General features: G+C 42.8%; 5 protein-coding genes, 1 non-coding gene and 1 pseudogene across 13 annotated transcripts in view; 4 read left to right on the forward strand and 3 right to left on the reverse strand.

The window, feature by feature from the left end:
- The first annotated feature begins 6,330 nt into the window (after nucleotides 1-6,330).
- Nucleotides 6,331-64,928, forward strand: ZDHHC20 (zinc finger DHHC-type palmitoyltransferase 20). 7 transcript variants are annotated; one of them, XR_005725626.1, is made up of 14 exons: nucleotides 6,369-6,579; nucleotides 28,517-28,543; nucleotides 32,199-32,302; nucleotides 36,659-36,779; nucleotides 41,891-41,960; nucleotides 43,012-43,044; nucleotides 43,644-43,764; nucleotides 53,208-53,340; nucleotides 53,733-53,859; nucleotides 57,122-57,211; nucleotides 58,192-58,236; nucleotides 58,589-58,704; nucleotides 59,916-59,993; nucleotides 61,509-64,742. XR_005725626.1 is itself a non-coding variant. In XM_040266796.1 (13 exons), the coding sequence occupies exons 1-12, from the start codon at nucleotides 6,462-6,464 to the stop codon at nucleotides 59,951-59,953; spliced, it is 1,098 nt and encodes a 365-aa protein (XP_040122730.1). In that variant the 5' UTR covers nucleotides 6,342-6,461; the 3' UTR covers nucleotides 59,954-59,993; nucleotides 61,509-64,922. The 7 variants fall into 7 exon arrangements, 4 of the variants coding, with proteins under 4 accessions (XP_040122730.1, XP_040122731.1, XP_040122732.1 ...); XM_040266796.1 differs by lacking the exon at nucleotides 58,192-58,236 and having other exon boundaries at nucleotides 6,342-6,579; nucleotides 61,509-64,922; XR_005725627.1 differs by lacking the exon at nucleotides 59,916-59,993 and having other exon boundaries at nucleotides 61,509-64,928.
- MRPL57 (mitochondrial ribosomal protein L57) lies at nucleotides 64,882-66,010 on the reverse strand. Its single transcript, XM_040266802.1, has 2 exons — nucleotides 65,914-66,010; nucleotides 64,882-65,807 (listed from the first exon to the last, which is right to left on the reverse strand). The coding sequence occupies exon 2, from the start codon at nucleotides 65,800-65,802 to the stop codon at nucleotides 65,494-65,496; it is 309 nt and encodes a 102-aa protein (XP_040122736.1). The 5' UTR covers nucleotides 65,803-65,807; nucleotides 65,914-66,010; the 3' UTR covers nucleotides 64,882-65,493.
- On the forward strand, nucleotides 65,544-78,297 carry SKA3 (spindle and kinetochore associated complex subunit 3). Its single transcript, XM_040266795.1, has 9 exons — nucleotides 65,544-66,224; nucleotides 68,098-68,159; nucleotides 68,270-68,435; nucleotides 70,222-70,621; nucleotides 72,992-73,074; nucleotides 74,929-75,014; nucleotides 76,169-76,351; nucleotides 77,714-77,844; nucleotides 78,120-78,297. Exons 1-8 carry the CDS (start codon nucleotides 66,122-66,124, stop codon nucleotides 77,840-77,842), a joined length of 1,212 nt encoding a protein of 403 aa, XP_040122729.1. The 5' UTR covers nucleotides 65,544-66,121; the 3' UTR covers nucleotides 77,843-77,844; nucleotides 78,120-78,297.
- TRNAE-UUC lies at nucleotides 76,841-76,912 on the reverse strand. Its single transcript has one exon. It is a non-coding gene; the product is annotated as a tRNA-Glu (tRNA).
- A 5,928-nt stretch (nucleotides 78,298-84,225) lies between the features above and the next one.
- On the reverse strand, nucleotides 84,226-93,604 carry SAP18 (Sin3A associated protein 18). Its single transcript, XM_040266800.1, has 4 exons — nucleotides 90,103-93,604; nucleotides 89,877-89,986; nucleotides 86,176-86,298; nucleotides 84,226-85,950 (listed from the first exon to the last, which is right to left on the reverse strand). The coding sequence occupies exons 1-4, from the start codon at nucleotides 90,229-90,231 to the stop codon at nucleotides 85,794-85,796; spliced, it is 519 nt and encodes a 172-aa protein (XP_040122734.1). The 5' UTR covers nucleotides 90,232-93,604; the 3' UTR covers nucleotides 84,226-85,793.
- Nucleotides 93,605-97,380: 3,776 nt separating this feature from the next.
- On the forward strand, nucleotides 97,381-101,244 carry LOC120883222 (annotated as a pseudogene).
- A 27,317-nt stretch (nucleotides 101,245-128,561) lies between these two features.
- LATS2 (large tumor suppressor kinase 2) overlaps nucleotides 128,562-143,003 on the forward strand; it is a 34,463-nt gene continuing 20,021 nt past the window's right edge. For both annotated transcript variants that reach the window (XM_040266793.1, XM_040266794.1), the window contains exons 1-2: nucleotides 128,562-128,779; nucleotides 138,506-139,036. In XM_040266793.1, coding sequence (XP_040122727.1) covers nucleotides 138,707-139,036 — 330 coding nt within the window. In that variant the 5' untranslated portion in view covers nucleotides 128,562-128,779; nucleotides 138,506-138,706. The remainder of the gene's footprint in view (nucleotides 128,780-138,505; nucleotides 139,037-143,003) is intronic.

Consider the following 143,003-nt stretch of genomic DNA (forward strand, 5'->3'; position numbering starts at 1 on the left):
GATAAAATGACCGTATGCCAGGAACTATAGACACAGAAGACAAACTTAGATAATATTCACACTAGATTATTTACACACAGGATACAAGTTCATGTATACATAGAAGTACATATTACATATTTTTACATATACTACCTTTATACCTGTCCATACACCTATGTATATAAAATGTCGTCTAACCCTCCCACCATGAGAGACAGAAGAAACTTGAGTCTCAGAGAACTTAGAGAAGTCCCACAGTATTACTCAGCTAACAAGTGAGGAAGCTGGGGCTGTAATCCACAATCACTGACACCACAACCCATCTTTTTCCCACTCTGCCCAAGTCAGTCTATCCTTCCTAGTGTTTCATGGTTCAATCCCTAGGCTGGTCTGCACATGTTTCTTCATGTCATAATATAAATAAGCTTTAACTATTCTAATAACACTAAGACTGTCACTGCTGTATATAGCAGTCTGTGCTATACCAGAGTTAGAAGTTTGAGAAAACGGGAAAACATGCGTGCATGCTCAGTCAATTCAGCCATGTCTGACCGACTCTCTGCGACCCCAGGGACTATATCCCGCCAGGCTCTGTCCATGGGATTTCCCAGGCAAGAATACTATAGAGGGTTACCATACCTTCCTCCATTGGATCTTCCCCACCCAAGGATAGAACCTTCGTCTCCATGGACACCACTAATTCCAGGTTACTTGTCATTCAAATATTCAGTCAATATGATTCAGTGCCTTTTCTGTGCCTGCCATGTGCTGGGCTCACTTGGAAGCAAAAGAAACCTAGTCCCGCCTTCAGAAAGTTTATAGTTGAATGTGGGGCTCCTTGGCACAAGGCCTTTGTGTCGCCCACCCCTTTGATTATTCCTGTAATCAAGGAGCCTTCATTCAGCTTCCATGCCCTTTCCTGAGTTCCAAGGGGCAGACTCAAGCAGTTGTTCATTAGGGAAGGGATGGGATGCAGAGACCAGGAAGAAACAGTCAAGAGCAGCCTTGAGGCAAGGTCCTATTTCCCACGAACAGGTAACATACAACAGCATTTTTGAGCTATTCTGCAGCTACTGAACCCACTCCAGTGTTCTTGCCTGGAGAATCCCAGGGACGGGGGAGCCTGGTGGGCTGCCATGTATGGGGTCACATAGAGTCGGACACGACTGAAGCGACTTAGCAGCAGCAGCAGCAGCTACTGAAACCCACTCCAGATGGGAGAAGTTAACAATTAACCATGGTATGCTGCTCACATAGACCCCAGACCATCTGGACTTGAAGGCTGATCCATCAGAAGACAGTCCACAAGCTGATCATGCCCTCTTTGAAAAACTGCCATAAGACCGCTCTCTATCTTCTCCAAGTTGGGACATATGGTTTTGAGGGCAGGAGTCTGCTGTGGCCCTCTTTGCTTGGCAAAGCAATAAAGCCCTTCTTTTCTACTTCATCCAAAACTCTGTCTGAGATTCCATTTGGCACTAGTATACAGAGAAGCTGAGCTTTCGCCATCAGCAGACTGGGCAAACTATCTTTAAATAATCCTACAAAGGAGAGGCCCTGAGTGTATTACACGGGGGTTTAACATAGGTTTCATGGCCTCCAGGGCAGTCTCAAATGCTGACCCCACACACATACTCTCAAGAGCTTGGCATGTGCCCCTCTCCTGCCTGGAATGGTGTGTCTAGTCTGCCTTTGTTTAGCAGAAACTTGTCAGTTCTCAATCCAAAGCATTCACAGAGAGATCACAGCCATGGAGACTGTACAGCTGTGTAATTTTTCCTAAAAACCTGCTCTTTTCTGGTGGGGAGTCAATCAATGTTCCCAGTGACAGCAGCCAAAGCCCAGGCTTTCCCAGTTTAAATGCTATCAGTAACACGTTCTTGGACTGATCCTAGAACCAGTGGCCAGGACACTTTCTGGGGACAGATTCCAGATGTCTAAACGCAGATCAAACCAGAAACTCCTGCAGTCATCAGAGTCAGGACTCTGTCATCCCACCTTGACAGCTAAACCTCTGAACTCCCTTCTTGGCTGCATCTCATTAGTCAACAAACAGATCATTAGTCAACTATGCAGCAAAGAAAACGGCCTGGTGCAGCCAAGGTCCACTGATACATGCTCCAATTAGTGGGAGAAACTTCAAAGAAGCAGGATATTTGCATAGCCTCAAAGGACCTCCCCCAGGAGACTTACTAAATACTGTAATGGTTTGCACAGATGTATCTGATTTTCTCAGTTCAGTTCAGTTCAGTTGCTCAGTCGTGTCCGACTCTTTGCGACCCCATGAATCGCAGCATGCCAGGCCTCCCTGTCCATCACCAACTCCCGGAGTTCACTCAGATTCACATCCATCGAGTCCGTGATGCCATCCAGCCATCTCATCCTCTGTCGTCCCCTTCTCCTCCTGCCCCCAATCCCTCCCAGCATCAGAGTCTTTTCCAATGAGTCAACTCTTCGCATGAAGTGGCCAAAGTACTGGAGTTTCATCTTTAGCATCATTCCTTCCAAAGAAATCCCAGGGCTGATCTCCTTCAGAATGGACTGGTTGGATCTCCTGGCAGTCGAAGGGACTCTCAAGAGTCTTCTCCAACACCACAGTTCAAAAGGATCAATTCTTTGGCGCTCAGCTTTCTTCACAGTCCAACTTTTCTCAGGTTTCCTCCAACACCAGGATAGAGGCGAACAGAATACCAGAAAGAACAAAAGCTACACGTGGGCCAAGAGGTTGTCTCTGTTCCCCAGGCTCAGGACAGAGCCTGACACAAAGTGAATAAAGGAAGGAACTAACTGCAGATGGATTATGGAAGGCCATGCCCGAGAGCGGAGGGGAAGGGAGGGAAAAACAGACAGGAAGCAGGAGGGACAATGCAGGCCCAGGACTCACCAGCCATGGTGAACGCACAGGACAGTGAACCAAGAAAGTGGGCCTCCAGCTACAGATGAGGGCTCTGTAACCTGCAACAGCTCCCAGCCCCTCTGCTCACCTGCCCTCTCACATCTACCTGGTAACCATCATTCTACCCTGTCTCTACAAATCTGATTACTATGCACACTTCTTAGAAGTGTAGTTGTACAGTACAGTTGACCCTCCAACAACAGCTGTAAATTGCACATGTCCACTTATATGTGGATATGTCAGCTGTAAATCTTACAGTACTACAGTCCATGGTTGGTTGAATCTTCAGATGCAGAGGACTCTTGGATATGAAGTCAATGCTTATTTACTCAATCACATCCAACTTTGTGACCTGGTGGACTGTAACTCTCCAGGCTCCTCTGTCCATGGGATTTTCCAGGCAAGAATACTGGAGTGGCTTGCCATTTTCTCCTCCAGATTTTCCCGACCCAGAGATCAAAGTCTCATCTTGTGTCTCCTGCATTGCCCGCAGATGCTTTACCACTGAGCCACTGGGGAAGCCCTGGATATGAATGGATGACTGTAACTTACATATGGATTAACCCTCTTAACTGTTTTTGTCTTTTATGATTGGCTTATTTTACTTAGTGTCTTTAAGATTCATCCACGTTGTAAACTGTGACAAGATTTCCTTCCTTCTTAAGGCTGAATAGTATTCCACTGTATATACACATCACATTATGCTTATCCATTATCTGACACTTGGACTGCTTCCTTTTGACAGTTGGGAATAATGCTGCAGTAAACATGGATGTACAAATACCTGTGGGAGTTCCTGCTTTCATTCCTTTTGGAATGAAATGTACCAGAAATAGAATTGCTGGATCATGTGATAATGCTATGGTTAATTTGCTGGGGGTGGGGGGGTGGGAAGGAGGGGGGGACACGGACTGCTGTAATTTTCCACAGCAGTCACACCGTTCTATATTCCTACCAGCAACACGAGTTCCCAATTTCTCCATATCCTCAATACTTGTTATTTTCTGCTTTGTGGTTGTTCTTGTTTTGTAGTAGCCATCCTAATGGGGGTGATGTGTTCTCATTTTACTTTTGACTTGCATTTCCTGGTGGCTCAGATTGTAAAGAATCTGCCTGCAATGTGGGAGACCTGGTGTTCAATCTCTGGGTTGGGAAGATTCCCTGGAGAAGGGAATGGCAATCCACTCCAGTATTCCTGCCTGGAGAATCCCATGGACAGAGGTGCCTGGCAGGCTACAGTCCACAGGGTCACAAAGAGTCAGACATGACTAAGCAACTCAACACTTTCACTGCACTTTAATCACTGAGGCTGAGCATCTTTTCATGTGGTTATTGGTCATTTGCATGTTTTTTTGGGGAAATGTCTATTTAAATCCTTTGCCCATTTTTAAACAGAGTTGTTGGGTGGTGCTGTTGTTGGGTTGTAGAGGTTCTTTACATGTTCAGCATAGCAATCCCTTATATATATGATATGTAAATCTTTCTCCCATTCCACCATTTGCCTTTTCACTTTGCCTGTAAATGACCATTTCTCTGGCTATAAAATTGAAGGATATTACTTTCTATCAGCACTGAAAATACTACTTTGTTGTCTTTTGGGATCTGTTATTGGTAAGAGGTAGTCACAGAGAGTTGGATCATAAAGAAAGCTGAGCACCAAAGAATTGATGTTTTTTAACTATGGTGTTGGAGAAGACTCTTGAGAGTCTCTTGGACTGCAAGGAGATCCAACCAGTCTATCCTAAAGGAAATCAGTCCTGTATATTCATTAGAAGGACTGATGCTGAAGCACCAATACTTTGGCCACCCAATGGGAAGAACTGACTCACTGAAAAAGACTCTGATGCTGGAAAAGGTTGAAGGCGGGAAGAGAAGGGGATGACAGAGGATGAAATGGTTGGATGGCATCATTGACTTGATGGACATGAGTTAGAGCAAGCTCTGGGAGTTGGTGATGGACAGGGAGGTCTGGAGTGCTACAGTCCACGGGGTCAGAGTCCAACAGGACAGAGCAAGTGAACTGCCAGTCTTAGTGTTCCTTTGGTAATTTGATTTCTATCTCTGGAATCTGAAAAACCCTAGATTTTTCTCTTTATTCTAAATATTTGATAGTTTCACTACTCTATGTCTAGGTTTTAAGGACTTAAGTCTTTCTTCAATTCTTCAACCCAGGAAGGACCCTGAGTCAGTGACTGGCCAAACACTAATGCAAAAACTAATCCCATCACCATAAAACCTGAGACTGCAAGCCAGTGGCAGAACAGTCCTCCTGGGTTCCCCTACCCTCCTATATAAAGCCTCTTGTTTTGTAAGCACGTGTCTTTCCTCGGACAATTCAATTTCCCAGTGTTAGACAAGAGCCCACTTTCAGGCCCTGGAAAGGGTCCTCCTTCCTACAACTTATGACTTTGTGTTTTTTCTTCTTCAATCTTTCACATTTACAGCTCCATGGCTTCCAAAGACCCCTCTAATGGTTTCACAGCTGCCTTGAGCTGCCCTTATTCTTCCCCAGCCCTCAGCTCAGAACTAGAACCCCAAATGGCGTTTTTTGGAGTTGCTAGCCAGCAACAGCAACGCGGGGGGTGGGGGGGAACCTCTGTGGATGCGGTCCTCAGGCAGCTGGCCCTGATCCAGGATGGGAAGCAGCCCGTTGTCCACCAGGCTCTGCTGGTGGACGATCCCCAGGGAAAGAGGAATCACAAGTTGGGGTACCGGGGAGTCATCTTGGCTGGGACATGATCTGGCCGCTTTACCTGCACCAGAACATGAGTCTCAGGGCAAACAGGCGTTGTCCATCTGCTTGAACCGCTGAAGAAAGGGCTGCGTTATCAGGGAGTGAAGAATGTCCACACCTTAGGTGGGGACGAGTACCTCCCCTCCCTCGGCGATAAGGCCCATCCCCGGGCCAAGGTTATGCCAACTCACTTCAGGATCTTGTCTCCTCCGAAACCTGCATTAAGTGATACTTGTAGGCGCGTCTATGCCCACAGTTATTGTTTAGCAGTACTCGCCAGTTATAAATAAACAAGAAATTTCAGGAGCCTTCGGGCTGTGAGAGGGGGCTATCCCCCGGTTCACAAGTCAACCTTAAACCCGGGTTTCAAATCAGATTGACTACACGGGGCCGCCCTAAATCACACGCACCTACGATTTCCGCCTGAAATACAAGCAAATTACTTCAAAGCGCGGAGGTCCGGAGTCAAGACGCACGCGGGGTCCTTGAGGCCGCAGTCTGGACGGAGGCGGTCCCGGCTGCACCGAGGATCCCCGCGCCCGCTCCCGCCCAGCTTGCGGCCGGGAGGTGCCTCGAGCGCCTTCCACTCACTTCCGCCGATGTTGCCCCGCCCCTTCCGCCGCCCGCCCGACAGACCACGCCCCGGCGGCGGGCGCGGACGCAATGCGGGGCGGGGCGGGGCTTTGCGCGACGCGGCGCGGGGAGGGGTCGTGGCGGAGGCGGGGGCGGGGCGCGGAGCCGGGCGCCGAGCCGCCGGGAGCGCCCGAGTAGCCACCGCCGCCGACGCCGTCGGGGGCCTGGCGCGCCCCGCCAGCCCGGGCCGGTGGGTGCCACGGCCGCCCGCGGAACATGGCGCCCTGTACTCTCTGGCGCTGCTGCCAGCGCACCGTGGGCTGGGTGCCTGTGCTGTTCATCACCTTCGTTGTCGTGTGGTCCTACTACGCGTACGTGGTGGAGCTGTGCGTGTGTGAGTACCGGGCGGGCAGCCTTCGGCCTCTCCTCAGCTTCCCCTGGCGCGGCCTCGGCGCGCACGCGTGTGCGTCCGCCCGAGCCCGGCCGCGGGGCCCACTTCGGCCCGGGGGTCTCGGGACAGTGTCCGTCTTCTGAGGTGGAGGGAGCGGCGCCCCCGGCCCGGCCTCTCTGCCCGGCTCTTGGCGGAGTTGCCCTGCCCTCCGCCGGGGTTCCGAGGGCTCTTCTCGCCCGGGCCCTGGGCGCGGGCGGAGCCGCCGCGGGTGTGGACCCGAGGTCCTGGCTCAGCCGCCGGCAGCTCCTGCCGCACCTTCCCGGAAACTCGGGGCCGGCGGCGTCGCGCTGCTGACGACCTCGGTCCCGAGGTCCCCGAGAACTACCCACTCGGTCGCGAGCGCACAGCTGCTTGAGGGCCCTCGGGGTGCACTTTGAGGGGAGCCCCGGCACCGGGCTGGGTGCTGGCGGCAAAAATGGGACGCCGCGGCACCCGCGGCGTCTTCCACCCCGAAGCGCAGATGCGGACCCGCGCGAGCGAGCTCGCGTGAAATAAGTGGGTTAAAACAGCATTCCTACGAGGGAGAGACCGCTTTGACTCAGAAGGTTTGAGGGAAGGTTTTGAAACAAACATGTCCACTTTCAAGAAAGTTGTTTTGTACCTGTGAAACATTTAATTCCTGCAAGTAGATCCAGAATAAATTAGTTGTGAAATACATACCAAACAGTAGTGGAGTTCGTCTGTTGAATGTGATTTGTTTAGTTTTGTCCTTTTGAACACCAAAATGTTTGCCGTAAAGGTTATTCGAATCCATTATAAAACTGACTGGCTTTAGGCATTTCTTAAAGCTACTGCTTCCAGAAAGTGATCATGATCACAGGATTCTCTTCAGCTTGTGGTGAGACTTTCCCTCACTCAGTGCTCTGAGGTAGGCATTTATTTATTCCAAAAGTTGGACCAGTCTTACTCAGTTCTGTCAGAAGATAATTCCCTCCCTCTCCCCATTCCATAGGGATTTTGAAGTAAAGGTTCTGAAACTTTACTTGAAAATGTGTGTTTATGTTGAAATTGCATATTTAACCTATAGTTATCAAAAATATCAGAAGGTGATATCAAACATGAAAGGAACATGAATGTGTACTGGTAGGGATAAAGGGAACTTTTCGTCTTTCTCTCCTTTAATCTTAGTGTCTCTGAGCATAGATGTCCCTACCTACAGATGGAGGAAATGAAACTGAGCAATAGGCCCTTTGGTTGGTCACATGAATGTTGAATACTTGCAGAAAAGTGACCCACATCTTTCCACTCTGCATGTAAACTTAGTGAGCTAGCCAGGGTCCCTGGAACTGTGATTGTTTGGTCCATAATGGGGAGTTGGGGCGGGGCTAAGCGCTTGCCCTTATAGGAGATCAGTAAGACTTTAGACCCACCCTTTAGAGATCATCGGGGCTTCCCTGATGGCTCCCACGGTAAAGCGTCTGCCTGCAATGCGGGAGACCCAGGTTTGGGTCAAGAAGATCCCCTGGAGATGGAAATAGCAATCCACTCCAGCACTCTTGCCTAGAAAATCCCATGGATGGAGGAGCCTGATAGGCTACAGTCCATGGGGTCGCAAAGAGTTGGACACGACTGAGCGACTTCACTTCACTTGGAGATCACACCCCAGTATTTCTTCAAGTTAAAACATTGTGCAACAACTGAGGCCCAGTGCTTGGCAGAAATTTTCAAATACTCAGTGGATTAAAGGTCTTACATAGAGCCTGCATTTACTATTAAGATGCCAGCCTTGAACTAGGGGAGCTTTGGGGATGTCTGCAGTGTCACTGGACTTTATGGGGGAGCATAAACACTATCATATTGAACCTGTCCTTTAAACCACTTGTGTATAATCCGTGTTTTCATAAGCACAGATTGTCTTACTGAGATATACCAGTGTTTAACTTTATAGAAGCTTTAAATCGAGTGAGTGTGAGTTTTACTTAAAATGCTGTTTCAGTAATTTTTACAGGATTTTGTTTCTGGCGTTCTTTAGCCAACTACATGGGAGAGAATGATGATAATTGTATCTTAACACATGTTAATTTATTTAGTCCTCATAATAACAAAAGTGATTTGTGCAGGGTCATACAACTAGTAAATGGCATAACCAGAACTGGAACTCAAGTGGTTTGGCTCCAGAGTACCTGCTTTTATATTTAACTACTATGCAAGACTAGTGTACTTATCCAGATCTAGACAATCAGCAGATTTCATTCTTATCTAATTATTTATATGAAGTAGTTTTCTCCTGAAAGGTAACAGCTGAAGGTTGCTAAATATCTCAGATGGTAAAAAGGCATGGCCCACTGAAGGGCATTTGAAAAAATAAATTGTTTATGAGAAGCCCTTGTTCCACCCCATCTTCTGTAGCTTCTTAATTTTGTAGTTCCATACACACACACACAGAAGTAGTGGTAGGAATAATATTGCGGGTAAACTTGAGTAATAAGTGATGCATCTGAGATGGCCATCACAGGGGTGATAAGCAGAGAAGTAACAACTGAGTAGTAATATTGGTCCTTGATTTTAAATAAGCTGAAATTCTTTGATTTTCCCTCAAGGCTAATATTTGAGCATTCGAGGTTAGCTGTGCGTGGATTAACCAACTTTTCCAGTTTGGTCAAGCTGGTTATTTGCAGGGCAAGTGCTAATACACTTCCTCAGACTTTATCATGTTGTTTGGAGCTGTTAGCAGTAGATGGGTAACTCTTGTTTGGCGTTTAGAGGATCTGAGAGTTTAAAGAGATTTTAGAGATGACCTAATTCAGTCTCTTTATTTTATTTCTGAGAAAACTATTAGTTGGAAGAGCTATATGGTTTGTCCAAGGACAGATATTCCTTTTTACCTTTTTTCAGAGAGAATATGTAGGATAGAACTGTAACCTCTGGGTCTACATATCTAATAATTCCTATATCTCCTGTGTAATTTCTTCAGAGACAAGATAAATAGCTTAAACATCAACATTGAGCACACTGTCTCCACACAGTTGATTCCAGCATGTTCTATTGATTTCAAAAGAACCAGCTTTTGATTTCACTTTTTTTTCTGTTTTCTATTTCATTGATTTCTTATCTGATATTTCCCTTTCACTTTGGGTTTAACTTGTTCTTTTTCTAGTTTCTGAATTTAAAAATTGAAGTGACTGATTTGAGCCCTTTTTTAGGTGTTTACTCCCATGTACTTATTCCTAAATACTGCTTTATTCACATCCCATGAATGTTGATATATTGTATTTTCATTTTCATTCACTTAAAATTATTTTCTGGTTTCAGTTTTCACTTCATAAGGAGTGAAGTTTGTGTAGTTGGCAGTTACTTGGGGATTTTTCTCTCTTTTTTTTTTTTTTACTGATTTCAAACTTAATTCCATGTGGTCAGAGAACATACCTTGTATGACTTGTCCTTTAAAAATATATTCAGGCTTGCTTTATGGCCCAGAATGTGGTCAGTCTGGGAAGTGTTTCATGTGCATTTCATAAAAATGTGTTCTGTATTCAGCAGTGTTAATTTTGCTGTTTGTGCTGGGTATTCTATTATGTCATAATGCTCCATAAACGTGAATTAAGGCAGGTTGGTTGACAGTGTGGTTCAAATCTTCTGTATTCCTGCTGATTTTCTATTTGTTCTAACGATTAATTACTCAGAGGTCTAAAATAATAATTGGATTTGTCTATCTCTCCTCATAGTTCTCTCAGTTTTTGTATTTATGTATTTTGCAGCTCTGTAATTCAGCACATGTGATATTTTGCATTGTTGTGTCCTCTTCATGAATTGACTCTTTGTTATTATGAAATGACTTATTTCTGGTGATAGTGTTTGTTTTAAAATCTACTTTGGCAGATATTAACGTGTCCATTGATGTTTCTTTTGATTAGTATTAGCATGGTATGTCCTTTTACTTTAATTTAACCTGTTTACTTTAATCTATACTTAAAACGCATTTCTTATAAGCACCATATCGTTGGGTCTTGCTTTTTTAACCTAGTCTGAAAATACCTGCCCTTTTTGTTTTTTTGAATTGAGATATATTTGACATATAACATTCATTTCAGGTGTCAGCATAATGATTTCAGATACGCATATATTGCAAAGTGGTCATCACAAGATTAGTCAACATTCATCACTTTACATAATTATAACTGTGTTTTCCCTGTGATGGGAACTTTTAAAATTTACTCTCGGGGACTTCTGTCAGTCCAGTGGTTAAGAATCTGCCTTGCAATTCAGGGGATGTGGGTTTGATCCCTGGTCAGGGAACTAAGATCTCACATGCTGTGGAGCAACTAAGCCCACGTGCCACAACTAGCAAGCCTGTGTGGTCCAACTACTGAGCCCACATGCTCCGGAACCCGCGCACCTCAACTAGAGAGTCTATGTGCCACAATGAAAGATGCCCCTTGCCGTAACTAAGACCTGATGTGTTCAAATAAATAATATTTTTTTAAAATAAAATTTACTCTCATAGCAACTTTCAAATGTAACAGTACTCACCGTGCTGTACAATCTCTGCCTTTTTATTGGCTTGTTTTGACCATTTTAATGTGGTTGTTGATGTGAGTAACTTTAAGTCTTTCTGTTTTTTAAAAAAAGTCTGCCCTAAAATATTTATATAAGTAAACAAATCTTATCTGTTTAACTATGTAGTTACCATTTCTAGTATACCTCATTCTTTTTTATAGATCTGTATTTCCAAGTCCTTATTGCACAATTCAGACTTAAAGAAAGTAGGGGAAACCACTAAATCATTCAGGTATGACCTAAATCAAATCCCTTACAGTCATACAGTGGAAGTGACAAATAGACTCAAGAGATTAGATCTGATAGACAGAGTGCCTGAAGAACTATGGATGAAGGTTCATGATATTGTACAAGTCAGGGATCAAGACCATCCCCAAGAAAAAGAAATGCAAAATGGTCGTCTGAGGAGGCCCTACAAATAACTGAGAAAAGAAGAGAAGTGAAAGGCAAAGGAGAGAAGGAAAGATATACTCATTGCAACGCAGAGTTCCACAGAATAGCAAAGAGAAATAAGACAGCCTTCCTCAGTGATCAATGCAAAGAAATAGAGGAAAACAATAGAATGGGCAAGACTAGAGATCTCTTCAAGAAAAGCAGAGATGCCAAGCGAACATTTGATGCAAAGATGGGCACAATAAAGGACAGAAATAGTATGAACCTAACAGAAGCAGAAGATGTTAAGACGAGGTGGCAGGAATACACAAAACTATACAAAAAAGATTTTCATGACCCAGATAACCACGATGGTGTGATCACTCACTCAGAGCCAGACATCCTGGAATGCAAAGTCACATGGGCCTTAGAAAGCATCACTATGAGCAAAGCTAGTGGAGGTGATGAAATTCCAGTTGAGCTGAAATCCTAAAAGATGCTGTGAAAATGCTGCACTCAATATGCCAGCACATTTGGAAAACTCAGCAGTGGCCACAGGACTGGAAAAGGTCCGTTTTCATTCCAATCCCAAAGAAAGGCAGTGCCAAAGAATGTTCAAACTACTGCACAACTGTGCTCATCTCACATGCTAGCAAAGTAACACTCAAAATTCTCCAAGCCAGGCTTCAACAATACATGAACCGTGAACATCCAAATGTTCAAGCTGGATTTAGAAAAGGGAGAAGAGCCAGAGAGCTAATTGCCAACATCTGTTAGATCACTGAAAAAGCAAGAGAGTTCCAGTAAAATATCTACTTCTGTGTTATTGACTACTATGCCAAAACCTTTGACTGTGTGAATCACAACAAACTGGAAAATTCAAGAGGTGAGAATACCAGACCACCTTACCTGCCTCCTGAGAAATCTGTATGCAAGTCAAGAAGCAACAGTTAACAACATGAAACTACAGACTGGTTCCAAATCGGGAAAGGAGTACATTAAGGCTGTATATTGTCACCCTGTTTATTTAACTTATATGCAGAGTATATCGTGCAAAATGCTGGGCTGGATGAAGCACAAGCTGGAATCAAGATTGCCAGGAGAAATATCAATAATCTCATGATACGCAGATGGCACCACCCTTATGGCAGAAAGCGAAGAACTACAGAGCCTCCTGATGAGGGTCAAAGAGGAGAGTGGAAAAGTTGGCTTAGAACTCAACATTCAGAAAATTAAGATCATGGTATCTGGTCCCATCGTTTCATGACAAATAGATGGGGAAGCAATGGAAACAATGAGAGATTTTATTTGCGGGGGAGGGGGGGTTCCAAAATCACTCCAGATGGTGACTGCAGCCATGAAATTAAAAGATGCTTATTCCTTCGAAGAAAAGCTATGACCATCCTAGACAGCATATTAAACAGCAGAGACTTTACTTAGCCAACAAAGGTCCTTCTGGTCAAAGCTGTGATTTTTCCAGTAGTCATGTGTGGATGTGAGAGTTAGACTGTAAAGAAAACTGAGCGCCGAAGAATTGATGCTTTTGAACTGTGGTGTTAGAGAAGACTCCTGAGAGTCCCTTGGACTGCACAGAGATCAAACCAATCCATCCTAAAGGAAATCAGTCCTGAATATTCACTGGAAGGACTGATGCTGAAGCTCCAATGCTTTGGCCACCTGATGGGAAGAGCCAGCTCATTGGAAAAGACCCTGATGATGGGAAAGATTGAAGGCAGGAGGAGAAGGGGAGGACAGAGGATGGAAAATGGTTGGATGGCATCACTGACTCAATGGACATGAGTTTGAGCAAGCTCTGGGAGTTGGTGATAGACAGGGAAGCGTGGTGTGCTGCAGTCCATGGGGTCACAAAGAGTCAGACATGACTGAGTGACCCAACTAGCTGATTTCCAACTGGTGCCATTTTCACCTGCCTGAGGGCTTCCTTTAACATTTATTGTAATTCAAGTCAGTTGGTGATAAATTGTTTCAGCTTTATGTGGTTAAGAATCTACCTTTTAATGCAGGGGACATGGGTTCAATCCCTGGTCAGGGAACTGGATCCCATATGTCTCAGGGCAACTGAGCCCAAGCACAGCAACTAGAGAGACCCTCACTGCAATGAAAGATCCCTCGTGCCACAACTAAGACCCAACACAGCCAAAAATAAATACTTTTAAAATGCCAAAAATACTTTATTCATTCACAGTGATTTTTTTTTTTTTAGACAACTTACCAAGTTATGTTTCCCTGATAGGTCAGTTGATAAAGAATCTGCCTGCAATGTAGGAGACCCCGGTTTGATTTCCTGGGTTGGGAAGATCCCCTGGAGAAGGGATAGGTTACCCACTCCAGTATTCTTAGGCTTCCCTTGTGGCTCAGCTGGTAAAGAATCCGCCTGGAATGCAGGAGACCTGGGTTCAATCCCTAGGTTGGGAAGATCCCCTTGAGAAGGGAAAGGCTAAAATTCCATGGACTGTATAGTCCGTGGGGTCACAAAAAGTCAGACATGACTGAGCAATTCTCACTTCACTAAACCAAGTTATACAGTCATTACAACCATCCCTTTTTATTATATTTATCACCCCAGTCAGAGCCCTTGTGTCCATTGTGGTTAATTTCTGTTCCCATCCAATCTCAGGTGACCACTAATCACCTTTCCGTCTCTGTGTGCTTTTTTTGGACATCTCATATAATTGAAGTCAAACAGTAAATGGTCTTTTGTGTCTGCTGTCTATTACATTTTTTGAGGTTCATCTGCATTGTAGTGTATATCAGTATTTCTCCCTTTATTACCTACTTCACATTCAAATTTGTATTTTTCTTTTTCTAAAGTTCAGTTTACTTAAAAATATATTTCCAGTAAGCCTCCATAAATCACTTGTGCATTGAATTAGACTATAAATAAAAACCATGCACTTTATTACACTTAATTATATTAAAAATCCTGCTTTTGAGATTTATAGTATGATTCGCTCCTGTCCATCTTTGTATCCACTAGAGAATCTAGTTACTAGTAGACTTTCAATAAATAGTGCTCAACTGAATGGAATTATATTCTTAAAAACTTAAATATGGAAGAGGTACTGGACAACTTAGAAACCAGGTCAGACTGTTTGGAAGAACAAAGTTATGCCCTAGTCATGTAGATAAAGCTTTCCTTCTCTTCTGGTCACTTCCGCTTTGTGGCAAAGAAGACTTTGCGTGCTAAACTCCGGCCTCTAATATCTGTCTACTTGACATCTCTGTTGTTATATCTTACCGGTTTATCTCCCAAAAGAAAACTTATCAGACATCAACCAAAATAAAACTCCTTTGAGTTTTTTTCTATCTCCCTAACTGTTCCTCATATCTTAGCTCAGTAAATGGCAGTTTCATCCTTTGAGTCCCCTGGTTGAAAAGTCATTCTACATCCTACTGATCAGCGAATGTTGTCATTACCTGTATCACAATCCAGTTGCTTCTCACCACTACCACTGCAGGTGTATTCAAGCCATCATGATCTCAGTCTCGTGAAAAATATGGCCACAGTAATTCTCACTTCCTCCCAAGAAATGGAGCCTGTTTGCCCACCAGTGAGTCTGGGCTGGCTTTATACTTGCTGTGACCAGTAGAACATGGTGGGAGTGATGGGTGAGAGTTGGAGCCTCAATCTCAGGTGGTCCGTGGGCTCCTCAATATTAGGGCTGAAATTGTTCATTCCCTACTGGTGGTGCAATACAGGGGATTTGGAAAGAATTCAAAATGACTGTACTGTTTTAAAGAGTGAAAAGCATAGATATGTGATGGTAAGAGTTAAAGGATTTAATTACAGATGACCAACAGACAAAAGATGCTCAACATCGCTAATTATTAGAGAAATGAAAAATCAGAACTGTGCTTCCCTGGTGGTTTAGTGGTAAAGAATCTGCCTGCCAGTGCAAGAGATGTGGGTTCGATCCCTCACCTCACACTGGTCAGATGGTCATCATCAAAAAGTCTACAAACAACAAATGCTGGAGGGGGTGTGGAGAAAAAGGGAACCTCCTACATGTTGGTGGGAATGTAAATTGATACAGCCCCTGTGGAGAACAGTATGGAGGTTCCTTAAGAAACTAAAAATAGATCTAACATGTGACCCAGCAATCCCACCACTAGGCATACACCCTGAGAAAACCATAATTCAAAAGGACATGTGTACCCCTGTGTTCATCGAAGCACTATTTACAATAGCCAGGATATGGAACAGCCTAAATGTCCAATGACAGGTGAATGGATAAAGAAAATGTGGAACATATATACAGTCGAACATTGTTCAGCCACTAAAAGGAATGAAATAAGGTCATTTGTAGATGGTGTGGGTGGACCTACACAGTCTGTCATACAGAGTGAAGTAAGTCAGAAAGTGTTAGTCACTCAGTTGTGTCCGATTCTTTGCGACCCCATGGACTGTGGCCCGCCAGGCTCCTCTTTCTATGGAATTCTCCAGGCAGGAATACTAGAGTGGGTTGCCATGCCCTCCTGCAGGGGATCTTCCCCACCCAGGGGTCTATCCCAAGTTTCTTACCTCCTGCATTGGCAGGCACGTTGTTTACCTCTAGTGCCACCTGGGAAGCAAAACTCTTTTATCATGTCTCTCCCTCCTCACTTCATCCCTATCCTCTCACCCTGAACGTATCTCCACGAAGTGGCCAGAATGAGCCCATTAAGATGGATACCAGACTCGTCACTCCTCTGATGAAAATCGTGGCTGGCTTCCTCTCTCGCTCAGTGACAGTCCTGACCGTGGCCTCTTCCCCAGTGGCGTAACTTCCTCTCCATTCTTGCTTTCAGCTGTTCTCCAGCTGCCAGGCTGGCCACCTTGCTATACCATGTTCCTTGTTGAGTGAGCTCAATACCTTACTTAGCCTCTCTGAGTTTGCACCTGTGCTGTAAAATGGGAGTAGTGTCTCTTAATACTGTCATGGGAAGTCCTCAGCAGAGGAGGCTCTCAGATGTTACTGGGGCTAGGGAGAAGACTTAAATAGCCACTGGCATACTTTTTCTTGCCTTTCCTTTTCTGCCAGGAAGTTGTTTTGTTTTTTGTTTTGCAATTCTTAGAGTGACGTTTCCTCTCACCACTCCCCCTGCCGCCCCCCACCAAGCCCACGCATAGGCTGAATAAGTGAAAGAGCACATTCTCACAGGTAAGTTCCTGTTTTCCTTCGAGCTGTTGGTCATGTTGGGAGCGTGAGTGTCGGGGGTGGTTGTCTGGGAGCAGGGGCCTCCACACTGTGCCACCTGAGACTCCACGAGGATTAACACCTGAGGCTTTGCTGTAAGCCTGTCAGGTGCCCAGATTTAGATGTGCTGACACACGCAGCACATCATCTTGAGCAGCTGGGCGCCTGCACCTAAACGAGCGGAAGAGTCACGAGCGGCGGTGACTCCGGTTTCATGAAGACAGGAGACAGACCCATGGGTCTTGAGGATAAAAATTGTTTTTAAAACATGATTGCTCTCTTTTCTCTCACTCTTTCCAGTGCTGCATTACTACTCACTCATGTGAACTTTGGCTCACCCAGTCAGAGTCATAGGAAAATTAGTTTTTATTAACATACTAGTTGAACAAACATGAGCTTACTAAAGGTGAAGTCTTCAGGGCTGCTGCTTAAACTAATTGCATGGAAAGCCCATCATCAGCACCTGAAGGATCTAGTGCAGACACCCCAGGGTGTTAGCAGCGTTCATCTGGTGTCAGTATTGAGAAAGGAGTGAGGGGCCGTGACTGGCCGGCGGGACGTTCTTGTGTGCATTGCCCTCCATATTGCACACTCTCCAAGAAGCCACAGTGAATCTTCTGAGTGAGTGAGTGAAGTCGCTCAGTCATGTCCGACTCTTTGCGACCCCATGGACTGTAGTCTACCAGCCTCCTCTGTTCATGGGATTTTCCAGGCAATAGTTCTGGAGTGGATTGCCATTTCCTTCTCCAGGGGATCTTCCCAACCCAGGAATTGAACCCGAGTCTCCCACATTGTAGACGGATGCTTTACCATCTGAGCCACCAAAGCCTGAGGCAAAATGCTCACTCCTCTGTGCTCCAGTGGCTTCCTCCCTCACTCTTAATGAAATCCAGAGATCCCTGTAGCCTGGGAGGCCCTGGTGCTGCTGACTCATCCCTTCCTTCGCTCCTTCTGCCTCAGCACTGCAGCCTTCTTGCATCGGTCAGGCCTCGCATGGTCCCACCTGAGAACTCTGTACCAACTGTTCCTTCTGCCTGGAGTGCTGTCCTCCCTATCCACATCCTAACTTCATCTTGGTTTCTGCTCAGAGAGCCCCCATCAAAGCCCCCACCCTTGTGGGTGGTCAGGAAAGCATGGAATCAGTACTTCCTCTTTCGCTCTCCCTGACCCTGCTGTGTTTCCTCATAGTGCTTGTTAATCGTTGATGTGCAGTCATTTGTGTTTCTCTCCTGAGTCATGTTCTGGAACCGAACATAGGCCTTCTGTAATGTGTACTCTATAGATGCATTGAATGAGTGAATTGACTGTTGCTGCTATTTGCCTTGCTAGTGCAAGAGGGAGAACTGGGATGTAATTCACATAGTAGATGACCCACAATTTCAAATACACACACTCTCCTGACCTTAGAAACATCTCTGTGTTAGTTCAGCAGTGTAACAAACATCAAATGCTTACAGTGTTCTGGTACTGTATTGAGGCTAGAAATTCAAAAATGGGTAAATGTACATGGTCAGATCCATTTGGACTTTATACAACAGTCACTGTCTTCACTACCACAGTGCTCACTTGCACATTACTCATTTTAAGAAGTCCTGCTGTAACTAAGTGTCCAACTGTTTAATCCAGTATTTTTCTATATTCTTTTTGCCTTAGAATTCTTTCATGGAACATCTGTTTGAATCCTTTTAGACTTGGACAGTTGTTGACATTCAGGAAAGCTCCCTTAGTGCTGATGAGGGTGGCGAGAGATGAAGACTGAAGAGGCAGTTACCTCTGAAGGAAGTGGTGTTACCGGTAGATCTGAAGGGTAGTTATTGATTCCTTCTACGGTGTTACTAAATTGTATTAATACACTTAGGAAGAAAAATCATTATTCTGTGGGTGCCAAAAAGATATTTAAAAATCCACTATCCATTCCTGAATAGAAACACGCGCACACACACACGGAATAGGAGTAAATGGATACTTTTCAAACAGAATTGCATACACAAGAATCCTTAATCAGTTTGCACTAAAACCAGCGGTAAATACTTATCACTCTGTCCATTGCTGTGTAACACTGTATTGGCAAAACCAGCTACCACATTCAATCAAGAGAGAATAATTAGAAACAGCAGACCCTGGAAAGGAAGAGAGAAAGCTATTGCTACCACAACAGTATACATTGAAAAGCCAAGGCTCTCAGTAACAACAGAACAGCTAAATAAAAGGAATTGAGTAAAATGGCAAGGTATGAAATTAGCTAACAATACTCAATACTTTGTTTATATACACAATAATGAATAGTTGAAAATATGGTCAAAGAGAAGTCTCCATTCCCAAAAACATCAAAAAGATGAAATACTTAAGCATAAACTCAAGAAAAATGCCAGGTCTATAGGAGGAAAACATTCCTGAAAAACATAAAAGTAGGCTTGAACAAATGGAAAGACATTTCATATTTCATATTCATGAATAGAGTAACTTGGCATTACAGCGACTTCAGTTCTCTCCAAGTTAATGTCTAAATTCCAGTCCCAACAAAGTTTTTTAAAAATTTTTCTGGCACTAGACAAATTGATCCTAAAGGTCACATGGAAAAATGAAATAAGAACAACCAGGAAACCCATGGAAGAGTGATAAAGAGGCCACACCTTACCTGATTGTTAAGCCACAAATGTCTATAATTAAAACTGAGAGCAGGGGGAATAAGTGAGAACTCTCTCTACTTTTTGTTCAGTTTTGCTATGAACCTAAAACGTCTCTAAAAAATAAAGTCTGTTATAAAAATTGTGTTCCAGTTGTATGGTATGATGTGTGGACAGACAGACAATGGAACCGAGTAGAAAGTCCAGAAATAGTTAATTATAGAAATTTAGAATGAAGCATCTCCTCAAATTACAGAAGAGAAGGTGGGACAACTAGATACATATTTGATAAGAGATAAAATCAGATCTGTATCTCACACTGTATTCCAAGATAAACTACAAATGGATAAAATCTTATTTTTTCTTTCTTTTTTTATATTGTACACTTTTTATTTTAAAATAATTTTAGACTTGTGAAAAACAGTACAAAGAATATTCCTTTATTCTTCATCCAGGTTCCCTAAAGGTTATCATTTGCTACATGCTTTATCATTTATTTATTCTGTCTCTGAAATACCTGAGAGTAAGTTGCAGACCTCATGTCCCTTTGTTTGTAAATACGTCAGTGTTAGGGGCCTCCCAGTAGCTCAGGGGTAAAGAATCCATCTTCATTGCAGGAGACAAGGGTTCGATCCCTAGGTTGGGAAGGTCCCCTGGATGAGGGCACAGCAACCCACTCCAGTATTCTTGCCTGGAGAATCCCATGGACCGAGGAGCCTAGTGGGCTGCAGTCCATAGGGTCGCAGAATCAGACATGACTGAAGTGACTTAGCACACACACATAAATGCATGTCAGTGTAATGTGCTAAGAACAAGAATGTCTTCGTCTGTTCAGTCCCCTATAACAGGATACCGTAGACTGGGCGCCTGTAAACATTTCTCACGCTTATGGAGGCTGGAAGTCCTGGATCAAGGTGCCAGCAGGGGTCTGGTAAGAACGCACTTCTTGGTTTGGCCATTTTTTCACTGTTTTATCAATATGATGAAAGGAGTGAGGGATCGCACTCTCAGTTGGACACAGATCCCATTCCTGAGTAATCACTTCCCGAAGGCCTAACTTTCAGACAGCATCACACTGGGCATCAAGATTTCACATAGGAATTTTGGGGAACACAGACATGCAGTCTTTAGCAAAGAACATTCTCTTACATAATCAGAGTTAGCAGAATCAGGAAGTAAACATGACAAAATGCTACTCTTTGATCTGCAAGCCTCACTGGGACTTCACCAGTGTCCCACGGAACGCTTGTTCTGACCCACAGGCCAGGCCAGTTAACACTTTGCAGTCAGCTGTCAACTCTGCAACATCCTTTGATCTGCAGTCTAGCTTTATGTTTCATGACCATAACATTTTTTAAAAGTACAGGCTTCTTGTGTATAATGTCCCTCAGATTAGGTAGGTTTGACATTTCCTTGTGTATACGTTTTTAGCATGAATACCACAAAAGGAATGCTGTGTCATTGGTTGTACTATCTTGCTATGCCATGCTAAGTCACTTCAGTTGTGTCCGGGTCTGTGCGACCCCATAGATGGCAGCCCACCAGGCTCCCCCGTCCCTGGGATTCTCCAGGCAAGAACACTGGAGTGGGTTGCCATTTCCTTCTCCAGTGCATGACAGTGAAAAGTGAAAGTGAAGTTGCTCAGTCGTGTCCGACTCTCAGCGACCCCATGGACTGTAGCCCACCAGGCTCCTCCATCCATGGGATTTTCTAGGCAAGAGGACTGGAGTGGGGTGCCATTGCCTTCTCCATGTACTGTCTTAGGGACTGTTTATTTGGGTCAGCACTTAAGGTGGTATCACCAAGTTTCCCTGTAAAGGTATAGTTTTTCCTTGTAATTAACAAGTATTCTGGGGACTTCCCTGGTGGTCCAGTGGTTAAAGGTCCACTTTTCAATTCCAGGGACCCAGGTTTGATCCCTGTTCAGAGAACTAAGATCCCACATACCGTGGAACAACTTGGCCCACACACCACAGCCTGAGAATCCCTATGCCGCAAAGAAAGCCCATGTACTGTAACAAAGGTCCTGCATGCTAGGCTAAGACCCAGTGCAGCCAAATGAGTAAGCATTCTGGTAGATCCAGACAACCCCTACACATCTCTCTTTGAGGAAAGACTTGGTCAGTTGTGGTGGGTACAGTCAGCTCTTTGACCATGACTTGGCTCACCCAGGGATACAGCCATCCTGGGCCATGGATGACATGAGAGTTCCCTGCCTGTGTCCAAGGCTTGGATAGGGCTGCCCCTCAGGGAGACCTCCCTCACGTCCTTTGATATGTGTTGTTCGCTCCTGAGTTTCTTGCAACCCAGACTCTGTCTCAGCAGCTGATTCTAGAGAACCCAGCCTAAGATAGGTATCTCTACAGGAAAATCTGTTCACAATTACTTGGACTTATTCTTTTTTATCATTTCTTGGGGATTCTTGCTTGGAACAATTTACTGTGCTGGTTGCCAAATGGTGATTTTCTTTTAATTCTATGATTTTGTCTGCATTTAATAGGATTCTACTGAAAGGAAGAGCTTTGCCTCCCCCTCATTCATTCATTTCACTCATTTATATCAGCATGTTCTCATGGATTCTTTTATGGGTTATAAGTGAAAGTGAAGTCGCTCAGTCGTGTCCAACTCTTGCGACCCCATGGACTGTAGCCCACCAGGCTCCTTCATCCATGGGATAATCTGTCATTTATTTTGTTGCTCAAATTGTCCCAATTTTAGCCAGTAGGAACCCTTGCAGTTTGGGTTCTGTGTCCTTTTGACGCGTCCCCATCATTTTTTTCCCTTATTTTCTGGCACCAAGAGATTTTTTTCAAGCTTATTTGATACTTTTCCTGCCCCTGGAACCTGCCATTTCAAAGTTGACCAAATCTGAACATTAAAAAATAAGAGCCTTCAAGTACTAGAAAGAAACGTAGGTGGATGATCTTATGACCAGGGAGTGAGGAAAACCTGTTTAGGGGGGAAAAAAAAGGATGTGACAAAACAGTTTACAGGGCAGGGGAAATGAAAATGGCTTATAAATATATGAGAACATTCTTACCCTCATACACTAAAGGTTTGAAAATTCTTAATTGTAGAGAAACAGGCACCTCATGCACTACTGGTAGGAGTTTTAAAATGGTACAGCCCCGTAACGGGATTTGGGGGAAAGCAGACAGATTTGCTTTCGTCCAGTAATTCCACTGTTAGGAATCTACACTGAAGATAAACTTCCACCAGTAAACGACACATACATAGGGTTATTCATTGCTGCACTGTTTGTAACAGCAGAAGATTGGAGACAACCCAGATGGCTATCAATAGAGGCCTCGTTGTATAACTGGAACACCCACACAGTGGAATACCATGTGGTGCTCTAAAAAGCAAACAATGGTTATCTCTATGTACCAATGTGTAGTGATTTCTAGGGTATAAGTGAAAACAGCAAGGATTGAAACGCAACATTCTAAAAACTAAGATCATGGCATCCGTTCCCGTCACTTCATGGCAAACAGAAGAGGGAAAAGTGGGCACAGTGACAGATTTTATTTTGGGGGGCTCCATGATCACTCTGGATGGTGACTGCAGCCATGAAATTATACGCTTACTCCTTGGAAGGAAATATATGACAAACCTAGACATCATATGAAAAAGCAGAGACATCTCTTTGCTGACAAAAATCCATATAGTCAAAGCTGTGGTTTTTCCGGTAGTGAGAATTGGACTGTAAAGAAAGTTGAGTGCTAAAGCATTGATGCTTTTGAATTGTGGTTCTGGAGAGAATTCTTGAGAGTCCCTTGGACAGCAGGGAGGTTAAGCCAGTCAATCCTAAAAGAAATTAACCCTGAATATTCACTGGAAGGACTGAAGCTGAAGCTCCAATACTTTGGCCACCTGATGGGAAGAGCCAACTCATTGGAAAAGACCCTGATGCTGGGAAAGATTGAAAGCAAAAGAAGAGGGCGGCAGAGGATGAGATGGTTGGATAGCATCACCAACTCAATGGACATGAGTTTGAGCAAACTCTGGGAGATAGTGAAGGACAGGGTAGGCTGGCGTGCTGCAGTCCAAGGAGTCACAGAGTCGGACCCAACTTAGCGACTAAACAGCAACAACAAACCAGGATATAAAGGAAAAAATTAGAAATACGTACTTGCTTATTTTGTTGAAAGAAATGGTGGAAGGATAAAACAGTAATAAAAATTACTACCTGGGATGAGGGAGTGAGGAATGAAAGCCAGACCTTTCTTGAGTACCTTTTTATATAGTCTTAGCTTTTAAACATTAACATTTGTTATATATCCAAAATAAAACAGAGGAGGTAAAAGCAAACTAAAATTCAAAATCACAAAATAAATGAACTTAATTTTTAAAAGTTAGTATTATGACTACACAGAAGAAAGAATTGTTTCAAGTGACTTTTGAACATACCACTCCTTAGTTGGTTGTCATTTAAAGCCAAAACAGAATAAAACAAAACTTCTAAGAAATCTTAAACTAGTATGTAGTTTTTAAACTATTTTATGTATATTTTAGGATAAACAAATAAATTAGGAACTGAGATTTTTATTGTGAAAGTAAAAAGATACAAATATAATGCCAAAAAATTAAGAAAAACCAATGTTCTGTTTGAACTGGAAATATGAATAAATATAAATGTATAACACTACTTCTAATGTATAGTACTATTTCTGTAATTCAAAGGGCCTAAAAGCAATGAAATGCCAGTAGCTATAAGCACCACTAGAATTCAAAGCTTGGTCTCTAAATGTCATTGAAAGGGGCTTCCCTGGTGGATTAGTAGTAAATAATCCAACTGCCAGTCAGGAGACATGGCTTGGATCCCTGATCCGGGAAGATTCCACAAGGCACCAAGCCACTAAGCCTGTGTGCTACAACTGTTGAGCCCCTGCTCTAGAGCCCGGGAGCCACAGCTGCTGAAGCTGCGTGCCCCAAAGGCCCCGCTCTGCAACAGGAGAAGCTGCCACAGTGAGAAGAGGGTAGCCCCTGCTTGCTACAACTAGAGAAAAGCCGACGTAGCGACGACCCAGGACAGCCAAAAACAAATAAAATTATATTAAATATCGTTAAAAGGAACCAGAGCCCCTTGGAGAAACGGCTAATATCAGGTCCAGGGGAGGAGGATGTACAGTGAGCCTAGACATCTTGTGCTGTATTAGGAAGTGCTCAGAGACCAACAAGGACGATTCAGGAGGCTAAGCTGAGATAATTTGAACATAGGAAATGAGTGTGGTTGATGACACATTGAGTAAATAAAATCTGTAAATTTCTGTATTGATATTCAAAAAGGGGAAAAGTAAAATTATTTGCTAACAACGGAGGTGAATATTATACCAAAATCTTGTTCTGAAAATGGGTAATTAAAGGGAAATATATTTTTGTACTGCCTTTTTAGAATGACTTTGGTTCATCTCCAGTGAAGGAAAGCTTATTGCAGAAGAATACCAGCTTAAAAGTATGGAAATAAATAATAGGGGTGTTTAATGGTGCTTTTCTAATTCTACAAAATAACAGGTTCAGGCCAGGCTTATCAGTGGATGCTAAAACCGTTATGTGGAAAGTTTTAGGGAAGAAGATATTCACATACCCTTAACGTTTTACCCTACAAAACAATTTCATGATTGTCAAAGTGAGAAATGGGCCTTTACGAAGGAGAGACTTGAAGTCACTGGGTCACCAAGTGCCCCAGGTGTAGCGTCGCTGATGGTGACAGACTGGAGTAGTGTGCCCGCTGAGCCGGTTCCCTGTGCAGTACCTCATCAGTGCTGTTGTCCACCCTCCTCAATGCTCTCACCCATGGCACTCGCGGAAAGTCTGTGCCAAGATGCATAACCAGACTTGAGAACTAAAGGCAGAGTGTCAAAAACAGTGCCAAAAGTATACCTAACCTCTGGGGGAAAGTTAGAACAACAGAAGGCATTTCATCAGAAATTGTGGAGGCCAGAAGGAAGTGCCATGGCATTAATTTATCAAGTATTAGAGGAGAACTGTCAACCCATCCCACGTCCAGCAAAGGTTGGCTGTTAGAGATATCAGCATCCTCTTCATTATAAGTATCCAAAGCAAAAGCTGGATGAAGGAAGTAATACGGCTGTCTCCTCACACATTCTCACTTGTCAAGGAAGAAAGCTTTTTTTTCCACCATGAATTCTCCTTTACCAAAGACATATTCATCAGCCATGGCTCTATCTCACATGGCCAGAGTAGAGACAGGATGGTGGTAGAGTGAGAGTATCTGGGATTTTCAGTCTCAGTTAAAGGGGGAGCTAGGCAAAAGAAGGCAATAGCACCCCACTCCAGTACTCTCGCCTGGAAAATGCCATGGACAGAGGAGCCTGGTGGGCTGCAGTCCATGGGGTCGCTAAGAGTTGGACACAACTGAGCAACTTCACTTTCACTTTTCACTTTCACCCATTGGAGAAGGAAATGGCAACCCACTCCAGTGTTCTTGCCTGGAGAATCCCAGGGACGGGGAAGCCTGGTGGGCTGCCGTCTATGGGGTCACAGAGAGTCGGACACGACTGAAGTGACTTAGCAGCAGCAGCAGCAGCAGGCAAGAAAGGATGTTAGTCACTCAGTTATGTCTGACTCTGCAACCCCATGGACTATAGCCTGCCAGGCTCCTCTGTCTGTGGGATTCTCCAGGAGAGAATACTGGAGTGGCTAAACATTCCCTTCTCCAGGGGATCTTCCCAACCCAGGGATCGAGCTCGGCTCTTCTGCATTAAAGGTGAATTCTTTATCATCTGAGCCACCATGGAAGCCGTAGATGAGAAAGGGGGGCCGTTAAGTGGAGAAGGGCATGTGGCAGCTCTCATGTTCACAATCCTAAATTTAGATTAATATTATCTGCAAATGAGATTATACGTGGTCACTGACATGATTGAATAAAAAACATTGATTATACCTTTAAAAGGCACATGTAACCATTTAGGTATTTGTAATGTTTTTGTAATTGTGGATTTATTATCAGAAGAATTTTTTTACCTGTATTGGGATCCTTAGAAAATAGAACATGCCTGTGTGAGGCTAGAGGCTCTGCAGACAGCTTCTGACAGTCCTGTGTCTGTGTAATCGGTGGGCAGCCAGCAGGTACTGAGGGCTGTCTCCACACTACCCTGTGTCAGGTGCTGATCACTCAGTCCTGTCCTTTCCTCTAAGAGAAATCTGGAAGGAGCTGCAGACTAGAAACTTGCAATTGCGCACCTGTGTCAGTGGTATTATGATAAGGGAATTTTAGAGTGCCATAGGATTGTGTGCCTAGGAGGTGTGTTTGCTGGCTCTTTGTGGTCAAGAGAACCCTCCAGGAGAAGTATGTTCTGCTCAGTCTGGGTTTGTCCAGCTTTGGGGTACAGCAGCTCTGTTCCGTCCTGTAGTTGCATGGCTGTCTCGGGGGAGTTGGATGAGGCAGACTAGACGCTGTCAGCCAGATGCAGTTAAAACCAGACTCTGCTTTGATAGTGTGATCACAAGTAGGCTGCCAGCTTTTGATTTTCACTGTGATTAAAAATGTTATCCTCCTGTAGTTTTACTTTGGATTTCTGTTATGAATGAGGTTGACCATCTTTTTTTTGTTTGAGATGTCTGTATTTCCTTTTCTGTGAAAAAGTAGTTTTTTTGTTTTTTTTTTTTAACAAATTCTTACTGATTTGTAGGTACTCTTAAATGGAGAAATTAGTTTTTAGTCTATAGTAAGAGTTGTGACTATTTTTTTTCCTTGCTTTTCAGTGATTTTTTTCAAGCATTTACTTTTATAAAATCAAATGTATTGATATTTTCCTGTGGCTTCTATGTTTCGTGTCATAAACTGAAATACCTACTCAGCTCCAAAAGTGTATATATTTTTAGATTTCTCCTGTTTCATCTAGTATACCCATGATTTTGTTTTATTTTTTGCATTTGTCTTTGATATACATTTGGGGTTTATCATGGTCTGTGTCGTGAGTCTCAGCGGTATTCCCACATGGCTACCTGTATCCTAATGCTACTTATTGGCTCTATTCACACTGATTTGAAATCCCATATTTATCATAGTAAATCCTTACATGTATTTGGGTCCAGCTCTAGGAGATAATGAAGGACAGGGAAGCCTGGTATGCTGCAGTCCATGAGTATGCAGAGAGTTGGACTTAGGGACTGAACAGCAACCATTTTGGAGTTTTCTGTTCTGTTCTATTGATCTATTTATTCATGAGCTGGTACAACTGTTTTGTAATACTTAGAGCATTTGTAGTATTTTTATAATACTGTGCCCTAGTATTTAGCATGACTACTACTTAATTATTCATCTGTTCCAGAATTTCCTACCTCATTATGTAAGTTTATTTTTCCACAAATGAACTTTGAGATCTAACTGGTTAAAAAAATAAAAGTATTTTCACTGAGGTGACACTAAATTTATGAGATTAACCTCAGGAGAATTGCCATGTTAGTGATGACTCTTCTGTGTAGAATATAAGCCCTTGCACTTGTTCACATTTTTATCAGTGTCCCTCAGAAACATCAGAGTGTAGATCACAGAGGGCATAGTGTTTGTTACTCTGAAGTCTTTGGACTTCTTTCTATAAAGTGACCGGGGATGTTGAAGCATATTCGATCTTTAGATTTGCTGGTAGTGAGGATGTGTCAAACTTATGGTAGAGAGTAGCTTTCAGCCATTGCGTTTGAGAAAGTCCTGAAAGAAGGCAATAGGAGAAATGAGAGGGGGTGGGGTATTTGAAGAGACTGAAGTAGTAGAATCTGTAGTACCCAGAGGCCCCTGGACTGTCCAGAGAGGGGAATAAATAGCTGTTCTCAGGGTTTCAAAAACTGGAAAGAAAAAAATGCTTACCCCCTGCAGGGGTAAGTTCCTCTGTTCCTGAGTGCCATAAAGGAAAATCCTTTTATGTAGGCAGCATTAAGAAAAGAGCGAAAGAAAACATAGCTATAATCATATTGACATACTTAAAATTGACAATGGTCTGAAGAAAAATTTTAATATGGTTGCAGTGTTAATGATGAAGAATCTGAATTTTAGTTTTTCAGGGTTTTTTTGAGTGTACAATTCTGAATTTGCATTAGTGTTTACATCTTATAACTAAATTTTATGTTTATAAAAATGATATTAAGATGAATAGTCAACCTGAAATAAAGTTTATAAACAAGTGTTTAAAGTGTATTTATTCCCTGTGTTTTCTTCTATTCTAGTTACACTTTCTGGAAATGGAGAAAACGGTAAGGCACTTTTAATTTTTAGTCTCAAGTAGATAACATAGTGTCTTAATTGCAACCCATATACTTGTTATTTTAGTGATGACTGTTTGTTTTGGTCTTCAGAAAGAAAATACACATTGTTAAAGTTTAAATTTTATTGGTTTGTTTTGTTTGTTCTCATTTTATCCTTTTGTTTAAAATATAGTACTTTACTACTCATAGTCATTTAATAATTAAATGACCAAACTGAATTTGTAAATTAATAGTACTACTTCATTTTGAAAGAGAATTAAAGTTTTTATGACTAGTCAAGGAGACAGTGTCTAGAGAGAAGAATCATGACTCAAAATTTCATTGAAATAAAAGAAAATTTTATGTCCTTTGATATCAAATTTCAAAAGTAAAATTGGATTTGAGATACAAAAATCAAAGTTTCTGAAACAGAATAGTTAGAAATTATTATTAAAAAAAATTTTTTTTTGGCCTTGCTGTGCAGTATGAGGGATCTTAGTTCCCTGATCAGGAACTGAACCCATGTCCTCCTACAGTGGAAGCAGGGAGTCCTAACCACTGGACCACCAGGAATTTCCTAGAAATTATTAATAAATATTCTTATTGTTGAAAATAGAAGACCTTAAGCATATAAATCTCAAGCTGACTTGGAGTCTAGTTTCTCAGTAACAGAATAAGTAGAGACAATCTCGATAGGCTTGTTTTTCTTGCTTAAAACTATTTTCTCTATGTTAAAAGCACAGGTACAGAAAGTAGACAATTTCTGAAGTTCTTATAAGAAAAACTTTTACTTGAATCATTATTTCAGGGGGCTGTTTTCCCCATGTCTTTCAAAGAGTCAGACTTTTTTGATTTATAGATTTAGTTTTTTCTTTCAGCTTTGATTTAATTTAAACTTTTACTTTAAGTATTACTTATAAACTTTTACTTTAAGTATTACTTATAAACAATAATATTTAACATATATATGGGATTATTAGTAATCCCATTAATTTGAACTTATTTAAAAACAATATTTCCTGTTATTATTTATATTATAATTTGATAGTTACCATCTATTAAGTACTTACTATATTCTAAGCAGTATACTAAAAGATTTAAGCTTTTATTTCTTTATCTCAAAGTAAAGATTTTTTTAAGGGAAAAACTATTTTTGTTATTATGGAGAGCAGAAATATTCTAAAGAAATATTAAATGTTTAACAGTGTTAAAGAGTATATTGTTTTATATTCTAGCCTTAGTTGTAAGTAACTAAATGATTAAGAAGTTTAAAGTAACCTCAAGGTTACCATTTATCCGAAAGCTCTACAGTAACATATAGATGAGGATTGATAAACTTGATTGAATATGGGAGCCCGGCAATAATATAAATAAGTGAAGTGAGCTAGGTGAAGATAAAATTGCAGACTTGGTAAAGAAAGGAGTTCCATGTTCGTGTAACAGTAGGAGGCTGAGATCTAGCATTTTGTCCCAAAGGGGGGAAAAAAAATGAAGGAATGATATCGAATCCATTGGTTAGATGATAGGGTTTAGCCTAGAGGGAGCTGAAGTGGTAGAGAATGCAGAGTTTTGAGGAACTGGAGTTTTCAATGAGGAAGACAATGTTTGTGATTATGAAAAGAAAGTGTGTTTGCAAATAGAAGGAAGTTGTGGTTAGGACTTCATGTGGGACTCAGCTGTCTCTGAAGTAGGAGTGACACTAAGATAATAGTTAGAGAAGTGGAAAGGATAATTTTAGATATGACATAGTGGGAAAGACCTTGGATTTTTATCAGGCATATACGGGATTTGAATTCTGGCTTTATCATTTAGTCAGTAAGTGACACTGGGCAAGATATGAAATTCTCTGAGCCTTTGCTTTTACATTTGTAAACTGAAAGGATACCTACAAGACCATCGTGAGCGTTATAAGTAAGGCGTACAGTTGTCTCCTCAGAGACTTTCAGCATGAAGAAGGGCTGATTGAGGCGCTTCGGTTAAATACGGTTACTAGGAAACTCCAGAGTTTTAGCATGCGTTTGTTAGTCATGTAGGTGGAGCTCTTTCTCCAGAGTTTCACAGCCAGTGGGCAGAAGAAACTCTGAGCCACATGTTCTTCACTGACCGTTGAGATGGACCAGGAACCAGAGAGTGGAGGCGAGGACACCTGCTGGCTTGTGCAGTGACCCAGACGAGACGAGCAGCAGTCGAGGAACTAGGGCACTGGCAGTGAGAAGACTGAGATGTTTACTTTGACACAGATCTTGGGAGCTAGAAAGTAAAGTACGCCTTTTGTGAGATTAGCCAGCCGTGTACTGAGGAGTCCTCGAGCCCTGGCTTCCTGTTTCGATCACCAGTGTGACTTAGGCTTCTGTTCTGTTAAACCACTGTGGACCAGTGTAATTGCAGAAAGAAATGTTGAGGTTCAGCAAGTTGGGGTCAATTTTTTTATCATTTTATTTAAAAGCATTTTTTAAAATCCAAAAACTTAAGGAAGAATAACCTCAGGGCAAAAGAAGGACAGTTGTTCAAATTGAATACATTAGCTTTATTAAAAACTTCACTGCATTGTTCTCAGTGTTTCTCATTTAACTGCAAACCAGTGAAAACTCAAATCAGTCCATAAACTTGGGAAACACTAAAATAGGGAATGCACAGAAAAACACAAATTTTGAGAAGAAGGAATTGATACGCTTGGATAGCAGTGATGACGATAGCCAATATTCACTGAAGATTTATTGCATGTCAGACACTGTTCTAAGTGTTTTCCATTTATTCACTCATCAGTGATAGGCAGCTAAATTAAAAGAAACTCATTTAAAGTGCTTTAATTGAAGTCAGAGTAAATCATTTGGGAAGAATAGTATGAAGGGGTGAGGAAATCTGAAAGTAATGGAAAAAGTAACATTTGAAAAAAGTACCTTTTGGAAAAAGTAACATTTGATCTGAACTCTAAAAATGAGCAGAATCTCAAACTTTTATGCATGTCTCTGCTTTGTTTTCTTCAGTGAGTTTGTGGTGCTTCATTTCAAATTGAAAAAGGATTTAAGCACTTGATAGATAGTTCTTGCTTCTTTCTATCTTCTTACAGATAGAAAAACTACAGAGCACAGCAAAAAGTTTTTAGTTATATCAGTGAGTTAATGACGTTGGAATGTTACTTACACTAATCCACTTAGGAAACTGTTATGGGAAAAATTCAAAGTGGCTAAACTTTTTCATTACCCTGTGTTGAAAAGGACAGTGAAATTTAGGATAACTTTCGAGAACAATCCAGGAATTGAGTTGTTTATTTTCAGTGTTATAATTCCTTGGATTTAATGTTCATAGTGATGGAATCTGTCTTAAATAATTTTTAATTCATTTAAAATATAACTTTTAGGAAGTCCTTTTGAAGGAGATGCTTTAAAGATTTCAACTTAAACCTTTAGCAACTTAATAAAATCAAATCTTTACTTATAAACCAGGCCGATAACCCTTAAATGCAAGAACAGAGTGTTTTTTCATATCTGTAATGTTACATCATGCAGATAAAAGAGTGTATATATTTGATGTTTTTAGTATGTTTTAATTGAATTTTTTATTGGATTGAGCCTCCTGACTCTAAATACTGTGTTTTAATATGTGATGTTTTTTCCTGTTTTCACCTGGATTCAATGAAATGTTGTTTGTTTTTATTTACCAGGAAAGGCCGTTGTTTACCTTGTGGCTTTCCATCTGTTCTTTGTTATGTTTGTATGGTCCTATTGGATGACAATTTTCACATCTCCCGCTTCCCCCTCCAAAGAGGTAAATTTAATGCTGGTAAATTACCAAATGCTTTCACTGATGATGGAATTGTTTTCCCTGTGTTACCTTTGTTGAAACTCTATTACATGACGCGTTTGTTCTGTTTCCATTCATAAACTGCTCAGTGACTACATTGTGAGTTTGAGTCGTCAGCCTCTCAGACACAGCCCACTGATGTCCTTCGTAAAAAATCCATGATGGCACTACGGTTTAGCTGTGCCGTGCTGGGTTTTTTTAAAGACATACTTTATGTCACTGGAGTGAAGAATCTTAAGGGACGGAATTGAGTTAGGAAAATAGAGTTTATTTTTAGAAACTCTCTTAACACTTATTTTTTTTCTCAGACCTGAACAAATAAGCTGCAAGTAAATAAAGTGTTTTGATGATGGGAAACAAATCGTCTGTGCTGTTGCTTGTGACACCTAGTGTGGCTAGTGTTTTTTCTACATGGAGGTTTCACTTGGAAATAACACAAGTATACACGTATGTGGAGTAAAACTGAAGACCGTTGTGTCCATTTCAGCTGATACAGCCAACTGCATTCTCTTCAGTTCAAGTTCAGCATAGCTAGATAGAGCAGAACACACTAGATAGAGAAGGACTCGCTGGATGGAGAAGGACACACTCTCCACAGAGTTAGACTTATCTGAGTTTGATCTTCTACTCTAACATGTTTTTTAATGAATCCAAGGAAGGTGGAGCCAGCAGTCGTTCCATCCCCATAGGATGTTTGTGAGGAGTAAATGAGATTCATTCACGGAAAGCTTTTAACATTGGGCCTGCCTTATGGTTAGCACTCAAATATTAGATGACATAATAATATAGTTCCTTCCCTTTGTATTAAAATTCATCAGAATGCATTAAAAGTTACAGACATAGGTTTAAAGACATCGACTTCCATTTAACTTTTTGTAGAAGAACATATATGCAGAAACTATATACACTGTAAATGTATGAATAAATGGGTTTTCATGAACTGAGCACATGTGAGTAACCAGCACCCAGTTCCAGAAGCAGAACGTGCCTGGCATCCCATGAGCCTCCTGCTTGCGTGCCTTTCGTGAACTTTCTCCTTGTGTGTGATTCTTCCATGCTGTTGTATGTAGTTGTGGCTCAATCCTCCATCGTGCTTATGGGACACAGTTTACTTATCTGGCCTCCTGTTGATGGGCATTTGGGTGTAGAATTACTGTCTGTATTCTAGCACACACAAACATGTTGCTCTTTGGGGCAGGTGCCTGGGAGAATTGCTGGGTTCTGCCTGTACGGTCAGCAGTAGTGGGTGATGCCAAATGGTCACTAGCCCATTGTTTCTATTGGGCACTTTTGTTTTAAGGGATAATGTAAACCATTAATCAAGCTTACTGTTGCTTCAAATATGTTCTTCAGGCATTTGCTAATAATTAGTTGGCCCTTAAAGTTAATTACAAACTGCCATCCATACCTTAATCTCTTAAATTGAAAAAGATTACCAGTAATGATGGCTATTGGGAACATATCATGTATAAAACTAAATAGTCTTTACAGGAAACAGAATAAGGAGAACAGTTGGTGGCACTTTTGAGAAGCAGGCTAGTACAGAGGCACAAGCTCCATCTGCCTCCTCCCTTTGCTCTTCTGGCTGCGGGGCCCTGCGGCTGCGGCCCTGGACCTCCGAGCAATCCTCTGTAAAGTCAGGGTGACGGTCTCACACACCTTATTGGATTGTTGTATGGGCTGAATAAATTGATCATACACACACGTGATCAGTTGTACTTATATAATTACTGCTATATGTAAAGTGCTTAGAAGAATGCCAAACATATAGTAAGTGCCATCTAACTGCTACTTTTTCTTTTTTTTGGCTGTTGTTTTTACGATATTGCACCCAGGTAGCATTTAGCCCAGCACCTAAGCCTTTCCATCCACTCCCACATCGTTGCCAGGGGTTTATTCACTTCCTGGTTATAGTCCCTCAGGAGCTGAAGTCTCACTGACTTTATCTCCACTAATTCTTCCTGGAAGTCTGTGTTCAAGTAGCATGTTGCCCTCAATATACCATTTTCGCCTCTTTGTGTTTTCCATATGCTGCTGCTTTTGCCAAGATTTTCTTTCCTGCGTTACCTTCCTGGACGATTCCTGTTTATCCTTCTAAACCCAATTTAGGTACCTCTTCTTCCAAGAAACATTCATGGACAGCCCCCACCCCTCCTGAGGGAGCTTTGATCACACCTGGTAAAGCATTGCTAATTTGTCATTTGTAATTCTTAACATTCGTAACTGGACTATAGGAATGTATTTTTGAAGGCAAAGGCTATATTTTTATTCATCTTTGAGTCCCTGGTACCCGGGACAGTACCAAGCATATACTTAAATTGAAACATCTGAACACTGTGTTTAAGATAATGACATTTCATAGTTTGAATTCTGTTCAGTAGTATTTAATGAAAAATAGACAGTAATAATTTCAAAGGTCTAAATTGATTTTAAGTTTTATCTTGTTCCATTCCTTATCTAAAATCCTGGTGTCTGTTGATATTTTCATTTGGTTTAAGCTTTTCATAATTCTTAACCATAGTTCGTAAGGAAAAGTAATGATTTTGAGCCCTCCCTAGAAACAGGCCATGGAAGTCTGTTCAGATTTTACAGGGAAACTGCAAAATTTGATTAGAGCATCTTTTTTCCAAGTATGTGTTTAACGTTATACCGTATGATCTTTCCTGGAGGAGGGAACAGCAACCTAATCCAGTATTCTGGCCTGGAGAATTCCATAGACTGTATAGTCCATGGGGTTGCAAAGAGTTGGACATGACTGAGCAACTTTCACTTCACTTCATATGATCTTTATTCTCTATTTTGAGTGTTTCAGAGATGTATCTTGTCAGGAAAGAACTTTCTAGCAAGTCAGCTCTCTTAAAGGAAAGCGGGCCATCTTATAGAGTAGGGAAGTGTTCTGTACCTGAAAGTGTTTGGGGAGGATGGATCTCAGAAGTGCCTGGGTGTTTAGATAGGTGACCTCCAGAGTCAGCTTTAAGATGGTGGGTATTTTTTCTGTCCAGTTTGTACGTCCAAGTTCCTTCTTGTCTTTCCTAAGTAATTGGGTGATTGCTTTTGCCATTGTGGCTTGGTGGTGGGAGCCAGGCTAGGTGATCCAAAAGGACTCTTCTGTTGCCTCAGCCATTGTGTTTTAGTCTAGGTTAGAGGAACAAGTCTGTAAAAGGCAAAAATACCTTTTCACATTAGCGGCATAGGGAGAAACATCCTAGAGCAGAACTAACTCAAGCAACTTGTGTTTTTCTATCAGCTCTGCCAATAATTATGCAGTCTTAGAAAATTTCCCTAAGATGCATGGGATCACAGGTTCCTTATCCCAAGGGCTTCTAATCTGTGCTGTGCTATCCCATTTGTAAAAGAAGAGGCAGTCCTGTTACTGATGAAGAGTCATCGAGGGTGGGCAGGTTTTGTTACTTAAGTTAGCAGGTAGACCAAATACTCAAACGTTAAAAGATGAACCTCCAGTTAGGACTCCTTAGGCCTTTTCAAGCAAAACCCTGTAAGTAAATAATAGTTGAGGAACAATATTGTATGAAACATGATCAAGAGCATGTCTCAGGCCAGTCTTTTTTTTTTAGAAGAAATCTATGAAATAAACACCAAGAGAAATGTAATAAAAGCTCCTGGTTACATGAAATAGAGTTGTGAAACTGAGGTCCTTGAGATACAGGGATGACATGGAAAGAAGCAATGAAACAAGTCCTTTGTAGGAAAATGCTGCCCACCACATGGGAATTAAAACTTGAGAAATAGAAGCTGGAAACAGCCCTACAAAAGAACTGCTCCTTGAGAAAAGGAGACTGTGCTTGCCTTGACAGTCCTTAATAGTTCTGGAGAAAGTTCCCTGATTGGTTAGTGTTTTAAAAACAAAAAAAAAAAGCAGTAAAAGTTGTCCTCAGGAGAAACTTGGCCAGAAAATAGCTGGACCCCTGCCTGTGATTTGCCCCCAAGCAAGTGAGTCTTTGAACATCTTCCCAAAGATTCAAAATCTCTTGACACTTTCAAACAGCAAATGTTTTACTAGCACAAAGTGTATATGAAGCTCTTTTTGATGGGGAAAGTTAATTTTTTCTGTAAAAAAGAAAGATGCAAAAATATTTTCATGTTCTTTGCCATCATTAGCATGGAGGGCAAATATTTTCACTCTGTCAAAGGCATGTAAAAGGTGCTTGATTAGCTTTCTAAACAAATTTGAAGAAAAAATTTGCCTTTATAGAAGGAAAGATTTGTCTTTTTCTGTTCTGGATAAAACTTGTTTTTCTGAGCATGATAGTTAATAATCACGGGATTGAAAAGAATTGATAGTTATTTCTCCTTCTATAGTTCTGCTTGTCCAATTCTGAGAAGGAACGTTATGAAAAGGAATTCAGCCAAGAAAGACAACAAGAAATTTTGAGAAGAGCAGCAAGGGACTTACCTATCTACACCACATCAGCTTCAAAGAGTAAGAAAAACAAAGCTTGCACTTTTCCTCTCCAAAGAATTGGGAGAATGTGGTCATTTTTGCCAAAATACCTTTGCATGATTTGACTACTAAGTGGGTATTGTGGTTGTCACAAATGGTGTCTGCAGAAACAAGACTTCTCTGTGTTCTGTATCTTACACGGTGTTTCAGATACAGGTGTGTACCTTTATGTGAAATATAGGTCTTTATCTCAGGTAAACCTGTCTCAGGTGTTTGAGATAGATTTACCTGAGATACAGGTATTTCAGATACAAAGTCTACTTTGATACAGACTTTTTATGTGGTTCACTTTAATGTTGATCTCTCTTGTTCTGCATTTTTTTCTAGCTCATCCTTCATGGCTAAAAATTTCATTTACAATTTTTAGTAAACTGTCATTTGGAAATCCTGGTTTGAATTTGAATATTTTGTGTCATCCCTGAGTAATATTTAAAAAATCAAGAATGTGCTAACCTAGAATGGGGAGAAATAAAAGCCACAGAAGGGAAGAAGCTCGTTAAGGTTGTAAAGCTACCCCTCAGAGGGCCGGACTTGGAAGTCCACTGTCTGCTCCAAAGTCGTGCATGCTTCTGCTCTTCGCGCACCACTGACACTTGGGCCTTTGAGGGGGATGGGTCTGTGAGTAGCCCAACTGGTTATTTAATTGTAGGAAGTTGTTTAAAATTATGTATTCTATATCTCATTAATTCATTCAAATACAAGATAATGTTGACAGCTGACAGTCTGATCTAAGTCCTTTACACATATGAGCTCATCTGAGCTTCACACCAGCCCTGTGGGGAGTCCGCTTTACAGATGAGGAAACAGAGGTGAAGTACCTTGGTAAAGGTCATACAGACAGTGTGGGGAAAGGTGTCCTGCCTCTGAAACCCACTATGCTGCTCAACTCCAAGGGGGAATAGAGCTTTTTCCTTTGTATAGTTCTGTACATATGCTGACTTAAGAAAATTTAAAATTCATGCTAGATTTTAGGAGGGGATATTTGGCCAACATTTAAGTTTTCACGTGTTTAATACAGGCACCCTTTGGAGAATACTGTGGGTTCAGTTCCAGACACTGCAATAAGGCGAGTCTTGCAGTAACGCGGGACACATGAACTGTTTGGTTGCCCAGTGCATGTTGAGTTATGCTTACACTGTAGGGCAGCCTATCAAGTGTGCAATCGCACAATGTCAGAAATGCAGGTACATACCTTAATTTAAAAATACCTTATTGCTAAAAAATGCTTACCATCATATGTACCTTCAGCAAGTCGTAGTAGTAATATCAAAGGTCATTGATCACAGGTCACCATAACAAATGTAATAATCATGAAGTTTGAAATACTATGAGAAATACCAAAATGTAACACAGAGATACAAAGTGAGCAAATGCTGTTGGGAAAATGGCACCAGTCCAGTTCCTCAGTGCAGGGTCCCCAAAGGCTGTCAGTTTGTGAAGAAACACAGAGTCTGTGATGCACAATGAAACCAGGTATGCCTGGCCTGTCCTTGTGCACAACCAATATATTACTGTGTAGAATGAAACCATGGATTTCAGATCAAACCCCAGCTTTTTAGTTACTAGTGCCATGAGAATCACTTAGACTTTCTAAGCCTGGTTTCCTCATTTTAAAATGAGAATGCTAGCACCTAAATCTCTGGAGGTATTCATAAATGAGACAAGCATTGAGTGTGGATCTTGGTATATAGTAACACACTTTCAGTACATAAAAGCTTATTTAAAATAATCCTTCTTATGTTTAGCTATAAAATGTCTAGTTCACAGCAGTTGTTAGTAGTTGTAGTTCCATAGATTAGACATTTTTTTCTTTCTGTACATGCCGGGAGGCATAGCAGGATCTTAGTTCCATGACCAGAGATCAAACCCGTGTCCCCTACCATCCTGAAATAAAAGCTGAGTCCTAACCTCTGGACTGCCAGGAAATTCCCTAGATGTTTTTAACCCCAAGACCAAGATTTTAGAGGATTTATGAAGCTTTGAGATTATATACAGAATTTTAGGTACTTCTTGAAGTAGCCTGTTCATAGCAAGATCTGATTTTCAGAGCAGTAACTCCAAAGAGTTGAAAGCCACTAGGGTAAAATCTTTACCCTTAAATCTTTATTACTCTTCATTCGTTATAATGGCTTTCTACTAATCTGAATAATACCCTTCATCCATTGACTATTACACCAGAATTATGCTGGGCACTTTATGGTGATCATTTACCCCTCAGAGCCACCCTGAGACAGCACTGCGCTTGCCCCCATGTTAGAGATGAAGGGGTGACACAGGTGAGGTCCCTAAAGTCCCTGAGTGGCATGGTCTGGGATTCATGCCTTATCTTCTGACTGCAGACAGTCTCTGCCCTTGAGCACTGTTTTATACTGCATTTCTACTGCTTAGAATCCCAAACATTGACTTTTTCCTTTTTATGGAAATAATACCATACATCCTTTAAAAAACAAAATATAGAACCACACATTATATGAAGTGGACCTTTCCTAGACCAGAGATAGTGAATGTGATGGTGCTGCCTTCACAGCAGGGGTGGTGACTTTCACTAAATACCTTCCTGTGCTTTTTGAACTATGTGCCTAACAGAAGCAGAACCATGTGGATGTCTTATCTATTAAGGAAACAAAAACGAGTCTTCCTAAAAGTCCCCTGTCTACAGTCTGGATATGGCCAGTGTTTCTCTCTGGCTTGTCCTGCACCATTACCCGGTCAGCTCTACTAAAACTGTGCTTCCTGCACCGTTCCCTGGGTCAGCTCTACTAAAACTCTCCTTCCCCACTTTATTTTTACGTCTTTTTGTCTGCCTCGAATGATTGTTTTCTCCTCTCTAAGTCTGTCAGTACTTTAAAATTTTAATTCACTGTCTACGTCTTCAGCCGTTTGTTCACGTGAACAAAAAGTGATTTTTACAGTCTTCTCCGAACTTCTCAGCTTCTTACCTTGTTGATCCCAGCTTTCTGTCTGGTGGTTGTCTCTGTTGTCCTACAACCTGACTCGGTCCTGCAGCTCTGGCAGCTGGAGCTCCGCCTGTTGTCCTAACACAGTGAGCACCTTCCCCAGGCATTCAGTAGGTATTTGTGGGGTGAAGCTGTTCCTGGGTGTTCTCTGTAATGCCTGCTTATATATACACTTGAAAAATCTCCCTTTTCTCCTCTTCAATAGTTTTCCCATTCTAGAAAATCATGGATGGAGGAGCCTGGTAGGCTGCAGTCCATGGGGTGGAGGAGCCTGGTAGGCTGCAGTCCATGGGGTTGCTGAGTCAGACACGACTGAGCGACTTCACTTTCACTTTTCACTTTCATGCATTGGAGAAGGAAATGGCAACCCACTCCAGTGTTCTTGCCTGGAGAATCCCAGGGACAGGGGAGCCTGGTCGCAGAGAGTCGGACACGACTGAAGTGACTTAGCAACAGCAGAGCTTCACTTCATGTTTTATCAGAAATAATATTGTCATAACAATAATAATTGCTTTACTGAGAATTTGATAAGTTCCAGAAGATTTTTTTTAATTTGCACAATAGTCCACTACACTTGATATTATTTGCACTTAACAAAAGCAGAAATTGAGTCTTTTAGCAAGTAAGTTACTATCAAGGTCACAAGGGAGTAAGTGGGAGAGAACCAGTGTGAATCATGGTAGCTGCCTCTGGACTTGGGGCTGCCCTGCCCATGTTCAGCTGTCCGCAGGCCTCTCCTTCTGGTGTCATTGTTCTTGTCTTTTGTGAGACTTGCATAGAGATGGCTGACATTTGTCTTTCCTTCTCCCTGTTTGCTCCTCATAATCTTGCTGCTTAAACATTTCCAGCCGGTTTCTTCCTTCTGCTTGCAGGTGTACTTCAAAGTACATCTCCTCTTAAAAACAACAGCAAAGGTTAGGTTCTGATGTGTTCCAACTGTGACTCTTGTTTTCTCTTCCCCATAATTCCAGGTCTCCTTGTAACTTGTCTGCACACCGGCCTCTTTTCCTTTCCAGCAGGTTCCAGGCAGCTGGCTTTCATTCTTCCTAACCAAGCTTAGTGGCTTTTTGTCAGCCTAGCTGCTTAAAAAACTTTCTTCTTTGTGCTTTTCTGTTCTAGTTGTTTTTGCATTCTTGAATGTTTATTCTTCCTCCTACACTTCTTAACCCTGCCTCACAAGGTGCTTTTGTCCTATTCTTTTCATATAGTTCCTTCAGCTGTTTTCAGCCATGGGAGTCTGACACCACAATATTGTGGTGTTTAGTTTACTGTGTCTCAAATAATTTGTTTTCTGAATTGTTTTCAGGACTGAGTTAAACCTTTTTTTCATATGAGTTAGCAGACTCAAGGCTGTGGTCACCCTAGCGCTCACTTGTTAGGCGGCAGGGGATGACAGCTGCACTTGGGGCCACACATTTACCATGTCTACGAGTGAGGGTTTCATAAGGGCACTGCCCAGCCCTCCCCCAGGGCCTCTGGAAACTGTCAGGGCTTTGCATTCACCTTGGCGTGTGTGCCCACTCAAGCTCCATTCTTGTACTTCCTCCAGCTTCCAAAGGACAGTGGTTCCTGAGTGATCTGTGGTCCAAGTTCAAGCCAGACAAAACCTAACACCTTGGGGGCAGGAGGGAAGTCTATTGTGTTCAACTGTATATTCTCAGCATGAAACAGTGTTTATCTCAGAGTAGAGACTCTGAATGCTTGTTGAAGAGCAAGAAAAACAACCTAACCCTCCTCCTGTACTCACCCCCTCAACCCATCAAGCTCATTTCTGTCACTGGCAACATTATTCTTCTGGCAAAATACCCTGGAAACTGCAGTTTTTCTGATTGCTGTGTTTACTTCAGTTTTTCTGTCTATTCCGTCATCTAAGACTCTTCAAAAATCTTCTCAAAAAGTCTGTTTAGTTATTGGTATTATTTTTTAAATTATCAATTGTCAGTTTCCCAGAGGTGAACTTGATCTCAAATGTGCTGGAGGAGAATCCATTTCGGTGTTAATAAAATGAGAACTAAGAACAGATGTGCTCAATAAATTTAATGATAGTCACAGAAAAAAAAAAGCGAATTTTATAGTTGTATTAACTCTAAAACATATATCCTTCAACAACTTCCTTTTAATTCTTAAATGTAGCCGTCAGATATTGTGAAAGATGTCAGCTGATTAAGCCTGACCGTGCGCATCACTGCTCAGCATGTGACATGTAAGTGCTCCTTGTTGGCTGTTGTTCAACCCAGGACCAGAACGAGTGTGGGGAGGACAGGGGGAGAAACTTGCCCAGGACACTGCCTCGGCTCCTGGTACCACTCTGTGTGCAGAGCTGACAGGAGTCCATGCACAAGCCAGAACACTCGCTGAAGTCACCTCAGATGACAGTTCCTGCACCACTTAGATCTTTAAGTATGTGTACTACTTCTGTTTATATTTAAATGTAATATTGATGAGCAAGTAAGTACTACCTCCATGAGAAAGATAAACTTTATTTCCTGAGTTAAAAAGACCATGACAGTTTTCTTGCTTTTATTATTAATGTTGGTATTAAAACCTAACCAACCACAAAAATATTACTTCCAGTTACCACCTGTGAAGTTATTCCCCCTAAAATGTGAAAGATTTTATCTCTTACACTCTTGTGAGAAGGTGGTATGTTGAAAGAGAGACTCTTAGTGTGGGAATCCCAATGAGTCCTTGAACTTCAGTGAAGGAGGCCATTTGATTTTGTTTATTGTCTAACTTTATGCAAATATACATCGAATATACTGATGGAGGGACAAATGTGGGGATTTTTTTTTTCTGATTATAAAATACAGTGGTTTTTATACATGGGATAGAATTGTAATAAATCTGTGGGAAGATGGACTACCTACAAGCCCATTCATTGAACACTGTTTTGTTTCCAAAGTTGTATTTTTATGACTTGCACATGTTTAAAATAATTTTCCCTTTTGTCTTCCTCAGCTGACTCTGTAAACTACATCTAGCTACTGTTCCAAGTGCTATATGCATCTTATCTGTGTATTACTACAGTGTTGCTTGATGTGGTTCAAGGCAGCCAGCCACGTTCAGCTCAATTCTCAGTATGAAAAATCACTGCCTCTTACCTATGTGAAATAACAGAAATTGTCTCTAACCTAATTCTACTGGGTTGGTTTTCCTAAGATGTGAAAGGGAAATAAGTCCAAAAAAACACGAAAATCAAATTAGAATTAGTGGAATTTTTTATATGGATTTTCTTCTGCTCATTTGTTTCTTAGGTGTATTCTTAAGATGGACCATCACTGTCCTTGGTACGTATAAAACACGAAGGAGATGACATGAGGTGGGGAAGTGGGAAGGAGGGTATTTATTTAGAGTGATTGATCTCAGTGTTCCTAAATTTTGAAGGTCAATGTAATTACTCATAGATATCAAGATTAATGTAGTTTTATGTTTCTGTTTACATGTTTTTCTTTAAAAATATATTCTGGTGTTATTAACCCAAAAAATTGTACAATAAGAATTAACATTGAAATTCCAAATTCTTACAGAATTAATTTAAAACACATATCCACAATTAAGACACTGCCCCTTTCTTCTCAAATGAACCATTTATAGTTATAATGCTTTTACGGTTTTTGATATGTCCTATTTGTTTTCATCGTGATTTAAAAAACAACAATAAATTTACCACCTTGGCCATTTTTAAGTGTACAAGTTCAGCAGTGTTAAGCATGTTCGCATTGTTTTGCAACCAGTGTCCAGAACTGTTCATCTTGCAAAACTAATACTCTGTCCCCATTAAATAGCTCCCTACTCCCCTCCTGAAAGTCCCTGGCAGACACCATTCTAGTTTTGTTTCTCTTAAGTTTGTCTTGTTTTTACAGTGTGATTTTGTTTATTCTTCTAGGGTGAATAACTGTGTGGGATTTTCTAATTACAAATTCTTCCTGCTTTTTTTATTCTACTCTCTGTTATATTGCCTTTTCGTGGCTACAACAGTTTTACAGTACTTCATAAAATTTTGGACGGTAAGTCTTTTTTCTATCTTAAACATGTATTTAAGATTTTTAAGATGGTATTTCATAAATAATTCCTTCACTCTGTATTATAAGTAGACAATACTTAATTGTACTAGTTAGAATTTATAATGGCTCAGAAGACAAATGGGGTTTAAATTTCCCTTCCTATATACATGTTTATTTGTGAATAAATGAGTATTACACAGGACATAGTGAGTTTCTTTTAGTAATTCAGACTGTTTTCAGCCATACTCTTAACAATGGGCTATCAGTTTTAGGGAAGGAGTTCCTTTCTTTGAGTTGATGAGACTTAGTGAAGTTTTTACAGTAATAAAATTGAAACTCCCAGCCTCAGATAACCATTAATCTGTTTCTTGTCTCTATAGATATTAGTCATTTTCCTATTGTGAGTGGCAGATGTTTTCCCATTTTAATTGATGTCTTATAACTTCATTTTGTTTTTACTAAATCAGTTTTATATTTTTAAAGTAGTACTTTTTAATTATGGTTTCTGGCTTTATTTTAGTCACTGTAAATTTATACAAATATTCATCCAACTTTTCTTCTAGCATTTTTTTTTCCTTCATTTAAGTCTTTAATTTTGAAGGTGGGGGTTATTGTGGTTAAAAGGTGCTTTTGTATTTACTCTTCTTAAAAACCCTATGAAGGTATTTTAAAATGTAGGTTTTATTTTTATTCAGGTGTGGTGAAACTGACAGATCAGGAGGTGATAACCTTGAAAAGATAGCTTGTTACTCAGTTCCAAGGGAGGGTTCCCACCACACTCCTCAGGCCCTCATGGGGAAGCGCCAGAGTTGCTCAGGAAGTTGAAGGCACAAGGGCCAGAGCCTTCACTAGTGTCCATGGGAGAGGCACAGTGAGGCAGGCTAAGTGCACATAGGGTTAGCTAGTTTGAGCAACCTCAGTGGTCTCTGGGGCTCCAGGCAGTCCTTGTTTGCTGTGAGTAGGGCTGGATAGTATTGCCCACTGGACTGTGAGAGCCAAGTAACCAGAGGTGTTTTGGAGTGTGGGCTCTAGACCAATTAGTTTGTATATAGTTTGAAAAGTGCATTCCTTGCTGTCTCTTTTAAGAAACGGATAGCCCTGGGAGAGGCACTCTCTCCCCAGTCAGCTAGGATCCAGATGCTCGGAGCATTGAGGCTGAAGAGAAGAAGAAAATATAGTTAATGCAGAAGGAGCTCTTATTTTTCCAGCTTTCAGAGTTGTAAACTGAGGTTGGAGAAGTTAGGTAAATAAAGTGAAGGTTGAATCAGTGCCAGATTAATGAAGTCCAAATTATAGAATGTCACATTTCTTTATCAGAAACTTCAGCAGTGTTTGCATGTAATGATTTGTTAATGAAAAAGTAAATATTGTCAAACTTTTTAAGATTCATGATGAGTAGGTAAAGACTAATAACTTAAGTCTGCTTTTCTCTTCATTCTTCAACAGTTACTATGTGCCAAGCACATATGTTCTAGGCACTTTGGTTATATCAATGTACAAAGCAGACAAAGAATTCTCTTTGTAGAACTTACTTTTGAGAAGGACTAAACAAACAGTAACCATAGTAAATAAGGAAATTGTGTTGTATACTGGAAACTAAATGCTATGGAAAAAAAAGTAGATCAGGGTAAAGGACTTAGCAAGTGTGTGGAGCAGGTGGGTATAATGGGCAAGTTATAGTACTAAAAAGATTGATCACGGTAGACCTCAATAAGAAGATTAGATTTGAGTGAGACTTGAAGGAAGTTAGTGGATATCCGAGAGAAGATTATTTGTGCACCCAACAAATGAGCATGTAAATATATAAAGTAAATATTAACAGAAGTAAAGGGAGAAATAAGAGAGCAAGACAATAGACAGAAATAAAGGATGAAAGTAAAGGGAGAAATAGCAAGATCACAGTAAGGGCCTTTGATCAATGGATGGATCATTAGACAAAAATGAAATAAAGAAGTATTAGACTTAAATGACACTTTAGTCCAGAGGGACCTAATGGACAGAGCACTCCATCCACAAGCAGCAGAATACATGTTCTTCTCAAGTGCACATGGGACATCCTCTGTGATAGGTCACAAAATGTGTCTTGTCATTTTAGGAATATTGAAATGATAGCAAGCATCTTTTCTAACCACAATGGTATGAAACTGGAAATCAATTTTAAGAAAAATAAACTGGAAAATTCACAGATATATTTAGATTAAACAACATGCAGCTGAACAACCATTTGGTCAAAGAAGGAATCAAAAACTATTGAGACAAATGAAAATGGAAATACAACATAAAAAGAGTTCTGGGATGCAGCAGAAGCAGTTCTAAGAGGGAACTTCATAGAGATAAACCTATGTTAAGAAGTAAGACATGATCTCAAATAACCTAACTTTACACCTCAAGGAACTAGAAAAAGAACAAAGCTGCAAGTTCATAGAAGGGAGGAAATAACAAAGATCCGAGTGAAAATAAGTGAAATAAAAACAAGGTAACTAAAACTGAGAGCTGGGTTTCTTAAAGAATAGAGAGACCTTCAGCTAGTCTCACCAAGAAGAAGAAGAAGAAAGAGGGGACTCGAAAGAGGAGACGTTACAGCTGATAAATACAAAGGGTCAAAGGGACTTCTCTGAACAATTATATGCCAAATAATTGGACAACCCAGAAGAAATGGATAAATTCCTAGAAACGGACAACCTACCAAGACCAAATCATGAAGGAAGAGAAAATCTGAATAGACTGATAAATAGTAAAGAGATGGAGTAATCAAAAACCTCCAAAAGTTCAGGACCTCTGGCTTCACAGGTGAACAGCCTACACTGATCCAACTCACACTCTTTCCAAAAGTAGACAAGAGAACACTTCCAGGCTCATTTTATAAGGTCAATATTATCCTAATACCAAAACCAGACGAGGTCACCACAAGAAAATTGCAGGCTAAAATGCCCATTGAACATAGATTTTTAAAAATCCTCAATAAAATATTAACAAGCCAGATTCAACGATACATTAAAAGGACCACACGTACCCTGATCAAGTAAGATTTATTCCAGGGATGCAAGGATGGTTCAGCATCTGTGGAGCAGTATGTGTGATACATCCCATTAACAAAATGAAGGATAAAAATTATATGATCATCTCAATAGATACAGAAAAAGCATTTGACAAAATTCAAGATCCACTTATGGTAAAAACTGCCAACAAAATTAGTATAGCGGGGACGTACCTCAGTTTAATGGCCATACATTGACAGGCCTACAGCTGACATCATACTTGGTGGTGAAAAGCTGAAAACTTTCCTCTCATATCAGGAACTAGACCAGGATACCCACTCTTGCCACTTCTATTCAACATAGTATGGAAGGTCTTAGCCAGAGCAGTTAGGCAAGAAAAAGAAATAAAATGCATCCAGATATGAAAGGAAGAAGTAAAGCTCTCTTCGTGTGCAGAGGACATATTATGTTAGAAAATCCTAACGACTCTACCAAAAAAAAAAACCTGTTAGCTAATTAATAAGCAAGTTCATTGAAGTCGTATGATACAAAACCGATGTACAAAAATCAGTTGCATCTGTGTACACTAATAACAGATTTTTAGAAAGAGAAGTTAAGGAAACGGTCCCATTTACAATTGCATCATAAAGAATAAAATACCTTGGAATAACTTTAACCAAAAAGATGAAAGATCTATAAAGTATTAGTAAATACTGTAAAGTATTAGTCATTGATGACAGCAACTGAAGACGACCCAAATAAATGGAAAAATAATCTGTGCTCATGGATTGAAAGAATTAATATTGTTTAAAATATTAATACTATATATCAGTTCAGTTCAGTCGCTCAGTCGTGTCCAACTTTTTGCGACCCCATGAATCGCAGCACACCAGGCCTCCCTGTCCATCACCAACTCCTGGAGTTCACGCAGACTCACATCCATCGAGTCAATGATGCCATCCAGCCATCTCATCCTCTGTCGTCCCATTCTCCTCCTGCCCCCAATCCCTTCCAGCATCAGAGTCTTTTCCAATGAGTCAACTCTTCACATGAGGTGGCCAAAATACTGGAGTTTCATCTTTAGCATCATTCCTTCCAAAGAAATCCCAGGGCTGATCTCCTTCAGAATGGACTGGTTGAATCTCCTTGCAGTCCAAGGGACTCTCAAGAGTCTTCTCCAACACCACAGTTCAAAAGCATCAATTCTTCAGCACTCAGCTTTCTTCACAGTCCAACTCTCACATCCATACATGACCATAAGAAAAACCATAGCCTTGACTAGACGGACGTTAGTCAGCAAAGTAATGTCTCTGCTTTTCAATATGCTGTCTAGGTTGGTCCTAACTTTCCTTCCAAGGAGTAAGTGTCTTTTAATTTCATGGCTACAGTCACCATCTGCAGTGATTTTGGAGCCCTAAAAAATAAAGTCTGACACTGTTTCCACTGTTTCCCCATCTATTTGCCATGAAGGGATGGGACCGGATGCCATGATCTTCGTTTTCTGAATGTTGAGCTTTAAGCCAACCTTTTCACTCTCCTCTTTCACTTTCATCAAGAGGCTTTTGAGTTCCTCTTCACTTTCTGCCATAAGGGTGGTGTGTCATCTCCATATCTGAGGTTATTGATATTTCTCCTGGCAGTCTTGACTCCAGCTTGTGTTTCTTCCAGTCCAGCGTTTCTCATGATGTGCTCTGCATATGTTAAATAAGCAGGGTGACAATATACAGCCTTGACGTACTCCTTTTCCTATTTGGAACCAGTCTGTTGTTCCATGTCCAGTTCTAACTGTTGCTTCCTGACCTGCATACAGATTTCTCAAGAGGCAGGTCAGGTGGTCTGGTATTCCCATCTCTTTCAGAATTTTCCACAGTTGATTGTGATCCACACAGTCAAAGGCTTTGGCATAGTCAAGAAAGCAGAAATAGATGTTTTTCTGGAACTCTCTTGCTTTTTCCATGACCCAGCGGATGTTGGCAATTTGATCTCTGGTTCCTCTGCCTTTTCTAAAACCAGCTTGAACATCAGGGAGTTCACGGTTCATGTATTGCTGAAGCCTGGCTTGGAGAATTTTGAGCATTACTTTACTAGCATGTGAGATGAGTGCAACTGTGTGGTAGTTTGAGCATTCTTTGGCATTGCCTTTCTTTGGGATTGGAATGAAAACTGACCTTTTCCAGTCTTGTGGCCACTGCTGAGTTTTCCAAATTTGCTGACATATTGAGGGCAGCACTTTCACAGCATCATCTTTCAGGATTTGAAACAGCTCAACTGGAATTCCATCACCTCCACTAGCTTTGTTCGTAGTGATGCTTTCTAAGGCCCACTTGACTTCACATTCCAGGATGTCTGGCTCTAGATGAGTGATCACACCACTCATATCAATGTTCCCTTGGTATCTCTAATTTTCTTGAAGAGATCTCTAGTCTTTCCCATTCTATATATATAAATACTACCCAAAGTAATCTGCAAATTCATTGCAATCCCCATTAAAATTAAAATTCCAATAATGTTTTTCCAGAAGTAGGACAACCCTGAAATTTGTGTGGAACCACAAAAGGCTGCAAATGACAAAAACAGTCTTGAAAAAGAACAAAGGTAGAGGTATTTCGCTTCCTATATTACACATCTGTAGTAATCAAAGCAGTATGTTATTGGCATAAGAACAGACACATAGATCAGTGGAACAGAATAAGAGCCCTGAAATCAACCCAAGCATCAATTAATTTATGACAGGGAGCCAAGAATATACAATGGGAAAAAGACAGTCTGTTCAGTAAATGGTTTGGGGAGACCTGTACAGCCACATGTGGAATAATGAAACTGAGCATTAGTCTTCCATCATGGACAAAAGTCAGCTCCTAAAGACTTGAACATGAGAGCTGAAATTGTAAACCTAGAAGACACGGGGGCGAGCTCCTTGACCTCAGCCTTAGCAGTGACTTGTGTGGATTTGACACCAAACATAAAAGCCGCAAAAGGAAAGAAAACTCAACAAGTGAGACCACATCAAACTGAAAGCTTCTGTACAGAAAAGGAAACTATTAACAAAATAAAAAGCCTACTGGATGGAAGAAAATATTTGCAAATTATGTATCTGATAAGGGATAATATCCAAAATATATAAAGAACTCACAGCTTAATAGCAAGAACAAGACAAAACAGCCAGATTTAAAATGGTCAGAGGGTCTGAATAGACCTTTCTCCAATGAAGACATACAGATAGCCAACAAATGCAAGAAAAGATGCTCAGGATTACTAATCATCAGGGAGATGCAAGTCAAAACCACGGCAGCAGGATTTCCCTGTGGGTTGCAGTAGCTAAGACTCCACATTCCCAATGCAAGGGGCCTGGGTTTGATCCCTGGTCAGGAAACTAGGTCCCACATTCCTCAGCTAAGAGTTCACATGCCACAACTAAAGATCCTGTGTCCCACAACTAAGACCTGGCACAGCCAAATAAATAAGTGAAAGTATTTTTAAAAGCCTTATACCTGTTAGAATGGCTGTTATCAAAAAGACAAGAAATAACAAGTTTTGGCAAAGATGGGGAGAAAAAAGAACCCTTGTGTGTTGATGAGAATGTAAATTAGTGCAGCTGTTACGAAAAATGGTATGAGGAATCCTCAGAAAATTAAAATTAGAACTATCGTCTCACATGATCCAGAAATTCTGCTTCTGGGAATATATCCAGAGGAAACGAAAATACTGACAAAGATACCTGCAACCCCGTGTCACAGATTATTTACAACAGCCAAGACGTGAAAACACTGAGGTTTACATTGGTGGATGAAGAACTTGTGGTATAAATATGCCGTGGAGGATTTCACTTTTAGTCCAGTGGATAAGAATCCACCTGCCAATGCTGGGGACAGGGGTTCAATCCCTGGCTCAGGAAGATCCCAAGTGCCATCGAGCAGCTAAGCCTGTGTGCCGCAACTGCTGAGCCCATGTGCTGCAGCTATTGAATCCTACACATCTAGAGCCTGTGCTCCCCAGCCAGAGAAGCCACCGCTAATGAAAAACCTGTGTACTGCAGTGAAGAGCAGCCCCCACTCAGTGCAACTAAGAAAAGTCCAGCAAGGAGCCAGCACAACCAAGAATAAACAAAAATTTTTAAATGTGCAGTAGAATATTCTTCTACCATAAACCAAGAAGGAAGTCTTGCCATTTATGACAACTCAGATGGACCTTGAAGGCATTATATTAGTTGAATCAAGTCAGAGAAAAACAAATACCATATTATCTAACTTATATGTGGAATTAAAAAAAAAAAAGCCTCATAGACAAAAAGAACATTTTGGTGGTTGTCAGAAGTATGGGGTAGAGGATGGGTAAAATGGGTGAGGGTGGTCAAAATAAAGTCTGGAGATGTAATGTCCAACGTGTTGACTATAGTTAATAAGTATATTTGAAAGTCTTTAAGAGTTGGAAAGATCTCATTAGAAGAAAAAAGATTCTGTGACTGTGTGGTGTTGGACGTCAGCTAGACTTACTGTTAGGATCATTATGCAGTTATAGACGTGCATAGAATCGTTGTGTTGAGCTCCTGAAACTAATAGAATGTCATGTTAGGCCTCAGTAAGAAGGTAATAGTTGACAAAGATATGACGGAACTTAATGGATATCTGAGAGAAGAACATCTCAAACAAAGGAAGCATGTATACGTTAGAGTCAAGGCCCAAGAGGAGGAGCCAGTGCCAGGAGGCTCGTCTCGTGAGGCTGAGCCAGAGGGAGGCTGGTGCAGTCCAGGAGGAGGCCCGAGGGGAGAGGGCCTTCGGGGGTGTTGCCAGGGTCGGAGTGGGGAGCAGAGGGGTGAGGCCGTCTGACTTCCTCAGGGCCCCTCGGTTTGCTCTGCAGGAACTAGACCACATGGTAGGTGAGGGCACCTTTCCCAAGGCTGCTGCCCACCAGTGAGGCGGGACAGAAGGGACCAGGTCTGGTTTTCAGAAACCACTCATCAGAAGTTTTTTAAAAAGCTATGTGCTAAGCAAAATTAATTTTATTCCTTCCTGGATACAAATCTATTTTAAAAATTTCGTGGAAGGGTGTGTAAAGTGTACCCTAAATGTGCTTGGAGAGCGGAATGTCCTTGTCTTTTGTGTTTTCTTGAGAAAACATCATCAATGACGTTTAAAGAGCAACAACTTGGTGACCCTACAAGACATGAAAGGTTTACAACAGTAGTGCGCAGGATAATTTTGTATAAAAAGTGGTTTCTTAATACACTGTCTCTATTTGTACAAGCTTTGCCGCAGGAAATCTACAGAGAGTTGTCCAAAGGTAAAATACATTATTGCCATGACATTCTTGCCATCTTTTTTTGTGACATTTATAGTGAATATGTGTAATACTCATTTGCTTCGCAAGATGGGGAGATAGAAGAATCACTTGTATTTAAAAGGAGTTGTGTTTCCTCTAGAAGACAAGAGGAAAAGATGGGTGTCAGAAATAGCTAACGCTAAAAATCTACCACTTAGCCTGGCTTCCCTGGTGGGCTCACATGGTGAAGAATCTGCCTGCAGTGCAAGAGATGTGGGTTCGATCACTGGGTTAGGAAGATCTCCTGGAGAAAGGAGTGGCAACCCACTCCAGTATTCTTGCCTAGAGAATTCCATGGACAGAGGAGGCTGGCGGGCTACAGTCTGTGAGCTCGCGAAGAGTCAGAAACGACTAAGCAGCTAACACTTTCACTTCACTAGCCTATGAACAGTGTTTAAGTCAAGTAGGAGCAGCTCGTGTTCTCTGAGGCTGTGGTTGGCCTGTACTGTGAGAGTGACTGCCCAAGGCTTCTTCTCCCCTTGCTAGATCCTCACTTCTTCTAGGTGAACATGTGCTTCTGTTGAGATGAATATGACATTAGGATAGGTAACAGAGTTGCTGTTTTCATTCACTAATACCTTGTGGCAAATTTATATACCAGAATTGGGAATTACCAGGAAAGGGTCTGTAGGAATGTGCAGGTAGGCATGGAAGCAGCTCTAGGGGTAGCCTGTTCCCAGTATGTTTGTTCCAAGAACAGAGACTGGGGAAGTCCAACAAGAGCTTTATCACAGCTAGCTTCTGGTTAGCAGCATACATAACTACCAAAGCAAATATTTTAGCTTAGATGGAGAAAACCCTCATGTATCCTAGACTTGGGGGCAAGCTTAAATATATATATAAACTGTAAAAGAAACATTTTGAGTAAAACGTTCATCTTTTTATTTATTACTGAAAATGTTGCTAAAATTTAAGAGGAGTTTTTAAAGTGACTCTTCCTGACATGTAAGCAAGCCCCTTTGGTAATACCAGCTCTCTGCTTTGGGACATGTTGCTTTTGGATGTATTATCTAATTTATTTTATTACTTCTCATACCTGGCTTTTTTTTTTTTGGTGAATTCAACAGTCATTAAAAAGAACCAAATAATAAGAGTATATTTTAGAGGTTGACTATTCTCAACAGTAATTCGTCTCTTCTCTTTCCTCAGAATGAACTCACAGATACACGTGCAAAATTCCACGTACTTTTTCTTTTCTTTGTGTCTACAATGTTCTTCATCAGCGTATTGTCACTTCTCAGCTACCATTGCTGGCTAGTTGGAAAAAACAGAACAACCATAGGTAAGTAGGTTACGTAAGTTATAATTATTTAGGAATCCCGAAACTTTAGAACTGTGCCATAAGGCACACAGTAGGAAGTTCATACATAATGAATGAGTGAAGTTGCAAGAGATAGAATATCTTTTATATATATATATATATATATATATGTAAGGTATATTGAACATACTTCAGTAGATTTTATAAAGGTGATGAAGTATTCAGAGGTTATATTGTTTTCCCAGAAGAGTTTTAGAAACTCATTTTTAAGTGTTACAAATATAGTATTTATTTTAAATTATATTTACAGTTTTTGATATCAAAGATATAAAGCAAAAAAAAAATTGGTGCTTTTCTTCCCTCTTATAATTTTCAAGTAGGTTAACTCTTCTTTTTTTAATATATCCAAACAGAATCATTCCGTGCACCCATGTTTTCATATGGAGCTGATGGAAATGGTTTCTCACTTGGATGCAATAAAAACTGGAGACAAGTCTTTGGCGATGAAAAGAAATATTGGCTGCTTCCAGTATTTTCAAGGTAGCTTCTAAAATGCGTGTCTCAGATATTATGGAATCTGTGACAGTCGCTCTCTGGTTACATGTCTTAGGATTCAGAAAATCCAGTATGTTACAACATTATGAGCCTTGAGAATGAAAACTCAGAATATCTTGATTACATAAGTATTTTGTTTTTCATATTTTTTTATGGATAAAGGAGAATTTGGGCACATATTTTAGTGAGAATTAGGGGGGAAAAAAGATGATTCATAGAAAATAATCACTCCATATCCTTCAAAATGAAAATAAGTTTTTGAAGTAAAGAATCATAAGAATGTATTAGCCATATCTTCAGAGATTTTTCCAGTTCAGTTCAGTTCAGTCGCTCAGTTGTGTCCGACTCTTTGTGACCCCATGAATTGCAGCACGCCAGGCCTCCCTGTCCATCACCAACTCTCAGAGTTCACTCAGACTCACATCCATCGAGTCGGTGATGCCATCCAGCCATCTCATCCTCTGTCATCCCCTTCTCCTCCTGCCCCTAATCTCTCCCAGCATCAGAGTCTTTTTCAATGAGTCAACTCTTATCACTAGTTTCATGCAAATGATGTCATTTTCTTCATGTGTCTTGTGCTTAGGATTGTTGTGCTTCTTGGATCTGTAACTTAAAGTTCCATCAAATTTGGAAAAATACCTTTAACCACTGTTTCTTTAAGTATTTCTTTTTTTTTTTTCTTCAAGTATTTCTTCTGCCACCCCCCTCCCACATGACTGCAGGGGCTTCAGCTGCATGTCTGCGGCCAGCTGGGGTCTCTGCCTCAGCTCACTGGTGGGCAGCTCACTTCTTGTTCAGTCTTCTTCCTGCGTTTCACCTTGAAGTGCACCAGTCTCTTCTGTGTGCTTTATCTATTTTCTCTCATATTCAGGTTTTTCCACTCTTGACAGACTTATTTTTTAAGGTTATTTTCTCCTAAACAGAAATTTCAGTGTTGGCAGTTGGTTTTTTTGGCTCTTGTGTTTTTTTTTTTCCTTCTTTAAAGACGTTGTTCCCTTATCCTCTGTCTTATGTTGTTTGTGTCAGTAAATCAGCCTCCCTCTTATTAATACCTTTATTCCACTGTTTGTACAGCCGCACCTCAGAGATAGTGCGGGTTTGGTTCCCAACCCCACATAAAGCAGGTATCACAATAAAGTGAGTCATACGAATTTTTTGGTTTCCCAGTGCATATAAAAGCGATATTTACACTAACTATAGACTGTTAAGTGTTTGATAACATATCTTTTTTTTAAAAGGACAATGTACATACTTTGACTTAAAAATATTTTATTGCTAAACACTGCTAATCATTATCTAAGCCTTTAGCAAGTTGTGATCTTTTTGCTAATGAAGGGTTTGAAATATTCCAAGAACTACCAAAACGTGACACAGAGATGCAAAGTGAGCAAATGGTGTTGGAAAAAATGGCACTGGAAGACTTGCTCAGTGCAGGGTTGCCTCAAGCCTTTAATTTCTAAAAATCACAGTATCTGCCAAGAGCATAATGAAGCACAATAAAATGAGGTGTGCCTGTAAATTTCTCTCTCTCTCCCCCTCTCTGGCTCCTTTAAGACTCTGTCTGTATCACTGGTTACAAGTGGTTTGCTTCTTATGTTCCTCTGTATGCTTTTCCCTATGTTTATCCTCATTAGGCTTCTTGGATCTGTGAATTTTTAGTTTTCATCCAGTCTGAGTAATTTTGCTACAATTTTCTATTGTTTTTGTTGCCTGCTTCCCTCTCCCTGTGCCCTCCCCCCACTAGCTTTTCAGGTTCTTCTTAAACATTCCTTGAGACCCACTGGTTGTTGCTGTTGTCCCTCTCTTCTCACTTCCATCTTTCTTCTTTCTTTGCTTCAAGTTGGATAGAAACTGTCACATGTCTGTGAGTTCACTGATCTTTTCTTCTGTAATGTCTACTGTTAAGTTCATCCAGTGAGGTTTTTTATTTCAGATTTTAGATATATATATATTTCAGCTTCAGAAGTTCAATTTGGTTCTTTCTTCATATTTTACATTTCTCTTCATTTAAGTCTATATTTCAGGTTTTCATGGTCATTTCTAAACCTTTCCTGTTGACTTTTTTTTTAATGCTAGTAATTTTTGACTGGATGGTGGACATTTCAAATTCTGAATATTTAAAATTTGTCTCCCTTTAAAGAATGTTGGATTTTGTTTTGGCAGACTGTTAAGTTACTTGAGTTTCAGCTGAGTCCTCCTGAGGCTTGTTTTAACCTTTGCTAGGTTGGTGTAGAGTAGGCAAGTTAATCCTACAACAGAGGTGAGAGCCCTCTGGGGTCCCCGCCAGATCCTGGTGTTCAGTGTGGTCTCTCTGCTCTGGCGGGTCAGCGTGGATGCTGGCAGTGCGCTGCGGCTCCACTGTGCAGTTGCTCTTTTCCCAGATTCACACACGTGGCTGAGAATTCCTCTAAAGGCTCAAGTAGAACCCTGTGCAGATTCATGGAGCCCTTTCTCTGCACATCTTCCTCTTGCTCAGCTCTGTCCCCTCAGCTCAGTGAGACCACCTTGCCCTGCTTGCCAAGACAACCCCTCCCCACCCCCACCCACTGGTGCTCAGGCTCTGGCAGAAACTGCGACTCCTTGGCTGGCTTCACTTCTCTTAGACACCACAGTTCTGTGTGGCCTGTTAGGAAAACAGTTGTCTGTCAGCTGTTTGACAGCAGGTCAAATCTTCCCATTAATCCATCTTGGCTGGAAGTGGAACTCCCTACTGGACACAGTTTTGATGTTTTAAGAATGTGGAAGTGAGGCATAGCTGTACTTTTTTATATTTTCTTTTCTTTTATTCAGTGATATATCCCTAACATTTAAAATGGTACTTAGACCATCCAGTAAATATTTGTTTAATGAATGTTGTTGAATGAATGAATATATGGAATTTACATCTTGAATTTCAGTTTGAGCATCTGTGATATCTTAAATGATTGTAACAAGCAAGTCAGTTATCCAGATGTTTGAGTCTATTGTTTAAGGTATCATAACTTTAGGTATTATAACTTTAAGTCATCATAATTTTAATAGTCATAGAAGATATTGTTTTTAATTGCATGTAAATTATAAAAGAAAGACTTACTTCCTCAGTGAAGTCTAATAACCCTCTGAATTAGAAATCTTAGAAATTATTCTCTGAAATGACAAGTTACAGTAATCTCTTTATACCATCCTTCTGAAAAATAGGTGTTAAATTTGACCACTTTGATTTAACTTGACATGATTAAATTATCACTGGTATTTTTCATTATTGCAGCCAGGGTGACGGCTGCAGTTTTCCGACTCGCCTTGTGGGGACGGATCCAGAGCAAGCTTCTGTCTCAAACCAAAGTGAAAATGCCAGAAGGTGCGCTTCTTGTTGTTAAGTTTTTCAGAATTCATTGTAAAGCAATCTGTGTGTGTGTTACACTTAGATAAATACAGTAGGAATGTGGTAAGCCGGCAGAGACAGGAAAGATAAATTCTGTACAGGTTTTTAACTGAGGGTCAGTGTATGCATACAGCTGATATGCTTAAGGTAACCATTCAAACTGGAACACTTTGAGAGTATGAAAATGAATGCCTCCTGTTAGTAGTTGGGCCAAGACAGGCTCGTGTCATTGGAAGTGTCTCGGCAGAGAAGGAAGCATGGCTCCCCTACCTGTTCTGCGTCTTCCTGGAAACAGAGACTCTTGAGATTTGATTATGTTGGTTTCTATCAGTTATACTTTCAAAGAAGTTAGTCATTGTACTATTCTCCATTTTATTTTGATAAACAGATTTTAACTGGACTGTGAAAATAATATGAATGAGGATTCAAAAATACAAATACAAAATTTCTTCTTATTCATCTTAGAGGATTATTTTCTCAGAGTTTGTATGGCAAGCACACTGATTCATAAATTCAGAGAAATAGTTCATTTTAGATTAAATTTTAAAGAAGGTAGAGGTACCTCTGTCAAAGTGAAACACTTGAAATGTATTTACTCCAGAAATAAACTGTGGGGGATAAGGAGGTCACAGATTACTTTTGTTAGAACATGGGCCTTAGAACCTGGAACCTAAGGCCTTGGGACCTCACAGCTCTAACATTTACTGTGGGCCTTAGACAAGTTAGTCTGAGCCTCAGCTGCCAGCTCTGTGAAAGGAGGATTCATCCTGTTTGCAGGGTTGTTGTGAAGCTGGCGATTATGAAAGCACCTAGCACAGTGTCTGGCCCATAGTGTGTACCCCAAAATAATAGTTCCCTTTTCTTCCTTATTGTGTTCCTCCACTCCCTCCCTCCCTGGATCTCTTAGCTAGAAAAATAAGTCTGCACTGAATCACTGAATCATTTTTCCCCCTTAGATCTATACTGCAGAGGTAGAAAGCAGAAAACTTGGGAAATGACAGGTAATTTTTTGTCCTGGCCACAGACCTAGATCCTCACCTGTTCTGTGCTACCTTACAGCTCTTGATTAACATTAACACGTTAAACACATTTCAGATTGGCCTCTGAAGCTATTTTTCTTTTGCCTAATTGTTTTCGTTGGCAGTGCTGAGTACAGATTCTTGGGTCTAGGGAGCCATTTAATCGGGGGTTGGGGGCATATTTTTCTTCTGAAGATGGAGTTTTTTCAGCGTGCTGAGATCTCATGCGTTGCCCTTACGTATTTAGGAAAAGGAATACTAATTTGCTGCTTATTAATTAAGTACTCTTAATCGATCATTAAACTCTTTACTGAATGATTTGCTCTTCTTTCAGTATTGGGTCAAATCAGCCCTTTCCTATCAAACCACTTAGTGAATCAAAAAACCGCCTGTTGGACAGTGACCCTCAGTGGCTGGAGAATGGATCTGAAGAAGGTGTTGGCGGATCAGGTAATGGTTGTCATCTGAAAACATTGCTTCGTCTGCTTAAAATGAAAACCACCAGACTTAATAAATGTGGAAAAAGCGAAATACACTATGTGATATTTTAAAATACTAAAACATTTGAAGCTTTTTAATAAAATGTCTGCTTTGTGGGCTGTTAGTGTTGACTTGGAGCTTTCATGGAGGCGAGGGTTCAGTGAGAAGTGCAGTGCCTGCTGCTGGTTTTTTTCTGTTCACAGTTTTTTGTTTTTCCTTGTTGTTATCCAGCCATGTATTTCATCACCTCAGATGTAGAAAGTTGTTGAGGGCACAGTATTCTGGATAATGTTTAAACAAGGTTATTCTTTAGGGTCATAGCTTTTGCTTACTTGAAAATAATTTTTTCAAAGTCTTTATTGAACTCGTTACAACTTTGCTTCTGTTTTGTTTTGGTTTTCTGGCCACAAGGCATGTGGGATTTTAGCCCCCGACCACAGATCTAACCCTCACCTGCGTTGGGAGGTGAAGTCTTTAACCACTGGACCATGAGGGAAGTCCCCAAAAAGATAATATTTTTGGAATGCCTTGTACTCTTTGGCTGTCTTTTCTTAGTATAAAAATAGTGCACTGAGTATATTTTAACATTTTAACCTTTTAGTGATGACTCTTAATCATTTCATGAATTTGTGGATACGTTCTAGAACAGTTGGTAAGATAGCAGTGGGATTTTGAGTCAGGCCTGGGTTTGTAATAGGTAGTCTGACCATTTACTAGCTTTATACGTATCTGTGGTTCTTAATAACACTAGTAATAATATTCTCCTGGCACTATGGGAAAACAGTTTGGACATTCAGAGCCATTTGTAACTAACAATCAATTTGTAACTAACTGTAGCAAAGAGCCTTGAAACCTTCTTGTCAGAATTTCTGACTTCTTGTTGTTTTGGCTTTAAGCACCATTTAAATTCTCTTCACTTAGCATCATTAAGGCCTTCATCCAGGTGCTGCTAAACATCTTTAGAGCCAGTGGACATTTTCACCTAGTGTGAAAACCAGACTTGAAGATCTTAGCGCTGCTTTCCTTCCTTCTGGGTTCTAACAGCAGACAGATGGTTAGCACCAGAAGCCTATTTAGTGCTTACATAAGACTTGCTTTTACTGTGATCATCAATTTTACCATTTAGCTAGGAACCTAACACTTCTTTTTCTGTCATGTCATATATAATTATGTGCTTACAGGGACAAATAACCATGTAACAGTGGCAATAGAAAATTGAGTACCACTTGTTCATAACTAACCAATTGAATAAGAGCAAGGTAAGACAGTATAAAGGTAATTGCTCCAAAAATTGCCCCTTATTTGCATGTCATACTCTCAAAAGAGTCTGTAGTTGAGTCTTTCTCATTCTTTCCATTATGGTATCAAATAGCTCAGGACAGACTGAAAGGTCACAGCTGCCTACCTCCCAGTTTTCTTCCCATTCCTAGCACAGTCTTACTAAATATTTATTGGTAGAATAATGAAGAAATGAATAAAAATTGTTTAGGATTGGTATATGGACAACTAACCTTTTCAGTAAACAGTATTGTTAATTTATTTAAGGGGAAAAGGTGACTTTTGCCCAGTGCTGAAGAAATTTGATCCAGAGAAGAGTGACTAAGACTTAAGAGGTTCATTGATGTTCTTTACCTGGTAAAAGATGCAGCAGAAAGCAGTTCTCTGTGTCTGAGTACCCAGGCCAGCGATGCTGCCTCTGTGCCCAGCAACAGTAGCCAGAGGAGGTTTACTTAAATAGGACTAGGAGCCCTTGTGAGGGTGGTGCTGACCCTGACCTGCAGGGACACTGAGCTCTCGAGAAGACAGCTGTGCACGTGTCACTGGAAGCTGAGCTCACTGGCTCAGAAGCATCATGTGGAGCTGTTATGTTTTTTAAAACCCACGTGTGGTGCTTATTAGTTACCTGTTGGTGCCTAACAAAGTATACACACTTAGCAGTGTAAGACAACACACCTTTATTACGCCAGTTGTCTGTTCTTGTCTGTAATCTCATCTAGGACATCTGCTGCCTCATGAGTGTTTGTCATTAGCATTCAGTTCCTTACAAGGACCTGGAGCCCATGTGCACATCACCAGCCCCTGTTGGGGCTCCTCCCAGCAGGCAGGGGGCAGCCCGAGCCACACGTGATAATGACGTGTTACCGGCAGCCCCGGGGAGAGCTGGTCCTCCTCAGACGGGGCTCCCGGTCCTGGCTCTGCCCTCTTCTGCGTATAGGTGGAATGATGGCTGATGCTTCTGTTTAAGAATCCTCACTGAAATTCCTGGTGGCTCAGATGGTAAAGCGTCTGCCTGCAATGTGGGAGACCCAGGGTTTGATCCCTGGGTCGGGAAGATCCCCTGGAGAAGGAAATGGCAACCCATTCCAGTACTCTTGCCTGGAAAATTCCATGGACAGAGGAGCCTGGTAGGCTACAGTCCATGGGGTCGAAAAGAGTCAGACATGACTGAGTGACTTCACTTTCACTGAAATTCCCACAGACATCCAGTAGCAATCTCCTTAGCTTAGGCCCGGGTTAACAGTAAGGGAAAAGTGTAAGCCTCTGCCTCTATTAAAATGCTCATGTGATGGCTTTAGGGAGACAGAGTCAGAGATCTAGCCCTTGTCTTTAGCTTCTAAAAACCTTTATTATTAAGAGCATATTAGTAGAATTAAAGTATTTCTTTCTTGTTATATTAGCAGCTTTATACCTTAGCCCAGAGAACTGTTTAATCAATCTTATTTTCAGAAATATAAAATCAAGTTTTAATAATTCAATTGTCTTTGGTTTTGTAGGTTTATAAAAACATATTGTGGACTGATATTTTCTGTTTTATTTGCAAGAAAGTGATCAATGGGATAAAATAATTGAAGTATAAATGAAGATATATTTTTTAAAAAAGGAAACCTTTGTACAGATTGCTGGATCCACAGAAGCACTGCTCCAGAGTGGGAAGATGCCTTAATCTTAAATGAGCCCATTTGTTCAGCATTGACTCACAGCTACAAGAGACTTCATTTTCCTTTGGAAGTAACATTTTCTCATAATAACATGAGATGCCATAATATGAACTATCAGGTCACATGTTAACATGACATATGCATTTTTTTGATACCTGGGTTACATTATTAGAGTTGTTTCTTAGTTTCCATATAAATTTTCACTCTAGAAACACAAGCTAAAAACTTAAGTACATCTAGGTCAGTATGGTGGCTGAAAGTGAATAATAATATGCAAATTACTGCTGCTTGTACTGTGTAAGAAAGAAAATAACTGCTTTTTTAAAAAAAATTTGGTGTTTGCTAATTTATAGTTAACTGTTTTATACTTTTCAACATTTTTAACAAAGATTTTTTTATTGTTGGCTATAAATTAACACTCAGAAGGATTTAGATACCTAAATATAATCATTTGGAGCACATTTGTCTAATTCATTGAAGGCTTAGTTCTAACCATTAATTAAACCATGTGTAGTTTTGTGCCCAAGGCTTAAAAAAAATTTGGCAGCAGAAGAAATTTTTTATTTGTGTTTGCTTTTAATGCACTTTTTTGTTGAACTTTCATGGATATTTATACGGGTAGGGAAACAAAGGTTACATGTGCTGTAGAAATACTGGACACAGTGAGATTGAGTTGAAGTGACTAGAAGAAAAAAGAAAGAGAAGCTATAAGTAAGCTGTTAAAATATGTTTTCAGAGTGTTACCTGCTGTTGACTTTCAAATTTCAAGTAAAGACTGAAATTTGCTTTGAAACTTTTTACATTAATCTTGTAACAGCTTAGACAGCAACTTAAAATGCATTTGAATGGAGGGTAAAACTGTTCAATATAACAGTTAACCCTAGCCACTGTCAAGAAACAAATTCTCACCTGAGCATTCAAAACTTCCGTTCTCTGAGAGGTGGATTTCACTTTTATATGCAGGATTTTAAATCTGACTTCCTAACAGCAACCCCTTTCTGCCTAGACACTTATTACCCCTTTTCCTTTTGAAGTCTAATCTACGTGACAGAAATTGCTGCATTAACTCTAAAGATTAGAATTCATATCCTATAAGGAGAAACAATGTACTGATGTTACTCCTGTTTATACTGTTTAGTCAAAACTAAAATGATTGATTGCTGCTGAAGTGGTAGATTTAACCAGCATCTAAAATATCCCAGTTAGTTTTCTCATCTGTAAAATGGGAGTGGGGGAAGGTCTGTTATAAAAGATTTGGATGGGACAACCTTTAATATTCTTCGGTTTCTAATTCTGCACAATACCTTACTTTACATTTGTCCAGCAAATATTTTTGGATGCCAAACAGTATACTAGGGATAGTTCTATAATTTCCTAATATAGCATAAATTTTATAGCCATCTATTGCAGGTTTACAGTTTAGAGGATTTGTCTAACTTCATGGGCTATATTACTAGATTTTAAAAGGAAGTAATTTTTTTTCCCCTTCAAACTAGAGGAATGAGTTAGCTTTGAAAATACAATTTAGAATACTATAATACGGCTTCTACCTTTATATCAACACGGTAGTCTTAATAATCTTGATTCTAGAAAATGTTTGAGAGTTAAGGGGTATCAGTTTCCAACCAGAAACATCACTTTAGTCTGGCAGTTTGCCTATTATAAGGAAATGGTAAATGTTTAAATGTATATGCCTGCTTTCAGAAATGTCCTCCTGGTACTTCTTATGGACATTTCTATATTCAAGTCAAAAGATTTGCATGCACCTGATTAACTGAGGAAACTTAATTTTCCCCTTAACCTATCTCGGTGCGTTTTGGTGTTTTTGTCTTTTTCAATTCTTTCAATTTCTGTCATTTAACATCATCTTTTTTAATAACATAGTATACACCTTTTCACAAATTTTCAGCTAAAGCCTTTGTTACCTTTGGTTTAATTAATGGCCAATGTCTGCCACGTTTTAAATAATAATTGACCAAGTTTATTCATACATGTTAATGACTATTCAGCAAGGGCCTGCAGTGGGATGGGAACCAAGGAAAGGCTGTCTCCTTGGTATTTCAGCTGCTATAGATCAGTGCTGCCAACCTTGGGGGTGAAATAGTCAAAGTGAAGCCCTGTCAAAATTTATTAGTAGGATCTTTGTTGTTTCAAGCACTTGAACAGTTGTGACATTTAAGGAAAGTAAAATTGAATTTCAGGTCTTGCCATTGCCCTTAAAAACAAATTAAGACAGGAAACTTGGTTTTACCTGGGTACGAACTGACTTGAATATTCAGTACCTGAGACATCTGACCACTGTCACTGTGCCAAACCAAAGAGCAGCTGCAGCTTAGTGGTCACTAAACTTGCACTGCTTACAAAAGCAGTTTCATCTTTGCATGTGGAATTTTTTTTTTAAATCCTTTTACATATTTAGTGGTTATGACCCAATGTATCCTAAGTTAATTGAACTTAGCTTAAATGAAATATGCAGTGTTTACTTGAATTTTATTTCTGTTGGAAGCAGATTTTGACTGTTTGTCCCATTGCTTAAATTACAGATTTTCAGTTATGTGAGATTTCCCTTCCATCATATTTAAAGCAGATGCATATAAGGGCTTAGTGTTAGGATCTGCATGGACAAATGACTTACAAATATGTTTTGCTTACATGTTGTTCTAAGACTAGCACTGCTATCAATGCAAAGTATTTTTAACTAACCTGTTGAGAAATTAACCATATTTTTACATTTCAGCCAAAATAAAGACCATATTTAATATTCTGATACAGCTAATATTAAACCTGAAATCATGTTTCATATGATCTGAACTGTATTTTCCAATTTAAATTTAAAATGCAATATAGATTCAGAAAGGTCCATATTTTTCTAACGACTTCACTTTATATTTTGTTGAGTTGCATAAAGCAGCAAGGAACTGTATTTGTATTAAAAGCTTCAGAAAGTGATTGAGTTTATCATATTTGTATGATTGCAGATGAGTCTATGCCCATAAGATGGACACTATTTTAAGGTGATCATTAATGTTTTTATATGAAAGAATTTGGAATACAGTTTGTTTTTACTTATCAAGTCCCATAAGTCTTGTATTTGTTTCTCATGAGTGTAACCCTGGACCATGACTTTGATATCTTTGCTTTTTTGTCTTTGGGTGGCCTAACCTACATTAACGTGAAAGTTGAACATTTTAAAATTTTTCTCCCGAAATCATGATGATGATTTACTTTATTAATAAATAAATTCCTGTATTTGAACAGTTGTTGTTATTGTTATAAACTGATATTTACAAAGTGAAAGAATAGCTATGATTTTTGCCATCTTGAAAATCAGGTAACATATAGTGTTGAGTTAGAAATAAGAATCTACTAATTTTCTACTATTATTTTCTAAATAATCTTCTAATAACCACAAGTATTGACTGTAACAAGACTGTAGCTTACCTAGGCCAAAGATATAGATGGATTTATCAAAAAAGCTTTAATTCAGCTTTTACTGAACATAATTTTCAGTTGTCCACTTTTAGAGGTAAATCTCGGTAGAAAACGTTATTTCCATGAGTCTGTTTAACTGAAAAAGCTCGTTTTTTCCATCTGCGTTTAGTCAATTATTGTTGACAGAGGTACGGCTGCGTGATCAAGCCCCAACAAGAATCTCACACTGACGCCCAAAAAGCACAGTTGGTAGCTTTATTGCGGCTTCGTAAAAATGACGTTTGTGTCGCTTGTGACGCAGGCCACGCTCCCACCGTCCCTCAGGGAAGAACGAGCCCCGACTGCGGGCAGTGGAGCGTGCGGGGCCGGAGGCCAGCGGGGCTCACGGTCAGGACCACCTCCTGGTGACGTTAAGGTGGTCGAGTTGGTCCTCCAGCCGACGGTGCGCGGGGAACTTGGCGGCCTGCGCCGCCTTGAGCGCCTCGAAGGCGGCCGCCCTGCGGGCCGCCGCGTGGCCACGCTCCTGCTCGGCCGAGAGGAAGGGCCGGCTCAGCCAGTAGTGGTTCTCCGCTTCTATCTCCAGGCGACGGATCATGTTCTGCTTCGCCAGTGCCGACACGGTCCGCGGCCGCCGGTGCTTCCCGATCCACTGCCGGCCGGGGATGCGGCCGCGGCACAGGAGCGCGGTCAGGAACATAGCGCCTGTCGAGGGGAAGGGAGGAGATGACTGCGCGCTGGACGCGGGAAAAGGGATAGGGGAGCCCCGCCGCCTCCCGCAGGCCACCTCGGCCCGCGCCGCCCCACTCACCAGCCGCGCGTCCAGGCCGCGCTCCGCACGCCGGGGAACGACGCCGGAAGTGGGATGCCGGAAGAGCCCAGTCCGAGCCGCTGCCGTTTCCTCGCGTGAGGCCTCACCTGTCGCGAGAAAGGCCGTTCGCGGCTACGGAAACCAATGGCGCTTCCGGCGCCGGAATTCAAACGGCCGTGAGCTCTGAGGCGGGGAGCCGGCCTCTCCTATGGATCCGATCCGAGGCTTTTGCGGGAAGCTGCGGTCTCTGGCCGTCACCTTGGACAGCGAGACGGCCCGGCTGCAGCGAGCGCTGGACGGAGAGGACAGCGGTGAGTGAACCGCAGGAGGGGCAGTGAAGGGTGTGAGTTGCCATCCCGGGGGGCGGGAGCGGTCTTCAAGTCCACAGAGTGTGTGTAATAAAAACACGACCAGAAGAGGAAACGTGTCGTTTCATAGCAGCTTCTCCGCATTGTTCTTCACACGTGGAGTGACTTTCAGCTGAGTTGAGTAGACCAGTCGTACCCGACTCTGCGACCCCATGAACCGCAGCACGCCAGGCCTCCCTGTCGGTCACCGACTCCCGGGAGTCCACCAAAACCCATGTCCATTGAGTCGGTGATGCCATCCAACCATCTCGTCCTCTGTCGTCCCCTTCTGCCCTCAATCTTTCCCAGCATCAGGGTCTTTTCAAATGAGTCAGCTCTTCGTATCAGGCGGCCAAAGTATTGGAGTTTCAGCTTCAACATCAGTCCTACCAATGAACACCCAGGACTGATCTCCTTTAGGATGGACTGGTTGGATCTCCTTGCAGTTCAAGGGACTCTCGAGAGTCTTCTCCAACACCATAGTTCAAAAGCATTAATTCTGCGCTCAGCTCTCTGTATAGTCCACCTCTCACATCCATACATGACCACTGGAAAAACCATACCCTTGACTAGACAGACCTTTGTTGACAAAGTAATGTCTCTGCTTTTGAATATGCTATCTAGGTTGGTCATAACTTTCCTTCCAAGGAGTCTTTTAATTTCATGGCTGCAGTCACCATCTGCAGTGATTTTGGAGCCCAGAAAAATAAAGTCAGCCACTGTTTCCTCTGTTTCCCATCTGTTTGCCATGAAGTGATGGGACCAGATGCCATGATCTTAGTTTTCTGAATGTTGAGCTTTAAGCCAACTTTTTCACTCCTCTTTCACCTTCATCAAGAGGCTCTTTAGTTCCTCTTCACTTTCTGCCATAAGGGTGGTGTCATCTGCATATCTGAGGTTATTGATGTTTCTCCCGGCAATCTTGATTTCAGCTTGTGCTTCATCCAGCCCAGCGTTTCTCATGATGTACGCTGCATATAAGTTAAATAAGCAGGGTGACAGTATACAGCCTTGACGTACTCCTTTTCCTATTTGGAACCAGTTTGTTGTTCCATGTCCAGTTCTGACTTGCTTCCTGACCTGCATACAGGTTTCTCAAGAGGCAGGTCAGGTGGTCTTTGGTCTCACTCAAATCGTCCACAGTCGTAGTGTCTGTATTTTCCCCAACAATTCGTATTGCCTACAGAAACACTAGTACTCGACACTGCTTTCTAATAAAGCAGAATTCTCCACCACTGACATTTGTATTAGGGGTTTTTTTTAAGTTTTTGGAAGAGTAGTTCAGATTTTGAAATTATTTTGTGTGTCGTAATTGTAATATGCCTTAAAATATTGCACCCTATAGGCACAGACTCCTTTTACTTTAATAATGTTGTCGATAGTTTTTCAGCCATTTCAAAATGTTTATGCTTGTGACTGTGAAAACAGTATATGTGTACAGCAGAAAGTTTGAGGTAATGGGAAAGTAGAAAGAAAATCTTTGCTACAACTTCACCACCAGAAGATACCGCTATTAATTTTCAATAATTTTTCTACTGTTCTTACTTTTCGCTGTTGTTTTGTTATGCTTGACTTTGTTTACATGGTTGAGATAATGCTATAAGACACAGAATTGTATGAGTGGTTTTGGATTTTTAATATACAGCAGAATTGCTTTCCATAAAGCTTTACCTGCTTATCATTGTAGATATGTTCACTTTGAAAGTTCATCAAAGTATATATTTCTGTACTTTTCTATATAAAGATTTTATAATTCTAAAAAATTTACTTTTTCTATTTTCTTATTTTTTCCTCCTTTTCATTGTTATACTTTTTCCATTCAATATTCGTATCGAAGACTTTGAAGACTGTCCAATGAGAGTTCTACATAACCTTAACTCAGAAGTACAAATTCTAAAGGTATCACTCCTACAATATTAATTTGTCATTTTTATGTGGTAATTTTTACAAAATTATAAATAGACTTAGTCAAATGTTAAATTAAAATGTACTTCGTTTCTTCATGAAAGGATGATGTCAACATTCTTCTTGATAAAGCAAACTTGGAAAGTCAAGAAAACATTGGTTTCATAAAAGCAACAAAAATATTGATGAAAAAGAATTCACTGGATATCATGAAAATAAAAGAGTTTTTCCAGAAGTATGGATATATTCCACGTGCCAAGAAAAATTCAGGTGTGAATAACTAGCCTTTTATAACATTTGTTTTAGTATTAAAGCAGCATAATTAACACTACTATAGGGTTGGCCATCGTTTCTAGTCTGATTCTGCCATTATGTGATAGACATTTGATCGTTATTCAGCAGTCCCTGTGTTCTGGATGCAGTGCTGATTGGTAGTGCAGTGTGAAGGCAGTCCTTGCTCTCCTTTACAAATGCTAGATAAGAACCAGTACAGTGCTGGATGAAAGAAGGGTACAAGATAAATCTACGTGACTTAAGGATAGCTGGTTGTTGGTTAGTTTTGACAGTAAGTAGCTGAGAGACCACCCTTAAGCCATGCTATTTCACTTTCTCGCTCTCAGTTTCTTCCTCCGTAGAATAAGAAAATTTGAGCTATGTAAATTTATAAAGTCCTTTTTAGTTATAAAATGCTGATGACGGGTAGGAGAGCATGGTGGTTTAGAATTTAGAGTCAAACTGCCTGAGTTCAAATCTAATTTCAGTACTTACTAGTTATATTCATCTTTGACCAGTTACTTTGTACCTCAATTTGTCATCTCTAAAGTAGAGATTTTGTTTGTTTTCTGACCCCGCCAGGGCCACAGCCCTGAAAGTGCTGAGTTCTGACTACGGGACCACCAGGGAAGTCCTATAAAGTAGAGATGTTTAATAGTAGCTACCTCTGAGGTTGTGTAAGAATTAAATGAGACAAAATTTGCTTAGAACGGGACATTGTATGCTAATCATCCATTGTTAGCTATTGTTGTTAGTGTTATACCCATACCTGTAAGGAACTTATTTCAGTATGCTTCAGTGTCTTCATTTCTGTTACTAAAATGATCTTTGTGTGTAAATAAAACATTAATTAGATTCAACAAATATGTACATACATATTGAGATATATGAAAGGTAAGTTAAACAGTCTGCATGATATAATGGAAAGAATTCAGTTGACTTTGGTGTGAACAAGTTGACTTTGGTTACTCAGAAACTTGTTCCACTAGTTACTATTACATGTAATAGTAATTTCTCTAAATTACTTTTCCTCACTAGGGAAATAGAATTGCTAATAAATACCTCCCTAAGAGGTAGTAATAATGGTGATGACTTTATTTTATTAAACTTATCAGTGACAGCCTTGTAATCAGTTCAGCAGTAGTTCCTCAGAATTAACAGAAAGCACAATGACAAAACACAGTTCTGAATCAGCAGCTCTTCAAGGGCCAAAAGCCAGGAAATCAAAGTTTTTATAACCTTTTTTATTAAATGGTGCATCCTTCAGATTTAATGTGTCGTGGCTTATGCACACAAAAACAAAATCCTGTCCTAGTTCATTTCAGCTGCCAGTTAAAACAAGGAACGTAATGTCTTCAAAGAAAAAGTGTGTGCCTTTTCACTTCCCTCAGTCTGTTGGATCTCTTAGTTGGTCAAGTAAATGTACAGCCTAAACTTACCCCTTTTCTCTGCCTTTGAGCCCAAAAGATTCTGACAGGGATCAATAAGGTTAGGCTTAAGAAATTGCAGTTTTGTTTGTGGGTACTGATTTTTCATCTTTGAACAGTTTACTTCCCTCTTCTGATGTATCATTAAGATGAATTATGGAGATATAAGCGATACATGTCAGAAAGTGAAAGGTACAGTTGAAATTAAAAAACAAGAATATTTTCTCCTTAGAAAATAAAGAGAGAGCTTTTGCTGATTGGGGACATATCAGATGGAGCTGTTTTATGTGGTTGTAGTATATGACATTTTCTAGTTTGATGTTTGACCAGAATATGACCTTGATTTTTCCTCTCAGTGGATGAGCAAGAAGTCACTGACTCTAAACCAGAGTCCAGTGAATGTGAACGTCCTGAGATGCCTGACGTGAAAGACAATTTGTTGGATTCTGCTGCTGCAGTCACTTCTGTTCCTGAGAAGTCACCACGTAGTCCACAACTTTCTGATTTTGGACTTGAGCGGTACATCGTATCCCAAGTTATACCAAACCCTCCCCAAGCAGTAAACAACCAGAAGGAAGAGCCAAAAATTTTAACTCCATTGTCCAAACACTCACTAGTAAAAACTCCAAAATGTGCACTAAAGATGGATGATTTTGAGTGTGTAACTCCTAAATTAGAACACTTTGGTATCTCTGAATATACTATGTGTTTAAATGACGATTACACAATTGGACTTAAAAATGTGAAAACTAACAGGTAAGCAGCTTTCTTAAAAGAAATATTTTATCTAACTTTCTAAATCTTTTGTATTTATTGATTTTTTTCCCCCAGAAGAAATCTCTCTCAGACAATACTTTCTTTCAAAGGTTTCCAGATACTTCATATTTCAAACCTCTGAATCACCAATTCCATCAGTAAAGTGTGAACTATTAGTTTCCTTTGTTTAGAAGAAATAGAAGATTTTGAATAAGAGCCTGAAAACACTTGGTATTTGATGGGATAGAGAAGAGAGGATAAAATAAAAACTAAAATTACTAAAACAAAAAAGGGATTGTTTCCATATGGAAACTTGGGAAGAAAAGAGGATCTAGGATAGAGCACAGATTTCTGATTTGTTGCCTGAGATGATTCTCAGGAACTAAAAGAATACCTGCAGCGTGGGGGTCCCTGGAGAAAAATGGTAACCCACTCCAGTGTTCTTGCCTAGAAAATTCCATGGACAGGAGCCTGGTGGGCTACAGTCCACGAGGTTGTAGAGTCAGCCACTACTGAACACAGCTTGGGGGTAAAGGTGTTGAGTTTCTTTATGTGTTGGTTTTGAGGTACTCTTAAGCTTAGGTATTGAAATACGAGTTTGAAGCACAGTGATGAATTCCATGCTACACTGAAGAGACATGGAGTGATCGGTATAGAAGTGGTAATTAATGTTAAAATGAAAATACCACATATCAAAGTACCACTCTTAAATGCATATCTTTAAGAACTGTAGTTATTAAAGAAGGAAAATAAACATTCAACTCAAAGTGTCAGAAAAAAACAATTGGAGAAAAGAGACAGGAGTATTTGGAAACTCATAAAATACAAGTTTCCTATGATTCAAAAAAAAGTAGGATAATTCCAATAGATGACAAGAATTTTATGAAATTAGACACCTGTTCTTCATTTAAATTGTTTAGTTAACTCTCAGTAAAAGGATATTTCATTAATGTAACAATGTTAATATCTAACTTAATGGTGAAGCTGTCACCATTATTAAACATCATTGGTTTTATTTATTTATTTTTTAACATTGTTCTTAATGTTGTAGCCAATGTAATGAGATACAAAACAGAAATAAAGATTACCATGATGTATTTCTAGGCCATGTTTTGTACCTGGGCAACTTGAGAAAGGCACAGCTAAAATCTGTAGAAGCTGATGTAAGATTTATTTTATATAATTATGAGACAACTACTTAAAATAATATGCATTCCTATAATTTATTATAACTAGTTGGTAAATACAGGGGAAAAGTCATTAAAATTCTCAACAAAAAAGTAAAATACTCCTGCAGTTGTATGTGAAAGACCTATATGAATAAAACCACTAAACATTTGTAAGTTAAAGGGAAAATTAGAGTGAAAAAGTATACCATGTTCCTTAGCAGAATGACTGAATATTACTAAGATGTTTAATTGTATCAAGTTAATTTATGGATATCATACAATTAAAATAAAACCTTAGGTTTTTTTTTTTTTTTCCTCTAAGGTGGAGCATAAGGGATGTGTGAGAAAACTATTCAAATGATTTGGAATAATATAAAGTAAGGATAACTAAGAAAATAATGAAAAATAACAGTAATGAGGGGATTTAACTTACTGGTTATTAAAATATATAAAGCTACAGTAAGTAAAACAGTATAAAATTGTGACAGAATGGACCTATTGCAGAAACAGCCAAGAAACAGCCTCTAATTTACCTAAGAATTTAATATATACTGAAGATGTTTTTCAAGTAAAGATTATTCAGTAAATTACACTAGGACAGTTTGTTAATTGAACTATTTTATTGTATTCAGTGATGTCCTTTTTTATAACTATATTTCAGACATCTGGGTAATTGGCTAGAACAACTTTAATAAGATGGCAGAGTCAGTCTTAGTCTAAAAAATGTTCTTAATCTCTGTCTCTATATTGGTATAAAATTCCACTTTAGGATTTTGAAGCCAAGAGCTAACAGTTTCTATATTTGAACCAAGGAATTGAACTCACAGCTTTCCTTGAAGTCAATTTTTTGTGTGTTTTTGGATTCTGTGGCATGCAGGATCCTGCTTCCCCAACCAGGGATCCAACTTGCACCCCCTGCAGTGGAAAAAGCAGAATCCCAACCACTGAACCACCAGGAAATTCCCTAACTCAAAGATTTTTAACCACTTCTAAGTCAAAGCTACCAATACAAAATAGTTTTTAACCTTTTTTGAGCTATGGATATACATTTAAAAAAAGAAAAAAGATTTCCATGGAATTTATCTTCCATAAAACATAATTGAATGTCCAGATTTAATGATATATAATAAGATTAAATAATTTTCCAGAGATTGAATATTAACTTTTTTTAACTCTAATATTTCCCTATGAATCACACCAGTGAGACCATAGAAACAGAACCAGTGCCCAATGATAATGTCTTTGCCACTCCTGGCCTCATAACCCAGCCGTTGGGAAAAAATAGTAAGTATGAACTTCAAGTTATTTCTCAGCTATACTCTTTCAAGACTATCTTTGTACAATAAACAGTCCTGTCACCTAAGATATTCTAATAGCCTTCTGCATCTTCTTGGTTCATAATACTGAATTATATAAAGTACCATTATATGAAGTACCATTCCATTCAGGTTCAGTATGATTTCATACAGGAGAAATACAGTTTTCTGTTTTTCATACTCTTCCTGATTCTATTCAGTGTTTTTGAGCTTGTTTGTTAACATTTTAACTTAAAATATAAATATTAACTCACCAATCTTTAATATAGAGCGAATAGTATGGTTTTTTTGTTTGAATTTAAATAGAGACCTTTAAAAAAAAAAAGGTTGAACCACTACCTCTTTCACACCACACTCAGAAATCAATTCCCAGTAAACTATAACTTTTTAGAAAATTATAATGGAAGATATCTTTATGCCTTCTGAAGTGAAATGGGTTTTCTAAAGAATAGTTTACTGACTAAAATTCTTCAATATATTATCAGCAATATCTTTTATAGAAGGAACAGAATGCTTAGGTTTATCCATTAATAATTTGGTTAAGTGTAAGCTTGTTAATAGAGCCATATTTTATTTGTTTCTTAAGGGATAGTTGTTGTTTAGTCATTAAGTCATGTCCAGCTCTTTGTGACCCCATGGACTGTAGCCTTCTGGGCTCTGTCCATAGGATTTTCCAGGCAAGAATACTGGAGTGGGTTGCCATTTCCTCCTCCAGGGGATCTTCCCGACCCAGGGATCAAACCTACATCTTCTGCATTGGCAGCCAGATTCTTTACCACTGAGCCACCTGGGAATCCCTTACTTAGTCTAGAAAATGCTAAAATGATACTATAGAGTGGCTGTTTTGGTGTACTGTCTCCAACATTGTTTGAATTCCTGTTTCTCCATCTTTCTAGCGTTTGATGATTAGACTAGATAAAATTTTGCCAGTTTAATCATTTTGCTAACATATTTACTTTTCTCTCTGGTATTTAAGGTTTCTTTCACACTTTGTTACAGACAGCAAATCTCTCTTTATGCATGGTTTCTAGGATCTCTTTTTTTGTTCCAATGGCTGTTTTTCCATCCCTGACTAATCAAGTAACTTGTAGTTACTTACTATAGCTTTAGAGTAAGTCCTAATATCTTGGAAGGCAAGTGACCTTCCTTGACCTCTTCCTCCTCCTGTTTCATCTGCAGAAACTTGATTTTCCCATAAAGATCTTATACAATTTTTAATAGATTTATATGTAGGTATATTTTTGTTGCTATCATAAAATATATTCTTTTTCAAATATAGTTTTTATTGTTTGTAGAGCTTACTAGAACTGTTCATTTTTGTGCATTACATTTGCACCTTGCATCCTTGCTAAACTTTTATTAGCACTAATCCCTGTTGACTCAGATGGTAAAGAATCTGCTTGCAATGCAGGAGACATGGGTTTGATCCTTGGGTCAGGAAGATACCCTGGAGGAGGGCATGGCAATCCACTCCAGTATTCTTGCCTGGAGAATTCCATGGACAGAGGAGCCTGGCAAGCTACAGTCCATGGGGTCACAAAGAGATGGACACGACTGAGCGACTAACACTTTGAACTTTGAATGATAATTAGATTGTGAATATGACAGTTTTGTTTTTTTTTCCAGTCAAGTACACACTAAAGTTAGAATATTTTAAGTTATTTATATATATATATATGTATATATATACAGTTAAGTATATCACTATACTTTTGTGCCCTCATAATAATTAAACATAAAGTGCACAGTTGATTCTGACAAATTTTATAAAAGTTAAAGTCTTTTAGATCTGTATTTTCATGCCCTTGTATGTGTCTTCTAGATGCTGAGCACACACATTCTCCTTTGGCACCTACATTCTGCACTCCTGGTTTGAAAGTCCCTTCTACAAAGAGCAGCACAGCTATGGTAAACATCCATCCCTAGTGAATCAGACATACTATTTCCAGACTCAGTCAGTCTGTTTAGAATACATAGGCTGCAGTAGCCTTAGGGAGTGTATTTAGTATTTCCAGAGGATCATTTGGCAGCATGTATCCAGAGCTTTCCATTTTTCTCACACCCTTTAACTAGAATTTATTCTCAGGCATTTTGGGACAGAGATTTATAACAGTAAAGGTATAGCATTATTTATAAGAGCAGAACATGGGAATAAATGTCAAATGATAAAGGGGGAGAAAAGCATATTAAGGAAATCCATAAGATCCAGTGTCATGTGGCAAGCATGTTTTAAAAAACAGATAAGAACATAGAATGTCTTCAAGAAAACTTTAACGATATGGACAGTGATATGTATGTGTATGTATACATGTACACACATACACATATATTTTAAGGAAGAATAATGGATAGAAACACCAAAATGGGTGATTCTTACACCTTTTATTCCAAAATTTTCCCAGTGAACAAATGTACTATGTACGCAAAATCTCATCCCTGTGTCAAGTTGGTAGGCACACTTAGACAACCAGTCTGGTAGCGGGGGCCATCAGCGGATCCTCCAGCAATGATGAAAATGGTCCGTACTGTGCTCTCCGGCTGGGAGTCAGCTTCTGAGCACATGAAATGTGTCTGGTGCAGCTGAGGCACTCACTTTCAGTTTTTTTAATTTTATTAATGTATAATTGCACCATGTGCCTTGTGGTAATCCACTGTGTTCCTGGCCATGTGGAAGGCACCCCCTCAGTGTTCCCTCTGCCCCTGGGGAGACAGGCCAGCTCAGTGGGCATGGGCCACTACCTCCCTGGCAGAGCTCATCATCGCTGTGACTCTGGCTTGGCCAGGATAGAGTTGCCCGAGTCTGGGCAACTAAATCCGGCTCAGCCAGCCAGTCTGCTTAGACTGTACGTGCAGCCCTCCCTCAGCCCTGAGTAATGAACATGGTACTCTGTCCTCCCCATGCCCTTTCTTTGTGTCCTTGATTGTATTTCGTTCTCGGTCAGGGAAGCGGGGGTTACTTTGGGCCTCCTTAGAGATCCCAACAGAGCTAACAATTGATGAACAGTTTTTATCACTATATTACTTTATACCCCATAATTTAATGATTTCTTTTTATTCAATAGGTATCCACAAACAGTTCATCGAATGACTTAGAAACGAAAGAAAGTACATCATTAGTTTCAAATTCAGACAAGTGCTTTGAGAATTTTGCAGAACCCTCTTCTCCTACAATTTCTTCTTATGAGAATCTGCTCAAAACACCTACACCTCCAGAAGTTACTATGATTCCAGAAGATATTCGCCAGGTTATTTTTCTAGGCTACTGTTTTGGTTTTATTTTTCCTGCAAAAACACCTGAAATGGATACAAACTGTATTATTTATCAGGCTAATGTGCTGATATGGATCTAAATCTTAATTCTGGCCTGTTAAGGCCATCTAAGCTGGCTAAGGCTCTTCAGAGCTGAGCTGTGATATCACTATACTTTTGTGCCCTCATAAGGCATTTTCTCCTTAATTTCATGTTCTTAAATGTATTCTTAAAATATTTTCTAATGATTGTTCAAATGTGATCACCTTGGTAACCATGTCTCCCCTGAGGTTTCTGGCAAGATCAGAAATGTCATTTACCCTTCGGTTCTCCATCATTGGAGAACCGTGAATAACTTGGATCAGGGTTTCTTGAACTTGAGACTTCCAGATGTCTTGGACCTCAGTTTGAGAAGCACTTGTTTAAATATGTTAGAATATCTGATTCTTTTTTTTGTGACCTTCACATGGCTTGCAGGATCTTAGTTCCCTGAGCAGGGATTGAACCCAGGCTCCAGCAGTGAAAGTGCTGAGTCCTAACCACTGGACCACCAGGGAAGTCCCATAGAATATCTGATTATTTTTTTATCTGATTCTTTAGTACAACATAATGTACCAGCAGTCTGTTGGGCTGGTTTATAACAATTACCTATTCCACTAAGTAACCACTCTGATTCTTTGAGCATCCCCGCTTAATAAAAGTTAGTGTTCAGCAGTTATTGCTTAGGCAAATGGAATTCTTAACAACCATTCTGGAAACCTTCCTAGCTTATGGAGAAGGAGAATACTTGGGGAAGTACCCAAATGCCTTTGGAAGGGACTCATCCTAAGATATCAGTAAAGCATTTGCTTTCCTGGCATTATAATAAGTTGAGGAAGGAGCATTTCCTGTTTATAGCATCATACACAGTCTCCAGTTTGCCATAGTGCCTCCTCTCTTTATTTCTGTGTTAAAGGAGTGAAATATTGTATTTAACATATCAGCTGTTTATGAAAAATCATCGTTAATACTTCAGGTTCTTTGTATAATCTTTCCTTTGAGCATTTTTATCTATCTTTATCAGCATCTGCTGATCTTTCCTTTGAGCATCTTTGTAAAGGCTTGATTTGCTCTTGGGGCTGCCCTGCTGCTTGCTTCCTTTGACCTGTGGTACATTTAGCAGCTTTCCAGCCTGTATGCCCAAGCTCACCCTCTAACATCTCCATCTCTTCTGCGCTGTGGAATGTCTGTGCTGCTAAACGTTCTGCTTCAAATAACCCATATCTTCACATTTTCCTTGACCTTTACTGACTGTTTTATAAAGGCTTCAGATTTATGTTGTTTGTATGACGTAGTAAAAGGAATTTGCTTTCTTTTAGATTTTATCAAAGTACAACTCAAACCTAGCATCTCCAGGAGCAGTTAGAGCAGTGTCACCCATCAACGTGTTCCTTCCTCGGCATGGAGGACAGAATATGCGAGATGCCAGCAACAAAGAAAACTGGTGAAGGTGAGTATGTTCCCGTGTTATCTGAGGAGAACATTGAAATGTTCACATTGGGATGGCAAGTAAACACCTGAAGTTGACACTTGCAGCTTAGGATACAACCCAGAGCTCGTGATCCCTGTCTCCAGCTCCCACACCAGCCCCCTGGACGATGTCGCTGGGAGTTCATTTCCAATTGTATTATGAATGTGAAAACAGGCCTTCAGTGTCCTGTCATTTGTCTTGTTGAAGGCTACTGGTTATATCCAACTGATATTTTTTATTGTATTTTCCTACAGAAATGATAGTGGATCCATCCTTGTATTATGGAAACTGAACAGAATGAGATGAACGCAGATCTGGTCTCAACTTTGTTTTCAACATCCCTACATTGTCCCCCTTTTGAAAAACCAGTTCATGTTAAAGATGAGTATGGACACTAATAGCATAAAGTGCTTTTTATTAAGTTTGATTTAATCTAACCTGTCTTGTATAGTTCAGCTGCTCAGTTTTGAAAGATCATTACTATTTCACCAATTTCAAGTTTACCCTGCCTCATGGAACTGTGTGGTTTAAGTAATATTAGGAAGCAGGATAATTTTTGAAATTTAAACATTACTGTTTGCCACTCAAATGAGGCCACCTTCAGTCTTCTCGGGGCTGGACAGTTGGTAGAGCTGGGCTTCTTCCTTAGGGCTAGGTCTGCCTGTTGTCTCCTCACGATTGTCCCAAGTCTTCTACACCTTTTATTTTAAAAATGTTCTTTCAGACACTGCTGTTTACAAAAGACAGCTTAAACTGATGTAGGAAAAGAGGAATATATATAGGCCTAGGTAGCTATACTGAAGTGGGTGTCTCAAACATTTGGACTTAAGACACTTGCCTGCTGTCATGTCAGGATGGGTGTTTTCCTCTAACTTGTCAGTTTCATGCTCTCAAATCAGCTCTTCCCAGCACATGACTGCAACTTCCCCAGACCCCCATCTAGCTCAGCACCCAGTAGAGCCCAAGCCTCACCCTCTGGAAGATCCTAGGCATCCTCCTGAGTGGGTGCTCGTCTCTGGACTCTCAGCTATGCCTGTGGACCAGTCTCTGAGAGCGCCAGGCTGCCCTGTCCATGGAGCCCAAGAGCATTATGATGTAAGTCAAGCTGATTCAGCAAAGATTATACTCTTTTATGGTTGTGCCTTGAAAGTCAAATGGGAAGATGCGTCACGTCGTGTCTCTTCGTTTCGTCAGAAGATTGTCACTGAAGAACAACTTATTCTTTGTTTTAGGAACTACTGAATAGTTATAATTTAAATTTTGCTAAATAAAATGTTAAATTCAAGATACTTAATCTTGCTTTTCAAGGGAAGCTCTGGTCAACCTTATAGTATATGAGGCTAACTCCTGAACTGTATCAACCTTTTGTACAGTTTACCGTGGCTCAGTGTATGTAAGTCCACAGAGTGGATAGGATTGCTTAAGGAGGAGTGAGTATATTCACAGTATACTAAGGACTGAATCCTGGAGTTCTCATTTTAGAAGATGGAAAGAGGCAGAAAAATCTAGCAAAAGAGATGGAGAAGCAGCCAGGGAAAAAGGAATAAAGTATTTCAAGGAGAGTGATCAATTCTGTCAGTATTGTTGAGAATCCAAGTAAAAAAGAATTGCCACTGAACTTGGCAAAGTCACTGTTACTGACAGCATTGATGAATTCTCACAGAGTGCTCAGGATGAGTGTCTGGAGTTGGGTAGAGAGGTTGGAGGTGAGGAAGCAAAGATGATGAACTGAGATGGCTCTTTTCATGAGTTTTATTCAAGAAGGGAGAGAAGAAATGGTGTGGCAACCAGAGCAGGTGTGAGTGAAACAGGAGTGTTGGAGATGGGACATAAAAAACATTATATGAAGCACTTCCAGTGGCCTGCTGGGTGTCCCCACTTGTCTTGTGAGGGCCTTGCAAATTGAGCTTGTCTGGAATTTCTCTTTCCCTAGCTCTCACCACCTGTGATCATCTCCTGTGATCCTAATATCTGTTCCTTAGAACTAGGCTATTTCTAGCTTATCAGGCTTCAAACGTGACCTTTCAGTGTCTTCCCATTGCTCCTAAGATGAACCCAAGGTCCCACAGTGACCTCCATGACCACCCTTGTGTGGCCTGACCTTCGGTCATCCTCCATCTCCTCTTGCAGCCTGCACTCTGGTCTTCCCTTCCTCCCACCACCACTTAGCTGGCTCTCCCTCATATCCATAGGCTATAGATTTTTGACCTTTCTGTCTGCTTACCACTCCGACCCCCATACAGGAAAACAATGTTCTGCTTTTCCTTGAACTCATAGCTCAGCTCCAAGATCTAACAAGCAGGGCCACAGTCTGTGACCACACGGGTCGGGGCTGGGCACATGACTGATGTGGGATCTAAGAGCCAGTTCTGGGCCTTTGGGGGAACGTCCGGGAAGAGCAGCGTGCTTTTCTGGGTGTGCCGAGATGAACACTCAGAGCTGCAAAGGGTGAGCCTGCCTGAGGAGGGCCTGCTGCTGAAGCTCCCACAGGAGACTTGTGACTCCACCTCTTCAGGTAAGTGGTTCATAAATCCATCTTCCACCCCCACCCTGCACCCCTGTTTCCTTGTTACATGAAACTCTTAACCAGTGTTAGCTTATCTGTTTCAGGTCTCAGATTAAAAGTCATTCTATCAAGGAGTTTAACCGTTTTCCCAGTCAGCACCCCATTCTCATCCTTTATAGAACTTGATAGAATCTGTGACAGAAATGTTCCTTGCCCCACCAGACCAAAGCTCTGTGGGGACAAAGAGCTCACTGGCTCCCTTGTCCACTGTTACACTGGTACCTGCCAGCCTGGAAAGTCCTAACTGGGCCAGGCATGGTACATTCATTACATTTGTCAACCCACTGAATTTTTTTTAAGTAACTTCTAACGAATAGGTGCTAGCATTTCCATTTGGCAGATGAGAATGCTGAGGCCTTAATGATGGACTTTTCTTCTTGCTGACTGCACCTGGGGTGTACCCCTTCCCCTCCATTCTCCACCATGCCCCCACCTCCTCACCTTCATCTCCAGCCAAACTCCGGGAAAGTACCTGATGCTTAAGTGCCTTTGTTCATACCACACCCTTAATCTACTGAGAGCCTAAACGCAACCCCTATGGGTCCTGAACAAGCTCACCTGCCATCTTCATCATAACCTTTCTCTCTCAACCCTTTCCTATCCACCTGTGATCATCAGCACTTAGACCTCTGTCACCAGACAAAGGCTTTCTGAGGAAGGACCTGCATGTCAGGTTTTTCTGCACCCCAGGCACAGGGTATCTGGTGTGTAATAGGCATTCATTCCACATACTTTTTCCCTGGAAGTGTGCAAAGAGTTAGTAATAATTACAATTTCTAACAGCTTTATCAGTAATGTATGCAGATTTTGAAAAGTGCCTCAGATGGTTCTTTGGATTCAGTTTAAATTGTTTTAATTTTATCCTATCCATGACACTGTCTCAGGAGTTGGTTATAGCTGGGCTGGCCCATGAGCCTGTGGAGTAGGAAATTCTCCTGACAACAGGGCACGAAGCAAGGGAGGGGCTACAAACACCTTTTATCTTGTGTTTAAAACAGCTATTTACTGAACAGTCGCTCTCTACCAGGCCCTCCTCTAGGCCCCTTTCCCTGGCTCTTCCCAACAACGTTGTGAGGTCGGTGTGTGATTAGGACACCCTTATACAATGAACTCCTCACATGCCCAGGCTGCTGTTTCTTATTAAAATTATTTTGGTATTTAGTATTAAATTTGCTTTTTGTATGTATATGTTAGTTCCTCAGTCGTGTCTGACTCTTTATGATCCCATAGACTATAGCCCACCAGGCTTCTCCATGGAATTCTCCAGACAAGAATAGTGGAGTGAGTTGCCATTCCATTCTCCAGGAGACCTTCCCAACCCAGGGATGGAACCCAGGTCTCCTGCATTGCAGGCAGACTGTTTACCATCTAAGCCACCAGGGATAGGTTTTTAGCTTATTCCTCCTAGGAATTACTGGGGGGTGGGAATCAATAACTGTCCTCATAGAATAGTTGCCTAGCTATGTATGTGAAGTCGCTCAGTCGTGTCCGACTCTTTGCGACCCCATGAACTGTAGCCTACCAGGCCTCTTAGTCCGTGGAATTTTCCAGGCAAGAGTACTGGAGTGGGTTGCCATTTCCTTCTCCAGGGGATCTTCCCAACCCAGGGATCGAACCCAGGTGTCCCGCACTGCAGGCAGACGCTTTTCCGTCTGAGCCACCAGGAGGCCTCAGTTGCCTAGCTAGTTCCTGATTAATCCTAGCAGAATAAACACTTCCTTCAAGGTTGTTCCATTACAGATTCCAAGAAACTACAGAAATTTTTAAGAACAACTTGTTTAAGCAATGGTGCTTCCCCAGTGGCTCAGCGGTAAAAAGAACCCACTTGCCAGTGCAGGAGACCCTAGTTTGATCCCTGGGTCAAGAAGACCCCCTGGAAAAGGAAATGGCAACCCACTCCAGTATTCTTGCCTGGGAAATTCCACGGACAGAGGAGCCTGGAGAGCTACAGTCCATGGGGTCACAAAGAGTCGGACATGACTGAGCAACTAAACAATCTAAGCAATAAAGTACACACAAGGACACACAGACCTCACTGGCTGCTCTGATACTAAAACCAGAAGCCATGACCGTATTATTTAAAAGAGGCGTTTGGTTTGTACAAAGACTGAACCAGGTCCACATGCTCCAGATGACGTCCCTTGGCAGAGTCTTCACAGACAACGGCTTCACTGCCAGAACAGGACTGGTGGAGCTGGGTGGACGCCAGCCTGAAGGGAGCTGAAGACAACAGCACTATTTCTGGAAACATGTTTCCAGTCATCCATTGTTGGCTTCCTCGCTTCACAGCCCACATTGCGAGCTGTTATTTAAAGCAGGCCTCCATTTCAGCTGAAGTGAAGATTTAGCCACTGCCTGCACTTCAGTGCTGAAGGTGAAATGAGATCAGGCACCACTCAGCACTAACATTATAACTGCTTGGTCACCCTGAAACTAAGTTTGGAATTTGTGATAGAACAGAAACAGGTGAGTTCAGCTCTATTTAAGAGTAACAGAGTTTACCTAACAGTTTTAACTGCTTTCTTTCCCCTTCACAGCTAACCCTATAGGCACAAACACAGAGTTGATATCTGAAACATTACCTCACCCAGTGACCACTATGAGCATGAAAATGTAAGTATAAACTCAGCACTGACTCCCTACTGAGGTAAGGACTGAAGATGCTAAGGCTCCTGTGCTTGCTTGCTTTAGTCACTCAGCTGTGTCCAACTCTGTACGACCCCATGGACCCCCCTGCCAGGCTCCTCTGTCCATGGGATTCTTCAGGCAAGAACACTAGAGTGGGTGGCCAATTGCTTCTCCAGGGGATCTTGGAATCCAACATGTGTTTCCTGCATTGGCAGGCAGATTCTTTACCCACTGAGCCACTGAAGAAGCCCTGCCAAGGTCCTAAACCCTGTGAGAAAACTGAAAAGATATCACAGGCAATGAGCATTCTCTACTTCACCCCACAATGGGAAACCACAAGAGCATGAGGCAGTCAGGACACTGAAGGCCGAGCACGGTGCTGTCAGGGACCATGAGACAGCTCAGTTACTACCTCAAAGCCATACCTGGACAGCCAGAGGTAAATAAGGACTAAGTACAAATCTTTTGAGTCTTAGCATTATATTCAATGATAAATTCACTAGGTATTGTTTAACTGTACTTTTGGTGGAAGATCACAACCTTTAAAGGAAAAATTCCATGTTGGAACACACAGGTAGCCAACAGATACATGGAGCAGTGATCAACAGCACTAATCGGAAATACAAATCAAAACCAGAGATTTAACAACTCACCTGTCAGCATGGTTACCATCAAAAAGTCGAGATAAGTTTCGGCAAGTGTGAAGAAAAGCTATCTGCACCCACCTGTTCACTACAGCATTATTTATTGATACAATATCCATGGTATGGAAATAACTAAGTGTCCGTGGGTGGGTGGACAGATAAAAAATTGTGCAACAGATACACACACATACACACACATTCATTTTTTGGCTAATAGCCAAAAAATGAAGTCTTGCCATTAGCAACAACATGGATGGCTTATGCTGAGTGAAATTAGAGAAATACCACATGCTCTCACTTGTATGTAGAGTCTGAAAGAGAAAACCCAACAAGACCCAACTTATAAATACAGAGAGCAGATTGGTCATCAATAGTGAGGGGTGGACAGGAAGGGTAAAGGGGGTCAACATATTGTAACTAGACTTGTCGTTTGTAGTGTATACAAATAATAAATTATGCTGTATACCTGAAACTAATATATTGTTATACATACCAATTTTACCTAAAAAAAAAAAATCCATGTTGAAACAAAGCAAATAAGCCACTTTATTTTCAGCCAGTGGGAGAGTAACCTGGAATAACTATAGGAAAGCCCCACTGGAGGAGTTCATACCATTATGAAAAGTTGGCTTGGGAAGTCCTGTATTGACTTCCTGTCTTCATCTACAGAGTACATTGTTTCTTCTCCCCAAACAAATAGGATGGTAATTAATCATGGTTCCTCTTCTCCAATATATCAGGTTTAAGTTAATTTTATGACTTATGGAGCTCAAGCCTGGCTTGTCTGAATGAATAAAGCACTGAGGGGTTTGGAGCAAAACTCAGTGGAGAAGAGCCCCTAGGTCTGGGTTCCAGGCCCACAACTGTCACCTACCTGCTGGCTGACTGACCCCAATGCTACAAGTGTTAGGTTTCCAAGGCTGCTTTTGTCTGTACAAGATCAAATTACTACAATCTTACTTTGCTAGTAATATATATTTTTTAATTTGGGGATACACAGTTTCCAAGTTTTCTATGCAACAGAATGAAGGTAATAGGCCTTAATCACATACTGCACACTGAGACTGGAACTGTTCTGTGGACGAGACAGCGTCCGTTCTGTTTATGTTTTATAAAGTCCTACTTTATGGCTAACTTTATTATTAGTCTTCACAGTCCTGTAGGCTGTCACTTCTATTTTACAAATTTTAAACAAAAACAAATTCAGGTAACTTGTCCAAGGTGCTCCTAGCATAACCAGGATTTAAATGTTCAGCCATCTGGTTTTAACCACTCTATACTGCCTGAAATCAGACATGAGTCAGTCCCAGCACTGAAGAGAGTTTGTGAACACCCCTGCTTACTCAGCTTGACCTCATCCCAGACCCTCTCCCATGCTCTCAAGTTTCCTCTTTCATTCTCCCTGCATTTTCAGATCTTCAAGGTAAATCTATCCTTATCCTAAGTTCTAACCCTTGTTCCTCTATACTACTTCCTGCCCTCAAAATGCTCTATTTTCCCCATTTTTAAAGCGTAAACATCCTCACTGTGGCAGCTTTTCTCTAACTTATCACACCCTGTTTCAGGCAGGCCACTCTCTTCAAACACAGACAGCTTCTTCAATTTGCCTCAGCTCAGACTGTTCCAAAACACTACAGCTGTACCCCCTCATTCCCACAGGTCCTGTTCCCAACTCCATACAAGCTTCTAGGTGACAAACCCCTGTTCCATTTAATATAATATGACTTTCTTGTTCTGCCCCATTTGGGCCAAAACATAGCAACTCCATTATTTAGCATAAACAAGCAATACTATATTAAACCCCAAACCAGGCCCCATTAACTTTCACACTCAGAATGGTTGCAACATATATTTAACAATACAGTTTTACATAGAATGCTAAGAGCACTTTTCATATTTTACAGAAGAACTTGAAACATATGGACTTTCTATTAATATACCATAGCAAAGCCAAATCTAATTCCTAAATAGATGCATTACAATTTGTTTATAGAGTTTAAAGGCTTAATGGCAATAGGAGGGGAGGAAGAAGTGAAAGTTTATTTTACATAACTGACTGGAAAATAAATTCAAGAAAAAGCAAGTACAATTTAATACGGTCTCATGCGCCCTGAAGAAGGTGGTGCCCGATTTGGAGGGGTAATCGCTATGTCCAGATAGTCTCCTATTTGGAACTTCTGCGACTGCAGGGTCATGGAGTCATCAGTCCCCTTTCTCCCAGACATGGTGCTGCCAATCTCCTTTACTCTGCAGGAAAGGAGATCAACTGTTATAGGGTGGCTGAGCAATGACACTGTGTGTCCCCTAAAAAGTGAATGTGGGGCTGGATTTGCTCCATGATCTTAGAACACAATAAAAATGTAATACATAATAATCTAAACTAGATAGTAAGATAATATGGATTATCCCTAGCAGCTAAAACATACTGAAATCCAAGAGATTATAAGTAATTAAAAATGAAAAGTTACCTACCGATAGCCAGGCCTTTTAAGATCCGTAAAAACAATTGCAAAATTGAAGTGTGTGCCTTTTTTTCTGGCTTCTGGGTAGACTTCTTTTACTAAACTAGTCAATTCTTTCAAGGTTGCATCCATCCTGAATTTTTTTAAGGAAAAAAAAAGACAATCAGCAATAATGTAACAAGGATACTGACATATAATGAAATAGTTACATGTGTCTCAATTGCAACTTTGTTAGAAACTGTCAAGGTCTCACAACTGACTTAATTTTAAAGCACCTAATAATACTGCTGCTGCTCCTGCTGCTAAGTTGCTTAAGTCCTGTCGGACTCTGGGTGACCCCATAGACGGCAGCCCACCAGGCTCCCCATCCCTGGGATTCTCCAGGCAAGAGCACTGGAGTGGGTTGCCATTTCCTTCTCCAATGCATGAAAGTGAAAAGTGAAAGTGAAGTCGCTCAGTCGTGCCCGACTCTTAGCGACCCCATGGACTGCAGCCCACCAGGCTCCTCCTTCCATGGGATTGCCCCCAAATACTATTTCCCCTTATCAGCCTCAGTGTTTGAAATTTTCATGAATGAAGGTAGACTAGACTGGTAGTGTGCTAAAGGGACTTCAAAATTACCCCCACTACCTTTGCTGCTATGCAACATCTCACTGACCTAGTGATTTATCCACTTAAGGATAACTAGTCCAAATTAATCCAAATTCTCAAATTAACTGTTTTTCATTATTTCAGAGGCATACTTTTCTACATTTTAGCATCTCTGAAATTGGAGTGCATCTTAGAATCAATGTGTCAGGAAAGCATTTTCATAAAGATTACGCATTGTTTTCCTTTCTAATACTGAATGTTCTGATGATTTCTGCAATAGATGGAAAAGCCAACGAAGCAATAGGAGTTTTCAAGCAATGGAATTTTCAAGGCTAAGCATAGGCTCCTTTCACAATATATATTCCTGCCCTGCCAATTTCTATTTGAACTGAGAACTTTATATAGACCTTGAGCCAATATGACACAATCTGGAAAACTCTTCTAAAATATAAGCATCAGGTATTAGGAGCAACAGTCTTAAATTTTTGAACTGTCTTCTTCCCTGACACCTGGGAGCATGAAATGGAGGAAAAGGAACTTGGCAGCAGCACTGTCGAAGGGTGCTCTACAGTGACCCTGGATTCACGGCACCAGTGCTCTACAGTGACCCGGGATTCACGGCACCAGTGAAGAGCCCTAAGGCATTAAGCAGGGGGTCAAACACCCAAGAAGTCATCTAGTTTTAACTCAGTTCCCTATTTACACCATCTCCACTACATCACACTCAGGTAAAAAACCATGGCTTCAGCTGCACTGCGAGCAAAAGGGCCACAACGATCACATCACCTTTCCTCCTCTACTGCTGCTGAATCCTTCTCAATACACCCGAAACAACTCTACAGTGTCCCCCAAACATGCCCTTCTTCTCATATGACCATCACCCTCTTAGATGCCCAGGTCACAAACCTAAGAGTGGTAAAGTTCTTCCCATCTCTGGCCTGTTGTTTCTACCTCCTAAAGACAGATCACTCCAGGATTCCACTGCAGGGGGCACAGGTTTCCCTCCCTGCTTGGGGAACTAAGATCCTGCAAGTTTTGAAGTGCAGCCAAAAGACAGATCAATCTATTTTTTTCTCCATCCCCACCATCAGGCTATACTTAACCTCTCATTATTCAAATCTCTGCAAGAGTTCCTGGTGACTGTAAGGGTCAGTTTTATATGTCAGTTTAGGAAACTACAGCTCCTAATTATTCAATCAAATAAACACTAAGGTAGGTGTTTTTGAGACGGGATCAAAAAATCTATAATCAGTTGACTTTAAAGTGATTATCCAAGATAATCTGAATAAACTTCAATCAATCAGTGGGCCTCATTCAATCAGTTGAAAAGGCTTCATACTGGACCTAAGACTTCCCTGAAGAAATTCCAAAAGCTTATGATGGAGAGTTCCAGCCTACACCACAGACCTAGGCAATCCCCACAACTATGTGAGCCATTTCTTGCTCTATCTCCTATTGGTCTGTTTTTCTCACTGAACCCTATTTCAGTGATCGAGATAATTCTCTTCCAGTAACCTGTTTAATGACCACCCAAGCACAAGATCTATCACTCCTGGGGTGGGGTGTTCCCCCAGCTCACACAGTCCCTTGGACTTTAGCCAATTCACCTAGCTTCTGCTGGGCTCCTCACTCCTCTTTCCTGGACTTAATCTCAAGGCCACCTACTTTGGCCCCTCAATCTATTTCTACAAATTGAGAATCCCCAATCTTCCCTCATTGCTGCTTCTGGAATGACAGCAGGGCTCCGTTCTGTCCCTCACCAACATCCGGTCTGTCTTTGGCCACCATTTTGAGGTGTAAGATAAGGTTGTCTTGTTTGGTTGCAGTTTATGGACAGGACAATTGAGCACGGGATTTAATTTTTTGTAATTTTTTTTTTCCTTGATTGAGAGTAGAGAGTGTGGCACAATCGCACCCTCCCTTTATTCCATCTGCTTTTATTTCATCTGCTTTCTTTTGGAGATTCAGTTTAGAGAGGGAGTGGAACCCTCTTTATACTCTTCAGTCAAAGCAAGTATCTGACAAGTAGGAACTCTTAATTTATTGGAGGAAATCTAGACTAATCTAAACAGAAGTGTTCATCAATCTGTTAATAAAAGTTCTTCTCTATATGTTAAATCGACCTTCCTGAGCTGTTTTCCTGGAATAATACTGAACTGGAATCATACTACATAAACTTAGCTGAAAGGTGGAACCAATCCCACGGTATTCACCAGCAGACAAGTGGACAGACAAGAGGCAGCAAAGCCTTCCAATGAAACGTTATTCAGTCAGTCGTAAAAAATAATTACGTTTTTTCATATCCTTAACTATCAATAAACCTTGATTATAAGTGAAATAGGCCAGACACAAGACAAATACCATATGAGAGCACTTATATGAAGTACTTAAAAGAGGCAGATTCACATACATAGTGGCGAGCACGGGAAATGAAGAATTCCCATTATTACTGCCTACTGGGTACAGACCTTCTGTTGTACGGAATTTAAAAGTTTTGAAAAATAGACAGTAGTAATGGTTGCACTGAAATGTACCCTGAAACAATTAAAATGACAAATGTCACATATTTTACATTAGGCATATTTTAAATAATTATACACCTTTTACTGCTACTATAAAGCCACTGTAACGTCAAACCAAGGAACTGCATACGGCTTGCTGTACGTAACGGCCCTAGTTAGACGTGGGTAGGGAAGGTACACAAACATTCAGGGGGAGGGAGACCCTCAGTAAACACATCAAAAGCTTCTCCATTAAGCACATCAAAATCCACCCGGTTTCGTTGTTTTGAAGCGCTCTACGAGGACGACGAGTATCACCCAACAGCACCACTCCCCTCCCCAAATTATTCTAGCGCCACCCTCTACCAAGAGCCCCTTGGGAGCCGCGGCGGCACGGGACGCCCGACGTGTCACTTCCGTACCCAGCAGCCACAACAGTGACAGCAGTCCTGGGTCAATTCTTTACAACTCAGAAGTTTCAACGTGAGCGGTCAAAGTGCCACAAGACGAGTTAACACCATTTCCTCACCGAACCTCGACCTCCCGCGAGCTGCCTCCAGAGGCCCCGAGCAGAGGAGAGCCCGAAGGCGGCAGGCGGGCCCCCGGCCCCCTGACTCACCAAGTGTAGATCTGCAGCTCGCTGGACGGCACGTTTCCGCGGGAGAACTCGTCCATGCGGTGGTGGCGGCCGTTGTTGGTGGTGAAGACCCGCAGGAGCAGCGGGCAGGTCTGGGGGCGGGACAGGGGGGAGTCAGGAGGCTGCACGCGCGGTCCCGACCCTTCCCTCCGGCCCCGCACCGCCGCCCCACCTCCCCAGGGACCCCCGCATCTCTCCGGACCCTCACCTTCTCCCGATCGATGGGCTTCTCCGGCTCCTTCTTAATTTCCTCCTGGGTAACGCGCGACTCCACCGCCATCTTCCTTCTCCGGCCCGCGAGACGCTCGCTCTGACCTCCGACCCCGGCAGGGAGCATGAGAACCAAGCCTCTCGCGAGGATACGCTCGAGGTTTTATATATGACTGGCTCGAGGGCGGGGTGTCTCCCGGCGCAGGCGCACTAGCTATGCTAAGCGCTAGCCCGTTAGGCGCGCCTGCGCGTTGCCTCCTGGGAAGAGGTGGGCCCTGGCGTCGCGGCTGGGGCGCTGAAGGAGAGGCTCGCGCGCAGAGGGACGGCCTGAGGGACGCGGACGCGGGACTGCGGAAGCTAAGAGTGAGCGCGCGCTCGGAATTGCAGTGGGCGGCCCTCAGGGCGGAGGCCGGGGCGCTGTTGTGTGTACTACAATCGCTAACCGGAAAAGGCGGGTTAGACCTGATTAGATTAAAATGAGGAAAAACAAAACTTAAAAGAGAGAAGCCGACTGGGAGGAGACGACTGAGAGGCGTGTGGTGGCCGGAAAGCTGGTATCCAGAGCGTCCCTGGACTCCTGGAGAAAAGCACGGTGGGAAGTGGGGAAAAGAGTTGGAAAGGTGCTTTAAAACGAAGTCCAGGAGTCCGGTCAACACCGAAGGCTCTGGAGCGCAGGGCTAACCCGGACCCGCTAAAACCACACGGACTGGCTTTTCAGGAAGAAAAATTATGACCATCCTAGACAGCATATTAAAAAACAGAGACATTCCTTTGCCAACAAAGGTCAGTTTAGTCAAAGCTATGGCCTTTCCAGTAGTCATGTATGGATGTGAGAGTTGGACTTAAAAAAAAGTTGAACCCTGAAGAATTGATGCTTTTGAACTGTGGTGTTGGAGAAGACTCTTGAGAGTCTCTTGGACTGCACGGAGATCCAGCCAGTCCGTCCTAAAGGAAATCAGTCCTGTATATTCATCTAGAAGGACTGATGCTGAAGCGGAAGCTCCAATACTTTGGCCACCTGATGCGAAGAACTGACTCACTTGAAAAGACCCTGATGCTGGGAAAGATTGAAGGCGGGAGGAGAAGGGGAAAACAGGATGAGATGGTTGGATGGCATCACCGACAAATGGATATGAGTTTGAGCAAGTTGCAGGAGTTGGTGAAGGACAGGGAAGCCTGGCGTGCCGCAGTTCCTGCGGTCGCAAAGAGTCGGACACCACTGGGCGACTGAACTGAACTGAATACTTCAGATGGACTACACGCGCTGGCTTGACAAGAGACACGTGACCTGTGTTGTAGGTAGACGGGATTCTCTGAGGCTGGCGCCCTGGGCAGAGGGTCGCATGGTAACAGTGAAGGTGCCTGTACTTCAGATGTAATAGTTCCGTTCTATGCTGTGTACTCTAGAGAAAAGCTGGCTCAAGGACATCCTCAGACGTTACAGGAATAATCCTGGCTGGTTTTTCTTGAGAACGAAAGTCTGAAACCACCCAAGTGTCCAAGGCTGGAATACTTCACTGAGTTGTAGTAGGCCAGGCAGCAACAGAACTCCCAAAAGCAGTAGATGTCATACTGCAACCAAAAGGAACACACTATTGGGTTGGGCCAAAAGTTCATTAGGTATTTTCTGTAAGGTGGCTCTAGTAGCACTTAGTTGTCTTTACTTCGTTTGAAACAGTTTTGTTAGATTATGTTGTCATATCAGCATGTTTTTTTAAACAAAACTTAAAAATGGTGAATTTTTGTGTAGCCATTTAAAAACTATTAACATGCCCCATTAATATAACCAAGCTTGGTTATTCTCAGCTAATGTCTCCATCTCTGGATCTCTGTCACCTGCAACTGGTCTACCTAAAGATGGAAGGAAAACATTTTCAGTATTATGCTTTCCTGGTGGCTCAGATGGTAAAGCATCTGTCTACGATGCGGGAGACCCGGGTTTGAGCCCTGGGTTGGGAAGCTTCCCTGGAGAAGGAAGTGGCAATCCATTCCAGAGCTATTGCCTAGAAAATCCCATGGACAGAGGACCCTGGTAGTCTACAGTCTATGGGGTCACAAAGAGTCGGACACGACTGAGCGACTTCACTTTCACTTTCTTATTTCAAGAAAGTTAAAAATGCAAATAAAATACACACAAAAGATTTGTGCAGTGTATGGAGAAGGTGTTGTAACTGATCAAACATGTCAAAAGAGGTTTTCAGGATTTCCCTGGTGGTCCAGTGGTAAAGACTACACTCTCCCAGTGCAGAGGATGTGGGTTCAGTCCTGGCCAGAGAACTAAGGTCCCACTTGCCACATAATATGGCCAGAAAAAAAAAATCTTTTTTTTTTTTTTAAATTTTTAAAAAGAACTGGTTTGCAAAGTTTCTTGCAGGAGATTTCTCGCTGTACAATGCTCCATGGTCAGGTAGACCAGTTGACATTGGTAGAGATGGAGACATTAATTGAGAACAATCAAGCTAGGTTATGTTAACTGCTTTGATGTTCAGGTTCCTCATAAGTTAAGCCACAAAAACCTTAGCCGAATGTGGAACAGAAGAGATCTTGTGGCACAGAAGATGAGCCACCACCAACCACACCAAAGGCCAGTCTTCATCCAGAGGTGATATGTATATGGTAGGATTGGAAGGGAGTCCTCTATTATGAACTCTTTCCTTGGAAAACCAAGCAATTAGTGCCAACAAGTACTGATCCCAATCAGACCAATTGAAAGCAGCACTGGACGAAAAGCATCAGAATTAGTCAACAGAAAATGCATACTTTTCCGTCAGCAAATGCATACTCTTCCATCAGCATAATACAAAACTGAGTGTTTCTTTGATGACCAGGCAAAAACTGTTACAGCTTGGCTGGGAGGTTCTGATTTATCAGCTGTATTCACCAGACATTACACCTACAGGCTTATATTCATTTTGGTCTTTGCAAAATTCTCTTAATGGAGAAAATTTCAACTTCCTGAAAGATTGTAAAAGGCACCTGGAATAGTTCTTTGCTTAAAAAGATAAAATGTTTTGGGAAGATGGAATTATGAAGTTGCCTGAAAAATGGCAGAAGATAGTGGAACAAAATGGTGAATACGTTGTTCACTAAAGTTCTTGGTGAAAATGGAAAAATATGTCTTTTATTTTTACTTTAAAACCAAAAGAACTTTAGGGCCAACCGATAACTAAATGAAATAGTATGAAATTCACAAACATGGTGCTGGGTGTAAGAAGCAAAAGACAAAAGAATATTTACTGTGTGAATCCATTTTTATAACATCCCAAGGCAGGCAGTACTGGACTATATTTTTTAGGATGCATTGCCAGGTGATTTAACTGTAAAAAGAAAAGCAGTGAAATATTTATCACAAAAGTCTGACTGGTAATTACCTCTGAGCAAAGAAGGGGACTGTAATCAGGGAGGGGCAAAGGAGGTGCTTCTAGAGTGTTGGCAACGTTTTTTGACCTAGTGGTGGTTACACAGCTGTTTGATTTTAAATTATTCTTTAAATAGTGCATTCATGTACATACTGTTCTCTATGAATGTTATTTCTTGCTATTTTTAAATTTAAAAAATAATGCCTATAAATCAATAACAAAAAGACAATCCAATAGAAAAGTGAAGAAAGACATGATCCGCATTTCATAGGAGAGAAAATACAAATTACATATAAACATGGAAAAAATGCCCAGGGTCATAAATAATCATAATGCACATTTAAACCACAATGAAATAACATTTCAACTCGGCTAGATTGGCCAGAATGGAAAAGTCTGATGACCAAGTGCTAGCAAGTATATGGTGAAAAGGGAATTATTATGGACTACTGCCATCCACTTTGGAAAAACCAGTATTACCTAGAAAGATTGGATATGTGAATACCTTAAGAGGCATGTTCAGTTCAGTTCAGTCGCTCAGTCGTGTCCGACTCTTTGCGACCCCATGAACTGCAGCACGCCAGGCCTCCCTGTCCATCACCAACTCCCAGAGTTCACTCAGATTCATGTCCATTGAGTCAGTGATGCCATCCAGCCATCTCATCCTCTTTTGTCCCATTCTCCTCCTGCCCCCAATCCCTCCCAGCATCAGAGTCTTTTCCAATGAGTCAACTCTTCGCATGAGATGGCCAAAGTACTGGAGTTTCAGCTTTAGCATCATTCCTTCCAAAGAAATCCCAGGACTGATCTCCTTCAGAATGGACTGGTTGGATCTCCTTGCAGTCCAAGGAACTCTCAAGAGTCTTCCCAACACCATAGTTCAAGAGGGATGTATTCCACTCCTATTAGTATACCCTAGAGAAACTAGGCAGGTGGACTTCCATCCACTGTACCCAGGGAAACTTACACCTGATCACCATGCAATGTGCTGAATAATGTTATTATAACATCTTTATTCCTAATAACTGGAAACATTCTGACTGTCAAGAGTATAGAGTGAACTAACATGAAGACTTGAAATGAATGGAAAACATTGAAACTGGAAGAACCTCACAACCTTTAATTGGTGATATCGGTAGATTTAGTCTTTTAGATACAAGTTCTCATTTTTGGACCGTTCCAAATAATAAGATCTCATCAAAACAATTTATCAATACCTTGAGTCAGTGGAACTGCAATGTTATTATAGAACATTTAAGGTAGCTCTTCAGGCATCCCTTAATCTACCTAACTTGGCCTTCGAGGTCCAGATCTGAACACATGTTATAATATTAAAGTTTATGTATCCTTTCTCTTTCTCTTTAGCATTTACTCAAATGAGTGTTACACTTCCAGGTGTATACCCAAAAGAATTGAAAGCAGGGACTGAAATGGGTGTTTGAACACCAATGTTCATAGCAGCATTGTTCACCATAGTCAAAATGGAAAAAACTAAGTGTCTGTTGACAGGTGAATGGATATAAATACTATGGAATATTATTCTGCCCCAAAAAAGAATGATGTACTGGTACTTGCCACCATAGGGATGAACCTTGAAAACATTATGCCCAGTGAAATAAACCAGACATAAAAGAGCAAATATTGTATGATTCCACTTATATGAGGGACCTATAATTGGCAACTTCATAGGTAGAAAAAGTAAAATATAGGGGTTACCTGGGCCTGAAAGGAGATGGGAATGGGGAGTTATTGGGTACAGATTTTCTGTTTGGGACGATGAAAATTTTGGGAAATGTACAGTGGTGATGGTTACATAACATTATGAATACACTTACTGTCACTGAATTGTACATCTAAAAATAGTTAAAATCATATTTTATGTGTATTTTACCACAATAAAACTTTTTTAAAGAGTTAACATTTAAGGTATGTGAAACGCAAGGTGTCAAGGTAATCAAGGTGTCCTCACTCTTTTCTCCCTCTTTTTCTTTTAACATATTCCAGCATTTTGAATTGAGAGAAAGGTAAATTATCCTAGTTAAAGTCAGAAATATGTAATGTGAAGTTTTACAGAATACTTAGTGACTATAGCTCCTTGGCTATTTCTGCTGTTGAGATTAAGGACAGCTTTTGACAGCAGGAAAATAGGTATTCATGAATATGTACAAAACATGTTACTGGAAAAGATTTGATGGAATATATTTTTATAGAATTTTCTGACTTGATAAATGTTGTGGATTATAAATTTGAATCTCTCTGGAGGCATTATTAAACCTTATCAAATGTTTCCTTCAGGTTTATCTGTGGGAGACCAGATGTATGGAATTTATAAGCATAATATTTATTTTGAGGGTTCTATTTCAAAAAAATGTGTATGTAAACACTCTCGGTAAAGCATCTGCTTGTTTCCAGGAACAGATAAAATACATGACAACAGACTGGTTCCAAATACGAAAAGGAGTACGCCAAGGCCGTATATTGTCACCCTGCTTATTTAACTTATATGCAGAGTATATCATGAGAAACTCTGGCCTGGAAGAAGCACAAGCTGGAATCAAGATTGCCAGCAGAAATATCAATAACCTCAGATATGCAGATAACACCACCCTTATGGCAGAAAGTGAAGAAGAACTAAAAAGCCTCTTGAGAGTGAAAGAGGAGAGTGAAAAAGTTGGCTTAAAGCTCAACATTCAAGAAACTAAGATCATGGCACCTGGTCCTGTCACTTCATGGGAAATAGATGGGGAAACAGTGGAAACAGTGTCAGACTTTATTTTGGGGGCCTCCAAAATCACTGCAGATGGTGATTGCAGCCATGAAATTAAAAGACGCTTACTCCTTGGAAGGAAAGTTATGACCAACCTAGACAGCATATTGAAAAGTAGAGATATTACTTTGCCAACAAAGGTCCATCTAGTCAGGCTATGGTTTTTCCAGTGGTCATGTATGAATGTGAGAGTTGGACTGTGAAGAAAGCTGAGCGCCGAAGAATTGATGCTTTTGAACTGTGGTGTTGAAGAAGACTCTGGAGACTCCCTTGGACTGCAAGGAGATCCAACCAGTCCATCCTAAAGGAGATCAGTCCTGGGTGTTCATTGGAAGGAGTGATGCTGAAGCTGAAACTCCAATACTTTGGCCACCTCATGCGAAGAGTTGACTCATTGAAAAAGACCCTGATGCTGGGAGGGATTGGGGGCAGGAGGAGAAGGGGATAACAGAGGATGAGATGGGTGGACCGCATCACCGACTCGATGGACATGAGTTTGAGTGAACTCTGGGAGTTGGTGATGGACAGGGAGGCCTGGCGTGCTGTGATTCATGGGGTTGCAAAGAGTTGGACACGACTAAGCGACTGAACTGAACTGAACTGAACCATTCCTAGAAGAATTTAGCCTAGAGCCAGTATAATTATTACTGAGAAGGTAGGTTGTTTTACACTACCCTAAAAACTATTTTTTACAAATGAGCATACATGCCAGCTTGGCATTAGCACTATAGGCAGTGCTGCCATGAGCCAGTCCTGATATTCCTGCTGCTGCTGCTGCTAAGTCACTTCAGTCGTGTCCGACTCTGTGCGACCCCACAGACGGCAGCCCACCAGGCTCACCCGTCCCTAGGATTCTCCAGATGAGAACACTGGAGTGGGTTTCCATTTCCTTCTCCAATGCATGAAAGTGAAAAGTGAAAGTGAAGTCGCTCAGTTGTGTCCGACTCTTAGTGACCTCCTGGACTGCAGCCTACCAGGCTCCTCCATCCATGGGATTTTCCAGCAAGAGTACTGGAGTGGGTTGCCATTGCCTTCTCCCTGATATTCCTAGATGGTCTTATTTCATCATCTCTAGTCACTCTTCGCATTACAGCTGAGGGTGGCTGGTAGCACTTTTCAAGGCTACTGATACTACAGCACACTCTGAGATATGGGGTTTGGGAATCTGCTTATTAACCCCTTTTCTGGTTCTCAGAACCATCTCATTTATGGTACGTTTTAAGCCAGTGGGACAGAATAAGTCATATTTGCTTTTCAGAGATTTTAAATATCACTCACTTTTAAAGTGACCCCCTATTTTAAGCATCTAAATGATTAGATTGAAAATGATTTTTAAACAGATACCCTATCCCTGAAGAGTCTGCAGAGTGTCTGTAACTTAGAAGCAAGTTGTAGAAGGCAACTTAAAAAGCTTAATTTATGGTAAAAAAGATTAAGGCTTTGAAGTTAGATAGATCTTAAACTTTAGTACAGTCACTTGCTAGCTGGTTAATCTTGAATCACTTAACTGCTCTGACTCACAGATTCCTGATCTATATTGTTTTTGTTGTTCAGTCGCTAAGTTGTGTCTGACTTTCTGCAACCGCATGGACTGTAGCATGCCAGGCTTTCCTGTCCTTCACTATGTCCCAGACTTTGCTCAAACTCATGTTCATTGATGCCTTCCAATCATCTCATCCTCTGTCACTCCCTTCTCCTCCTGTCCTCAGTCTTTCCCAGCATCAGGGTCTTTTCCAGTGAGTCAGTTCTTTGCATCAGGTTTCCAGAGTATTGAAGCTTCAACTTCAGCATCAGTCATTCCAATGGAATATTCAGGGTTGATTTCCTTTAGGAGTGACTGGTTTGATTTCCTTGCAGTCCAAGAGACTCTCAAGAGTCTTCACCAGCAACCACAGTTTGAAAGCATCAGTTCTTCATTGCTCAGTCTTCTTTATGGTCCAACTCTCACATCTGTACACAACTACTGGAAAAACCGCAGTTTTGACTATACAGACCTTTGTTGTCAAAGTGATGTCTCTGCTTTTTAATATGCTGTGTGGGTTTGTCATAGCTTTCCTTCCAAGGAGCAATTATCTTTTAATTTCATGATTGCAGTCACTATTCACAGTGATTTTGGAGTCCAAGAAAATAAAATCTGCCACATTCCACTTTTCCCCATCTATCTGCCATTAAGTAATCTATTTTAGGATAACAGAATACCAAATAACCTGTTATGAAGAATAAGTGCATCTAGAATAGTTGGCATAATGTCTGCACTCAACAAATGTAAACCAGGGTAATCACCACCATCATCTTGTCTGTTCTGTTTCCTTTTGCAGTGAGTCAAGGGGGATGCAAAATAAGTGGCTAATTTTCTGTCAGCTCCCTCTATTGCTCAAGGGTAGCTGATTTCATGAAAGTTTTCGTGAAAACTTCATGGAAAAAAATAGCATTGCTGCCATTATTACTTAATTATATATTTTTGCCAATTCACTACCATGCACATTCAAATAAAAATGAACTAATCCTAGGAATTCCCTGACAATCCAGTGGCTAGAAGTTGGCGCTTTCAATGCCTTGTCCAGGTTCAATACCTGATCTAGGAACTTAAATCCCACAATCCACACAGGACGGCGAGGGTGGGAGAGGTGGAGTAATAATCTTCAATCATGCAAAATACTGAGAGTATGCTTATTCAATTTTTTCTTTTTTAAAAGTTGCTACAGAAATTATTTTGTTTAGTTATTTAACTAAAATCTGTAAGGAGTGCCTTTTGGGAGAGACTTGGGGTGGCTCTTCTGATTCTGATTCTAAGGTTGCATGTGACGAGGGGACTTCCCTGGTGGTCTAGTGGTTAAGATGCCACATTTCCACTGTAGATTCAATCTACTGTACAATCTATTTAATTCCACTGTAGGTTCAATCCCTGGTCAAGGAACTAAGAATAACAAATAAAAATAAAAAAGTTTTTATGTATTTAAAAAAAAAAGATTGCACATGAAGAAAGATCTCCAATAATCTGTTGCTTCTTTAGGATTGGGAAATGTATGTGAACAGATTTATTTGTGATATTGAGGTCCACAATGGCATGAATAAAAATTAAGGCTTTGCTTTACATATATCAGACAGTAAAATATGGGTTAAATGATTAAAGACATTTTAAAGTGTTGAGATAAGTATCTCAGTATCATATTCTCACCTTTTAGATTTATGTGGCAGTAGTAATAATAGTATTTAATGATTACTGTATCAGTTATCTTTTTATTGCTGTGTAACAAGCACCTGAAAACATGGATGCTTAAGACAACCATTTCATTTGGACTGGCCTCAGCTAGGCAGTTCTGGTCTTACCTGGTTTCCCTCATGTAATTGTGGTTATCTGATAGCTCATCTTGGGAGAAGTGGGGTAGGTGGTCTGAGGTACTTCACCTGTCTCTCTGTCTGGCTGATGGCTCTAGCTGTTGTTTGAGCCATGTGTCTTTCCCATCATGGTCCTGGAGTACCAGTAGAGTCAGAACAGAAGCTTAAGCACTTGACTCATTAGTTACACAACTTCATTTTTGCCACATGCTACTGGACAAAGCAAGTCACAAAGCCATGCCAAGAATCAAGAAACAGAGAAATAGACTTCACTTCCCGGCCAGTTATAGCTGAGACACACTACAATGGGGCATGCACATAGGATGGAGGAATTTATGGCCAATTTTTAACAATCTACATACTAAGCACTTTTACATTTTTCATGCATTATCACATTTATTTTTCACAAGTATCCTATGATATGTGTAAACTATTAAATTTATTTTACAATGAGGAAAAAAAACACTGGGATGTTATATAACTTAACATTTCTAATCTAGAAAGTATTTATTAAGAGGTGTTAATGACTGAAACTATAATAATAATAGAATGTCATTTTTAAAGGAAGAATCGTTGTTCAGTCGCTAAGTCATGTCCCAACTCTTTGCAAGCCCATGGACTGCATCACGCCAGGGTTCTCTGTCCAGCACTATTTCCCTGAGTTTCCTCAAACTCATGTCCATTGAAAGTCAGTGATGCCATCCAACCATCTCATCCTCTGTAGCCCCCTTCTCCTCTTGCACTCAGTTTTTCCCAGCATCAGGGTCTTTTCCAATGAGTCAGCTCTTCACATCAAGTGGCCAAAGTATTGGAGCTTCAGCTTCAGCTGAAGCTTCAGTCCTTCCAATGAATATTCTGCTTCAGTCCTTCCAATGAATATTCACGGTTGATTTCCTTTAGAATTGACTGGTTGGATCAAAAGGAGGGACAGCTCTTTCCCTTTGGCACGCCACTGAAGATCCTGGTGTCGCCACGGGCCGCCGCCCCGCCCAGTGTTACCGGTATTGTAAGAACAAGCCGTACCCAAAGTCCCACTTCTGCCGAGGTGTCCCTAATGCTAAGATTCGCTTCTTCGACTTGGGGCGTAAGAAGGCCAAATGGATGAGTTCCCACTCTGTGGCCACATAGTGTCAGATAAGTATGAGTAGCTCTCCTCTGAAGCCCTGGAGGCTGCCTGTATTTGTGCCAACAAGTACATGGTGAAAAGCTGTGGCAAAGATGGTTTTCACATCCGAGTGCAGCTCCACATCATCCGCATCAACAAGATGTTGTCTTGCGCTGGAGCTGATAGACTCCAGACAGGTATGCGGGTGCCTTTGGAAAGCCCCAGCGCACAGTGGCCAGGGTCCACATTGGCCAGGTCATAATGTCCATCCACACCAAGCTGCAGAACAAGGAACATGTGATTGAAGCCCTCCACCAGGCCAAGTCCAAGTTCCCTGGCCGCCAGAAGATCCACATCACTAAGAAGTGGGGATTTACCAAATTCAACGTGGATGAATTTCAGAACATGGTGGCAGAAAAGCGACTCATCCCAGATGGCTGTGGGGTCAAATACATCCCTAATCGTGGTCCCCTGGACAAATGGCAGGCCCTCCATTCATGAGCATCAGCGCTGTCCCCTCCTTAATCATGCTCACCAATAAATGCTATTTCCTGTCAAAAAAAAAAAAAAGAGGGACAAAATATTATAAATTAATTCAATTATGTTTTTAAAATGTGTGCACACATATACACAAACATTTTAGGAGGAAATAATTTACAAATTCTTCTAAGTTGGAAAGTAATGGTAGAGAGTTGTGATTTCCATCTTTTTTATGTTTTCCATATTTTTCCACATTTTTATACTAAGTATATATTAACTTCTAGAAATGCAAAAGTAATGCTTAAAAAGTAAATCTCTGAAAAAACTCACAAGAAGAAATAGATGATCTGAGTAGACCTTTGTCTATTACAAGGAATTGAATCAATAACTAATAACCTAAAACAGAAAGCAACAGTGGGTTCACTGGTGAATTCTATCAAACACTTAAGGAAGAAAGTATACAAATGCTATACAATCTCTTTCAGAAAATAGAAGAGCGAATACTTCTTAACTCATTCTGTAAGGCCAGTGTTACTCTAATACCCAAACCAGACAAACACATTACAAGAAAGAAAAACAACAGACTGATATTTCTCATAAACATAGATGTAAAATACTTACCACATATTAGCACATAAAATTCAAGAATGTATAAAAAAATCATGCATTATGACCAAGTGGAATTTGTCACAGATAGGTGACTCAGGGAGTATGATGCCCCCAGCTTCATCCTTCTTTCTCAAGATTGCTTGGCTCTTGGGGTTCTTTTGTGGTTCAAACAAATTTTAGGACTGTTTTTTTTCTATTTCTGTGAAAAGTGCTACTGGAATTTTTGTAGGAATTGCTTTTAATCTGTAAATTGTTTGGGGGTAGTATGGACATCTTAACAATATTAATTCTTCTAATCCATAAGCATAGAATATCTTTCCATTTAGCCAGACCCTCAGGCAGCAGCTTCTAAAAAAATGAAGTATATACAGCCCTGTGGGAGGGTGAGTGTAAGCCTTATTGGCCACCAGAGCCAGGCTGTTGTAAAACCTGGGGCTCCACACACAAGTGGAAGCTTTTCTGGGAGATACCAGTGTGCTGGAGAAAGATAGCGGGAGAGCACCCAGATGGTCCACAGGTCATATTTATTCCGTCTGACTTTGGTTAATAGTGGCCTTCCAGTATTAAAGCAATATCTCATTATGGCTCAGATTTTCATTTACCTAGTGGGAGAAGGCTATGGCACCCCACTCCAGTACTCTTGCCTGGAAAAGCCCATGGACGGAGGAGCCTGGTAGGCTGTAGTCCATGGGGTTGCGAAGAGTCAGACACTACTGAGCGACTTCCCTTTCACGCTTCACTTTCATGCATTGGAAAAGGAAACGGCAATCCATTCCAGTGTTCTTGCCTGGAGAATCTCAGGGACGGAGGAGCCTGGTGGGCTGCCGTCTACGGGATCACACAGAGTCGGACATGACTGAAGTGACTTAGCAGCAGCAGCAGTGATTAGTGATATTAAGCATCTTTTCATACGGTTCTTGGCCAGGCATCTGGGTTTTAAACTGTTACACAGTGCTAAAATTGTAGCTGTTTTCAGCCAATCCTCAAGTCATTTTTAAGACTGCCCATGTCACCTGTTCTTGCCTGGAGAATCCCAGGGACGGGGGAGCCTGGTGGGCTGCTGTCTACGGGGTTGCACAGTTGGACACCACTGAAGCGACTTAGCAGCAGCAGCACCTGTAATTGTTCTAATGCTGTTGGGTTGGATACCTTCACTGCAGCCCCAAGCATTTCTAGTTTAGTCACTGTGTAAGTGAGTGGATGGACATTCACTCAGGACTTAAAGGCCGCTTTACAAGAGAAGGAATGCCCTATTACATGTGGACAACTCTAGGCCTGCGTGACTCCACTACTGTATTCTCCCATCCATTTAAGGGAGAGAGTCAAGACTCTTGAGAGTCCCTTGGACTGCAAGGAGATCCAACCAATCCATTCTGAAGGAGATCAGCCCAGGGATTTCTTTGGAAGGAATGATGCTAAAGCTGAAACTCCAGTACTTTGGCCATCTCATGCGAAGAGTTGACTCATTGGAAAAGACTCTGATGCTGGGAGGGATTGGGGCAGGAGGAGAAGGGGTCGACAGAGGATGAGATGGCTGGATGGCATCACCGACTCAATGGACATGAATCTGAGTGAACTCCAGGAGTTGGTGAGGGAAAGGGAGGCCTGACATGCTGCGATTCATGGGGTCTCAAAGAGTCAGACATGACTGAGCGACTGAACTGAACTGAACTGAAGACCAACTTGACATAGATGTTGCGGGAAAGGGGAACACTTCCCAACGCATGTGAAGCTGGTGTTGCTCTGATCCCGAAGTCAGACAGACGCTGTCTGCTGAGGGCCCTCAGACTACCTTCTTGAAACACCTGACTGTGGCAGTGAGAGCAAGACTAGCGAAGCTGGGGCTGGAGGCCCGCTGGAGGCGGGCTGGGGAGGGGCACAGGCTGCCTGCAGGTCAGTGGGGAAGACCCCGGAACAAGGCTTCCCAGCAGTGTGAATTCTTGGGTCCCATGGGTGACGCTGCAGCAGGAGGGGCCTCCTTCAGAAGCCTCTCGTTAGTGCTGTGCAGTGTCTTTTTCCTTCTTTGACGTTTTATTTGTGTTTTGTTGAGGGACATGCACCTTTCCACTAGACAGAACAGAACAAATAGTTGCTCTGCTTTTTCATCAAATTAGAGTTTTTCTGGCAGTTTTGCAGTGGTTGACATGGCTTAACCATTTTCACAAAATTCCTTCTCATTCTTTTCCACCTGTTTTGTCCTGAAGCCTTAGGTTCCTGTGGTCCCCAAGTTCTGCGGCTGTGGGAGGAGAGGGGCTTGTGCTCGCTCCCCAAGCTGTGCTCCCTGCTGTGGGTGGCAGGGGAGCAAAGGCCCCTGAGGTCCCGTCCACATCATCTTGGATGCTCATCTTCCCACAAAACCGCCCCAGGAGGAGGGGTGACACCAAGAAGAAGGAGAAAAGCTGGAACTGGAGTCGGTGCTGGGACCTGCAGGTGACCTTCCGGGAGAGATGCGGGTGGGGACAAGCCCTGAGGGCCTGGGCCCAGTGCTTGGCCCTCCCTGCTCTTAGCTACTGGTGCTCAGGCAACCACAGGGCTGGGATTTCTGGCAAAGCTTTCTCCATTTCACTCCTCTGCGCGTGCTCAGCGCTTCACATGAATTATTGCGTGGAAGGCTCACAAAAACCTGTTGAAGTAAATCCCACTTTTCTTCTTTCAGGTGTGGAGACCCTGCAGCCGGCTGGAAGCCGAGGGATGCAAGTGGGTCCAGCAAGGGCGGGTCAAGGCGCCTTCCCTTGGTGTCCTTGTCAGTGCAGCTCAGGAGCCTGCCCTTAGGATTCAGAGCTGCTCGGCCCTGTGATGCACGAGGCTCCCTGGGCTTTGATGTCAGATCATCTGGAGGTGCCCTCTCCCTTCCTCAGGTGCCAGCAGCCTGGCATGTGGCCAGACTTGAGGTCTCGGCACTGCCCTCTCTGGTTACCTGGCGTGAGATGCAGAATGCCCAGGTGGCTTGGTGCCCAGGACACAAACTCCTCTGAGGAGCTCCCCACCTTGAAGGAGTGGCCAGATCCCACATTTTCAGCCCTACACTCAACTTGCAAGTACACTGTGCCTGAGTCATGTTCACGTATCACCCAGATGAGAAAGCATCTTCTCCTCAGACCTCATCTATACAGAGGAGTGATCACTTGTTGGACTGATCTTTCAAGACCATTCTTTATGATTGCTTATTTCCTGAAATGTTTTATTTTTTATTAAAATCATCATAATAATTGTACAAAATTCAGAAGAAAATATCAAAGTGAAAGAAGAATTTTTAAAAATTATCCATAACCCTGTCATGTATAGTAATAACCACTGTGAATATTTTGGTGTTTTTCATTCATTTTGTGTGGATACACATATATTAAATATGTGAAAATATGGAATGATGTTATTACATTTATTTGATAAACTTCTAAATATTTCATCAACATACACTACAGAAAAATGCACTACCTCCTTTTTCACCCAGTACATAGCAATCACCTTAACCCATCATTATATCCTCTTCTGCAGCAGAGTGTTTGATAACTGCAGCATTCCTCCGTGAACCTGCCACTCTCTGGGATTCTGGAATTTCCTGCGGTCAAATAACTTTCTGATATGAATTTCAGCTCTTCAGGAGGATTCTTTCTCTCTCTCTCTCTCTTTTTTTTTTTTTTTGGCTGTACTGCACATCTTGCAGGATCTTAGTTCCCTGATCAGGGATTGAACCCACACCCTCAGCACCTCAGCAGTGAAAGCACAGAGTCCTAATTACTGGACTGCCATGAAATTCCCCAGTAAAACTCTTTTTTTTTTTTTTAATTTTACCTATTTATTTTTGGCTGTGCTGGGTTTTCGTTGCTGCTCAGGCTTTCCCTAGTTGCGGAGAGCAGGGACTACTCTCTTCTGGTTCTCTGGCTTCTCACTGCGATGGCTTCTCTTGTTGTGGAGCACGGGTTCTAGGGTGCTCAGACTTCCACAGTTGCAGCACATGGGCTCAGTAATTGTGGCTCCGGGGCTCTAGAGCACAGACTCAATAACTGTGGCCCACAGGCCTTGCTGCTTCTTGGCATGTGGGATCTTCCCAAATCAGGGATGGAACCCATGTCTCCCGAATTGGCAGGTGGATTCTTCACCACTGAGCCTCCAGGGAAGCCCTAGTAGGATAATGCTAATCAGCATGTCTGGGTTTGGGGCCCAGGAATCTTCACTTTAAAAAAGCCCATCTAGGCAGTACTCTTGCCTGGAAAATCCCATGGGCGGAGGAGCCTGGTGGGCTGCTGTCCATGGGGTTGCTGGGGGTCGGACACGACTGAACGACTTCACTTTCACTTTTCACGTTCACGCATTGGAGAAGGAAATGGCAACCCACTCCAGTGTTCTTGCTTGGAGAATCCCAGGGACAGTGGAACCTGGTGGGCTGCTGTCTATGGGGTCGCACAGAGTCAGACACGACTGAAGTGACTTAGCAGCAGCAGCAGGAAGTCTTATGAGCATTAAAGTTTGAGAGAACCTGGCCTTTCACCACTTTAAATGTGAGCATACTTTCTTGGTGTGTCATTTTCCAGATTGATTGAGGTGGTAGCCCTCATGTTCTTCATGAAAGGAGCTAAGGAGCTTTTCGTTCTTCCGTAGCTCCTAGATTGTAGGGTCTCTGCTTAGCAGGAGGTTGTGTGGAGATGAGATGCCTTAGAGGGGATGAGCTGGCTCCATCACTTGCTCACCCACTTTTACCCTCAGAGCCTGGATTATCTCCTTGCAAAACATTGATGGTGAAGATAATTATCTCCCAGGGATTCTCCAAGGACTGCTTGAGATAATGCTTGAGAAGTCTCTGCAAAACAAAACCTGCTCTACAATTTCTTTACCATTATTATTCTCCACAGTTCTACCCTTTTCCCTCTCAGCCATAGAGGGGTCCTGGTTAACAGTTGCTCCTATACCTGTGATGTCCTGTATAGCAGCCACATATGACTTTTGAACATTTAAAATGTGGCTAGTCTGGGGAATTCCCTCATGGTCCAGTGGTTGGGACTATGTGCTTCCTCTTCAGGGGCCCTAGGTTTGATCCCTGCTCTGGGAACTAAGACCCCACAAGCCTCACAGGTTGGCAAAAAAAAAAAAAAAAAAAAAAGTGACAGGTCTGAATTTTATTAGGTTTTATTTTTTAACATTTATTGAAATATAGTTGATTTACAATGTTGTGTTACTTTCGGGTGTACAGCAAAGTGATTCAGTTATACAAATAATACATGGATGTTGTTTTTTAGATTCTTTTCCATTATAGGTTATTTGTTGTTGTTTAGTCACTAAGTCATGTCCGACTCTTTTGTGACCCCATGGACTATAGCCCACCAGGCTCCTCTGTCCATGGGTTTCTCCAGGCAAGAATACTGGAGTGAGTTGCCATGCCCTCATCTAGGGATCGAACCCATGTCTCCTACATTGTCAGGCAGGTACTTTACCACTGAGCCACTAGGGAAGCCCACTTATTGTTCATTATAAGATACTAAATATAGTTCCCTGTGTTATACAGTAGGTCCTTGTTGGTTATCTGTTTTATATATGGTAGTGTATATATTGGAGAAGGAAATGGCAACCCACTCCAGTGTTCTTGCCTGGAGAATCCCAGGGACAGAGGAGCCTGGTGGGCTGCCATCTATGGGGTCGCACAGAGTTGGACATGACGGAAGCCACTTAGCAGCAGCAGCAGCAGTGTATATTTGTTAATTCCAAACTCAGTTTATCCCTCCCTGCCTTTTCCCCTTTGGAAAGATAAGTTTGTTTTCTATGTCTATGAATCTATTTCTTTTTCGTAGATAAGTTCATTTGCATTATTTTTTTTTTTAGATTCCACATATAAGCAATATGTGAAACTTATCTGTCTGACTTCACATAGTATGATAATCTTTAGGTTCATCTGTTGCTATGAAAGGCATTAGTTCATTCTTTTTATGGCTAAGTAGTATTCCTTTATATATACATACTACATCTTTGGGGCTTTCCTGGTGGCTCAGTGGTAAAGAATCCACCCGCAATTTGAGAGACCCGGGTTCAATCCCTGGGTTGGGAAGATCCCCTGGAAGAGGGCATGGCAACCCACTCCAGTATTCTTGCCTGTAGAATCCCCATAGTCTGGCGGGCTACAGTCCATGAGGTCACAAAGAGTCAGACACAACTGAGCGACTGAACACACGGCATACCACCTCTTTATCCATTCCCCTGTCAATGGACATTTAGGCTGCTGCCTTGTCTTTTGGCTATTGTAAATAGTGCTGCTATGAACATGAGAGGTGCAAATATCTTTCTGAATTAGAGTTTTCTCCAGATATATGCCCAGGAGTGGGATTACTAGATCATATGGTAGTTCTGTTCTTAGTTTTGTAAGGAACCTCCATACTGTTCTCCATAGTGGCTCCACCAACTTACATTACAAAGAACATATATATACATGTATGACTGAGTCATTTTGCCGTACAGCAGAAATTAACACAACATTGTAAATCAAATATACCACAATAAAGTGTCAAGAAAGCAAAATCAAAAACTGATCAGTGGTCACCCAGGGCTCGAAGTTACTACAAAGGGGCTTGATGAACATTTTATATCATAGGAAAAGTTCTATATCTTAACCGTGGTATCCAGCTTAGATATTTGCCTGAAGTCACTTACAGAGGAGAATTCTCTGGTGGCCTAGTGGTTAGGACTTGGTGCCTTCACTGCCAAGCGCCGGCATTCACCTGATTGGGAAACCGAGATCCCACAAGTCACATGGCCAAAAAATGAAAGAAAAAAAAAAAAACTCATAGAACTCTATGCTGAAAAGAGGAAATTTTACTGTATGTAAATTATATTTCCATATTAAAAAAGAATGCACAGTCCACATTTTACCGTAAATTTTACTTCAAAGAAATCCATATTGGAATATTGGGATCTAGTTGTTGTGCCTGTTGGTATGTTTGGGGGGACAGGCTGAGTCCTGCAACCTGCCCTGAAATGTATCAGCAGTGAGATGTAGGGAGAGTCAGACACAGGTGTGCACAGATGTGCCACAAAGCAAGTGTAGTAAAACGTTCATGGGAGAACCAAGGTCTGCAGTTCTCTAACTGCTGTGCCGGGAAACCCTCAGCATCACTCTCACCTGGAAACTTTCTAGAAGTGCATGTTCTCAGGCCAGACCCACTGAATCCGAACTAGAGGAGGCCCCGCCCTGTGCGTTAAGCCTTTGAAGTGACCCCAGTGCAGGCTGCAGTCAGAGAACACTTGACTAGATGCTGGTGTGTTGGTGCTCCCATGTAGCTCTGAGTTTTCTGTGTGTTTGAACATCTTCATGATGACATGTTTGGGCGGAGCCTGTGTAAGCCTAGGAGCCAGCCCCCAGCATTGCCTCAGGAAGGCACGGGCCCTTTGTGGGGGGTGGGCGGGGGGCTTTCCAGCCTTCTGTTTCCCCATGTCTATCAATAGCCCTGACTTCTCTCATAACCCTACCTAAAATGGGGTTTTGTGGGTAAAGTGGTGTCTTGTTATTTAGCATGATAAATGCCCAAAATGGTGAAATTAAAGATATTTCAGTAGAGATTGGTCCAGTTGCCAGGGCAGGCATGGGAATTTGAAGGCCTGTGGCCTGTGTCCCTCAGACCGGGCCTGGGCTGTGGAGGCCTCATGGGGGCTCAGCCTTCGTCTCTCAGGAATGTTGTATCTGGGGGTCGGGGGGAAGGAGGTGCTTACGGGCGGAGGACCGAGAGCTGGAACTTCTTTGAGCCTCCAGAGCAGGTTGTATGTACTATTCTGTGCCTACTTTGCTAATAAATGTCTCATAAATGCCTGTTTGTATCTGGATTCAGCCTGAGGCTCGCTTTCCTTTTGACCCAGGAATGAGCCGGTGGGGAGGGGCATGGAGCTAACCCCAACCCCTTGAGAATTCTGTGGCAGCCATCACCCCCTAAAAGGAACAGCAGGGCCTCGCATGACCAGATCAACTCAGGCCAGTTGTAGCAACAGGGGACAGATTCCTTGATGTCTAGGCAGTTTAGGAAATTCCACGTGGGTGCCTTACCAGAAGTTCAGCCGTTTGCCGTCAGTCCTTTAAAAATTCTTTCCTGAGTATTCACATAAGGCTTTTAGACTTCCTTTAAATCCCAGTTAACCTTCATCACAGCCTTCTTTTGTTAGGTGGACGTGTCCTTTTCTCCCAGATTTTCCAAAACATTTACTGATTACTCAAGGATGTTCATTCTACATGGAAGGAAGTCTAACCGGGCCGTATATTGTGTTCATGCATGCTAAGTCACTTCAGTCCTGTCTGATTCTTTGAGACCCTAGGGACTGTAGCCCATTAGGTTCCTCTGTCCAAGGGATTCTCTAGGCAAGAACTCTGGAGTGGGTTGCCATTCCCTTCTCCAGGGGATCCTCCTGGCCCAGGGATCGAACCTGGATCTCTTGTGGCTCCTGGATTGCAGGCAGATTCTTTACCTGAGCCACCAGGGAAGCCCATATTATGATCAGACTTGACATTTAATTCTACATTAATGATGCCTCTTCCAGGCTGACCCCTTGTGTAGGGCTCTTCACCTGGTTGTCACAGATCCTGGAGTCTGTGGATCAGATTCAAGAGGCTTGTGAACTTGGATGGGGAAGAGTTGTGTCTTTATCTTCTCCAACTTGCAACTGAAACTTAGCATTTCCTTCTGCAGTGAATGTGGGCAGCACAGCACAGACAGGTTAGCAGACCTGTGTCTTTGTCTCCATTAGGAATCAGATATGTTCATATCACATGATGATTTTTTAGTTATTCTGTTTTAAAAAATACACCAAGGAAACCAGAATAGAAAGAGAAACATGTACCCCAATGTGCATCGCAGCACTGTTTATAATACCCAGGACATGGAAACAACCTAGATGTCCATCAGCAGATGAATGGATAAGAAAGCTGTGGTACATATACACAATGGAGTATTACTCAGTCATTAAAAAGAATACATTTGAATCAGTTCTAATGAGATGGATGAAACTGGAGCCGATTATACAGAGTGAAGTAAGCCAGAAAGAAAAATACCGATATAGTATACTAACACATATATATGGAATTTAGAAAGATGGTAATGATGACCCTGTATGCGAGACAGCAAAAGAGACACAGATGTGTAGAGCAGACTTTTGGACTCTGTGGGAGAGGGAGAGGGTAGGATGATTTGGGAGAACGGCATTGAAACATGTATACTATCATGTAAGAAACGAATCGCCAGTGTATGTTTGATGCAGGATACAGGATGCTTGGGGCTGGTGCATGGGGATAATCCAAAGAGATGATATGGGGTGGGAGGTGGGAGGGGGGTTCATGTGTGGGAACTCATGTACACCCGTGGTGGATTCATGTCAATGTATGGCAAAACCAATACAGTATTGCAAAGTAAAATAAAGTAAAAATAAAAATTAAAAAAAAGAAAAAAAATTTATTTATTTTTAGCTGTGCTGGGTCTTTGTTGCTGCATGGACTTTCTCTAGTTGCAGTTCAGTTCAGTTCAGGTGCTCAGTCATGTCCAACTCTTTGCTACCCCATGGACTGCAGCATGCCAGGCCTCCCTGTCAATCATCAACTCCTAGAGTTTACTCAAACTCATGTCCATCAAGTCAGTGATGCCATCCAACCATCTCATCCTCTGTTGTCCCCTTCTCCTCCTGCCTTCTATCTTTCCCAGCATCAGGGTTTTTTCCAGTGAATCAGTTCTTCATATCAGGTGGCCAAAGTATTGGGATTTCAGCTTCAACATCAGTCCTTCCAATGAATATTCAGGACTGATTTCCTTTAGGATGGACTGGTTTGATCTTTGTGCTGTCCAAGGGACTCTCAAGAGTCTTCTCCAACACCACAGTTTAAAAGCACCAATTCTTTGGCACTCAGCTTTCTTTATGGTCCAACTCTCACATCCATACAAGACTATTGGAAAAACCATAGCTTTGACTAGACAGACCTTTGTCAGCAAAGTAATGTCTCTGCTTTTCAATATTCTGTCTAGGTTGGTCATAACTTTTCTTCTAAGCAGCAAGTGTCTTTTAATTTCACGGCTGCAGTCACCATCTGCAGTGATTTTGGAGCCCAAGAAAATATAAAGTCTGACACTGTTTCCACTGTTTCCCCATCTATTTGCCATGAAGTGATGGGACCAGATGCCATGATCTTCGTTTTTAGAATGTTGAGTTTTAAGCCATCTTTTTCACTCTCCTCTTTCACTTTCATCAAGAAGCTCTTTAGTTCGTCTTTGCTTTCTGCCATAAGGGTGGTGTCATCCGCATATCTGAGGTTATCGATATTTCTCCCTGCAGTCTTGATTCCAGCTTGTGCTTCATCCAGTCTGGCATTTGACATGAAGTACTCTGCATGTAAGTTAAACAAACAAGATGACAATGTACAGCCTTGCCATACTCCTTTTCCTATTCGGAACCAGTCTGTTGTTCCATGGCCAGTTCTAACTGTTGCTTCTTGACCTGCATACAGATTTCTCAGGAGGCAGGTCAGGTGGTCTGGTATTCCCATCATTTTAAGAATTTTCCACAGTTTGTTGTGATCCACACAGTCAAAGGCTTTAGTGTAGTTAATGAAGCAGATGTTTTTCTGGAATTCTCTTGCTTTTTCTATGACCCAGTGGATGTTGGCAATTTGATCTCTGGTTCCTCTGCCTTTTCTAAATCCAGCTTGAACATCTGGAAGTTCATGGTTCACATTACTGTTGAAGCCTAGCTTGGAGAAATTTGAATAGTACTTTGCTAGTGTGTGAGATGAGTGCAATTGTGCAGTAGTTTGAACATTCTTTGGCATTGTCTTTCTTAGGGACTGCAATGAAAACTGACCTTTTCCAGTCCTGTGGCCACTGCTGAGTTTTCCAAACTTGCTGGCATATTGAGTGCAGCACTTTCACAGCATCATCTTTTAGGATTTGAAATAGCTCAGCTGAAATTCCATCACCTCCACTACCTTTGTTCATAGTGATGCTTTCTAAGGCCCACTTGACTTCACATTCCAGGATGTCTGGCTCTTGGTGAGTGATCACACCATCGAGGTTATCTAGGTCATTAAGATCTTTTTTGTATAGTTCTTCTGTGTATTCTTGCCACCTCTTCTTAATGTCTTCTGCTTCTATTAGGTCTATACCATTTCTGTTGTTTATTGTGCCCATATTTGCATGAAATGTTCCTATGGTATCTCTAATTTTCTTGAAGAGATATCTAGTCTTTCCCATTCTATTGCTTTCCTCTCTTTCTTTGCATTGATCACTGAGGAGGGTTCTTATCTCTCCTTGCTATTCTTTGGAACTCTGCATTGAAATGGGTATATCTTTCCTTTCCTCCTTTGCCTTTCACTTCTCTTCTTTTCACAGCTATTTGTAAGTTCTCCTCAGACAGCCATTTTGCTTTTTTGTATTTCTTTTTATTGGTCTTAATCCCTGCTTCCTGTACAATGTCACGAACCTCCATCCATAGTTCTTCAGGCACTCTGTCTATCAGATCTAATTTCTTGAATCTATTTGTCTCTTCCACTGTATAGTCACAAGGGATTTAATTTAGATCCTACCTGAATGGTCTAGTGGTTTTCCCTGCTACTGCTACTGCTAAGTCACTTCAGTCGTGTCTGACTCTGTGCGACCCCATAGACGGCAGCCCACCAGGCTCCCCCATCCCTGGGATTCTCCAGGCAAGAACACTTGGAGTGGGCTGCCATTTCCTTCTCCAATGTATGAAAGTGACAAGTGAAAGTGAAGTCGCTCAGTTGTGTCCGACTCTTGGTGACCCCATGGACTGCAGCCCACCAGGCTCCTCCGTCCATGGGATTTTCCAGGCAAGAGTACTGGAGTGGGGTGCCATTGCCCTCTCCAGTGGTTTTCCCTACTTTCTTCAGTTTAAGTCTGGTTTCGGTGAGCAGGGGCTCCTCTCCAGTTACAGCACGCAGGCTTGTCACTGCAGTGGCTTCTCTTGTCGTGGAGCACGGGCTCTGGGCGCTCAGGCTTCGGTAGTTCAGTCATTGCAGCTCCTGGGCTCTAGAGCCCAGGCTCAGTAGTTGTGGTGCACGGGCTTAGTTGCTCCATGGCATGAGGGGTCTTCTCAGATCCGGGATGGAACCCGTGTCTCCTGCAGTGACAGACGGATTCTTTACCACTGAGCCACCAGGGAAGCCCCTATGGTTGAAAAACCACTTATGGTCACCACTGCCTAAAAACTGGGGAAGTTGTTAGGTCTGTCAATAGATTTTAATGCATGAATAAAAAAACACATATTACTATATCACCAGATGGCTACAATATTTGATCACTGTATTTCAATAAAACTAGGTTGCTTTGGAATCATATGTATTTTATTTTATGCCCTAGAAAATAATCTGAGAAGTCCACTGGTTTCCCTAGATTATCACAGAGGCTCTTGGCTCAGAAAAGGTGAAGAAGAAAAAAATCTTGCTTAGCCAGATTGAGAGATGTTATTTATTTCTGAAACATGTAAGGGTTGGAAACCCATCCCCTACACACAACCCCACTCTCAGGGCTGTGCCAGTGGGACTTCAACAATTACTGGGAACTCAAAGGAGCTGGCAGGAGGAGGGATGGCAAAGTGCAGGTGGCGACAGTGCTGGCTGAAGAACCGGCTCCTGCCTTCTGTCAGTGGTCCAGGGCCTGCCACCCCCGGGCCTGGGGACATGCTGGCATTTCATCATCATGGAGACAGCCTTTGCTCCTAAAAACAATCATCTTCAGAGTCCTCACTTTGGTGAGAGCCTCAGGCTTTTCAGTGGCACCGCGAATGGACCGCACAGGCTTCCGAGTGGCACCGCGAATGGACCGCACAGTCTTCCGTGAAGCTCAACCTGGCCCGCTGTTCAGAAATGCATGGGACAGCCTGGCTTTGCTGGCTGTAAAACCCACCTGGAAGCTGTTTCAAGCTCAGTAGGAAGATGATTGTTTATTGAGAGGAGGAGGGGGAGGAGAGAGCCCTGTTAGGTCTCTTAAAGACACTGAGAAGATAGGCCCTTGCTGGCCAGCACGCTCTGGGTACGGTGCACCGGGCACCAGATCTGGATTTGAAACCTGGCTTAGCTGCGTAGTAACCAGGAGATCAGGGGCAAACTGAGGTCTCTGAGCCTCCTTTTCCTCTCTGTGAAATGCATTCATCAGTGGGTATTTTGTTTGTATGTTAAATTTCACCAATTTCTGCTCATCTACCCCACTTCCACCAAGAAAAGGCTGTGAAGTAAAGCATAAAGGACCGATCCTGTTTTTAAACTAGTATCCACTTGTTAATGCATTTTGTCCTTTTAAGTACATGTTTAAGAATAAATTGTCTTCAAACTAAATGTCAGTCAACTGTGCAAAGCCACACATACCATTTTTTGCGTGTGTGTTTGTTTTTTACATGGAAACAACAGTTCAGGAGAAGCAGATACCTTTGTTAGAATACAATAAGAAAAAATATTTAATTCTGCCTTCCAGATTTGAGGGGTGAAATGGTAAGCTCTCTGAGCCTAATTCTTGGGAATGATCTTAGAATTGTGTTTCTAAGCCCCCAGGCCTGTGTTTAAACCACACAGCCTCCCATGGGGCGCCCCACCCCTTGCCCCTGGTACCCTATCTGTGCTATCCACAGGGGCCCGTGTGTGAGCCTCAGATCCCAGCTGCGACGCCCCCTGAACTCTCAGCCTCGCTCTGCTGGGCCATTGCTTTGAACTTCCATGGTGACGCTACTCCATGAATCGCCTCGCATTAGGGATTCCTCTCCCATGCGGGGGTCTCTCATCGGCCCTTCTGTCCGCTCTCCTTGAGCCCCTTGGCACAGACGTGCCTAGCTGGCACGCAGGCCTGTCCTGCCATGGTCAGCAGTGCATCAGAGGAAACAGAATGGTACGTGACTGTGGGATCCTGGGCCTTTTAAACACAGTGAGGTGTGGCCCCCGGACTGTGTTCAGCGTTCAGCAGTCGACTTCACGCATGAAACCTATTCTCAGCTAAGCAGACGCGAGCACTTGTTTTTCACACAACCGCAGTCCAAGTGTCAGTGTTTGGCCCGCTGTGCCTGCCTGCACGCTTCCGTGCCACGATTTCACTGCACAGTCACGGCCAGTGCTGCCAGGGGATTCTCAGGGCTGTGCCCGGCCAGCCCATGTGGCCCTTGAGATCAGCTTCTTAGACTGGAGAGCCGTTTCCTGGAAGGGAGACAGCAAATTCCCTGCGCCTTCCTCCTAGGGGGAGGAACCACTCCACTAGGGAAAGGAGCTGAAATCACTGGACTGTGGCTCTTCACCCCTAGTCGCAACTTCCTGAGTCTTTCACTGACACAGGCCAATGGGGTGTGGCCTCGCAGTCCTAACCCTCTGAACCAGCAGCAGCTCTTGAGACAGCCACCTCGTGTTTGTGCGTGTGTGTGTGTGTGTGTGTGTGTGAGAAAAATGATAGGGCTCAACTTTGATCAGTTCAGCTAATTATTAAATGAGTGTAAATACAAACTCAAAGGTGGATTCGTGACATAATACCTATGCATGTCAGCAAGTTCAAAGCCATCTGCATATTTCCAGCTCTAACCTGTGCATCCCACGTTCTTCTCCTTGTATAACATCATTCAAGGAAAACTAGGACTATCCCTGTACCAGAACCCTGAATTTCAGAGACCCCCTGCCATAACATAGCACTCTGCTCTTGCCAAATAAAATACTCGTCAGGCCTTAAAATGGCTTAGAATTAACTCCACGGCTGGCTGTCATGGTGTTCGCCCTATGATATTCCTTCCTGAGGTTAGGGAAATTCCATTCAAAGTCCCCAAATTCTTCTAGTTTTTTTCAGTATGTCTAGCCCATAAAATTTAATATGGCTAGATCGTTCTACAAAACAAAATTCACTATCTCCAGGATGCTGGTCACAGAATCATCATAAATGACTTCTTTAGATTTTCTGATCTTGATTCCTAGGAATGCGCAGCTACAGGCTGTAACTGGGAGCAGATGGTGCTGTTATCTTCTGTAGAAATTCATTTCCCTCCCCAGATTTGACATTAATCATTAGGTGGAAAACTAACAGAAATATTATGAGCTTTACTGTTTCATCTAAATAGAACTTTATTTTCCCTCTTTATATTTGGTGAGCTCCAGCTCTTCAGAATTTTTCCTCAGATAAAAGGTTCAAGGAACACCTTCCATATGCTGGAGACCTCACACCTGTGTCTCTCTCACTGGGTCCTCGTGATTCATGTGAGACAGACACGAATCCCCACTCTGTGAAGGCAGAAACCAGGGCTCTGAAAAGTTATGAGAAACCTGGTCACAGTCTCACAAGTAACCAGATGAGCTGGCTCCAAAGACTGGTTGGGTCTCTCCCGTACCTTTGGCTGCCTCTTGGACCAGACATTGTGTGCTTGCAAGCCAGGATCAGGGAAGGCTTCCTGGAGGAGGTGGCAGGATGGGGAGCTGATTTAAGATCAGGGGGATAGAACTTTCAGAGCAGTGAGTAGGAGAAAGAATTAAGGATCAAAGCCATATAGAAAATAAATGGAAATACAGTGTACATATAGCATTCCTGGCACCCAAAATCACCCTTTTGACAGCAGTTAACTTTAATGTTCTCTTGTATTTATTGATCACTGCCCACGTGCCAGTCCCTGATCCAGGCACAGAGGATGGGGCTCAGGCTGAGAGCCCTGTGGGCGACAGTGCTGTAAGGCCTCTCCTTCTATAACCTCCATCTACCCACCCATCCGCCCCGCCTTTTCCGGAAGCCTCAGAAGCGGGGCCGGAAGACAAGTCTCAGACAGAAGCCTGGAACTGGTGGTGGAGCAGTGCGAGGAGGGTCTGTCTGTCCCGAGCTGCCCGAGGGTGGGGTCGCTGCAGGCTGAGGATGAAGGGGATCATGAGAAGGGACCCGCTAGTAGTGGGTCAGGACACCTGACCCTGGTCCACTGCTCTGTTATCTGTGCATGGCTGCCCGGGCCCGCCAATCCGCCAGGTACACCTGTACCTGCCCATCACCCTGCTCCCATACCAGTACCTGTAGGTCCTCTGCACGCCCACCTTGCCTGCATCCTAGGGGCCTCGCGTCCCCGGGGCTCAAGGAAGGCTCTTCCCACCTGCCCTCAGCTCCACTCGGTGGGGAATGGGCACCCCAGGGTGATGACAGAGCCCGAGGAGCCACAGGCCACAAGTGGAAGGGGTGCCCACCACAGGTCGAGGGGATTCTGGCTGTCTCCTGCCTCCTTCTTCTCTGGCCTCCATGCACCTGCCCCTCCAGTGAGCAAATCCACCTAAGTTTGGTTTCCAGATGGGTTTTGTTTCATCAGCAAAGTGTTTTCTTAAAAAAAACACTTTGAGAAAGTGTTTTGACTCTGTGACCATCCAGGTAAGTCTCCCTCATGCTGGGGCCTCACCTGGTGGTCCTTGCAGGTACCTGTTTGGTTGAGGGGGGGCAATCCATGTCTCTGTCGGTGTCCCCCAACCAGCCTAACCTGAGGCCGAGCTGGGTCCATGCCTTCTCAACAGCCTGCTCCCCCGCCGCCCCCCATCAGACTTCCTGAGCCTGCAGCTGCTTCAGGGTGAGAGCAACCCAGACAGCGTGTGAGTGGATGTGTGTCACGTCCACCAAAAGCTTTGCTCACAGGCACTGAGACACAGACTGCATGTGATTCTCATGAGTCATGAAATACTCGTTTTCTGATTTTCCCTCATCATTTGCAAATACCAACAGCGTTCTTATCTCATGGACCACGGAAGAACAGGTGGTGGGCTCGATGGGCCCTGGCCCCGGACCAGGTGAGTCTCCATCCTCCAGAACTCCCACTGGAGCCCCACCTCCAGGACCTTGGGCTGTGGCCCCATTTGGAGAGAGGGTCTTCACGGAGGAAGTCAAGTTGCAATGAGATCTTTAGGGTGGGCCGCAATCCACATGATTATGTGTCTGGCCTCAGAGCCACCCTGCTGGCTGACCGCCCCTCCCCGAGCCCCGCCATCTGCTGTCCCCACTCCGTGTGGACCTCCTCAGTGATCTCGCTGCTCTTGGTAGCTGAGCCACAGACCTTACCAGTCCCGGGGCCCAGCTACCCCTGCCCTCCTCCACCAGCACTTCCGGGGCTGTGTGATGAGTGCTTCCTTCATGGTCCCCTTCCTCCATGAAAATTAAAATGCTGTCTATACCTGTGTATAATCCTAACTGGACTGGCTGTTATACACTCAATGTTAGTACATTCATACTTTCTTCTGATTTTAAGAAAATGAAAACATTTCTGTGGCCGCTGGGTCTGGTGCTGAGGCTCACGGGAGACGCGAGAGGGACCTAGGCCATCACGTGCCCCTAGCCCCTCCAGCTAAACACGCAGCTAGTTACTACAGCACTGCTCTGCAAAAGCACCTTGGGACAAGTCCCCGCCGTTACTCATCCTCAGTGGGGGCCCTGTCAGTGCTGCCAAGAGGAGGGCTGTCAGGCCTGGGGCTCTGTGCCCACTCTGTGCCCGACTGGCTACCATCGTCCTTCAGTGTGCAGGGGCCCCTTCCTGGGGAAAGGCAGCCCCAGGCAATTCAGTGGGAAGTTTGCCTCCTGGAGGCTATAAATTCCATGACGACAGGGTCCCGTCTGGTCTGGTTTGCTCACCATCATGACCTCAACGCCCAGCACTGTGCCTGGAATTCAACACACATATGGCGGATGAATGAACAAAAAAATATTTATGATTCCTGAAATTCCACCGAAGGAGATTCAGCCTTGTGAACCTTAAGGGTTTTCCCGCTCCTGGCTTCCCTCTAAAGCACAAGTGCTGCTGCTGCTGCTGTGTCACCAGGCTTCTCTGTCCCTGGGACTCTCCAGGCACGAATACTGGAGTGGGTTGCCATTTCCTTCTCCAATGCAATGCACAAATACCCAGTGGTTATCAGTGACGTGGACCTGCAGCCCCGAAGGGGCCAGATGTGGCCTCCTAAGTGACCATATGTGGGGCATGGAGAAACAGTCTCCTCCGGTGAGGACCAGGCAGGATGTCTTGGGCCCGCTGATGAAAAGGATCTGGGCTTTGCGATCCTGCACTGTTTTTCTTGTATTTAGTGATTAAAAAGTAGTCTGGAGAAGAGACTGATAAATGTGCGCAATATGTGGTGGGGGCTGTGTCCAGCAGCGTGTGTTTGCGGAGCGTGTTCCACGGCGTTCCGTGTTCCCAACCTGCAGCCGCTCACAGACGGTCCCCCTCCCAGCCTCCGCCCCACCGGCTGTGCTTCTTGGCTTCTCCCTCTGTCTCCTGCCACTTCTTCCCTTCCTGGCCAGATTTCATCTAAAGTGTCTCCAGATTTCTGCAGCTTTGTTCAGTACTAGAGTCGTTACACGTTCATCACAGGGATCGTCATGATGCTTCGCTTCTCTACACTTTCAGTTGTGTGTAGAGTAGATGGGTGGGCACCTGCCCCCTGATCTGGGCGAAACCTTTGTTTAAAGGCTTTTTTTTCTCTTTCTAGATCTAAATAAAACTTCCATTCACCATCATCTTCTTCCCTCCATCATCACTCCACCCTGGAAGAAAAACATTAAAATGTAGACGTAGTCCTTCATAATAAGCCAAGTCCTGTTTGGTGGGAATGTAGCTTATTATCTGCAGTGCTGAGAAAAAGAATTCCTTGGTTGTCAGCAGCCATTTACAAGAGATAGTGTCTCTCTATCCATTCTTATTTATTATTAATTCCTTAAAGTTCCAAGGTCCTCTTCTGAGGAAAGCCCATGAAATGTAACTAATTAAAACTACTTACATGACAAGAATAATATTTCCTGTTAACAGAAAATATTCCAGTGATTCTGGGGCCACTGACAAAGGAATGGCTTCTAATTTCAGAGAGATTCTATTGCAACTTGAGGGCAACCGGATGAGGAAGGCCACTTACTGTGGTTATTTCATTTTTGCCATCTCCACAGGGACGCCACATGCTTGTTTATTATGTAAAAAAATTAGCGGGTGACTTCTGTGTACCAGGCTGCAGGCCAGATAGTATGGTAGCTGCTGTACCGATCTAGACCCCGGGCCCTAAGCTCAAAGAGTCAGACTCACCGGAGAACCAGGACGAGTCTTCGAATGACCACTTCTCGGCTGGTTCTGCTGGGAGTTCACAGGAAAGGAAAGGGGTTGTTCCCAGCGGAGATCCTCCAGGATGGCCTCTGGGATACGCCACCGCAGAGCCAGGCCCCAGCGGGGCACGTGATGGTTTCTTTCCTGCTGCCGTGACGCCCCCACCAGCAGCTGAAGCATCACAGGTTTACTGTCTTCCAGTTGTGGAGGCCAGAAATCCATGTGCAACCTCAGCAGCTAAAACCCAAGCGTTGGCAGGATGGCCTTCGTCCCGGAGCCTCCAGGGAGAGTCTGTTTCCCATCCTTCTGCGTGGCTCTCTGGGGCTGTGGGACCCAGGACCCTGTTTTCCTGCTGGGTGCAGGCCGAGAGCTTCCAGAGGTGCAGGGGGCGTCTTCTGACCTAGCTTCCCATCATGGAATGAGTGGAGGCTTCTTCAGGCCTCAACCTGTGCTGTTTACCTTCCGACAGCAGTGGCCTTCTCCTTCTCCAGCTGCTGCACTGTCCCTGCCCGCCCCTTTCCAGCGGCAGGTCCCAGAGCTTTCTTGGTTCTTGGGCACAACGTCTCCCACCTCCTCCATCCAGTGGGCTCCAGGTTCCGGTGGCTGCCGGGCTTCAGTCCAGCAGGTGTTTCCTTTTACTTGCTTCCTAGCAGCTTGCACCGTGGTTGATCCCTCCCTCCTAGAAGCACTCTTCCTTCTGAGAAGCCGTATTTTCTCTCGGGCCCCTGCAGCTGATCTGTTTCCTGTACAGACTCACTGTGGACGGTGCATTTCCTCAGCGTCAGGCCCCTTCCTGCACACCTTGCCCATGGCCTCTGCAGTTGACTTAGAGCACCTTGGCTACAGATTGGTGTCCACCATGGTCTTTCTAAGGTCTCCGTCCATCCACTCTGCTCCAGCTCAGAAGATAACTCCAGAAACAAATCCACTGAGATCTCAAAGTGTTACCACTATTATTTCTCCATTTCGGCCACTTTTCCCTCATCCATTGCTACCATCTTGGCTTAAGCCCATCACCTCCCTCTGCAACTAGTAACCTGCTGGCCCCTCCCGCTCCTTCCTCCCAGCTCCCAGCCACTCCACAGCTGATCGGGACCCTGCCATTCCTCTACTTCCCTCTACCCCCTACTGCCATGACTCCCACTGTTCTGAGTACTAAGAGATGCTGGGTCCTGTTCCTCCCCACACAGGGCCTTTGCATGTGCAGGTCACTGGCTCTCTGACACTTTCCCGGTTCTTCTTGTTAATTTCTTCACTTTGGCATCTCAGCTGAAGTGCTTCCCACATTTCCTAGACCAACCAGGTCATACTCCTATGATAAGAGCTCAAGGAGCTGTAGTGTCTTTCCTTTGGGGGTATTCCCAGGTAGCACTAGTGGTAAAGAATCCGCCTGCCAATGCAGGAGACTTAAGAGACAGGGGTTTGATCCTTGGGTCCACGTTGGGAAGATCCCCTGGGATAGAAAATGGCAACCTGCTCCAGTATTCTTGGTGGGCTACAGCCCATGAAGTCGAAAAGAGTCGGACACTACTGAGCACAGCACCACAGTGATGTTTGCTGTCATTGTTGTGTCCCCAGAGCTGAGAGTATCTGGGTTTCCAATAATATTGAACAAATTAAGTGCTGCTGGAGAGGGTGACACACCTGGCCTGACCTAAGTTCTCACGAAGTATTTCTCCTTTTGACTTTCAAAGCTCATCAAGAGACCAATGGGAAAATGTCCAGCATGTGGTTGGAAGAGTGAAAATGAAAACTTGGGATTTTGTGATGCGGATCATAACTTCTGTGACCCACGAATACAGCAAGAAGTCTCATGTATGCAAAATAAGAAAGAGACAGGGTGGGCAGACTTAAGATCTTGTTTTGCCTTGAGGTCATCTTTCACTGTAGATGTAGACCATGCTCCACCCTTTTGTCCTGTGAACCACGGGCACCAGGATGCCTTCCACCGCCCTGCAGCCGTCTCACCTCCAACCTCACCTCCTGTGAGAGCTCTCAAATATATCTCCAGCCTGTTTCCCGCCCCCTCCTCCACCACCACCCGCCAGGGTTGACTCAATAGCATCGGATTGCCTGAGCCGGTTCTCCACCTGCCTTAAATTCCTGTCTGCCGAGACCTTTGTTTCTGCTCTCTCCTTCTTCTGAGACCTGTACCTTGAACTCTAATTCCTCCTTTCACCTCTGACTTTCTGAAGTCTAGTAGCTCTGGAATATTTTTCAAGTTCCAACCCTCAAGCTCAGAAACTCTTCTTGTCCTGGGGTTACCAGCCGTCAGATACGATCTTCATGACTGCTTCCTGACTTTTATAGGTTTCCCTTTGCTCTTTCAAGTGGGGCAGTCTGTCAGTCTTCCATAGGCTGTCTTCCACTTCTGCAGGTGAAATCACCTTATCATAACCTCCTCATGGTTTTCAGGCTCAAAACCCACTTACCCAGCATCTGAAGAGAACACACAGTTTTCTTTTCAGATCTCTTTGATAAAGCAAAACACAGTGGTCTTAGACGCAAATGTTCAGTAACAACCATAATGACGTTTAGTTGTTTTTGTGGTTGCTTCGTTGCTAAGTTGTGTCCAACTCCTTGCAACCCGTGGACCGTAGCCCACCAGGCTCCTCTGTCCATGGATTTCCCAGGCAAGAATACTGGAGTGGGTTGCCATCTCCTTCTCCAGAGAATCTTCCCGACCCAGGAGTTGAGTCCACATCTCTTGCGTCTCCTGCTTTGGCAGTTGGATTCTTTACCACTGGACCACCAGGGAGGCCCCAACGACATTTAGTAGTTAACTGTAAACTAAAAGTTAGAAACAGACTGTGAAAATGTCCCTTTTGCAATTACACAATTAAAAATTTCTTGTCAAGTTAGATTGGCTCAGCTGTTTTCCTTTGAAAATGTTAGGTTTGGACTTTCCTGGTGGTCCAGTGGTTGAGAGTCCACCTGCCAATGCAGGGGGAACAGGTTGGATCCCTGGTCCAGGAAGATCCCACACACTGTGGGACAACTAAGCCTGTGCAACACAACCATGGAGCCCACGCTCTAGGTCTGCAAGAGAGTAGCTCCTGCTCCGCTGCAACTAGAGAGAAGCCCGGTGTGCCAATGAAGACCCAGAGCAGACAATAATAAATAAATAAAATGTAAAGAAAAAGGCCAACATCATCTGTCAGAAAAAATTTGGTGTTAATTTTGTTACAGAAATTGATTTCATTGAGACAAGAGTTGGAGCCTTATGTTCTTTGTTCTTCCTCCCTAAAGCAAGTTTTACCAATATTTACTGCAAATGATTAGATTAAGATCTGAAAGGAAAGTTTTAAAACATCTAGGAGCTTCCAGACTTTCATGGTGGGATTTTTCTTTCAATTACAGACAAAAAAACATTCTGCCTATGTCTGCAAAGGAAACAGAAGTTGCAGCCAACTATAAACGCAATGAGAAAAGTAAGTGGATCGCCCGTGTTTCTGTCACAGCTCACTCAGCGTGAAAGGTAAATGAATGGAGGATGTGGTAAGAAAATAAAACTTGTTTTAGCAATTGTCTCTTAATAATGTAAAGTGTCACCATAAGAATTTTTTAAGTGCAGAATGTGATTTTTATCTTGACAGTGTTTCTTTGAGGTCTTCTGGGAACACATCTTAAATTATTGAGCAATTCTGACTTATGCAACCACATACTTCATTACTCATCTGAGAAGCAGAGCGGCTCTCCGGAGGATGAAGCAGGGTTCTGTGTTGGACGCTGCCGGAGAGGCAGGTCTGCAGAGACTGGCAAGGTGGCCAGCCTGTAAGCCCTGCTGTGTCCCTGGGCCTTCCCCTAAGAACGAACGCCCTGGAGGTTTTTACCAAAATTTCCAGGAAGCTCTGTTTTCCAAAATGGCTCAAAACAACTAGAAATAAATTAAAATCAGAGAAAATTTACTCACTCATGACTTTAATGTTGGAAAATACATGTAAGAATTGAACTTTAGGGACTTCCCTGGTAGTCTAGTGGTTAGGACTTGGCACTTCCACTGTAGGAGGAATGGCTTTGATCCCTGGTCAGGGAACTAAGATCCCAAAAGCTGTGCCTCATGACCAAAGAAAAAAAAAGTCAGAAAATTACCAGAGGAAAACAACAAAGAAGTCCCTCAAAAGAACAAACAAGTTGGGGAGGGAAATGGAGAGTTAGTATTTAAAGAGGACAGAATGTCAATCTTGGATGATGAAAAATTTGTAAGTTTTATATTATGTATATTTTATCACAATAAAAAAAGTAAAAACAACCAGTTCATCATTAAAATAGATACCCCAACTAATAAACCTGGTATTGCTAACTCTTTCTACAAGTACCTACAGGTTTGGCGAACAGAGACCTCCAAAGAACAGTGGACCAAGAGATTGCCCTGGCTGACCTAGAGTGCTTGATTCCGAGAAAAAGGTGATATTTAAAATTTTTATATTTCAGACGTTAAAACAGCCTTTAAATTTTCATTCAGTACATTCAAACCAGCAGTTAAGTTCCCCGTTTGTAGTTTTAGGGAGAGAAAATGGTCCCTTTTCTTACAGAATTTTATAATCTAATTAAGGAGACAGACTACATGGGTATGAAACAAACTAAATCAGTGTAGCCCATCCTCTTTCTGCTTGTCTAGGCCTTTCGAAATCTGACCCTCTGCTCTTTCACTACTTCCCATAGAGAACATTCTTCTTAGTTAGGCAGATTTGCTTTGTCCGCCACAGATTACAAACAAAGAGGACTTTTCTTTCCAAAAATTTTATTGAGACCAGAGCCTGCTTTTTAGCCACTAAGTTATAAGAGGCTAAGTGTAATCAGGTTGCTTGCATTCACAGGTGAGAAAGGGTGGGGGAGGGGGGCACATTGCACAGCGGCCTCAGAGAGGACCCCTTAAACACCCCGGGCCCGGGGCCCCCCTGCTCACTCCACAGGGACCAATCCTGCCCCCTCGGACAAAGTGACAAGGTCATGACTGTTTGAGATTACCTGAATACACCTTATAATTCAGTGTTTCCAAGCTCTGGTATCAAATCCACCAAGGCTGGACTCCCAGCTCTTCGTCTTTGGTGAGTTAGTTGGGCTCTCTGTGTTTTAGGGTCTTCTATAAAATGGGGTTAATAACAGTTGTTGTTCAGTTGCTCAGTCATGTCTGACTGTGACCCCATGGACTGCTGTACGCTGGCCTTCCCTGTCCTTCACCATTTCCTGGAGCTTGTTCAAACTCATGTCCATTGAGTTGGTGATGCCATCCAACCATCTCATCCTCTGTCATCCCTTTCTCCTCCTGCCTTCAATCTTTCCCAGCATCAGGGTCTTTTCCAATGAGTCACTTCTTCACATCAGGTGGCCAAAGTATTGGAGCTTCAGCTTCAGCATCAGTCCTTCCAATGAATATTCAGGACTGATTTCCTTTAGGATGGACTGGTTGGATCTCCTTGCAGTCCAAGGGACTCTCAAGAGTCTTCTCCAACACCACAGTTCAAAAGCATCAATTCTTTGGTGCTCAGCTTTCTTTAGAGTCTAACTCTAACATCCATACATGACTACTAGAAAAGCCGTAGCTTTGACTAGATGGACCTTTGTTGACAAAGTAAAGTCTCTGCTTTTTAATATGCTGTCTAGGTTGGTCATAGGTTTTCTTCCAAGGAGCAAGTGTCTTTTAATTTCATGGCTGCAGTCGCCATCTGGGGTGATTTTGGAACCCAAGAAAATAAAGTCTGTCACTGTTTCCATTGTTTCCCCATCTATTTGCCATGAAGTGATGGGACTGGATGTCATGATCTTAGTTTTTTGAATGTTGAGTTTTAAGCCAGAGGGTCAACTGAGATAATATACAAGTGTAGGGCAACACCTGGTATACACACATAGTATATACATATGTTAATTTATATCCAGCGAGGTTGCCATGACACAGACTTTGTGCTCAGCAGAACTTGTGCTTCCTGTCTCTTCTCTCCCCTTCTCAACTGGATGCATTATGTGGATTATTATTTAAACAGTTTTTTAAAAACTTGTCCTATGTAGAGTTATCAGGAATTATAAGACAAAAGTCACCCAGAACCGTTATGTCCAGAGACTATCATTTTCAGTATTTGGCAGCATAGTTTTCTGGACTTAAAATCACACACATATATGTATGTGTATAAACATGTATACACACACACATATACACTGTTAAATATTTTCAGTTCAGTTCTGTTCAGTCGCTCAGTCGTGTCCGACTCTGCGACCCCATGAATCGCAGCACGCCAGGCCTCCCTGTCTATCACCATCTCCTGGAGTTCACTCAGACTCACGTCCATCGAGTCGGTGATGCCATCCAACCATCTCATCCTCTGTCGTCCTCTTCTCCTCCTGCCCCCAATCCCTCATATAATGTATATTTTATGTATATAGCTTAAATGTAAATACATATATCATTTAACCAAATTAGATCCTGTATGCTGTTCTGTCACTTAAGTTCTTGAATGCATCTAGGAGAGTGTAAGTTCTGCCAGTGGGTAAATGAAGTAGTTCTGCTCACTATGGTACCAACAGTGTTTGGTTTAATCCGTGGTTCATGGCTGCTGCTGCTGCTGCTAAGTCGCTTCAGTTGAGTCCAACTCTGTGCGACCCCATAGACAGCAGCCTACCAGGCTCCCGCATGGGATTTTCCAGGCAAGAGTACTGGAGTGGGTTGCCAGTGCTTTCTCAGATGGTTCATGGTAGGTCCTCAAAAAAAAAAAAAAAAAAACAAGAGAATGATTGACTCTGTGTCAATAAACACAACTGTTCTCCTATACTCTATATCAGTTTCCTCAAATGAGACTCTATCTGGAAATTTGTTTCCAATTTGTTTCCTGTATATGTGAAAAAAATTTTAAAGATGTTTTTTAAAAAGGCACAAAGAATAATAACACAGCATACATTATTGAACCTAATCACTGAGAATCAACAAATTTTAAAATTCCGACAGTTTGTTCCAAATAAAGAAGCAAAGACTGGAGAGAAAGATGACACCGCCAGTTTCCTCCTGAGACCAGTTTCCAGCCTCCTTGCTGCCTGGCCACAGCTGTCATGATTTCCGCGTGAACGTCTTGCAGTCCTTGTTGGTACGAGTACACAGTACTTGATCAGTATTGGTTCTGCGACATTTGGTTTATTTATAAACACGCTGTTGTATTGCATATATAGTTCTGCACCTCGCTTTTCTCCCCTCTGCAATGATTTTTTAAGTCTATCTACACTCACGTTTCACTGAGCTATTTTACATATTTTATTTCCCCACTGTTCCCCACGGCTGGACTTTTAGGTTCTTCCTGATTTTTCACTATTGCAAACAATTCCAAAATTTGATTAGGTGTTTCACTCATAAATTGAAAAGTCCATTTTATTTACAGCCTATTTGTTTTAGTTTGTTTTAGTTAGTTCTGTCTCTGTCGTCGAGGACAGAGCAAGGGAAGGACCTTTTCCCGCACACGAAGCGAGGAGGGGGCCGGCCCGGGCCGAGCGCAGGTGAGGGCTGAGGCCCGCATCCAGGTGAGGGGCTGGGCGGGGCGCAGGTGCCTGGATCTGGGCTCCCCCCGGGAGCTGAGCGGGAGGGCGGCGGGCGGAGGGGGCCGGCGGGCCCTCGCGGACAGTCCCGAGCCTGACGCGCGGGAGGCGGGGCCGGCGTGGGCGGGACCGGGTTGGCTGGGGGCGGGACCGGGCTGGCTGTGAGGCGGGGCCGCAGCTGTGGGGGGCGGGACGGGGTCGGCGGCGGGGGCGGGGCCGCCGCCGCCGCGGGGGGCGGGGCGGGGTGGCGCTGACGCGACGGTCACGTGACGGCCCAGGAATGCCAACAATGTAGCGAATGTCCCGCTCGGGCTGCGCGCTGGGCCGCGGCGCTCGCGCCGGAAGATGGGGCCGCCTGCCCGCCAGCCCGCCGGCGCCCCGTGTCCCCGCCCGCTGGCCGCCCCCGGGCCCGGCGTCCCCAGCGAGGCCCCGGAGCCGCGGGCCAGGCTGCCGCGGACGGCGTAGACGGCGTGAGGTGAGTGGGGCGGTGGGGTCCGGACCCGGGACGGGGCGGCGGGCGGGGCCGCGCGCTCGGCCGTGGGGGGGGGGTGGTGTCGTGCCGTCGGGCCGCCTCGGCCCCAGCCCCTCGGCCCCGCGGGCGGTGGTCCCCCGCCTAGGCTCTTCGCCCCGCTCCGGCCGGGCCGCGCCCCCGGGCCACCCCCTCCCCCACCCGCTCCCTCACCCCGACCCGGTCCGAAGCCGGGCCTCCCGGGACCCTCGCGCCCGGCTCTGGGCCGGGTTCCGACCCGGCTCGCGGTCCTGGGGCGCGGGCGGAGGCAGGCGGGGCCTGGGTGGCACACCTGCCCGGCCCGCGGGCGTCGGCCGGGCCCGACCCGTGTGCTGGGCGTGCGGTCCACGGGCGGCGGGGCCGGGGTCTCGCCGGGCTGGAATCACGGCTGGAACCCTCGCCCAGGGCCTCGCGGGGTCCAGCGCCTGGCAGGTAGAGTCAGTGGCCAGGCAGCTCTCTTCCCAAAGTGCTCAGCAAATACGTACGTTTTCAGAGGAAAGTTTGGCCACATTTTACTAAGAAACTTGAATGGAAAGTCACAAAATGTGTGTTGTTCACACAGGTGTTCAGTTTAAATTTTAACCCAGGAGTTGACAGGCCTTCCCTTAGTAATGGAGAAAGTGACTCCTGGCGCATTATTAGGAAAATTGTGCTAAGGAGACTTTGGTCCATATTTTCAGTTGAATTTAAGCTCCGTTCCCTGCAGTGGATCACCATTTTTGAGCGCTCAATCTAGAGACTAAGCTGCTTTGTATCTTTTCCGTTTTTCTTTCTTTTTTTTTTTTTTTAGCAAATGTATTAACAAGGCAGAAAAAGGAAAATCTTCAAAATAAGAATGCACAGACTGTTTAAGAAAGTCTGTTTTAAATTATAATTAACAAGACATTGTGTTATTCAACCTCATAAAATTTGGTCACTGTTTAGTGAATATACCAGCATTCCTTTGAAATTAAAATTGCTGAACATTTAATAAATCTCAAAAAGTCAAGCAGTTTATTGAATAACATATCTGAGCAGAAGCTGTCATGAAAAATTGTTAAGGTGAATTACTAGAATCTCGGAATTTTTGAACTGGAGAGAGTTCTTGCAGCTCTCCATATGACTTGAAGTAGTTTTGACTTAGCTGTACATATTTCTTTCTTTCCTTAGCAAATCCCCGGGTTGGTGGGAGGGACTTTCCTTTGAGGGCGGGGGGAGGATGTTTTTACCATAAGATGCCTTGTTATTTTGAATATCTTGTTGTAAATAGCCAGCTCTGGTCTCCTAAACCTCACTGCATGTGTGGGCTGGGGGTGGGGAGAGGTGTTGAAGCTGATAAATACCCGGTAAACTCACAGGAAAGATTTGGGGAACTTTGTGGGGAGGTGTTCTGATTTGTATTGGAAAAAACAGATTAACGTAGTTTTTGAAAAGCTGCTTTTATATTTTATTTCATGGTCATAATAATGTGAAACTTCTAAATAATGTTCTTCACTGATTTTTAAGAGAATGATGGGTTTGAAGGAAGATCAGTTCCCTGCATTTACTTTGCTTTGACTGTAAATCTGCTCTAAAAAAACTCTCTGAATCTCCTTCCTTTTTAAAGACTGGTCCATCCTCACCAGTCCAGGGTCCCCAGCCCCATTGTGTATGGGTGGCTGCTGCTCCTTGTGGAGATGGAGTTGGGTCTTATCACAGCAGCACCTGTAGAGGCTGCTGGAGCCTGAAGGTAGGTAGCCTGCTTTGCTGCTCACTTTCCTGTTGGTTGCTTTAAAGCCAGCAAAGGTTGATACCCTTGGACAGAGAGAGAACAGTTACAATGCTAAAATTAGGGTGGGAATTTGACTCTGACATTGTTCAATGTTTGCCATTCACTCTAGGAAAACTTTGTATCTCTTGCCATCTGTCAACCTAGTAGTGACAGCTGTTTTTTTTTTTTACTTAATTAATTTTTGTCTGTGTGCCAATATTTGACGTTCATAGGAATTTTTCTGCAAGATAAGTGAAAACTCATATTTTGTAGCATTGGTTTGCATTTATTATTAACCGTTCCGATTTTGTGGTACCAGGCAGATCCTGTAGTCTCTAAATGCAGTTGGGATGGTGAGAACCTTTCTGAGGATGTAAGCTGGCTTTTCAATGGAGTGGGTCTCCGTTTGGGGTCGTGACTCCAGGCAGTGATCTTGAGCTGGAGTGCTTTTTTCTTACTCATTAACTTAGTCCTGTCCTGCTTCACAGGAGTGCCACTCCTGTGTTTTCATTAAATTGACCCAGAGGGTACCTCCTCCCCCCCCCCACACACCCACAGTTATCTCCCTGTCTTTCTCTTCTGTGTTTTAGCCTTTTCACAGGAAGTCCCAGGCTCCAGGAATAGCTTCACACTTCCTCCGTCCAGTGTCAGCCCTTTCCCCTTTCCAGCTTTGGTGACACTACCCTTTCTCTGAGAGGTCTCTGAATAGGCCTGGTCACTGGGATTCCGGGGACAGTGACGGTCACCTCTGTCTACAGCAGTGGCTCAGGTGGTCAGAGCCCTGGCCAGGAAGTGTCTGACCCTGGGAAAGGAGGGTGTTGGAAGGAGGCAACGTTTCTCAAAGAGTGGAAGCCCTGCTAGGGTGTGGAAAGAACACAGGAGACTCACTTGCTGGGTTGCTTGCTCTGAGGAGTGCTGCACAGAACAGACCATACGTTTATCCCTGGCCTGCTCATTCTGCTTGGTGGTCTCGGGTACAGACTTCTATACCTCGATGGTTTTTATGCTGTTGTTCATAATGTGTGTGTCTGTGTGTCGGTATACATACACACGGATGCCTGTGTATATATATCACACCGATGTCGTGTATAAAGCCAGTAAGGCATGTGGTGGTTTCTTTTCCCTGGGTCTGAAACTTATTTGGAGGTGAGGCTCTGTCTTACCTGGGTAACCTGATGTACCGTCCAGCACAGCATTTGACACGTGGAAGACCTCTGTGCCCTCTGAAACCTTGTGATTGCGCCCTTGATTAGAAGGATGTTTTCAGGGACCCTCCCGGTGAGGGGTGGCCCTGGCATGGGGTTTCAGCGTGATGGTTTATGATTCCGGCGTTCAGCACCTGGCTGGAGGCCTGACCCGGCTGCCTGATCTCGTTTCAGCTTTGCTAGTTAATTATAGTAAAGATACGATTTAACTAATAACTGGAATTTTACATCCAAGAAATACTGTTTAAAAAAATGCCGTATATCATTAGTGTGGGTCCCACAGGACGTAGGTTTCATTGGTTCCCTGGTCGGTGCTGAATGTGTACTTGGCAGCCAGTGAGGTTGTGAAGCACTTGGAGGAAAATTCTTGAACATCTGATAACATTTTCCAGGATTGGTTGAAGGATAGGATTGAGTTTGGTAGGGCCACATTAAGGTTTGCTTAGAATACTGTTCCTCATATTGTTTTTAGTGGAGCCGCCTGGACTCGAGAGAGGCCTTAGCCATCGTCTCAGCCCCAGATTTGAAAATGAGTTTTGTTTTGTGAGTTGTGTTGCAGTTTTAAAATTCCGGTGTCATATAGTTTCTTTTGAGATATATTTAAGTCAGTTGATGATACCTAAGAAATTCCCAACATTAGACTGCTTTGTTTGCTACCCACCCCAGCTTATTTTTTTGGTGCACCGTGGGGTCTTAGTTCTCTGGCCTCAGTAGTGAAAGAATTCTAACCACTGCACCACCAGGAATGTATGCTAAGTCATTTCAGCTGTGTGCAACTGTTTGCGACCCCTGTCCATGGGATTCTCCAGGCAGGAATACCAGAGTGGGTTGCCATGCCCTCTTCCAGGGTATCTTCCTGACCCAGGGATTGAACCTGCGTCCCTTATGTCTCCTGCATTGGCAGGCCGTTTCTTTACCACTAGCGCCCCCTGGGAAGCCTGTATAATTTTATTAATTTATTTTTGACTGTGATGGGACTTTGGCGCTGTGCAGATTTTCTCTAGTTGTGGGGAGCGGGGGCTACTGTCGTTGAGGTGTGTGGGTGGCTTCTCTTGTCGCAGAGCACAAGCTCCAGGCACAAGGTCTCAGTAGTTACAGCACATGGACTCGGTAGTTGTGGCTCCCGGGCTCTAGAGCACAGGCTCAATAGTTCTGGCACACCAGTTTAGTTGCTCCATGGCATGTGGGATCTTCCCAGACCAGGGATCGAACCCATGTCTTCTGCATTGGCAGGCAGATGCTTTACCACTGAGCCACCAGGGAGGCCTACCCTCATTTTTTTTAAGACCCTAGAGACCTTAGGTCATAGGGCCCTTAGGGCCTTTTGAAATTCTGGGTGAGAGAGCTTATTAAAATGATACTGTAGTGTGTCAGAGGGGCTCATTTCCAGCTGCAATCGTAATTTGACTGATGAGTATTCTCATGAAAAATGCTTTCAGAAGTTCATAATTTTGCCATGAAATCAATTGTCGTCAAACTAAAGTCTAAAATACAAGGTCTCAAGCTGAGAAAATACTTGGATTCTTTGTGTGACTGAGGGAAAGCTTCATCCTTCCCTAGTGATTCAGGCAGGACAGGCCTGCCGGTAGGTGTCTGGCACCATCACCGAGGAAGCCAGGTGTTCCTAGGGGAGCACGGTGGGAAGAGGATGAGAGCATGGAGCGGGGGTCCTCCTGCCCCCTCTGCACAAGGAGCTTTCCCAGGTGCAGGTTGAGGGGCTGTCACTGAATAACTCTGTCACCTTTTCTGTATGTTTGAAAATCTTCATAATGAAATGCTGAGGGGGAGGAAAAGAAAGGACAGACACCACTACATCTGACCTGGATTCGTTTCAGGGGCACCTCCCCCCACCAATTCCCGCCCCTCGCTGTTTCTTAGCTCATGTGTAAATGCAAACATGTCTGGTCTCTCCTGCACTACTTGGCTTTATAATCGGGATGTTTGTGGGACCCACAGGCACTCAAGAGTAACTGGGGGGGTGTGGCCTTGGGGAGCTGCTCCCTGTTGTGTTTCCGTATGGGGTGGGGGGTTGCAGGCGGTTCAGACCTCCATCTGTGAGCGGGGTGCACTTGTGTCAGCACCAGGGCTGGGGTCCGGCTTTTCCCAGCACAGCTGTGTTTGGAGGGGGAGCATGGTCAGACCTTGGCCCGCTGGATATGAACGTTAGATGCATTGGTGTAATGCTTATCATTTTAACCATTCCTGAGTGTACAGTTCAGTGGCAGTAAATACATGCGGACTGTCACTGCAGTCACTGCCACAGTCTGGACTTTTTCAGTGTCCCAAACAGAAGCTCTGTACCCATTAAGTAATAACCTTCTCAGCCCAGCCCTGGTAACTGCAGTCCGCCTTGTCTCTGGATTTGCCTTGTTAGAGTCACGTAGTGTTTTCCTTCTGTGTCTGGCTTCCTTCAAGCAGCATAGTGTCCTCAAGGTTCATCCACATTGTGGCCTGGTGGCTCCCCTGGTGGCTCAGCAGTAAAGAACCCGCCTGGAATCCAGGAGACATGGGTTCAATCCCTGGGTCGGGAAGATCCCATGGAGAAGGAAGTGATGACCCACTCCAGTATGCTTGCCTGAAAAATCCCATGGACAGAGGAGCCTGGTGGGTTATAGTCCATGGGGTTGCAGAGACTCCAACACGACTTAGTGACTGAACACCAGCTTGTGTCAGAGCTTTACTACTTTTTCTGGCTGAGCAGTTTAGTGCAGTTGTGCAGCTTCTTACAGTGGTTTTTGTATAAACATCAGAAATATTGCATCTGAAGCTTGGAGAAAGGGCACAGCCCCTGCTGAGTGCTCTCCTGAGACCCCCGGGGGCCAGGTTTCAGCTCCAGCCCAGGACAGGGCAAAGACTCAGGCAGTGGGCAGCGGCTCCCACCCTCAGTTCTCACAGTTCTCGCAGTTCAGGTGCTGGGGCCTGGGGCGGTTGGGGAGGCTGGGGGTGAACAGCAGGGTCTCTGAGGTTGGGTGGGTGAGGGGCCCTCTGCTCTGGAGAGGTTTACTGCTGGGAGCCCTGAGGTTCACGTGGTGAGCAGGTGGGAGGGGGTTGTCCCTGGACACAGGGCAGGCTTGCCATGCTCCAGCTGGAGGAAGAACCAGGTCCTCAGAGCTGTGCAGCCTGGATCAGGCTGCAGGCATGTGTTCACACAGAGTCTAATGGTGTCAGCTTTCCCCTGTCTGAGCTTTTCTCACTTTAAAAAGAAAGATACTTTTAACTTTATAAACATTGTCATCAAAGCTCATTTTTTGACATTGAAGCACAGCGGATTTACAGTGTTAATTTGGACTCTTCAGTAAAGTGACTCAATTATGCACATAAGAGAGCTGAGCACTGAAGAATTGATGTTTTTGAACTGTGGTGTTGGAGAAGACTCTGGAGAGTCCCTTGGACTGCAAGGAGATCCAACCAGTCCATTCTGAAGGAGATCAGCCCTGAGATTTCTTTGGAAGGACTGATGCTAAAGCTGAAACTCCAGTACTTTGGCCACTTCATGCGAAGAGTTGACTCATTGGAAAAGACTCTGATGCTGGGAGGAATTGAGGGCAGGAGGAGAAGGGGACGACAGAGGATGAGATGGCTGGACGGCATCACGCATTCGATGGACGTGAGTTTAAGTGAACTCCAGGAGTTGGTGATGGACGAGGAGGCCTGGCGTGCTGCGATTCATGGGGTCGCAAAGAGTCGGACACGACTGAGCAACTGAACTGAACTGATACACTATTTTTCATATTCTTTTCCATTGTGGCTTATTTCAGGATATTGAATATAGTTTCCTGTGCTATACATTAGGATCTTGTTTATCCATTCTATATATAATAGTCTGTATCTGCTAACCTCAAACTCCTGTACTAACACTCCCCCTCGCAACTTTGCCCGTGGCAACCACAAGTCTGTTCTGTATGCCTGTGAGTCTGTTTCTGCTTCATAGATAGGCTCTTTTGTGTCATATTTTAGATTTCACATATAAGTGATGTCATATGGTGTTAGTCTTTCTCTATTTGGCTTACTTCACTTAGTATGATAATCTCTTTAAGTCCATCCATGTTGCTGCAAATGGCATTTCATTCTTTTTAATGGCTGAGTAGTATTTCATTGAGTGTATGTACCACATCTTTATCCACTCATCAGTTGATGGACACTTAGGTTGCTGCCATATTCTGGCTATTGTATTAATAAATAGTGCTGCTATGAATATAGGGGTGCATGTATCATTTTGAAGTAGAGTTTTCTCCAGATATGTGCCCAGGAGTGGGATTGCTGGATCATGTGTTAAGTGTATTTTTAGTTTTACTGGGAACCTCCGTACAATTCTGCACAGTGACTGTATCAACTTACATTCTCATCGACAGAGTAGGAGCGTTCCCTTTTCTCTACATTCTCTCTCAGTTCAGTTCAGTCGCTCAGTCGTGTCCGACTCTTTGCGACCCCATGAATCGCAGCACGCCAGGCCTCCTTGTCCACCACCAACTCCCGGAGTTCACTCAAACTCACGTCCATCGAGTTGGTGATGCCATCCAGCTATCTCATCCTCTGTCATCCCTTTCTCCTCCTGCCCCCAATCCCTCCCAGCATCAGGGTCTTTCCCAGTAAGTCAACTCTTCGCGTGAGGTGGCCAAAGTACTGGAGTTTCAGCTTTAGCATCATTCTTTCCAGTGAACACCCAGGACTGATCTCCTTTAGGATGGACTGGTTGAATCTCCTTGCAGTCCAAGGGACTCTCAAGAGTCTTCTCCAACACCACAGTTCAAAAGCATCAGTTCTTCGGCGCTCAGCTTCCTTCACAGTCCAACTCTCACATCCATACATGACCACTGGAAAAACCATAGCCTTGACTAGACGGACCTTTGTTGGCAAAGTAATGTCTCTGCTTTTGAATATGCTATCTAGGTTGGTCCTAACTTTCCTTCCAAGGAGTAAGCGTCTTTTAATTTCATGGCTGCAGTCACCATCTGCAGTGATTTTGGAGCCCCCCAAAATAAAGGCTGACACTGTTTCCACTGTTTCCCCATCTGTAGGCCATGAAGTGATGGGACCAGATGCCATGAATGTTGAGCTTTAAGCCAACTTTTTCACTCTTCTCTTTCACTTTCATCAAGAGGCTTTATAGTTCCTCTTTCTGCCATAAGAGTGGTGTCATCTGCATATCTGAGGTTATTGATATTTCTCCCAGCAATCTTGAGTCCAGCTTGTGCTTCTTCCAGTCCAGCGTTTCTCATGATGTACTCTGCATAGAAGTTAAATAAGCAGAGTGACAATATACAGCCTTGACGTACTCCTTTTCCTATTTGGAACCAGTCTGTTGTTCCATGTCCAGTTCTAACTGTTGCTTCCTGACCTGCATATAGGTTTCTCAAGAGGCAGGTCAGGCGGTCTGGTATTCCCATCTCTTTCAGAATTTTCCACAGTTGATTGTGATCCACACAGTCAAAGGCTTTGGCATAGTCAATAAAGCAAAAATAGATGTTTTTCTGGAACTCTCTTCCTTTTTTGATGATCCAGTGGATGTTGGCAATTTGATCTCTGATTCCTCTGCCTTTTCTAAAACCAGCTTGAACATCTGGAAGTTCACGGTTCATGTATTGCTGAAGCCTGGCTTGGAGAATTTTGAGCATTACTTTACTAGCATGTGAGATGAGTGCAATTGTGCGGTAGTTTGAGCATTCTTTGGTATTGCCTTTCTTTGGAATTGGAATGAAAACTGACCTTTTCTAGTCCTGTGGCCACTGCTGAGTTTTCCAAACTTGGGGGCATATTGAGTGCAGCACTTTCACAGTATCATCTTTCAGGATTTGAAATAGCTCAACTGGAAACATCACCTCCACTAGCCTTGTTCATAGTGATGCTTTCTAAGGCCCACTTGACTTCACATTCCAGGATGTCTGGCTCTAGGTGAGTGATCACATCATTGTGTTATCTTGGTTATGAAGATTTTTTTTGTACAGTTCTTCTGTGTATTCTTGCCACGTCTTCTTAATATCTTCTGCTTCTGTTAGGTCCAGACCATTTCTGTCCTTTATCAAGCCCATCTTTGCATGAAATATTCCTTTGGTGTCTCTACTTTTCTTAAAGAGATCTCTAGTCTTTCCCATTCTGTTGTTTTCCTCTATTTCTTTGCATTGATCGCTGAGTAAGGCTTTCTTATCTCTTCTTGCTATTCTTTGGAACTCTGCATTCAGATGCTTATATCTTTCCTTTTCTCCTTTTTGTTATTTGTAGACATTTTGATGTTGGCCATTCTGACCAGTGTGAGGTGATACCTCATTGTGGTTTTGATTTGCATTTCTCTAATAATTAGTGATGTTGAGCATCTTGACATGTGCCTGTTGACCATCTGTATGTCTTCTTTAGAGAAATGTCTGTTTAGGTCTTCTGCCCATTTTTTGATTAGGTTTTTTTTTTTTTGTTGTTGTTGTTGTTGTTGAGTTTGTCCATTCCTAAAAAGTACTGCTAACATTATATGGGAAACACCAGCAATGCTGCTAAGGGGCTTCCCTCATAGCTCAGTTGGTAAAGAATCTGCCTGCAATGCAGGAGATCCAGGTTCTATTCCTGGGTCAGGAAGATCCCCTGGTGAAGGAAATGGCAACCGACTCCAGTATTCTTGCCTGGAAAATTCCACTGACAGAGGAGCCTGGCGGGCTATAGTCCATGGGGTTGCAAGAGTTGGACACAACTTTGTGACTAAACCATCACCAAAAAGTACTGCTAACATTATGTGGGAAACACCAATGAACACCTTCTGATTTTCCTTTTCAGGTGGAGATGATCTTCAAAATGAAGACCCTGGAAAATGTTTGGTTCTCTGCAGGAACTACAAAAATGGAAGGAAAGGACACTTTCAAAAGGAAACTGTTGTGAAAGCGTGTTTACAGCTAACTGATACTGTTGGTCTTGTCCCTTAAACAATAAAACGCTTTGAGAAGATTGTATTTATGGTCAGAGGAACCTGGGCCGACCATGCGGCCGAAGACCTTCCCTGCCACCACATACTCGGGGAACAGCCGGCAGCGGCTGCAGGAGATCCGGGAGGGGCTGAAGCAGCCGCCTGTGGGGCCGGGCAGTGACGCCGCCCTGGACGCCAAGGTCCTAGGGGGCAAGGTCCTGGGGGGCAAGGACACTGCCCGGCAGCAGCAGATGAGGAGTGCCCCGAAGTTTGGGCCGTACCAGAAAGCCCTGCGGGAGATCAGATACTCCTTGCTCCCCTTTGCTAACGAGTCGGGCACCTCAGCCGCCACAGAAGTGAACAGACAGATGCTGCAGGAGCTGGTGGATGCGGGCTGTGACCAGGTGGGTACAGGCCCCAGAGGCTGCCTGTGGGCTGGCCCAGGGGTAGCCCATTTGGGGTACAGAGGAGCCCTGCAAATGTCCCTGGAGAGGGGTGTCTGGGCTGCAAGCCCCCTTCTCCTCAAAACCGTCCTGTGAGCCACTTTCCTTCTCCAGCACGATCCAAAGATCTCAGCTCTCCGCAAAGGGTGCCCCTGGGAGGACTGGCAAGCTTTCCCCCATAGCCCTTTTTAAGGTTTATTTGGCTTATTCTGGGTTGTGATGGGAAAGAGGCAGGCTTCCTTTAACCTGTTTTTGTTTTGTGCGTTTTTTAATTCAGGGGGAAGGTTGATTAGCATGAAGTGGCTCTTTGACTCTTTTTCCTCCTGTTTTAAAAGATAGCACATATGATGTTAGAGGAGATGTAACTATATTAAAGAAAAGAGAAAGACTAGAATAAAAAGCTTCAGAAATCATCAGAATGGTGCAACACAGTGTGACGTCTCCAGTTAGTGGTGTGAAAGTGAAAGTCGCTCAGTCCTGTCTGACTCTTTGCGACCCCATGGACTATACAGCCCATGGAATTCTTCAGGCCAGAATACTGTGGGTAGCCTTTCCCTTCTCCAGGGGATCTTCCCAACCCAGCAATCAAACCCAGGTTTCCCACATTGCAGGCAGATTCTTTACCAGCTGAGCTACAAGGGAAGCCCAAGAATACTGGAGTAGGTAGCCTATCCCTTCTCCAGGGGATCTTCCTGACCCAGAAATTGAACTGGGGTCTCCTGCTTTGCAGGCGGATTCTTTACCAACTGAGCTGTCAGGGTGGAGGCACCAAATACACGTAAACACACACAGGAACCATGTACTTAGCAATGCTGAGCTGTGTATGGGGTATCAGTGACACGTAACCAGTAAAAATGCCCTTGCCTCATGAAACGGCTTCTGAAGGCAGGTGCTTTACCAGCACCTGTTGTGTGGAAGTCAGAGCTGGGTGAATGAGGACACAAGCCGGGCACTTCTGCTGCTTGGGGACTGAGCAGGGTTCATGCTCAGGGCACCTCAGGAAGGCTTGAGCACCTTCAGTTCCTTAGAAATAACCTAATTATGCACTCCTGGCCTCGGAGTCCCGGGACCTGGGAGAAAAGAAACAACTTCCCCTTTTACTTCTAAAAGCTCCGTCAACCCTCTTGTAGTTTCTTACCAGATAATCTACATTTCTCAGACAATCTGTTTGTGAGACTAGTGGTGCTGCTTGCAGGCTTCCTGGAGCCTCTGGGCCGTGCGGGAACTCTCCTATGGGTGATGAGCTTTGTTGCGTTGAGAATTGCTCCCCTCCAGCCCAGGGCTGTGAGCAACGGGTGCAGAGTGGTTAGTGCAAGTGACAGCAGAGGCTTGACCGTTCTTTGTGTGAGCATGTGAAGCAAGATCAGCTGCCAGCTGCTGCCCCCTGACAGACAGGTGAGATGGTTGTGATGGTCAGAAGGAGCCAGCCATCCCGGGGAAATAGTGGGTGAGAGTGCAGAGACTCAGCCTGACTGCAGAACTGAAAACCTCCTCCTGTAAGTCACTTACAAACAAAAGAGCTGTTGTTGCAGTTGTGATATAAAGAAACAAATCAGGCAAATGATCCAGAATTCAGGTGGGATCTCATTGTAGTAAAATCCATTAGTGATAATTGCAGTGCAGGAAATAATGAAGTGGGTACTGTTTCTAATACATTAAAACACAAATATAGTAAAATGAAGTATTGGGGTACCTGTAAGTTCCCATCAGCATTTAATTTATGTTAATTGCTAGCAGAAAGGACTGCCATTTTAATGCTCCTGAAATAATTCATCAGTTTGGTGTATAGTGTTACTTTATGACTTAAAACAACTCTGCCGTCACTCTGACCTTCCAACTCAGACTTTTTCCTGTCCTGGTTAGAGGGTACATTTCCTTTCAGAGAAATCTGGTTCGAAAGTTATTATCTGGGGGCTTCCCTGGTGGTCCAATGGTTTAGACTCCCCACTTCCAATGCAGGAGGTTAGCTTTAATTGCTGGTTGGGGAACTAAGATCCAACATGCTGTGAGGTGCGGCCAAAACGGGGGGAAAAGAATTTTAAAAAAGATTCCTAAGGCACATGGAAGGATGTTCAATATCACTAATAAAGAGAAATGCAAATCAAACCTGCAGTGAAGTACCCCCTCACAGAGGTCAGAATGGTCATTATCAGAAAGTCAACAAATAAATGCTAGAGAGGGTGTGGAGAAAACAGAATCCTCCTACACTGTTGGTGGGAATGTAAACTGGTGCAGCCACTATGGAGAACAGTATCGAGGTTTCTTAAAAAACTAAACATAGAGTTATGACCCAGCAATCCCACTACTGGGCGTAAATCCAGAAAATATAAAAACTCTAGTTCAGAAAGGTATATCCACCTCTGTGTTCAGAGCAGCATTGTTTACAATAGCCGAGACATGGCAGCGACCTAAATGTACATCAGGGAATGAGTGGATAAGATGTGGTGTGTGTATACACACAGTAGCATATGTGTCTGCCATAAACAATGAAATAATGCCATTTGCAGCAACTTAGAGATTGTCAAATTCAGTGAAGCAAGTCAGAGAAAGATAATCATTAGTTATATGTGGAATCTGACTTTTTTAAAAGATACAAATGAATTTATTTACAAAATAGTCTTACAGATACCAAAAACAACATTATGGTTAACAAAGGCGAAATGTGGAGGGGAGGGATAAATAAGGAGTTTGTAACATATACACACTAATTTGTAAAATAGGTAACCAACAAGGACTTAACCATATAGCACAAGGAACTCTACTCAATATCCTATGAAAACCTATGTGAGAAAATCTGAAAAAGAATAATAGAGGTATATGTATAATTGAATCACTTCGCTGTACACCTGAAACTGATGACATTATAAATCAAAGATACTCCAATTAAGAAAGAAAATGATGCCCAGGTGGGAGGAATACCAAAGGGCAGCCATTGGCAAAGTACCCAGCTGAAGAGTCAAGAGGGGACTTGATGTTTTATCACTTATCACAAGTGTTCTATCACTTATTTTTTAATACGTGGTCAGAATGATGTGTCCCTGAAGAGGTCACTGCCTCTCTGAAAGCAGACCCTTGTTTTTCTCCGGGAAGGTCCCCTTGTGGATGCAGCGAGGCCCGTGGTCTCCTGTCGGGTCGGTGACTTTGGAGGCGGCACCGAAGGGGATGCGAGCTGCCTGCGCGCGAAGTCTCCGCTGTGGGGTGTGGGGTCCTGGGTGGAGGAGGGCTGAGGGGCACCGCAGGGTCACCGGGTGAGGTGGCCCCTCTGAGTCGAAGACCAGGGGTGTGTGGGGCTGAGCTCGGGCCGCGCCCCCAGAGCGGCACCCCCACACCGCGCCCTGCCGTGTGAGGGGCGCCGGGCGCGCAGCCTGTGCATCCGCTGTGGAGACAGCAGGAGGGCGGTGGGCAGCTGGGAGCGCGGCCTGGCGGCCTGTGGACGGAGGGCCTCCCTGCCCGCAGGTCCAGGCGGAGCCGTCGTGACGGAGAGGCGGGGTCGGGGCGAGGGCACCGCTCACGAGAAACCCACGGCCCTGGACCCCTAGACAGCTGAGCCGATGAGAAAGCAACTAAGCTTAGTTTTTTGAGAGATTTAAAATATTCAAAAATTCAAGCAAAACCGCACGCTTTTGTTTTTCTAAACGTGCGATTCAAAAATAAAAATAAAAAAAATAAACGTGCGATTCCTCTACGCCCGCGGGGGGCGCCCGCTGGCTCCAGGAGGTATTCAGATGGGACCTGCCTCCGGCCGGGAGGCTGAACCTCCTTGACCCGTGCTGAGAACACAGCGGGCGCACCCAGACAGGCAGCCACGCAGGGACTGTGGGACCTCCCTGGAGGCCTGGGCTGAGACTCCGCGCTCCCAGTGCAGGGGCTTGGGTTCGGTCCCTCCTGGGGCACTGAGCCCTGTGTGCAGCCGCGAAGAGCTCACAGG

This window comes from Oryx dammah, unplaced genomic scaffold (assembly GCF_014754425.2).
Source record: "Oryx dammah isolate SB20612 unplaced genomic scaffold, SCBI_Odam_1.1 HiC_scaffold_24, whole genome shotgun sequence".
NCBI classification, from domain to species: domain Eukaryota; kingdom Metazoa; phylum Chordata; class Mammalia; order Artiodactyla; family Bovidae; genus Oryx; species Oryx dammah.

What these genes read in the sequence shown, in the direction of transcription:
- ZDHHC20 (XM_040266796.1), top strand. Translation starts at nt 6,462, where the DNA reads ATGGCGCCCTGTACTCTCTGGCGCTGCTGCCAGCGCACCGTGGGCTGG. An exon ending in CCGCTTCCCCCTCCAAAGAG is followed by an intron (nt 32,303 to 36,658) that starts GTAAATTTAATG and finishes CTCCTTCTATAG; the next exon opens with TTCTGCTTGTCCAATTCTGA. An exon ending in AGAAGGTGTTGGCGGATCAG is followed by an intron (nt 58,705 to 59,915) that starts GTAATGGTTGTC and finishes ATGTGCTTACAG; the next exon opens with GGACAAATAACCATGTAACA.
- MRPL57 (XM_040266802.1), bottom strand. Translation starts at nt 65,802, where the DNA reads ATGTTCCTGACCGCGCTCCTGTGCCGCGGCCGCATCCCCGGCCGGCAG.
- SKA3 (XM_040266795.1), top strand. Translation starts at nt 66,122, where the DNA reads ATGGATCCGATCCGAGGCTTTTGCGGGAAGCTGCGGTCTCTGGCCGTC. An exon ending in CAGAAGTACAAATTCTAAAG is followed by an intron (nt 68,160 to 68,269) that starts GTATCACTCCTA and finishes TCTTCATGAAAG; the next exon opens with GATGATGTCAACATTCTTCT. An exon ending in CCAGCCGTTGGGAAAAAATA is followed by an intron (nt 73,075 to 74,928) that starts GTAAGTATGAAC and finishes TGTGTCTTCTAG; the next exon opens with ATGCTGAGCACACACATTCT.
- SAP18 (XM_040266800.1), bottom strand. Translation starts at nt 90,231, where the DNA reads ATGCTCCCTGCCGGGGTCGGAGGTCAGAGCGAGCGTCTCGCGGGCCGG. An exon ending in AGCCCATCGATCGGGAGAAG is followed by an intron (nt 89,987 to 90,102) that starts GTGAGGGTCCGG and finishes TCCCGCCCCCAG; the next exon opens with ACCTGCCCGCTGCTCCTGCG. An exon ending in CTTAAAAGGCCTGGCTATCG is followed by an intron (nt 85,951 to 86,175) that starts GTAGGTAACTTT and finishes CCTTTCCTGCAG; the next exon opens with AGTAAAGGAGATTGGCAGCA.